The sequence below is a fragment of the Hibiscus syriacus genome, unplaced genomic scaffold (assembly GCF_006381635.1).
Source record: "Hibiscus syriacus cultivar Baekdansim isolate YM2019G1 unplaced genomic scaffold, ASM638163v2 tig00110819_pilon, whole genome shotgun sequence".
Classification (NCBI taxonomy): Eukaryota; Viridiplantae; Streptophyta; class Magnoliopsida; order Malvales; family Malvaceae; genus Hibiscus; species Hibiscus syriacus.
This window is the reverse complement of record NW_024062875.1, coordinates 2,257,435-2,394,232: the sequence shown is the minus strand read 5'-3', so window position 1 is coordinate 2,394,232 and position 136,798 is coordinate 2,257,435. Positions and strand designations below refer to the sequence as shown.

The 136,798-nt window shown below is 33.7% G+C and overlaps 17 protein-coding genes, 1 long non-coding RNA gene, 1 other non-coding gene and 4 pseudogenes across 21 annotated transcripts; 11 read left to right on the top strand and 12 right to left on the bottom strand.

The window, feature by feature from the left end:
* The first annotated feature begins 7,272 nt into the window (after nt 1–7,272).
* LOC120142136 (zinc finger protein CONSTANS-like) lies at nt 7,273–8,538 on the top strand. The gene is made up of 3 exons (XM_039156878.1): nt 7,273–7,671; nt 8,138–8,299; nt 8,362–8,538. Exons 1-3 carry the CDS (start codon nt 7,366–7,368, stop codon nt 8,536–8,538), a joined length of 645 nt encoding a protein of 214 aa, XP_039012809.1. The 5' UTR covers nt 7,273–7,365.
* A 6,752-nt stretch (nt 8,539–15,290) lies between these two features.
* LOC120142235 (18.5 kDa class I heat shock protein-like) lies at nt 15,291–15,816 on the bottom strand. The gene has a single exon (XM_039156983.1). The coding sequence runs from the start codon at nt 15,745–15,747 to the stop codon at nt 15,325–15,327; it is 423 nt and encodes a 140-aa protein (XP_039012914.1). The 5' UTR covers nt 15,748–15,816; the 3' UTR covers nt 15,291–15,324.
* A 2,122-nt stretch (nt 15,817–17,938) lies between these two features.
* LOC120142209 (histone H4) lies at nt 17,939–45,769 on the top strand. Of its 2 annotated transcripts, none has more exons than XM_039156956.1 (3): nt 17,939–18,325; nt 34,494–34,506; nt 45,757–45,769. In XM_039156956.1, exon 1 carries the CDS (start codon nt 18,004–18,006, stop codon nt 18,313–18,315), a length of 312 nt encoding a protein of 103 aa, XP_039012887.1. In that variant the 5' UTR covers nt 17,939–18,003; the 3' UTR covers nt 18,316–18,325; nt 34,494–34,506; nt 45,757–45,769. The 2 variants fall into 2 exon arrangements, with proteins under 2 accessions (XP_039012887.1, XP_039012888.1); XM_039156957.1 differs by lacking the exons at nt 34,494–34,506; nt 45,757–45,769 and adding exons at nt 20,385–20,390; nt 36,782–36,793.
* LOC120142135 lies at nt 19,974–20,411 on the top strand. The gene has a single exon (XM_039156877.1). The coding sequence runs from the start codon at nt 19,974–19,976 to the stop codon at nt 20,409–20,411; it is 438 nt and encodes a 145-aa protein (XP_039012808.1).
* Nucleotides 27,787–30,467, bottom strand: LOC120142207 (receptor-like protein kinase HERK 1). Its single transcript, XM_039156954.1, has one exon. The coding sequence runs from the start codon at nt 30,371–30,373 to the stop codon at nt 27,878–27,880; it is 2,496 nt and encodes an 831-aa protein (XP_039012885.1). The 5' UTR covers nt 30,374–30,467; the 3' UTR covers nt 27,787–27,877.
* Nucleotides 37,355–42,875, top strand: LOC120142208 (probable NOT transcription complex subunit VIP2). Its single transcript, XM_039156955.1, has 14 exons — nt 37,355–37,431; nt 38,388–38,490; nt 39,015–39,123; nt 39,198–39,376; nt 39,570–39,951; nt 40,255–40,464; nt 40,547–40,642; nt 40,893–40,981; nt 41,173–41,364; nt 41,766–42,191; nt 42,295–42,347; nt 42,433–42,474; nt 42,560–42,704; nt 42,809–42,875. Exons 2-14 carry the CDS (start codon nt 38,473–38,475, stop codon nt 42,866–42,868), a joined length of 2,001 nt encoding a protein of 666 aa, XP_039012886.1. The 5' UTR covers nt 37,355–37,431; nt 38,388–38,472; the 3' UTR covers nt 42,869–42,875.
* LOC120142268 lies at nt 39,043–39,123 on the bottom strand. Its single transcript, XR_005517831.1, has one exon. It is a non-coding gene; the product is annotated as a small nucleolar RNA snoR35 (small nucleolar RNA).
* Nucleotides 45,770–48,270: 2,501 nt separating the features above from the next.
* LOC120141997 (exocyst complex component EXO70H1-like) lies at nt 48,271–50,320 on the bottom strand. Its single transcript, XM_039156760.1, has one exon. It carries the CDS (start codon nt 50,303–50,305, stop codon nt 48,458–48,460), a length of 1,848 nt encoding a protein of 615 aa, XP_039012691.1. The 5' UTR covers nt 50,306–50,320; the 3' UTR covers nt 48,271–48,457.
* Nucleotides 50,321–52,174: 1,854 nt separating this feature from the next.
* Nucleotides 52,175–57,378, bottom strand: LOC120142002 (annotated as a pseudogene).
* Nucleotides 57,379–59,392: 2,014 nt separating this feature from the next.
* On the top strand, nt 59,393–60,353 carry LOC120142001 (protein SODIUM POTASSIUM ROOT DEFECTIVE 2-like). Its single transcript, XM_039156765.1, has 3 exons — nt 59,393–59,859; nt 59,958–60,033; nt 60,115–60,353. The coding sequence occupies exons 1-3, from the start codon at nt 59,440–59,442 to the stop codon at nt 60,318–60,320; spliced, it is 702 nt and encodes a 233-aa protein (XP_039012696.1). The 5' UTR covers nt 59,393–59,439; the 3' UTR covers nt 60,321–60,353.
* Nucleotides 60,354–60,367: 14 nt separating this feature from the next.
* LOC120141998 (monofunctional riboflavin biosynthesis protein RIBA 3, chloroplastic-like) lies at nt 60,368–74,190 on the top strand. 2 transcript variants are annotated; one of them, XM_039156762.1, is made up of 8 exons: nt 60,368–60,380; nt 71,701–71,771; nt 71,864–72,182; nt 72,263–72,484; nt 72,558–72,883; nt 73,232–73,361; nt 73,446–73,742; nt 73,848–74,190. In XM_039156762.1, the coding sequence occupies exons 2-8, from the start codon at nt 71,731–71,733 to the stop codon at nt 74,112–74,114; spliced, it is 1,602 nt and encodes a 533-aa protein (XP_039012693.1). In that variant the 5' UTR covers nt 60,368–60,380; nt 71,701–71,730; the 3' UTR covers nt 74,115–74,190. The 2 variants fall into 2 exon arrangements, with proteins under 2 accessions (XP_039012693.1, XP_039012694.1); XM_039156763.1 differs by lacking the exon at nt 60,368–60,380 and adding an exon at nt 70,523–70,532.
* LOC120142000 lies at nt 62,989–69,743 on the bottom strand (annotated as a pseudogene).
* On the bottom strand, nt 62,999–69,885 carry LOC120141999 (glutelin type-D 1-like). The gene is made up of 4 exons (XM_039156764.1): nt 69,606–69,885; nt 68,514–69,234; nt 68,183–68,383; nt 62,999–63,034 (listed from the first exon to the last, which is right to left on the bottom strand). The coding sequence occupies exons 1-3, from the start codon at nt 69,799–69,801 to the stop codon at nt 68,230–68,232; spliced, it is 1,071 nt and encodes a 356-aa protein (XP_039012695.1). The 5' UTR covers nt 69,802–69,885; the 3' UTR covers nt 62,999–63,034; nt 68,183–68,229.
* A 1,047-nt stretch (nt 74,191–75,237) lies between the features above and the next one.
* LOC120142027 (60S ribosomal protein L23A-like) lies at nt 75,238–77,454 on the top strand. Its single transcript, XM_039156790.1, has 4 exons — nt 75,238–75,255; nt 75,350–75,393; nt 76,530–76,884; nt 77,259–77,454. The coding sequence occupies exons 2-4, from the start codon at nt 75,381–75,383 to the stop codon at nt 77,341–77,343; spliced, it is 453 nt and encodes a 150-aa protein (XP_039012721.1). The 5' UTR covers nt 75,238–75,255; nt 75,350–75,380; the 3' UTR covers nt 77,344–77,454.
* A 911-nt stretch (nt 77,455–78,365) lies between these two features.
* On the bottom strand, nt 78,366–79,553 carry LOC120142011. Its single transcript, XM_039156776.1, has 2 exons — nt 79,443–79,553; nt 78,366–79,329 (listed from the first exon to the last, which is right to left on the bottom strand). The coding sequence occupies exons 1-2, from the start codon at nt 79,476–79,478 to the stop codon at nt 78,475–78,477; spliced, it is 891 nt and encodes a 296-aa protein (XP_039012707.1). The 5' UTR covers nt 79,479–79,553; the 3' UTR covers nt 78,366–78,474.
* A 6,823-nt stretch (nt 79,554–86,376) lies between these two features.
* On the top strand, nt 86,377–87,498 carry LOC120142073 (aquaporin TIP1-3-like). Its single transcript, XM_039156830.1, has 3 exons — nt 86,377–86,583; nt 86,692–86,942; nt 87,024–87,498. Exons 1-3 carry the CDS (start codon nt 86,451–86,453, stop codon nt 87,396–87,398), a joined length of 759 nt encoding a protein of 252 aa, XP_039012761.1. The 5' UTR covers nt 86,377–86,450; the 3' UTR covers nt 87,399–87,498.
* A 1,837-nt stretch (nt 87,499–89,335) lies between these two features.
* Nucleotides 89,336–90,427, bottom strand: LOC120142156 (transcription factor MYB48-like). The gene is made up of 3 exons (XM_039156887.1): nt 90,262–90,427; nt 90,033–90,162; nt 89,336–89,930 (listed from the first exon to the last, which is right to left on the bottom strand). Exons 1-3 carry the CDS (start codon nt 90,410–90,412, stop codon nt 89,504–89,506), a joined length of 708 nt encoding a protein of 235 aa, XP_039012818.1. The 5' UTR covers nt 90,413–90,427; the 3' UTR covers nt 89,336–89,503.
* An 18,509-nt stretch (nt 90,428–108,936) lies between these two features.
* On the top strand, nt 108,937–111,848 carry LOC120142161 (protein ALP1-like). The gene is made up of 2 exons (XM_039156891.1): nt 108,937–109,139; nt 110,803–111,848. Exons 1-2 carry the CDS (start codon nt 109,013–109,015, stop codon nt 111,846–111,848), a joined length of 1,173 nt encoding a protein of 390 aa, XP_039012822.1. The 5' UTR covers nt 108,937–109,012.
* A 3,379-nt stretch (nt 111,849–115,227) lies between these two features.
* LOC120142144 (zinc finger protein ZAT12-like) lies at nt 115,228–115,874 on the top strand. The gene has a single exon (XM_039156881.1). The coding sequence runs from the start codon at nt 115,360–115,362 to the stop codon at nt 115,858–115,860; it is 501 nt and encodes a 166-aa protein (XP_039012812.1). The 5' UTR covers nt 115,228–115,359; the 3' UTR covers nt 115,861–115,874.
* A 1,410-nt stretch (nt 115,875–117,284) lies between these two features.
* LOC120142184 lies at nt 117,285–117,578 on the bottom strand. Its single transcript, XR_005517824.1, has 2 exons — nt 117,508–117,578; nt 117,285–117,339 (listed from the first exon to the last, which is right to left on the bottom strand). It is a non-coding gene; the product is annotated as an uncharacterized LOC120142184 (long non-coding RNA).
* Nucleotides 117,579–120,309: 2,731 nt separating this feature from the next.
* On the top strand, nt 120,310–121,022 carry LOC120141989 (histone H2B-like). Its single transcript, XM_039156752.1, has one exon. It carries the CDS (start codon nt 120,384–120,386, stop codon nt 120,825–120,827), a length of 444 nt encoding a protein of 147 aa, XP_039012683.1. The 5' UTR covers nt 120,310–120,383; the 3' UTR covers nt 120,828–121,022.
* Nucleotides 121,023–129,029: 8,007 nt separating this feature from the next.
* On the bottom strand, nt 129,030–130,519 carry LOC120142134 (annotated as a pseudogene).
* Nucleotides 130,520–133,377: 2,858 nt separating this feature from the next.
* LOC120141986 lies at nt 133,378–134,311 on the bottom strand (annotated as a pseudogene).
* Between the last annotated feature and the right edge of the window lie 2,487 nt (nt 134,312–136,798).

The following is a 136,798-nucleotide window of genomic DNA, read 5'->3' as shown; positions in this document are numbered from 1 at the left end:
CACATGGCAATTTATGGTTGGATGGCTTGTCTAGATGGCGGCTAAAATGAGCGGCTCAAGGTCACCATTCTAAAACATATATTGAGGCTTTTTCATACTTACCGGGCATTTCATGTGATTGCTAGGAGCATGTTCATATTCACATTTGTTTCGTGACACAACTATAGGTGTATAGCATGGGCGAATGAATAGTATTTGTTCTTAAACAAGTCATACCATGTGAATAATTCCTGAGCTTTGTACTCGGAGGAAATGTTTGAGCCCTTTGCTAAAGCCTTCAACACTGTTTAAGGTGGTATACGATGAAGCCTCTGACGCTTCAAAATCAAAATTTATTAAATCAAACAAATCAATGAGATTATATAGTCATTATTTGTACATTAATAATTGAATATCATAACTCAACCATTGATTCTAGAACATCATACTCTATCGAACTATAATTATATTTTAAATTTCTTTATCAAAACAAAGTCTTCATTTAATCTTTAATTCATGCCAATTACAATCTCAAATTAGGGTGAACACTATGTTTTAACTTTGAAAACTTATACGAGGAAGTATATTTGGCCAGTTAGTCAAGTTGTTCATTTTTAGGGTAGGGTTGAATTTTATATGGGGTGAGGTCGGAGCTGACCCGACCTGGGAGTAATAGTATAACTTTTTCATATAAATTTATGGATAATTATTATAATATATCTCTATCTATTATTTTTTAAATTAGATCATTATTTTATATCTGCTCAGATCTGTTCGGAATACGACTATCGAATCGAGAAAAATCGTAACTGATAATATGAGAAAATAAAGATAAATAAGACACAAATTTTACGTGGAAAACCCCTAAAAATATAGGGTAAAAACCACGGGAAATGGTTGAAGAATTTCACTATGAGAAAATAGGAATTACAACTTCTCTCAATCTATCAAGGAGAAAACAATGATAATTCTCTCTTGATAAAACAGAGGAAAACAACTCTCAAGAAACTCTCTAAATTCTCTAGTATTGGGAGAAAGCTAGAACGATTTGGGATGGTTTTGAAGCTAAATGGGTTAGGGTATTTATAGTTGAAGCTTAAGGACTAATCTTGTAAATATCCTAAAGTACAATGACTAAATTGTGTAAATTTACCATTCATTTTTCAACAATTGTAGGTGATTTTTTTTCAAATCACCTTTCGGTGCCACCAATTTCGGTGGCACCATTTTTCAACAATATCCCACTTGAAGATTTGATTGGAACAATCATATCTTCACAACATTATTTCTACCTTGTACCTTCATGTTGCTTACATTTCTGACAGGCCACAAGAGGATCGACACCAAGTAAATTTTATCAGCATTGATCGCTTTCGTCATGAAATCTGCTATGTTGTCTTTGGTATGGATCTTTTGCATATCTATCATCCCTTCTTCCATCTTTTTACGAATGAAATGGTACTGAACTCGTATGTGCTTTGTCCTTGAATGAAATGTTGGATTCCTTGCTAAATGCAAGGCGCTTTGACTGTCACAAAACAAAGAGACATACTCTTGATTGTGCCCAATCTCCTCCGATAGCATCTTCAACCAAATTGCTTATTTACTGGCTTGTGTAGCTGCTACATATTCTGCTTCTGTTGTGGATGTAGCCACAACTTACTGCAATTTTGAAACCCAGCTTACAGCTCCACCATCAACTTTGAACACATATCTTGTAGTAGATTTGTTTTTATCCAGATCCCCTGCATAGTCAAAATCGATATACTCATTGATAAGTAAGTTTGATTCTCTATAATATAATGCAACATTTGAGGTCCCTTTGATGTATCTCAGGATCCTCTTTACTGTATTTCAATGCTCTTTGCCTGGATTCGACATGTACCGACTAACCACTCCCACTGTTTGTGTAATGTCTGGTCTTGTGCATATCATAGCTAACATTAAACTTCACACTGTCGATGCATACAGTACTCGAGACATCTCCATCCTCTATTCTTCAGTGTTAGGACTCATACTGAAGGATAATTTGAAGTTATTAGGAAGAGGGGTAGAAATTGGCTTATAATATTGCATGTTGAATCTTGACAAGATCTTCTTCAAGTAATTCTTTTGTGAAAGCCAAATCTTCCTATTACTTCTGTCTCGGTGAATTTGCATCCCTAGAATCTTGTTTGCTGATCCCAAGTCCTTCATTTCAAATTCCCTAGCCAGCCGTGTCTTCAATTCTTCAATATGATCTTTGTTGGGTCATGCAACCAATATGTCATCCACATACAACAGCAATATAACAAAATCGTTATCACCAAACCTCTTGAAATAAACATAAGGGTCTGCATTAAGTCTGTTGTATCCAAGGCACATAATGAAGGAATTAAATCTCTTATACCAATACCTTGGCGCCTGTTTTAGACCGTACAAAGATTTGTTCAACCTGCAAACCAAGTTCTTCTTTTCTTCTTCTTCAAAACCTTCAGGCTGGAGCATGTAAATTTCTTCTTCAAGAATTCCATGAAGAAAAACTATTTTAATATCTAGCTCTAGATGTAAGTTCAATGTAGCACACATTGTCAAGACTACTCGAACTGTTGTTAGTCGAACTACAGGAGAAAAAATTTCATTGAAATCAATACATTTATTTTGAGCATATCCTTTGATCACCAGTCTTGCACGATACCTCTCAACTTGATCGTCACCATTTCGTTTGATTTTGAAGACCCATTTGTTACCAATTGGCTTCCTTCCTTGTGGTAGTGGCACAAGGTCTCGTGTATTATTTTTATGAAGGGCTTCAATTTCTTATTGCATCGCCATCATCCGCAGTGAAGCATCTGAGTTGTTTATTGCCTCCTGGTATGTTGATGGCTCACCGTCCTCTGTTAAAAGGCAGTATGCAACATTTTCTTCTATAACATAATCTGAGTGTCAATTGAGACATCTTCTCATACGATCTGATTGACGAGTTGTTGGAGCTTCAAAATTCTCTGGTTCTTGTTCATCATGTGATGGTTCTGCTACAGAAGAATCTCCTTGTTCAACCTCCTTGTCCACATGTATATATGTAGTCTCCGACTATTCAACGCTATCATCGTCTTTTTTTCTTTGTAGTTTATATTCTATAAAGATAACATCCCTGTTAATGATCACTTTACAGGCAGTGAGATCCCACAAGTGATACCCCTTTACACCATCAGCATACCCCAAGAATTTGTATTTCTTGGATTTTGGATCCAGTTTTGAAATTTCTTGGGAGTTGTACATCACGTACACAATACTTCCAAATACATAGAGGTTTGAATAATCAGCTGGTTTACCAGTCCACATCTCCATTGGTCTCTTCAACTCTATTGCAGTTGATGAAGCTTGATTCACCAAATAACAGACGGTATTGACTGCTTCTGCCTAGAATGATTTTTCTAGGTCTGCATCCCTCAACATTGCTCTTGTTCTTTCTAACAAGGTTTTTTTCATCCGCTCTACCACTCCATTTTGTTGAGGAGTGTTCGCCACTGTGAACTGTCTTTTGATGCCTTTTTTTCTCCAAAATTCATCAAATTCTTCACTTGTGTATTCTCCTCCATTATCTGTTATGAAACACTTGATCTTATTTCCATAATCAAGTTCCACCCACGCTTTGAAGTTTTTGAAAGTTGAAAACACATCTGACTTCTTCTTAATAAGGTACACCCAACATCTCCTAGAGTAGTCATCAATAAATGAGACAAAGTATTTTGCTCCGCCTAGGGATGTAATTGGTGCTTGTCATACATCAGAGTGAACCAATTCTAGAACACTTTTGCCTCTAAAATTTGATGTGTTGAATTTCAACCGGTGCTGCTTACTTGTTATACAATGCTCACACAAAGTAAATGATACCTTTGTTAAGCATGGAAGTAGTTTTTGCTCCGCAAGGACTTTCATTCCTTGTTCTAACATGTGTCCAAGTTTCTGATGCCATAGCATTGCAGAATCTAAACTACATGAGGCAACAGAGGCTTCTGCTTCTAGCAAAGTCTTTCCCTTCAGCATGTACAAGTTTGTTGCTATCTTTTCTCCTTTCATCACCACAAGCGCTCCACGAAACACCTTCATGATTCATTTTTGTGTTTCAATCTTACTTGTCTAACAATCCGTAGGATAATAAATTTTTCTTCAGGTCTTTCACGTGTCGCACATCTCGAACAACTTTAATTGTTCCATCATACATCTTCAATTTGATGGTTCCAACGCCAATTATCTCTAAGGCATGATCATTGCAACTATACACAGATCCTTCTGAGACATGTTCATAATGATGGAACCATTCTCTTCTTGAGGTCATGTGATATGTTGCTCCCGAATCAATGAGTCATATATCTGTAAATCTTTTTCTGCCTTCCACGATGGTTGACACTTCACAACATAGATCATCTCCATCATCTGATGTGTTTGCGATATTGCCTTGTGGATTTGAGTTTTTTATTTAGACTCCAACAATCCTTCTTCAAGTGACCATTTTTTCCACAGTTGTAGCACTTTAAATTCTTCTTGCTCCTCGACTTCGATCTACCATGTTTGTGATTGCTGCTTTGGCCACGTTCTATTGATCTCCCTTTCATCGTTGTCAACGCTTCTGCTTGTTGCAGATTTACTTGTCTGTCTTCCTTGTTCTTGCGCTAATTTTCTTCTTGTAGAACAGCAACATCATCGAAGACTAGACTGGTAATATTACTGTTTGTTAAGTTGATGATGAGTTGATCATGCGAATCAGGTAGACTTTGAAGTAGAAGTTCAGTACGTTCTTGTTCTTCTATTGTACATCTTACGGATGTAAACTGAGAAAATAAAGTGTTCAGCGTGTTTAAGTGCTCCGTCACTGAAGTAGATTCTGGCATCCGGAGAGTGTACAATTTCCTCTTAAGGAAAATTTTATTGTGCAACGATGTGGCCTCGTACAATTTGGTGAGATGATCTCATATCTCCTTAGATGTCTCCTTCTCCCCGATGCTTGACAATACTTCATATGCTAATGCTAGATGAAAGTTTGTCATAGCATTCCCGTCCATTTCGATCCATTTTTGTTATTTGTGAAATCCACCGACCTTGCACTGATAGCTGCTAGACAACCGTATTTCCTCATGATGGCATTCATCTTCAATTTTCACAATGAGAAATTTTTCCTATTGAATTTTTCAATATCAAATTTCATTGTCATAGCTTCTATTACGGATAGCTCTCACTATTTCACTATTGTGAATAGTTCTCTAGAACCTTCAAAGAATGGGTAATACATTCTTACTTTCTTATGTTGGAGGATCCACCTTTTGGTGGCAACCACAAAGACAATAAGCATATATTACACACTTAAATCTGGCTCTGATTCCAATTATTGCAGAATACGACTATCGAATCGAGCAAAATCGCAACTGATAATTTGAAAAAATAAAAATGAAGATAAATAAGAAACAAATTTTACGTGGAAAACCTCTAAATAATATAGGGTAAAAACCACGGGCAACAGTAGAATAATTTTACTATGAGAAAATATGAATTACAACTTCTCTCGATCTACCAAGGAGAAAACAATGATAATTCTCTCTTGATAAAAAGGAGAAAAACAACTCTCAAGAAACTCTTTAAATTCTCTAGTATTTGGAGAAAGCTAGAATGATTTAGGATGGTTTTGAAGCTAAATGGGTTAGGGTATTTATAGTTGAAGCTTAATGATTAATCTTGTAAATACCCTAAAGTGCAAAGACTAAATTGTGTAAATTTACCATCCATTTTTCAACAATTGTAGGTGAAATTATTATTTTTTCAAATCACCTTTCGATGCCACCAATTTCGGTGGCACCATTTTTCAACAAGATCAAGTCGGGTCAGATTTATATTCCAAAAATTCAAATCGGGTTCAGAAGGAAGAGATATGTACTTCGGGTTGGGTGGAAGATATATATTTCAGGCCGAGTCGGGTTGATAAAAAATTCGATCTAACCCATTCCGTTGTCATCCCTACTCATTTTTATTCTCTGATATTTCTTTAGGTTATGAGTTATAGACCCACTAGGAACACCCTTTTTATTTCTCTTAGAACCCCTCACTCTTCTCCCATCTAAGTACTTAGAATAAGTGTTTTGAAAACCAGACTGGACCGGCCGGTTTAACCGCGAACCGCTACCTAGTCCGGTTCAATCTACACCGGTTGAACCGCTACTAGTGAACCGACCGAAACCGTTGAACCGTTCGAACCGGACCGGCTGAAAACCGGAAAAAACCACCAATTTTGTTTAAAAATAAAATAAACTAAACCAAACGATGTCATTTGTTAAACGAGCCAAGTCGAACTCGAGTATTGCTGAGCTCGACTCGAACTTGAAAACTTTAAAAGTAAGCTCAACTCGACTCAAACTCACGAGCTAAAAATTATCAAGTTCAACTCGAACTCGAAATATAATATTGAAACTTGAACTCGAAAAGGCTTGAACACAAAAAAAAAAATTAGAAGCTCGATTGAAGCCTAAAATTCGAGCTTGATTGAAGTGAAAGAATAGTTCACTCAATGCTCACCAAAAGGCTCCATGATTTTGAATGTCAAATTACCTCAATTATTTATAGAAGTTAGTTGGGATGCTCTTATATGTTTCTTAGACATGTGAGATTGTTTTGTTCTCATATTTTCTCTTTAGACTTTTGAGATGATCTTCTATGTTTCTTAGCTATGTGAGATTGTTTTTTTTTAAAAAATTAAACCAAACAATATCATTTTGTTATGCTTTTTTTAGCCCCAAATTTATTTTTTAATTATAATTATATAATTATATTTATTATTTAATATGTTTTACCTTAAATATTATGTTGTAGTTAATTTAAATCATTTTGTTTCACTTAATTTTATGGTTTTTAACTTATATATGTTATGACTTGCTTTGAATATGACTTGTGATATAAAAAATTATTTTTATTAAATATTTTTAGTATTTTTATTTAATTTTTTAAATAATTATGACGTCATCCGGTTCTTCCGACCGATCGGACCGGTTCGACCGGTTGAACCAGTGAACCGATAGCATGGTCGGTCCGGTTGTAAAAACCATGCTTAGAATTAAGATTAAATTTATAATTTAATATATAAAAAATTGAAAACCTATATGAAAGCATATTAGTGCTTGATAAGATAAATTCTAAAATTTTATAACAAACGTTTATTACATTTCGCAAGTAAAAAAATGGTCAATGCTGAGCTCCTTAAAGGATGACATTATCTTAATGTCAGCGTCCATCTTCCTTGGGCTCCTCATTAGTAGCTGCTCTGCACCTCTCTGCTCTTTCCATCCATCCCCCTCTTTATTTCCTTATTTTCTTTAACAAAATAAAATTAAGCCAACCAGAGCCACGTTCCCACTCGCTATGTACGGACAGCCAACATTCTCCTCCTCCTCCGAGTTTCTCTGTGACTTACTGACATATCCCCACGTCATGTCGTCGCCGTTAAGTCCGCTATCTCAACTCACTGTATCCAACTCAGCGACCGAGGTGGTTCAGAGCAGCAGCAGCGGGAGTTACAGTTCCCCGAGCTCGCTAGCGAGTTGCTGCACACAGAGACCCCTTCAAAGAAATGAGCTTCGTTGTCGTTTTGCCTCAAGCCTTAACGACTTCATTGACTCCGGTTCTGGTCCGGTGAGGAGAGTTTTCAGTACCGGTGATCTGCACCAGGTTAGTTATATAAACAAAATAAATTTATATTCTAACTTAAAACTCTATTATCTTTCCTAACAGCAATATTATAATTATAAATTAAAACATAAAAATATATTTAAAATATTCAACTAAAAATTATAGAACAAAATTTCTTAAAAGTTTTAGCTTGAGGTGAGATTAAGAGTTTAGTTCAAAAATGATAAAAAAAACTATACAAATATTTAAAATTAATGAAATTTTTTTACATAATAGACTTGAATATAGCTTGTACGTTTTACATTGGGTTAATTACATTAGATCATCCCAAAACTATTGCTCAAAACTTAAATTGATCCTTAAACTTCAACACGTTCTAATTTGATTCTTCCGTCAATGTAATTGTTAATTTAAGTATTAAATGATAAAAAATTTAAATGCAGAGAGTCAATTGTGCAATTAATTTTATATTATGCCTTAAATTTATGATGATGATGGTGGGCAGGTTCAGCAATGTGGTAGGAGGGCAGAGAGTCAATTGTCTGAGAGCAATGCAATCATTGAAGGAATGAGCAGAGCCTGCCGCTACAGTCCCCAGGAAAAGAGAGAGAGGATTCAAAGATACCGAACCAAAAGGAATCACAGGAATTTCAATAAAAAGATTAAGGTATCTTAAACCTTAATTCCATTGATTTCCTTGTTATTAATACTAATCAGTATTTATGGCAGTATGCATGTAGGAAAAGATTGGCAGACAGCAGGCCACGCATCCGAGGGCGGTTCATAAGAAATACAGAAATTGAAAACGATCCTCAAGTTGAATGGAGCCGCTTAGATGAAGATGATGATATTAGTTGGATTGCCTTTCTAGATATTCACTCCCACCAACTGCTTCCTAATCCTTAATTCTTCTGCTTCTTTTTCTTTACAATTTATGTTTAAGTCTTTCAAAAGGGTGTTGTAAATATGTTTGGTTGCATTATCCATACCAGACTATGCAGAATACCAAGCTTTATATAAATGGCAGACAAGACGACTTGCAGAAACAAGCAATAGTTTCAAGTTTTTTTATGGCTTTAACACCAGTTTTTTTATCATATCCAAATTGTTATTATTTCTTTCGATTTTAAATTTCTTATCTTATGTAATATTTAATAAGAAAAAGAAAAAAAAAACCTTTTTTTTAATTTAACAATGCCGAATCTCATTTTAAAATTTTGGGGTAAAGTATACAAATAGTCCCCTGATTAGGATATTACTTTGTTGAGTCTCCCGACTATTAAAAGCTACAAAATGATCATCTGACTATTCATTATGTTCTAAACTCGTTATTTTCCGTTAAAAATTTAACAACAAACTGAGTTGGACGTTAACCTGCTAATTGAGATATGATAAAATCTGATCTCATAATCTCAAACGACTATCATATCTCAGTTAGCATGATAACTTCTAGATTAGACGACCAGTAATTTTTTTTACAAAAAATGATGAATTAGAAATATAATGAATAATTGAGTGATCATTTTGATACTTTTAATAGTTGAAAGACTCAACAAAATAATTCTATTTAGTCGAATAACTACTTTTTAACTTTTAATAATTATAAACTCAATAAAATAATTTCAAACAATATCGTATAGTCACCGCGCGAGAAAGAATAGCTAGAAGTTCAAGTCACCGCGCGAGGATTTACATATATGCTTATTCTGCTTTTATTTTCAATGATTTTATGCGGAAGAAAAGTCCATATGAGTAGCAAAAGATAAGGGTAAAATAGGGTTTTTAAAGATTGAGGGAGGTTTAAAGAGATGTGACAAACGGCCCACTATTTTGACCGACTATTATTGTCAAGCGACATCAATATTATGTTATTTTTAATAACGAAAGTTAATAATTAATGATATAAATCGATAATATTAATAATTAATTTATTATTTTTAAAATTTTAATATAAAAAAAGAAAATTTACACAAACATTAATGATAATTTTTGTAGTTTACCCTTTTTTATATGTAAACTTATATATTGGAGTTCAAGTCAAGGGAGTAGCATCTATGAGAAATTTGTCCACACCATTACATGGTACAATACCTTGGTTACCTTTAGTAGAGATGTAAATTTATAGCACTCTTATTAAATTTTTGGTTTGCAAATTATATTTATATATTTTATTTTATTGTTTTGTTTATTAAATAGAGCTTCAAATTTATATTCTATTGTTTTGAAAGCTTGACTCAGTATGATTTAAACTCATTTCATAATGTTTCGTAGATTTTTGAAGGATTAAAAGTAAACAAAGATGGTTGGTAATTTGTCGGTCGTTTCAATGATTTAATGTGATATTTTCAGAAGGTTTAAGAGTTATTTTTTGTTTTTATAATTGATTAAATTAATAATTTTCGTCTCTATGATATTTTCACATCAATTTAGCCTATGAAGTTGTTTAAGGGCATCATCCTAACCCTCAAAGTTCATTGGCCGTTTTGACTAGCATAACCGTTATTCTTATGCATATGTGGATTAAGGGATTATGTTAAAATATTTATTAAACACAACAATTAAAAAAATTCTCAAAATTTTATTATTTATTTAAGTGAGATTAAGGAATTAGGTTAAAAATTTTGGAGATTTTTTCTAACTGATGTATTTAATAACTATTATAAATATTTTATTATTTATTTTCTTAATAAATTTCACGTCATCATCAAGCCACATCAGCAATATTGGCTGACATGAAAATTGTTAGCGTCCACAAATGCAGAAGACTAACGATTTTGTTAGTTAAAACAGATTTTGATGGCTAGGATGATGTTCCTAAACAACTTCGAGTGCTAAATTGATGCAAAATTACCATAGGGACGAAAATATAAAGTAGGTCTATTACAAAGGTAGAAATAACCCTTAAACCATTTCAAAAATATTAGATATTTTGGGTCAGATTTGGGATATTATACTTAAAGTAATTTTTTAATGATGTATCATTATATGATTCAATGATAATGTATAGAATTATACACAACTGATACATCAAACTTTCACTCATTAAATAATAATATTAAGGGTAAGTATCCAAACTATTACCCAACTTTTAGATTGTTATCAATTTAGTCAATAAAATATTTGCAATTGAATCACTTAACTTTTAGGACACTATATGAATTTAGCCATTGTCATTAGAAAAAAAAACTTCCATTTCAGTCATCAACGTTAAATATTCCAATGCATTTTGCTTCAACATGTCATCTTTAATAAGAAAATGACATGTACCGTCATCTAAATGGTGACACAATGAGATAAAAATAAATTTCCAAGTTCCAAGCTTAAGTTATGAACCTAAATCCTTTATTTTAACCTCCAATGCACAACCACTCCTTCCAGTTGATGTAAAATACTAGATTTACTTTGACAAGTTCTGGTTAACAAAAGTGCAGATGAATCGGATCCATATATGAGCACATAAGTTCAACATATGTTAAGTAAAAAGTCAATAATTTATAATGAGAATGTTGGCAGATGCACCAACAAAAAAGGGCACAATAATATCTTGTATATGAATTGCCATTTTCTATCTTGTGGTGAATTTTTTTTTCTTCCCAAGAATTTTAACAACTCAAATGGAATTACAACTTCATATTAATTATTAAATAGCATGTGAATATAAGGGGAAAAGGAAGAAAAAAAAGATCTTTCCAAGATCTCTGTAATCATTTTAATTAAGAAAAATACTTTCAAGAGAAACCCAATTTGATTAGCAAAACAAAGCACCAAACAATGGTTCCATTCATTGTATTTTTCAAGAGAAAAATACTTTACAAAGGAGTAATTATTGTCTTAATGTAATTAGTTGATAATTACTAGAATCAGAATTTTACTTTTTTTATTATAACCATTAGTATATGATGTTTTGATTGACTAATCTAAATCGTATATTATAAAGGTTCATTATAGGTAACCCTCATACCCCAATTTTGTTCCATTCATAAGGTTAGGATTCAAGTCTTGAGTTTGTTTAAGAAATTTAATGTCTCGTTCTTTTAGACTATATGGTTATTGGTCGAATTTTACTCTCTTCCGTTAAAAGACTATTGCATTACTCTTTTGCGGCAACCCCCGGAGGTGGGAAAGGCGTCGGTAGCGGGCGGCTGTGGGTTGCCCACTAATAAGTACCTTTGCTGCATTGGGAAATGACATTAAACAATAAGATTCTAAGAATCCAAGGTTCCCACTATCTAAATTTCAAGTGTAATAAACGATAAAGCAAGTACCTCAATCTGTTGATTATCCTTCTGGTACCTTGAGAACTTCTAGTGCCATCTAAATCTGGGTCTAATAAGAGCATAAGTGTTTGGAAGATGGCCTTAATCCAATGCAATTCCATGCCATTTGGAAGATGCCTGCCATCTCAATGATAATGGTAAAAACCGATTAGTCTTAGTGGTGATAATTAGCAACTTTTTTGCCGTAAACTTGGCTGGCTTCTATTTTCACAAAACGACGCAAGTGATCGCATTGACTGTATATATATGATTTATAAATAATTTATTTATGGTAATTTTAGAAATTATAACATAATTTTTAAAACTTAATGTTGTATATAATTAAGGTTTAATTTTTTTTAATATAATAACTAACTATAAAAATTGAATTTTATAGGTCACTTTCTTGTTATTTCTTTATTACTGTGGTGAGATATATTTTTATTTATTTATAGGCAAACAACATTGCTTTCATGTTTGTGTCGATATGTTAATTATTTATAAATTTTGGTGACAAAAATAGAAGATAGAACAAAGTTGAACGATGATATATGTAATTTATCTAAGAATTTATTAAAAGTAGTCAGTTTTTATATAAAAAAACATTCTAGTTGAGAGTTAAAATAACCACTCAAAGAAATTGAGTTTATCTGCCAAAATTAGAATAATTTGGAACCGAAATTGATTATGTTTCTGGTAATCTGTTATAGCAAAACTCGAGTCTAATCATATCATCAACATTGAAGTAAAATTTATACATTATTCAACCATACGATGCTCAACCTTCAAACAGAGACACCAATGAATACGTAGCAAACAAATCAAACTTCTCCAAAGGAATTTGTTCCAATTTTAACCAGAAATTTCAACAGATTTGATCTCAGCTTTTTTCATCTCAACCTTAGGGACTGTAACAGTAAGAACCCCATTCTCCATAGAAGCCTTCACATTTTCCGGCAAACTAAACCTCGTGGGGAATGCTCACATGAGGCTCTTAATATACGGTTAAAAAAAGACGGTATCAATTTTGTTATTGGCTAAAAAAAAGCGGTACCGATTTTATTATTATTGTGCATAATAAAACCGGTAAAAATTACTGAAAACATCATTATTTCTACTGGTTTTGTTATTATTTGACATGTTACCAGGTAAAAATATACCGGTTTTGTTATTGTTGTGTATAACAAAACCGGTAAAAATTACCGAAAATATTATTGTTTTAACAAAACAGGTAAAGCGCTACTGGTTTTGTTATTTTTTACCGGTTTTGTTATTGTTGGGCATTTTACCGGAAATGTTAAAAAATATTGATGTTTTAGGTAGAAATAATAATGTTTTAGGTAATTTTTACTGGTTTTATTAACCCAACAATAACAAACCCGATAAAAATAAACTTTTTTAATGATAAAATTAGTAAACACAAATTATACAATATTATAAAAAATTATTTATTATAAACATCAAATACAATAAAATAATATTATTTATTAATAAAATAATAATATTATTTTTAAAATATTAGAATAATTTATTTATTATTATTTATGTCAATATTACTATTAAAATATTATATCTATAATTTTATAAATAAAAAATTATGATTATTATATTTTATTAAAATAAAATTATTATAAATTATATTTATTATTTATTATAATAAGAATAATATATCATTAATTATATTATAATGAGAGAATAATGAAACATATGTGTCGATACATTTTCAAAAAGTATCGAAATATATGTTACATCGAAACCGATAATTATAATGTAATAAGTAAATTTATAATATAATCGGTATAAATATACCGATTTTATGAGAGAATAGGTCAACATAATGTATCGACACAAATTTAAAAAGTGTCGATATATTTTATCCAGAATGAATGCCAAACGAGGTGCATACATAAAGTGTCGATACATTTATTAAAAGTATCGATCCCAAAAATATCGAAACCGATAATTACAATGTAATAGATAAATTTACAATGTACTCGGTATAAATATACCGATTTTATGATAAAATAGGTCTACATAATGTATCGACATATTTTAAGTTTGTGTCGATACTTTTTTCCAGAATGAATGCCCAACGAGGTGCACGCATAAAATATCGATACATTTAAATTTGTATCGATCCCAAAAACATCGAAACCGATAATTATAATGTAATAGATAAATTTACAATGTTTATTTTAAAAATAATATTATTATTTTGTTAATAAATAATATTATTTTATTGTTATCCTTAATAACATTTTAAGTGTTTACCTAATATGTTGTAATAACAAATTAAATAATTAACAAAATAGTGTTATATAAGCGGTTATTACTTAACTTGTACGTTATAAAAAGTATTAATGAATATAAATATCGACATATTTTAAGTTTGTGTCGATACTTTTTTCCAGAATGAATGCCCAACGAGGTGCACGCATAAAATGTCGATACATTTAAAATTGTATCGATCCCAAAAACATCGAAACCGATAATTATAATGTAATAGATAAATTTGCAATATTTATTTTAAAAATAATATTATTATTTTGTTAATAAATAATATTATGTTATTGTTATCCTTAATAACATTTTAAGTGTTTACCTAATATGTTGTAATAACAAATTAAATAATTAACAAAATAGTGTTATATAAGCGATTATTACTTAACTTGTACGTTATAAGCGGTTATTACAATTCATAAATAATTTATTTTCAAATAATATTCTTATTATATTACATTGTAAACTTAATTACAAGATGTAATTATTTTTTCCGTTAATAAATGAATATAAAAAATATTATAATCAATTAATGTAGTTTTTTTTATAACGTACAAGTTAAGTAATAACAAAATAATGTTATTATATTATAATAAACGAACAAATTATTTTAAAATAACAAAATAATAATTAACTAGTTATGTTATTTTTGATAACATTTTAAGTGTTTACCTAATATGTTGTAATAACAAATTAAGTAATTAATCTATTTTATTATATAAGCGCTACCTATTACGTTATATAAACGCTACCTAATATGTGATTGTGCTTGATAATGTTTCTAGTAATTAACTTATTTTATTATATAAGTGTTACCTATTACATTATATAAGTGGTATCTAATATGTTATTGTGTTTGATAATGTTTCTAGTAATTAATCTATTTTATTATATAAGCGTTCCCTATTACATTATATAAGCGTTACCTAATATGTTATTGTGTTTGATAATGTTTCTAGTAATTAACCTATTTTATTATATAAGTGATACCTATTACATTATATAAGTGATACCTAATATATTATTGTGCTTAATAATGTTTCTAGTAATTAACCTATTTTATTATATAAATGATACTTATTACATTATATAAGCGGTACCTAATATGTTATTATACTTGGTAATATTTCTAGTTAAATGATATAACATAATCGATCTAAATTTTAACTGATAACTTATTTAACTGATCACGCCGTTTTTTAAACGCCGCACAGCATAACTTCTCAAACCTTCTAGAGAAATTCCCGTTACTCCTCTCCACTCGATGCCACATGTCATTCTTGTCTTCCTTCTCCACGTGCCTCTCCCCACTGATTTGAAGCACCCTATCGTCTTCAATCTCCACCTTCACTTCCTCTTTCTTCAGCCCCGGAAGGTCCGCCTTGAACACGTGTGCGTTCGAAGTCTCCTTCCAGTCCACACGGGTGTTGACGAAAGCGGAATTTTCTCGGGAAAGTTGAGGGAATGATATGAGCGTTCCGGAATTGAATTCCTTGAATGGATCCCATAAATCCATCGAAAATGGGTCGAAAAGGCTGTTGCGTCGTCGATTGCCGAACAAGTTAGTAATCATTGCCATTTTTGAGCGAAAGTGAGCGTTTGGATGCCAAGAAAGTTGTTTAACAAATTTTTCTGTTCTCGGATTTTAATGGTATACGGGCCAACTATAAACTGGGTCATATATAGTGAGGAAAGGAATATCTAGTAACTTCGAGAATAACCGTTTCAAGTTTGAAACTTTGGAACAGTGAAAGTTACCGACATTGCAGTTGAAGCGTGGAACAAATACATGCTGGATTTGCTTCAGGATAGTGGTCCAGGACTTCAATTCTTTATGGGTTTAGCCAATAGAATCAGCCCAATTATAAATGGGCTTAAACTTAAATTAGTTTTCTCATAAGCTGTTTCAAGTTTCAGGTTTCCATATGTAGATTTTTCATTTAAATTTTATTTTGATCCAAGTCTTATTATATATGAGTTTTATCTTAATATAGTTTGATTGTTAGTACGATTGTTTGGATTTAATCTTTAAATTATTTTTTCTTATAAGTTGTGTTACGGACTTTAAGAAATGTAGTTTGAACCAAATGATTAAGTATTGGAATCTTTAACGTATCAGATTCGATACTATCATATGTAACTTTTTAGTTTAAAATTTTATTTATTAATTTGATTATATCTTATAATGGTTTATTTTTATTTGTATTTATAATGATAATTATATATATAATTTAAAAAGAATAAAAAAATTATTCGTTAGACAAACCTATCAGTAATAGATCTATATGTAATTGAAGGCGGACACATGTTCACTTTAAAATCTAATTTTTTTAATAATTATTTCACTAATAGTGTTTATCTTTTTTTTAGATAAAATATATATATTAAATCCAAAACAAAGAATATTACTATCCCAAGAGTACTTAACAAAAACCAAGGGTTCACCTCGCCACGCCCCAATCAATACACAGTTGGAGGCTCAATCTATCCCTAAATTCTCCATAAAACTTAGCTTGCACAATCTCCTTAATGAAATACACTATACAATATTTAGTCAATCCAACATTTTCAAAACATCTTCTATTCCTTTCAATCCACACAAAGCAAATGAAAGCATTTCAAACAAGCCTAAAAATAGTGGTCGAGCCAGACTTACCTCGCGCGTGAGAACACATCCAGACCACCTCGTGTTCTCAGGCAGGCAAGTTACCGACGATGGACATTACACATAGTTAAAAAGTCTCCCAAACAAAAACCGAAAAAAGGCAGTCAAAGAACGCATGAGCACAAGACTCATAAGCACTATTGCAAAAGACACCCCCAACCACATATATCTCCATGCATAGGAGTCTATCACGAGTAGACAATATGTTAAGTAGCGCCATTCTCACAGAGATAGCATGTCTCGAAACGTGCATCAGGAACCAAACCAATTCGCTTCCTTGACCCTGAGCTCAGCCCAAATCCGCCTCATACCACAATCGTCCAAACGATTACCCAAATTACTAAAAATAGTAACAGCCTCCCCTAAAATATTTTTTTTCCTTAATGTCTCAAATTACCCAAACGACCACGACCACGACTCGAGACGGGACGGCGGCGGCGACGCGCGAGAGTCCCCCTTGTTCTCTTCCACTCAACAAGGAAGTAGGAAATCCAAGCCTTAAATACCCATTCCCAATAGTGTTTCTAATACTATGTGGGATTGAGCATTGCCAACACTTATGAATCTTTTACACTATCGCAACACATTCTTTATTGTTTCAAACTCCACGTGAATTTGGAATAGTTAAAATATAAACTTATTTTGGATTTTTCACTATCGCAACACTTTTTCACTATCGCAACAACACGTTTTTCAAACTCTCGCAATACATTTTAACTATCGCAATACATTTTAATTATCAGAATACATTTTTCAAAATCGCGTTACGAATCTGGATATTCGCGTTGCGAATTTGAAAACTGAGTTGAAAAATTAGAGTTCGCGTTGCGATTTTGTTGGTCATTTTGGTAAATTCAAAAAAAGTTGATTAAAATCGTATATTATAAGACATTTTCGGTCACTGAAATTATTTTCTCGAAAAATAATGTGGTTGAAATTAACTTCTAATTTTTACCACAACACCTATCCGCGAAGATTCTTATCTTCTCATCTCATCCCTCCATTTGATCTCATCGACGGCTTTAATTCATCATCACACATATCACACGGATCGACTTCCAAACTCAACATTCCACACTTTTTCATATAAATACCCCACTAGTTTTGCTGAAATCCTCAAATCTCATTGTCTCCATAAAAATTCTCTGAAATCTCCATTTAGCATTCAAAATGTCAGGAAGAGGAAAGGGCGGCAAGGGATTGGGAAAGGGAGGAGCGAAGCGCCACCGTAAGGTCCTCCGTGATAACATCCAGGGAATCACGAAGCCTGCAATTCGTCGTTTGGCTCGAAGGGGAGGAGTCAAGCGTATAAGCGGCTTAATATACGAGGAAACCCGTGGTGTTTTGAAGATCTTCTTGGAGAACGTGATTCGGGATGCCGTCACCTACACCGAACACGCGAGGAGAAAGACTGTTACTGCTATGGATGTGGTTTATGCGCTGAAGAGGCAGGGCAGGACTTTGTACGGGTTTGGGGGTTAGATGATTTAGGGTGATGTTTGGGGGTAATTTGAATTCTTAATGTTAAAAATGTTTTGAGCCTACGGCCAGGGGTTGTATTTAGGGGGATTTTATTGGGATTATTCTGAATTTATATGTTCGTACCAGTTTATGCTCTTCTGTGATTTGTAATTCATGCTTCGAATTGCAGATTTCAATGAAATTCCAACTTCATATCGTTAAGTTTAATTTTTTTTTTCATTTGTTTTGTACAAGTTTATTTTTTTTTCTGGTTTATTGTCATGATGGTGAGATTGAAAGGGTCAAATTTTGATTTTGCTTTAGAAGTTATAATTTTAATTAGTTGAAGTTGTAACATTCATAATTACTCTTATTAAAAGTGTACTAACTGCATGCTTCCAAGTATCCTCATTGCGTCCGAACTATAATTCATATTTTTCTGGTGTCTTAAGGAAATCACAGTAGATAAGGCCCAATTGCAACCTAGAGTAACTTAAGGGTCGAGACTTCTCTCCTGGTAACATACAGAAAAACCCACATTGGCATTTATTTGTTGCTTAATTAACTTAAAAAAAACTGAGATTTTATTAAATAAATAATAAAGTAGAATAAAGATAATACAATCCTAACATAAAAATTAAGTGTGAAAAAATAAAACCAACAATCTTTTTTGAATATATACTTCATCTTCAACAATAAACTCTTTGTCTCTAGTCGAACTTAGATATAATATTGATGAAAGTATGTGGATTTAGATAAACGGTTGCAAAAAGAGATCTACTATGAAAGATTGTTGATCTTATAATACGAAATATTAAACTATCATAACAATTGTTAGAGAAAATAATAACATAAAAACAGAGGAACAAACGTGCAATGAAAGTAAATGGAAATCAAACTATTCAAAAATATGTGAAAAAATCAAAATAGTAATGATTATTTAGATTTGAATCAAAAGAAAAAATAAAAATGATAAGAAAAACAACAACACTTAAATTACCGTCTCTTGCGATAATTTAAAAGAAAAACTAGATAATCACTGTAAAAAAAAACTAAGGTATTCCTATAAACTTTTCTTACATGTTAATTAAATTTGAACCAATCTTTACCATCTGCTTGTTGAATGGTACTATATTATTCTGATTAGAGCTAAGCTAGGTTCACAGTTTGATCATCGACTCAGAACATACATTCCTAAGATGTTTTTAGGCCTAAAGTTTCAACATGACAGGATCCACCATTAATTACCTCTATCATTGCTTACCAAAATAAATAAATAAATAAATCTCAAATGACAACGACTCATAATTCTCATTTAGTTTGCCTCAAACGTCTCGATTTTCAAAAATATTGGAAGCACACAAACATCAAATATGGAAGATTTTATTATTACTTGTTTGCCAACATATATAACAATCAAGTTATACAGGTTTTTATTGACAAATATATCCAAAATCCGAATTACTTGGATTGTCAGGACAGACCCAAAATGACAATATCGCTTTCTTCCATGCATACACTCACCAGGTAATGCCAACTCATTGCATTTTTCATTAGAAAAAGGAAATCAATTTATAACTCTCCTATACGAAAATTTCTCCCTTATATATCTCTTCAGGATCTTTCATTTGAAGCAGCCTTTCACTCTTTCTATAAACCCTGATTCCTACATACACCTAATGGCCTCAACCTGTATTTCAACCTGCATCGATGACACTAAGGTCTCAATCAGGCCAACCTACGCGAACCTCTACAAGTGGCCGGAATCAGACGCCGAGTTTGTCAGGTCACTGAGATCCAACGGCAGTAGCCGAGGCGGCCCTGCACATCCCACCATTGTTGACAGCATTTCTTGTAGGCAAATGTACCTGAGGAGCTACACGTTTCATAGGAGCGATGATGATGATCAAACCCAGCCTGAAAAAACAAAATGTTTTGGCAGATTTCATAAAGAAAAGGTGAAGAGTCCTAGAAGTAAAAACATGTCCAAAACTGTTCCCAACAAGTGTGTGGCGCTCAGAAGGGCCAAATCAGTCTCTTGTCCCGCCCTATTGGCCATATTCCGTCGGCTTTTGCTCTGCACCACCAAGTTTGATGTGGCTGATCATGGAGGTTGAACACTATTTTTATCAGTTTCAGCCCTCAAGGCTTCCTTTCTTTTGTTTCTTTTTAATAACTTTCTAACAGTTTAATCAGTTTGATAGGCTCCTCCCCCCAATCAGGATATGCTAATGGTAAAATTGCAGAGAGCATTCTTATCAACGATTGGCTTTATATTTATATTCTGGTTGCAAAGAAATCATCATATGTAAAATTTATCCATTTCCGCCATTATAATTATTTGTCAAATCCATACTCATTGAGTGATTGTGGTTTTAGTGATAAAATGAAATGTTATTCTTAATAAAGGATTCGGATTCAAATACATGTGTTTGTAAAATATGTGTACATTCTCATTAACTCATAAAAATTCTAAACATATATTATCTTATAATCATTTTATACTAATAAAAAAATAAAAAACACTATTGGCCAAGCTAAGCGCAGCAGGCAGAAGCATGCACAGGCTTACAACAGCCAGTTCAATTCCATGTTTATCTCGCCACTTTGTGCCTAATGATTTGTTTATTTCCCATTATTTAATTCAATAATGGGCTTCACTAAGCTAGAAAAAAGATGATATAAGCTCTATAGGGCATGAAATTTTCTTTGACTAATTGCAGTTCTTAAAATAGGTTTGACTAGCGGGTTTAAAATTATTTTTTAGGGTAAACACACATATTAATAATATAAAATTTTTATATGGTTGGACACAAATAAAATTTTAAGGTGAATACATGTCAACCCTAAATAAAACATACGTCCATAATCCACCATTCGGTTTGAGGTTGACCTTAACTATGGAATAAACAATTTTGAAAACTATTTTTAAGTGCAAATGGGGACCAAAAGAGAGTATTGGTACTTACAAAGCAAATTTTATTGGGTTGATCTATAATGATGTATGATGCTAAAACATCACTGGAAATTAGTGTGAAGAGCCTAAAGTAGGTAAACTAATAGTATTATAATATTTCTATATTTTAACTGCCTAAAGAACAGATTAGTTATTACAAGATCTCCAGGGATTTGCCGATGGCGTTAACACTTTTTTTCCTCAATATTGTGGGACATACAACAGAAAAAAAAAATAGCAAATACTATGATGACTTAGACATTATTGCAATTTCTTCTGGTGATGATGAGAGTAGGTTAACTGTTGAGGACAATATTTCCTAAGAAAATAAATGAAAATAAATTGACAGCTCGTGTATCTTATCTTATTTTATGTTATATTTATCGTTTTTATATCGTGATTATCAAATCTAACTATGGGTTAAGTTTTATAGAGAAGTGCCGTAAAAAACTTAAAGCTAAACATAATGTCATCAATTCGAAGTCTTTGAGTTAGTTCTCATATGCCCATTTCTAGCCTACAATAGTCCCAAGGCTGGGCTAGATCAATAAATATTGATGGAAAATGATGTGCATGTGCATTCATGCTCCCCCATCATTCATTGCTGCTGGTGCAATCTGTTTTAATAATGTTGTTTGAGTGTTCTTTCAATAAAGAGAAAATTCATCTCATTTGCTTGCGTTGGTCTGAGTACTTGAGTTCCTTGCAACAAAAGTACGAAATTTATCAGCAAATTTCAAAAACAAGATTCTTATCCGATAACTCAGCTCTGGTTTTTGGGTTTGTCCCGTGTACCAAAACCAGGAAACTCGATAACAATCACACTGCAATTTACGGTTGCAGATATTATTGTGTAGAAGAACCAATTGCAGAGAGGATGAACAATGTTTAATAAAAAAATGCAACTTTTCTTTATGCAAAAGTCATCAAATATCACTCAAATGGACGGAGCCAAAACTAAATATTGTCAAGAGCTGAAATATTGGACTATTTAAAAAAATATAAAGACTTATTAAATATTTAGACTCAAAATTCAACATGAACTAAGCAACCTTAATGATTAAGGGATTGTTGTTATCCTTGATGTCTCAAGTTCGTGTTGCGGAAGACGGCTATCGGATAGAGCAAAATCGCAACTGATAATTTGAGAAAATAAAAAATAGAGAAAAAGAGACGCAAAATTTACGTGGAAAACCCCTAAATAATATAGGGTAAAAACCACGGACAACGGTAGAAGAATTTCACTATGAGAAAATAGGAATTGCAACATCTCTCGATCTACCAAAGAGAAAACAATAATAATTCTCTCTTGATAAAAAGGAGAAAACAACTCTCAAGAAACTCTCTAAATTCTCTCTAGTATTGGAAGAAAGCTAGAATGCTTTGGGATGGTTTTGAAGCTAAATGAGCTAGGGTATTTATAGTTGAAGCTTAAGGACTAATTTATAAATACCCTAAATTATAATTACTAAAAAAGAGATTTAACCATTGTCCAAATTCAATCAAAAATTTCGGTGCATTAATTATGCCACCGAAAGTTGTTTTGGCCATGTGGCCAACTTGGCTTTTTCAACAATCTCCCACTTGAAGATTTGATTGGAACAATCATATCTTCACACCATTCTTTCTACTTTGTACCATCATGTTGCTTACGTCTCTAACAGGCCACAAAAGGATCGACATCGAGTAAATGTATCAGCATTTACCGCCTTTGTCATGAAATCTGCTATGTTGTCTTTGGTATGGATCTTCTGCATATCTACCGTCCCTTCTTCCACATTTTCACTAATGAAATGGTACTGAACTCGTATGTGTTTTGTCCTTGAATGAAATGCTGGATTCCTTGCTAGATGCAAGGCGCTTTGACTGTCACAAAATAGAGAGACATACTCTTGATTGTATCCAAGCTCCTCCAATAGCATCTTCAACCAAATTGCTTCTTTGCTGGCTTGTGTAGCTGCTACATATTCTGCTTCTGTTATGGACGTAGCCACAACTTACTGCAATTTTGAAACCCACCTTACAGCTCCACCAGCAATTTTGAACACATATCTTGTAGTAGATTTGCTTTTATCCAAATCCCTTGCATAGTTAGAATCTACATACCCATTGATTAGTAAGTTTGATCCTCCGTAACATAATGCAATATTTGAGGCCCCTTTGATGTATCTCAAGATCCTCTTTACTGTATTCCAATGCTCTTTTCCTGAATTCGCCATGTACCGACTAACCACTCCCACTGCTTGTGCAATGTCTGGTCTTGTGCAATGTCTGGTCTTGTGCATATCATAGCGAACATTAAACTTCCCAGTGCCGATGCATACGGTACTCGAGACATCTCCATCCTCTCTTCTTCAATTCTAGGACTCATATTGGAGGATAATCTGAAGTTAATAGGAATAGGGGTAGAAATTGGCTTACAATCTTGCATGTTGAACCGTGAAAAGATCTTCTTCAAGTAATTCTTTTGTGAAAGCTAAATCTTCCTATTACTTCTGTCTCGGTGAATTTGCATCCCTAAAATCTTGTTTGCTGATCCTAAGTCCTTCATTTTATATTCCCTAGCCAGTTGTGCCTTTAATTCTTCAATATGATCTTTATTGAGTCCTGCAACCAACATGTCATCCACATACAACAATAATATAACAAAATCGTTATCACCAGACCTCTTGAAATAAGCACAAGGGTCTACATTAAGTCTGTTGTATCCAAGGCACATAATGAAGGAATCAAATCTCTTATACCAATACCTCGGCGCCTGTTTTAAACCGTACAGAGATTTGTTCAACCTGCAAACCAAGTTCTTCTTTTCGTCTTCTTCAAAACCTTCAGGCAGGAGCATATAAATCTCTTCTTCAAAATTTCCATGAAGAAAAGCTGTTTTAACATCTAGCTGCTCTAGATGTAAATTCAATGTAGCACACATTTCCAAGACTACTCGAACTGTTGTTAGTCGAACCACAGGAGAAAATATTTCATTGAAATCAATACCTTCTTTTTGAGCATATCCTTTGACCACCAGTCTTGCACGATATCTCTCAACTTGATCGTCACCATTTCGCTTGATTTTGAAGACCCAATTGTTACCAATTGGCTTCCTTTCTTGTGGTAGTGGCACAAGGTCTCATGTATTATTTTTATGAAGGGCTTCAATTTCTTCTTGCATTGCCATAATCCATAGTGAAGCATCTGAGCTGTTTATTGTCTCCTGGTATGTTGATGGCTCACCGTCCTCTGTTAAAAGACAGTATGCAATATTACCTTCTATAACATAATCTGAGTGCCAATTGGGACGTATTCTCACACGATATAATTGACGAGTTGTTGGAGCTTCAGAACTCTCTGGTTCTTGTTCATCATGTGCTGGTTCTGCTTCAGAAGAATCTCCTTGTTCAAACTCATTTTCCACATGTATCTGTGTAGTCTTTGACTTTTCAGCGCTACCATCTTCTTCTTTTCTTTGTAGCTTATCTTCTACAAAGATAACGACCCTACTAATGATAACTTTGCGGGCAGTGGGATCCCACAAACGATACCCCTTTACACTATCAGCATACCCCAAGAATTTGCATTTCCTGGATTTTTGATTCAGCTTTGAAATTTCTTGGGAGTTGTACATCACGTAAACAATACTTCCAAATATATGGAGGTTTGAATAATCAGCTGGTTTACCAGTCCACATCTCCATTGATGTCTTCAGCTCTATTGCAGTTGATGAAGCTCGATTCACCAAATAACAGGCGGTATTGACTACTTCTGCCCAGAATGATTTTTCTAGGCCTACAACTCTCAATATTGCTCTTGTTCTTTCTAACAAGGTTCTGTTCATCCACTCTGCCACTCCATTTTGTTGAGGAGTGTCGCCACTGTAAACTGTCTTTTGATGCCTTCTTTATTGCAAAAGTCATCAAATTCTTCACTTGTGTATTCTCCTCTATTATCTGTTCTGAAACACTTGATCTTATTTCCAGAATCAAGTTTCACCCGCGCTTTGAAGTTTTTAAAAGTGGAAAACACGTCTGACTTCTTTTTAATAGGATACACCCAACATCTCCTGGAGTAGTCATCAATAAATGAGACAAAGTATTTTGCCCGGCCTAGGGATGTAACTGGTGCTTGCCATACGTTTTAATGAACCAATTGTAGAACACTTTTGCCTCTAGAATTTGACGTGTTGAATTTCAACCGGTGCTGCTTACTTGTTATGCAATGCTCACACAAAGGCAGTGATACCTTTATTAAGCCTGGAATTAGCTTTTGCTTCACAAGGACTTTCATTCCTTGTTCTGACATGTGTCCAAGTTTATGATATCATAGCATTGCAGAATCTGAACTACATGAGGCAACAGAGGCTTCTGCTTCTAGCAAAGTCTCTCCTTCAACATGTACAAGTTTGCTGCTATCTTTTCGCCTTTCAACACCACAAGTGCTCCACGGAACACCTTCATGATTTCTTGAGGCATGATCTCTAAGGCATGATCATTGCAATTATACACAGATCCTCCTGAGACAAGTTCATAATGATGTAAACATTCTCTAATTGAGGTCATGTGATATGTTGCTCCCGAATCAATGAGCCATATATCTGCAAATCTTTTTTCTGCCTTCCAAGGTGGTTGACGCTTCACAACATAGAGCATCTCCATCATCTGAAGTGTTTACGGTATTGCCTTGTGGATTGGAGTTTTTATTTAGACTCCAACAATCCTTCTTCAAGTTACCTTTCTTTCCACAGTTGTAGTACTTTAAATTCTTCTTGCTTCTCGACTTCGATCTACCATGTTTGTGATTGCTGCTTTGGCCACGTTCTGTTGATCTCCCTCTCATCGTTGTCAAGGCTTCTGCTTGTTGCAGATTTACTTGTCTGTCTTCCTTGTTCTTGCGCCGATTTTCTTCTTGTAGAACACCAGTTGCAACGACATCGAAGACTAGACTGGTGGCATTACTATTTGTCAAGTTGATGATGAGTTGATCATACGAATCAGGTAGACTTTGAAGTAGAAGTTCAACACGTTCTTGTTCTCCTATTTTACAGCTTAAGGATGTAAGCTGAGAAAATAAAGTGTTTAGTGTATTTAGTGCTCCGTCACTGAAGTAGATTCTGGCATATGGAGAGTGTACAATTTCCTCTTAAGGAAAATTTTATTGTGCAACGATGTGGTCTCGTACAATTTGGTGAGATGATCCCATATCTCCTTAGTTGTCTTCTTCTCCTCGATGCTTGACAATACTTCATCTTTTAATGCTAGATGAAAGTTTGCCATAGCATTCCCGTCCATTTTGATCCATTTGTTGTCATCTGTGAAATCCACCGGCCTTTCACTGATAGCTGCTAAACAACCGTCTTTCCTCAGGATGGCCTTCATTTTCAATTTCCACAATGAGAAATTTCTCCCATTGAACTTTTCAATATCAAATTTCGTTGCCATAGCTTCTAGATAGCTCCCACTATTTCACTATCGTGAATAGTTCTCTGGAACCTTCAAAGAATGAGTAATACCTTCTTACTTTCTTATGTTGGAGGATCCACCTTTTGGTGGCAACCACAAAGACAATAAGAAGATATTACACACTCAAATCTGGCTTGGATACCAATTGTTGCGGAAGACGGCTATCGGATAGAGCAAAAGCGCAACTGATAATTTTAGAAAATAAAAAAATAGAGAAAAAAAGACACAAAATTTACGTGGAAAACCCCTAAATAATATAGGGTAAAAACCACGGGCAACGATAGAAGAATTTCACTATGAGAAAATAGGAATTACAACCTCTCTCGATCTACCAAGGAGAAAACAATGATAATTCTCTCTTGATAAAAAGGAGAAAACAACTCTCAAGAAACTCTCTAAATTCTCTCTAGTATTGGAAGAAAGCTAGAATGCTTTGGGATGGTTTTGAAGCTAAATGAGCTAGGGTATTTATAGTTGAAGTTTAAGGACTAATTTATAAATACTCTAAATTATAATGACTAAAAAAGAGATTTAACCATTGTCCAAATTCAACCAAAAATTTCGGTGCATTAATTATGCCACCGCCATGTGGCTAACTTGGCTTTTTCAACAGTTCGAGCACTGTATGAGCGTTCATTGTTAAATAATTGAGAGTCTTGTACATATATTACCTTGTATTCACCCTAGATTTATAAAAAAAGAAAAGAAAAATTCAAAATTCACAAGATAACACTTAATTTGTGTAATATTAAGACTTACAATGACCTAAATTGTTATTAGACCAACAAATTTGAGAACAAGGGGTTATCCTTCTTTAGTTCAGTTTTACTTGATTAAATATTTAATAATTTTTTATATTTTTTAATTTAAATATTTATTTTTATATGAACTAAAATACTATTAGACAAAAATTATATTAAATATATAAATTTAACAGGGTCGGGCCCCTTTGGTCCCTCACTATGCTCCGCCCCTCATCACACATTTGAGTTATTTAGAGCAGTTGTCTGTATGATGAATGATGACAAACCAAAGAAACCAAATTATGGTAAGGGATGACGAGCTGACATACTACCATTACCAATGAAAAAAAAGGAATTTGTGTCGGATAAGATATAACCATGTGAGTATTGTCGAAAGAGAAGTTTAATTCAATGGATTTTTGGTCTCGTTCGAATCATCTTCCTTCGGACTTCACAAGCTGTGAGAACACTTTACTCATTGAAACACCCGAGAGGTCATCCGCACTTGACACCTCAAACTGTGGTGAACCATTGGGATCAAGTTGACTGAAATTGTTGATCTGTGGAGGAAGCTCCCCGATCATGTTTGTACTGTTTTCGTCGGGATCACCTTGAACAACGGCCTCCTGAAGTTGAAGAGCATACTCCAGGTTCCATAGAACATCTCCCATGGAGGGCCTGTCAACACCAAAATCAGCTAAACACTTCTCAGCTGTTTCTCCAAACTTCCTGAGCGAATCAGGCCTGATGTTTCCTTTGAGATTAGGATCAATTATTTGCTCCAACTGTCCTTTCTTCTGCCATTTCATTGCCCATTCAGCTAGATTTACCATTTCCCTTGGAAGTGTGGGATCGATCACTGGTCTTGCACAAAGAACTTCGAACAAAACCACACCAAATGAATACACATCGGATTTCTCGGTCAGTTGTTGCCTTCTGAAATATTCGGGATCCAAGTATCCAAAACTTCCTTTAACTGCCGTACTGACATGGGTCTGATCAAGTTCAGGTCCTGTCTTTGACAGTCCAAAATCAGCAACTTTAGTCATGAGATTCTCATCAAGTAAGATATTTGCCGACTTCACATCACGATGGATAACCGCTTTTGCATAGCCTGTGTGAAGGTAATGGAGTCCTCTAGCTGCTCCAATGCATATTTCAAGCCTTTGTTTCCAGCTTAAACTAGGATGACCTGAGCCATAGAGATGATTCTTGAGCGTCCCGTTCTCCATGTATTCATAGATCAAAATCATCTCATTCTTTTCATCACAATAACCTATCAACGAAACCAGATGTCGGTGACGAAACTGTGATAGCATCTCGATTTCAGTCTGGAACTCAGCAAGTCCTTGTTGGGACTGTGGATTTCCCCTTTTAACAGCAACTTTTGTACTATCATTGAGTTCTCCCTTGAACACCTTACCGAATCCTCCGATCCCAATAACCCAACTCTCATCAAAGTTGTTTGTGGCTTCTTGAACAGCCAGAAAAGGAACATGATAGCTCATATTAGAATTGAGACTGACGGTCGTACCCTTGGAGTATTTGCTCCCCATGTTGTGGGAAGTTCCTCCATTAATAGAGAAAGGAACCCATGTCTTCGATAATCTCTGGCGTGCCAGTCGTCTTCGTTTTCTACACAACATAAAGAGAACTCCAGCCAACAACAATCCAGCAGCCACCCCAACGCTAACACCTACAATAGCACCAACTTTCTTCTTTGAACTTGAACTAGAACTGTTGATGGTTCCCAAGCCAGAAAGGCTGCCATCAGAGTTGTTCATTTTCAGGATTTCAAGCCCATTAAGTATAGCATCTGGATATGTGCCGTGTAAATTCGAAGGGCCGATGCTTACTTGAAGCTTATTGCTAGTAGCTGACTTTGTGACATAGTCCATATAATATGCAGCAGCCAAAACGTTAACCAAATATGTACTCAGATCAAGGTCTCCAACAACCATCGAGGAGTCGATAAAAACGTTGAAATACAATTGGTTAAGAGCTTCGCTGACAATATCACAAAAGTGAAATCTAACAAAGTACTGAAATCCAGGATCGACGTCGAATTCCCAAGTCACATTGAAGTTGCTGGTGGAATCATTCACGGAGTTCATCCTGGTGCAGGTACCATAGACCGAATTTGGAGCGATCTCTTCTGTCGAACCACCATCAACATACTTAACAGCTCTGATATTTGATATACTTAAGGCAAGGTTCTTTCCTACAAGGAAACGCTGGTCAGGCACCCATGTTCGCCAAAGAGTATCATTCTTGAAGGAGACAGTAGATCCCCCCATATTCACCCGAGCTACCGTCTGTAGCGCCTGCCACGTTAGGCCTTGGAATCCCACTGAAGATTGAACGGTCCGGGCGGTGTCCGGGATGAGCTGATCAGGGGCTGAAACAACTTCTAGGGCATTTATAAAAGCAAATGAATTCTCTGAAGGACTGAATGTGATGGCAAGGCTATTGAAAATTACATTAACAGAAAATTCTTTGACCATAAGAGATTGAACACTGAAACTACTGAGAAGAACATGGTTGTCCGTGGAAACATCGAACTTCGCCATACTCATATTGTAACTAGAATAAACAAATGGATAGAAATAAAGGCGAATCCAGTGTCTTCCAGGCCGACTGATTGAAAATGTGTACTTAGAAATACCAGTAAAGATTCTTGCCGTTTGATAGAGCGACGAATCATCAGAGGAGGTGACAGATTTTGAAGTGTTTCCAAGAACATTATCAGGGGAAGAAAGGAGCTTTGAGGCTAACTTATCGGCTATGAAAACACGATCTCCCACTGCAGTATTAGTAGGTGATCCACAATCAATTAGGTAATTGTCTGCAGGTGTAAACCCTCTAGCAAACAATGCTAAACACAAGATTGAAGAAACCCAGAACAGAGCTTCAAATACTTTACAACCCATCCTTTCAAAATCCAGAAATTAACTGGACAATAAAGGCTGGTTCTTTTTTGCTCTTAATAGGAGTTGAAACCCTGAGTGAAAAATAAAATATTTTAAGCACGTATATTGGAATCTGACAGAGTTCCAATTGGAGTTCAAATTACAGATAAAAACTGCACAAATCTCGCAAGGCACAAGCTGGTTTGAACTGGGTGACAACCTTAGACATTGACAGATTCCTAGATATTTTTTTATTGTCGTTTCATGTTCATAAATAATAATAAATGAATGAGAAACCAAAATGAATAAATTAAACAGGAAATTAACTGTCAAAAGGTGCTGAAAACAGAAATGAAAATAAGCAGGAGAAAGAAAAAAAATAACTTTTTAGATTCCAGTTTCAAGTTTGGTAAATCAATGTTGGGTAAAAGTTTTTCTTTTTTCTTTTTCTGTTATAAGGAAATAAATATAATGAATATAAAGAGAAAAGAGCATTTTTTTTTGTCAAAAGATAAGGGCTACTTTAAAGCTTGGAAATTTATGGAGAAAGGTTGTTTTTTGTTCTTGGCTCTAATGGTGGTGTGGCTAAAATAAAGTTTTAAACTTCCAAATAATGGAAAGGTTGGTTGGGTTTCTTAAAGGGTGACTAGGAAAGGCAATGCCTTACACTTTAGTGGGTTGATCATTGATGTCACTAATTTTTAGTATGAAATAATCATAATTTAATGGGCAAACAAGTGAAGATATTATTCTTATTACACACATTCTAACATATAATTATTTAGCATACATATCAATCAATCAAACATTCAATATCCCTACACTATATCATAATCATACCATAGTTTTTGTATCGAAGAATGTTTCCATTTGCCCAGTAATGAATTTGTTTCCTAATCGTTCATATATAACATATTGTTATTTATTAATTATGAGGTCTCCACTTAATGCTTGTGCCACTAAGATTGTATAAGATCACCATTAAGATAAAATGATATAATGATAAATAAATGAAAATTTAATATACTTCAATGATAAAGTCTTATAAATCTGACTATGTAATATATATATATATATATGGCCATCTTGGTGTAGCAATTGTTTCATATTCACAACATTTTAATAACAAAATTACTTATGCGACAAATATACGTGCTCGCTATTTGGGTAGTAATTTAAATCGTTTTCATTTTAAAGAATAATTAGATAGTTTTACGAAGTTAGTATTTTCCTAAAAGAATTTATATAAGAAAACTAGTACTCTAATTTTATTATTTAATATAGTAATTTTATTTTTGTACAAATAAATAAATTTATTGATTTTTTATAAATATAGATATTAATGTAAAACAAAATACTCCTATTAATATTGCTTAGTAAATAATAAATCCCATGAATTAAAATAATTTATTGTATAGTTTAATTTATTATTTTAGATATAAATTCATTTAAATTAATGTAATCGAAAAAAATGAATGTTGTTTTAAAAAATGAAAAGACTTTCTTTTATAAGGAAAATAGAGAGGAAAAACTTTTTTTTTCTATAAAAGGAAGTATTTCATTTCCATTTTTCTTATAAAAACGTCATATAATTCATAAATAAATCTAACTTTTTATTAGTTTAAATAAATTTATTTTGATTGATATAAACGTAAAGATAGACTTAGGGGCTGTTTGTTTGGCTCTGAATGGAATCATTCAACGCTAAATGCTGAATCGTTCAGCATTTAGCGTATTTATTTCTCACCTCTGAATGATTCAGTGATGAATGATTCAACATCAAAGTACATTTTGAATGATTCAGAGTCATTATCAAATATTATATCACATTCAGAGCTAATTCATACAGAGTCTCTGAATCATTCAATATTTGAATCATTTAACGCTTAATTATTCGAAAGTAAACAAACAACCCCTTATTTTTTACGAAGAAAACTTTCTTTTATAAGAAAAGTAGAAGAAAAAAAAGTTCAAAGGAAAAGTGGTGGTTGAAAATACTCTCCATGTTTTTTAAATGGTAAATTATACGCTCAGTATTTAAATTATTAATTTTATTCCATTTTGGTACTCAATGTTTTTTAAAATTATACCCAACATTTAATTTATGTTTTATTTCGATACCATGTTGTTGAAATTTTAATAGAATTGTTGACGTGCAATTTTTTTATCTTTTAATAATGATGTGATATTACCTTATGTTGACACGTCAACATCATTATTAAGTTTTTAACGACGGGTACCAAAATGAAATCTAAACTAAACATTTTATATGATTTTTTTTTAAAGTTTGAGTGTCAAAACAAAATAAAAATAATAGATTAAGTACTAAACATGTAGTCACCTTTTTTTCAATCTCTAATATTATTTTTAAAAGATATTATTCTTTACGTTATTCAATTGTATTCTTGACTTAATTTAATTATTTTTCTTCAAAATCTCATGCATGTTTTCCTTCAAAATAACAAATATGAAATCATTCTACGTGCACACCATCTATCAGAGGAATAATAATTTATTAAAAAGGAGTTAAATAAAAAAATTGCAAAGAGCGAAGAAAAATGATACTACTCAGAAAAGTTGTTGATAGGCTGGCCGGTGACAGATGGACCGACTTAAGTTAAACACGTAATATTTAATAGTTAATTAGCCGGTCACCTCTCGTGTTTGTTAATTAATGACGTTGAGCCTATAAGGCAGGCATGTGCCCAGCAAACTGAATAATCCACCAAGTTATGCTCCTTTCTATAAAAACTATACTGTAATCAAATATTACATGCATAAATTATTGAACTAAATCAAATAAACATATCAATAGCATTAAAAAAAATCAATACATACATAACTTTAAAATTTAATATAAAATTAAAGCTAATTATAATATATACATTTTTCTGATAAATAAAGTTGAATTCGTTAAGAGGTTCTCCTCTCAATTTTTTTATATAATAATATTTTAGTTTTCTTAATTTAAATATTAATTAAATAAGATATTTGTCATTAAGAAAATTATGGCTGGTGAAGCTTCGTTGTGGGTGACTTGGTTAAGGAGTTACATGTCAATACTAACGAGTTTTGGTCTGTTGTTGTTAAACCAACTATGAGCTGGAGTTTAAAACAAATTCTAAAATTGAGGACTAAAGATTCCTCTATTTTGTCTTCTCATACTCCAAATGTTAGTATTATCTGGAACGAGATTAGAGTTAAAAATCATAAAGTTTAATGGCAATCTTTACTTTGGTTCCCTCATCTCATTCCTAAGCATAGCCTTATAGCCTGGATGGCTTTTGTAACATCCCAAATTACGCGTTAATGATTAAATTGTAAAATTTTGAAATTTGGGGATAAAAGTAGAATAGTTGAATAGTTAAATGATTTATTTGGGGAAATTTCCTGAAAGTTGTTAGTAATTATCCAAAGAATTAAAGGGCAAAATGGTCATTTGCAAAGGAGAAATAATTAAAATTTTAGATGGGTTTATATTAACCCACGTGGAAGAGGAAATGAAGGCAAAAATTTGTTCATGAATTCTCTTTCTCTTATTCTCCTTGTTTTCCTCTTCTTCACGGTGGCTTTGGCTATAAAGGTAAGTTTCCTCATTAGTTGATTATTTGTTCAATTAAAGATTGGGTTTTGATCCTTAGATGATAATTAAGCTTAAAGAAAGCTTAATTTATCTTATAATCAAAAGATAAAGAAGTTATGAAAGATTAAAGGAAATGGGTTTTTAAGAGAATTTCTGTAAAATAGTTGATAACTTGAATTTGAAGTTAAATTCGACTTGTCATCAGCTTAATTAAGAGATATGAAGTGATAGAATTGAAATTAGAACATATTGAAAATTTGGGTATGATTATTGATTCCATATGAAAGATGGGATTTTGAGGTTTAAGATGACATAAATGGATATAAATTAGTTTAAGTATGTATATTTGAGTTAATAATAGAAAAGGGAATGAAACATGGAGAACTTAAGTTGATATAGTGATTTTTTGTGCATGAACAGTGATTTTCTGGGCTTGAATGAAAAATTCCAGATTACGCAGGGGGTACTGATTCCCCCCTGGGGGTATCGATTCCCCCTAATGGAAAAATAGAATTTTGGTTCATTAAACCGGCTTAAGTTATTAACAACAAGTTTAAGGTTTAGGCTTCTAGTAATTGTTTTGAAATGTTATATTTATGTAGATATTGAGCCTAAACAAGTTTCGGAATAATCAAAGGATTAAGATCGAATCAAAGCAAGCCTAAGGTGAGTGCAAATTAATTTGTACCTATGTTATTGAACGAACATTGTCTTGCGATGAGCCAGTAATGGAGTTACTATGGTAAGAAGTAACTTCTAAAATATTATGGAATTCTTATATGTGCATGAGTACATGAAAATAGGTATATGTTATTATATGTGACATGATCTACATGATTACATGAATATGCAATATGTGATACATATGGTATATGGCAAAATTTAAGAAATATGTGATCACAAGAGCAATGAAATGAATATATGTATATGTCTATAGAGTAAGTGCATTTTTACATGTGATTTATGTGAGTACATGTATGTGTGATATATATATATATATGTATATATATGAACATAAGTAAACAAGACATGACATATGTGCTCACATAAGAACATGAGAAATAAAAGGAGCTATGTAATAAGAAGATATGAGTTTATGTGATATAAAAGTGTATATGTGAAATGACATAATAAGTGATAAAACCGTGAGCCTATATGAATATATGACATGAATATGATATATGTGATGTATGTGAAGCATATGAGAACAAGAGATGACAATGATTTACATGTCATATGAACACAAGAGAAGTGTTATAAGCAAAGTGGCATATGATTATAAAATCATATGAAAAGTGACATGTGCATGTGAATGTGTGAAATGATATAAATGATAATGCCCATGTTATGTGATATGAGAGCTAGTGGTATAATTGGCATGCCAAGAGTCGAGGGTTTACCTATGTCTTTCGGGACATATGGACAATATTTTACCTAGGTTCTTCGAGACCTATGGACAGTTGTCGAGGTTCTTTATGACCTCTGGATAGGTCATTCGGGACAATTATACGAGCTGTGGTGACAGCATAATAGTGCACAACCTCAATGTACTCACATACCTTAAGTTCTCACTGGTGTACATGGGCTAATAAAGAGATTAAACAAATATACTGAATGTGATATGTTTATGTGATTTGTTATATGGAATAAATTACATGATTCATGTATTGGTTATATGAAAATATATATGTTTGTAGTTATATGAACTGTATTACATGAATTATATGATGTTAAGTGTATTTCTTTATGAAATGGTATATGATGTGTAAATATGATAAGTATATGATTATATGATAAAAGGTATTAATGATAATAATAGGATAATGACAAGAAAGAAGATAATCATATATGTACATGTGTGCATTTGATATATGAAATATTTTATGGTTTTATTATATGTTTTATATGCCTCGCTAAGTCAACGACTTAGCGTGTGATTGTTTCACGCGTAGGTTCTGAAAAAGGGGAAGAATGATAAAAGTTAAGCAAGACAGGTCAGTTTCTCATTTCCAAAGATCAGATCAGAAAAAAAGTTAATAGTATGTATTTTGTAATACTTATAGTGGTTGGCATGTAAACAAAGATTTGAATCCGATATGTTTTAATCGGTTGTGTAAAATCATATGATTGAATTTTGTAATGTTTTAAATGTGTATATGTGAATGGTAATTTTATACGGATGAAACCTTAGATTTTTATGAATTTATACATATTTTTCGACAGTACTGTAGCAGTGTATCAGTTCTCTGTAGCAGGGGAATCGGTTCCCCTATGACAATCTGGAAAATTTTAACATCCGGTACTGTAGTAGGGTACTGTTCACTAATGTTCCTACGGTACTGTTCACTGCTCATACCATATTTTACTGTTCATAAACATATATTTTCTTAAATTGGTTATAACAAATATGATTCAACAATATATTATTGTATTTTCTTAATATAAATTCAAATTTTCTGATATTTTGTAAGAATATCGTTTTTAAAAGTCAATGTGACATCTCAAATTCATATTCGGGTCGGATACGGGTTGGGGTGTTATAGCTTTTCTTGACCGTCTTCCTACGAAAGAAAGGCTTCATAAAATGGGGTTGTTAATGACAGAAACTGTATTTTTTGTGCTGCTGCTATAGAAACCAGAGACCACATTTTCTTTGAGTGCACGGTTGCTTCCTCCCTATGGTCTGCTATTTTTTCTCTTAATGGATTACGGTTTAGACTTACTTCTTGGGATGCTCTCTTTGATTGGGCTGCTGCGTGTTGGAAGGATAAATCCCTACTAACTAACATTATGAAAGTTGCATCTAATGCCTTGATTTACACTATATGGAATGAAATAAACATGAGGCTTTTTCAAAGTCATTCTTCTACTGTTGAAGAAATGTTCAATGTTATAAAGGAATTGGTTGGTCTTCATCTAAGGGGTAGAAATATTAGTAGATTAGACTATGTTAATATTAATCTTTGTAACCAATAGGGTATAGTTTGATGGCTTGATTGCCTTTCTTTTTTAGGGTGCTTCTTGTATATCTTACTTTATTGTTTTGTAGCAGTTAACTGCTCTTGGGTAATAAAATTTTGATTATCTAAAAAAAAAGATATTTGTCTCTTTCAATTTTGTAGATTAGAACCCTTGATATAACATTTGTCTCACTAAGTGCATCTAGTTAAAGTTGAGAAAAGACAATAATTAAGTGGTTATAAGTATATTTTACCCTAAAACTAATATGATTAGGCTTTTAAAAAGGGGCTCAAAATATTTGGATTGGGCCATATTTTCCCGAAGGCAAAACATTTGTCTTCAATAGCATATGCGACGACGTATTTTATTTCTTCCTGCTCGCCCATCTCTTTTGGGCTTCCTTTTCACTCATTCCGTTCAGGGCAAACTCAGATAAACTGGAACCAAGCAGAAACGCAAAAACTCTCGCTATTTGGCTCAGCTCACCGAAAATAGAGAAAATTAAAGCTCTCTCGCTCGTTGATATACTTTTCAGGTTCTTTTCACTATTTCCTGGGTTTCGATCTTGACTTGTCCGAGTTCGTTATCCAATCGCACTAATTTTTTTTTGGCTGAAATTCGATCTTATGAGTTTTCTTGTTTGATGTTTCTGTTTGATTACTGAGAAACCGTGGAAAACGTGGAGGGACGATCGATTAGCTCAACTGAACTGACCTGAATAGTAGTTTATTTTTTCCATTCATTTCTTTTATAATTATTGAAAACTTAGTTGTTGGAAACGAAATTTATAGCTCCACAGAGAATATCCGATTTGTAGTTGTCTTTCCCTTTCTCCACATTTCCTCTTCAATGAAATACGGAAGATTAGTTTGTTTAAGATGATACTGAATCAATTACACTGAGTATTTCTGTTTTTCTTTTGCTCTCGTCTTTTAGCCTAAAATCTTTTGCATTATCATGTCTGATGCGAATTTGGTTTTGTTTTATTGATGTTATTTGGAAGGTTTGTCAAAGGATTGTAGTATTTTCTTGCTTTGCAAAATTTCCTTCTTTTGAATACTGTGAAATGGTTTCAGGGCCCAAAGTTTTTGAATTAATTCCTTATGGTTTTCCCCGCTTATAAAACTTCATAAATAGTATGACATGCTACATTGTAATATTTTTCTTGTTTTTTTATGCATCGGTTGTCATTTAATTTGAGAAAATACGGTATGCAATCTTTAATTGGAAGTGGAAAATGGAACGTGGAAAAAGATAGTGGCATGTAGCGAAATGCGATGTTGATAAGCTTAGGTGGACATCATTTTCTTGGTGCCATTTATTGGAAGTCAATGAAAATAAGTTTTAGTTTACTGTTGTTCAACATGCGTGAAGTGTTTTGGGTCTGTTTTACTAGTAACTTTGGGTTTGGTTCAGCATCTTCTGAATGTACACAGGTAACCTCCTTACCTTTCTGGGGTTAGCTTCTCACAACTATTTTGTCCCTTTCAGGCTATAAATACTGTAGCAGCTTCTCAAATCTGGTTTGCTTCTCAACGAGGAATGGTTCTTTGCATGACCTGTTGACACTTATAAAATGTCGGGGTTACTAAATGTATTATTACTTGAACTGAGAACAGTTTATTTGGAGTCGCAATCTTGTTTACGGACTTCCCTTTTTAGTTTGTCTAAATGAAATATGTATCTTTTGTAGGTCCATTTAGTTGTTTTAGCAGATAATAACCTGACCTATATTTTCGTGTTTGTAGAAGCAACATATTGGATTCTGTTGCCTCTATTTTTGCGCATATGTGTATGTGCTTCCCCATATCAGTACGTTCTGGCATACTGGTTTTAGGAACTTAGGGTACAAATGTATTGATTATAGGTCAATGATGCACCACTAAAAGTTAATTGGTTCGAAATATTAGTAATTATGGATCATTAATGATGGAATGTTTGGAAATATTCTTCCTTTTATCGTCTACTGTCTTTTTAATCGAAATTTAAAATCAAATTTGGATGTGTCACGTGATTCATGTCTGCTGTCAATATTGTTTTTCTGTTTGATTATTGTTTTTATTTTTGTATTACATGTCTGTCTATTAACTGAGAATTATAATGTGTATCTGGTTGCAGTCTTCTATCAATGGATCAGCAACAAATCTTCAAGACAGTAGTGGACGTTCTTTTGCAACATCTTTCTCTGGTCAGTCTGGTGCAGCCTCTCCTGTTTTCCATCATGCTGGTGGGTATATTTTACTGGATTTCCACACAACTAAGTTCTTCGAAACTCATGCAATTGTATTGTTTGTTTTGCAGGCAATATTCAGGGCTTGCATAATATTCATGGTAGCTTTAATGTTCCCAACATGCCTGGTACACTCACATCAAGAAACTCAACATTAAGTAATGTTCCAACTGTTGGGGTTCAACAACCTACTGGGAGCCTATCTGGTGGAAGATTTGCATCAAATAATCTTCCTGTTGCTCTTTCTCAGGTGCCTATAATATTCCCATCATACTGTGATTTGACTTCCTATGATTGCTGCAGCAGAAGTTATTTATGTTTCCTTCACCCTTCATGCATGTCTTTGGGACAAAAACAAATAAAAAATGAAAATCAATAGGAAGGAATAGAATCTTACATTCTTGTAACATGTACTTCATTTTCTTATGAATGTCATTTTACAGTTATCTCATGGCAGCTCCCACATACATTCAGGAGTAACAAATAGGGGAGGTATTAGTGTTGTAGGAAACCCTGGATTTAGTAGTAACACAAATGGAGTTGGCGGTTCTATTCCTGGGATTCTCCCTTCCTCTGCTGCAATTGGTAACCGCAATGCTGTCCCAGGATTGGGAGTATCCCCAATTTTGGGAAATGCAGGTCCTAGGATAACGAGTTCTATAGGAAACATGGTTGGTGGGGGAAACATTGGGAGGAGTATAAGCTCTGCTGGTGGATTTTCTGTACCTGGTCTTGCATCTCGTCTGAATTTAAGTGCCAATAGTGGATCTGGAAGTTTAAGCCTGCAGGGACAGAATCGGGTGATGAGTGGTATGCTTCCTCAGGGTATGTTACCTTGAACAATTACGCCTAGATTTTGTTGTTTGCTTGTGTTGCTAGCTGTTGTTGCCCTTGAGTACAAATGAATATGATGACCATAATTTTTTGTTAATTTACCACCTCTCATGCTCTATTTAGCTTTTACTGGTCATTTCCAATTATTAGAATTTAGTTTGATTCCTATTCTTTGTTGATCCTGAATACATGTTTTATATTTATGGAATGTTAACTTTTATATGATAGAATATACATCCTGTAGATTTACTAATTTAGCTGGAGTTGTTCACATGGATAACATTTTCTATACAGGATCTCAGATGATTTCGATGTTAGGCAATTCTTATCCTACTACTGGAGGTCCTCTTTCCCAGAGCCATGTCCAAGCTGTGAACAACCTTAGCTCAATGGGAATGTTGAATGATGTGAACAAAAATGACAATTCTCCTTTTGACATAAATAATGATTTCCCTCAGCTGACAAGTCGTCCTAGTTCTGCTGGAGGGCCTCAAGGACAATTGGGTAACAGAAGGAAGAGATTTCTGATTCTTTGTTTTTCCTTTTTCTGCTTTTGGAGTCCTAATATTTCAAGTTCAACTTGCAGGTTCATTGAGAAAACAAGGTCTTAGTCCCATTGTTCAACAAAACCAAGAGTTTAGCATTCAAAACGAAGATTTCCCTGCTTTACCAGGATTTAAAGGTGCACAAATATTCTTTGATCTGATTTTGATTTAATGCATATTACTTTCTCGTTAACAAAAATAAATGTATTTCTTTCTCACTTTTTAGACCAGCTTTAAGTTATATCTATATATAACTTGATTTTTCTAGTATATTTTGTTTCTGAAAACTATAAACTGTTCTGTGCATTTAATATCTTCATTCTTATGATGCTGATTGTTTTTAAACCATTAATCATGATCTTGACCATGTTATTAGATATTATATAGGTGGTAATGCTGATTATGCGATGGATATGCACCAGAAAGAACAACTTCATGACAATACCATGTCGATGATGCAATCTCAACACTTTTCTGTGAGTTACATTTGCATAATTGAGAATTTATGGTTTATTTTCTTATTCATATATGACTTTTAAAGTAATTGCATGCTTTATTTACTGTGAGTTATTTATTTCCTTTTCATCTTCTAGAAAAGTATGTTTTGTCATCTTCATGATGTATGTATTTTGAGAATTCATCTAATACTTCTGTGCAATTTTCATAGATGGGGAGATCTGCAGGATTTAACTTGGGTGGATCCTATTCATCCCATCTCCCACAGCAGCAACAGCAACAGCAACATGCTCCTTCAGCCAGTGGTAGCGGTGCCTCCTTTTCACCTGTAAACAACCAAGATCTTCTCCATTTACATGGCTTGGATATTTTCCCATCTTCACATTCGAGCTACCACTCACAGGTATGGTAATCTGGTGCTGTAAATGGTTGCTTGCAAATGTAATCAAGTAGTTATCATGAGGTAGAAGGATATATATATATAGATCTTTTCCTCCAATGGAACTTGGGAGAAGAGATTAATTACTAATTTTAAAATCCATATTTGAGTGTGTTTTAGCAGCTGTATTGAATTGAGATTCACTGTCAGTCAAGTTGGAAGAATGTGAAATTTGCCTCTTCCTTTTTTCTTATAACAGCATGCGAAAAGAAGTATAGATTGAAAGTTGAAGAAATTGATTTGACTTCCTTAGGATGGACGTATTTCATTCATTCATTCAGTCATTAGATTTGTGCATCAATGTTTTCTTCTTATTCGATAGATGGTAGAATGACTTCTAACATTTTCTTTCATCTTTCTTTCAGAACAGTGGACCACCTGGGATTGGGCTAGGAATTCTAAATTCATCTAATAATACGGTTTCTGGTATGGGTTATGACCAGCTCATCCATCAATATCAGCAACACCAAAACCAGTCGCAGTTTCGTCTTCCACAGATATCAGCTTTGAATCAGTCATTTAGGGAACCCGGCCTTAAATCAATGCAGGCTATGCAGTCTAATCCCGACCCATTTGGGTTACTTGGTTTGCTAAGTGTAATAAAGATGACTGATCCTGATCTAACTTCCCTTGCTCTTGGAATTGATCTGACAACACTTGGGCTAAATTTGAATTCATCGGAAAATCTTCACAAGACTTTTGGTTCTCCATGGTCTGATGAACCAGCTAAGGGTGACCCAGAGTTCACCGTGCCACAATGTTATTATGCTAAACAACCACCTGCTTTACATGTGAGCTGTTTTCACTTTTGTATTTTGGTTACTCCTTAGTGCAATTGTCTCGATTAGTGAATTGCCTGTATTTCCGAACTCTGATTTCCTTCGATGCATGCAGCAAGGTTATTTTTCAAAGTTCACAGTGGACACATTGTTCTATATATTTTACAGGTGTTTATTTTAACATTCGTTGCTTCTCTATTGTTTATTTTAAGATTTTATTTTAGTTATCTGAACTTCTCTGTCTCTAGTACAGCATGCCAAAAGACGAAGCTCAGTTATACGCTGCAAATGAACTGTAAGCTCTCAACTGAACGAATTGTGTGGGAATCCTTATGCTTTTTATTCTTTCCAGCCCTCATTTGAACACCTCTTATTGGCAGTTATAATAGAGGCTGGTTTTACCACAAGGAGCACCGAATGTGGTTCATGAGGGTTCCCAATGTTGAGCCACTAGTGAAGACAACCACATATGAGAGAGGTTCTTATCACTGTTTCGATCCGAAATCATTTGAAACAATCCGCAAGGTCAGAACTACAATATTCATAATTCATTACTATGGTGCTCTTTTGTTTTTTACTGTTATTCACGAGTCTAGTTGCTGAATGCCGACTATAAATTTTATTTGCAGGATAATTTTGTTGTCCATTACGAGTATGTGGAAAAGAGACCAGCTTTACCTCAACATTAACAAGGTTGCTTTTCTTCTTCCCCTCATAAAGCTGAAGTATGTATTTTGTAACTCATTCATTAGGATACCCAGTTTTCAGCATTTAGTGTATTTGTCTCTGTCGATTCGATTGCAATGACCAGCTGTTTGACCTGTGTTATGTTAAAGGTATATGTAATGAATAAAAGTCAAAATAAAAGTAATGAAAGAGAACTTCAATAAAGTAGTTGCAGGCGATACTGGTTTTAAGACGATGCCTTTACAAATTTGTTGCATGGCAATAGTACCATTAATGCCATTCTAGTAAAGACTAGTCATTCTATAATAATGTGGTTGGAGTTATTAAGTCTTAAACTATGGAGTATATAAATACAAAATATTTCAAATGCAGTATGTCCAAAGTACATAAATACAAAATATTTAATCTTGATCTAGATGATGGTCGTTAAATAAAATTGAGTATAGTTTTACAATGTACACATAATACAAAATGAAAATTAACTTGTTTTTGAATGATGTAGTTACAATTGTTTATATCGATATGCTTACAGCCGAATAAACTTATTTAAGGCTCGTTATCTTTTTCTTTTCATGTCATATGCACACTTAGATTAAAACTTTTAAAGAATCTTCTTTCATTTTTATATCTTATAAGCAATATATTTAAATTTTAAAAAATAATTTGTTTTTCAATAGCCTCGAAACTTTTCATCTTTGATTCAGAAGCCAACTTCTAAGGCATGCACCATCTGCATATAATAGGGGTAAGAAAAAAAACTTCTTTGGTCAATGGATCAACCTCCTTCCTCCAAGTGACTCCATAATCAAACCTTTACATTGCTCCTGTTATCTACTCTGATTTGTTCCACATAAGGAGGCATCATAACACAATCCCCAACTGCCAAAGAAATTCATACTTCTACTCTCGGCTATCACAAATTATAAATTTTTAATGCCTATATATATGCCCGTAGAATACACCCATATGCATATGGATGTATATTCAATCCCTTCCGTCAACATATTCACATCTTTCAAATGAATGTATATAGATCAATTAAACCCAATAAAAAGTGAAGGCCGACTTCAAAACAACCAAGCATCGAGTTCATAATCATCAAAACAAATTGCATGTTAGAAAAGTTGTAAATGTATTCGCAGGTATAAGAAACATTGTATCTTTGACATATTTGTTGAGACTCTGATGGTATAAGAATCGAGTCTTGTTTGGATAGATCTTATTTTTGTAACTGAAGCTCTGGTTTGTGGTAGGAAAGCTCAAATCTTTATTTTTATAGTTGAATTTTAATTTATTTTAATCTTAAATTGATTATGAGACAAAAATAAAAGAGACAATTATTTGAACATTTTAAGTATGTAACATGGAAAAAGAAATAATGTGAATTATTTTAATTGAATAAGACTATAATGAGATTAAATACAAGGTAAAACCTTGCATGAAAAAGAAACAAGGAATTAATTTTAACTTGAAAGGAAAAAAATCTAATGAAAAATAAGAATCAAACTTATAGTATAGCACGGACATGCAAAACAAAAGGGAAAACTATAAGGCATTTCATGAACCAACATTGTATCTAATGAAAAAAAAATTCCTATGTATTCTAATTTAAATATTTATTTTTACAACAACCAAAATACTATTAGACCAAAATTATATCGAATATACTAAATTTTTAATAGGGATCGGCCCTTTTGGGCTCCTCAGAGCTCCACCCCTAACATCAATATAAGTTATAAGACATTTCGTGATAAATCAAACTACGATTAAATACTTAAGAATCTATAGTCATAGAAACTTAACTTGTTTCACTGTATAAAGTGGAATAGTATTTAAGAAAAGATGCATAGCAGTCAAGAACGTCGAAGCACCATATAAAAAAAGAATGGTCGATTGTTTTAGTCAAAGGAAACAAGACTCTAACATTATTTTCTCATTTTTTTTGAAAAATTGGCCGATAAAGGCCACGTGTAAGCCATATGCCCTCTGCATTAAGCTCTGGTTAATCTTTTATTTTATAACTTTTTAGTGCACAATAATATCTAAGAGGCATAACAAAGTTGAAGCTTGGTTCATTGCCGGTGCAGTATCCAGGGTCCTTTTGACCTCTAGAATTATTTATAGTTCGTATTGTAATGCTTTGGTGGAGAAGATTATTTGTAGGACTAGGGTTGGGTAACTCGTGGTCTATCTTATGCTGGTCGTTTGTAACTTATCAAATCTGTCATTTTAGAATTGTAAAATTTTTGGAGTCGGGTTTTCTTCTTTCCAGTGAGAGTGTTATAAAGAATTGGACAATTATGCGGGTCATTCCTCTAGAAAGGTAAGGAAGGTGACTCGAGGGGTGCTCGGGTTAGTTGAGAGCTTGTTTGTTATCCAAAGGAGGAAGGGGTTTAGTGATCAAAGAGTTGTTATCCTAGAATATGGCTTGTATGATGCGTAATCACTGACAACTTTTGATTCGGGTAAACTCTTTATAGGTGGCTTGGGTGCAAGCTTACGTGTTGAAGGAGGTATGTGTTTGGCGAATTCAGCCTCGTCAGGGGCAAGGTTGGGCATGGAAAAAATTACTTAAGCTTAGAGATACGTTGTTTAGTATTGGGATCCTATCGGGCCTTATAAGGCGAAGAATGCTTGGGAGTTGCTAAGGAGAAAACAAGATAAAGTGGGATGTCATAATGTGATTCGAGGTAGTGGAACTATCTCGACATGAATTCATCTATTGGTTGGTAACCGACTACCAGCTAAAGTGAACATGATATCTTGGAGGTAGTGATAATTTGATTTTGTTTTATGATTTTGTGAAGAAGGTTTGGGGCTTGGTGCTACAGGTAGGTGAGTGGAATATGCAGGTCACGTCGTGACTTGAGATGATGCAGTGGGTTCAAAGCAATGGGAGTGATAAGGCTTTGCAACATGTTATTAGAATTACTTGAACATCTCTTGTTTATTTTGTGTGGCAAGAAAGAAATGGTAGGTTGCATGAGAAGAAGCTTAGAAGTGCTCAAATTGTTTTTGATTTGTTTAAACGTATTGATAGAGATAGATTGTTGGGGTGTTGGGGGTAGGACTTGGATGTAAGTTGTGGCTTTATTTGGATGGTTTGTAAGCAATTTTGTTTGCTATTTTTTTTGGATGAATGAAGCATTGATTATTTAAAGAAAAAAAATTAAGCAGCAAAATCGACCACATATCATTAAGACGACAAAGCGGATTATATATCATATGAGCAATAAAATTGATCATATATTATTTAGGCAGTAGAGCCGAACATATATTGAAACTAACACAAATATTCTAAGAACTTAAAGTAAACAGAGACTTAACGGATAAACTTATAATTACGAGAGAAGAAAACACTTATTAATACTAATATAATTATAATAATATATGCTTACCTCACTTTTTCTTCTTCTTTTCCCCACCTTTAAGTTCTCTTTCAATAATGAAAATTTTACTGTTATTTATAAATTTTAGTAACCATTAGGTTGTTGACATGTGTTACTATCTTAGCCATCATCATTATAAATATTTATATTCTTATTATATACATTTCTAGATATAATATTAAATATTATAAATATAGATTTTTATGAATATTTTTAGACATATATTATTAGTATTATTTTAATAATAAATATCTAGATAAATATTAGGAATTATCTAGAAAGAGAAGTCGAAGCTTTTCTCCACATATGTTTTACAAATTATTTTGAGTGTTTTTCTAAATTTCTCAAACTTTATTTTTTTCAGATTCTTCATGAATATGTTTACAACTTGCTCATTTATCTTTATTGACACCATCTTGATCTCACCTTCAAAGAACTTCTCACAAATATACTGATAGTGTATTTCTATTTGTTTTATCCTTACATGAAAGAAAGAATTTCTTACTAGACGAATCTGGTTTAGGTGCTAAAACGTTGTCGTTTTAGTCTTCCTCAGCTGCTCCTAAAATGACATTGTTTTGGGTAGCATACACGTATCCATTTTTTTATTTTTCTTTTTTTTCATTTCTCCTTTCACTTAGACCATTGTCTTAATTCTCTTGAATGCAGACCGTTGCTCGTCACATTGGTTGTTCACTACTCATCATCGACCGTCATGCCAATCGTCATAACTAGTGTCATTCGAAGCCCAAATTTGCATGTATGAGCTTTTCTATCTCTCGATCACAATTCGGCAGTTGGTATATTCAAATGGTGGGTTGTTCGCCCTATACGCCTACAACATTATCTTGATTTGTTTTAGAGGCGAGTCAAGGACACAATGGCTTCAAGTCGTGTCATCTCTCAATCTCGTGAATTCTTGTAAAAGAAAGTTCAAATATCATTATTAGTTGCCGTTCCAAAATCTAGAGGTTTTTAGCGGCATGTGGGTGTATGATGCAGTGATCGAGCCTAAAAATTCTACGTTGGAGTTCTTCATAAGGTCTTGCTTGGGAAACAAGCTGTAGACATATATTTTAGTCCGACCTTGTTAACATATTAGCCTATTATATTATATAGTATTTATTTGTATCATATGTGTTACGTTTATATCATATATCATATAACATACACATACTATGCTATATAATAATATGCTATGGTGGGTATATATTATGTCAAAGTCTTCAGGTCAAATTTCAACTTCACTATTAAGTATATTGGGCTAGAAGACGATCCAGGAGCTACTTTCTAATGCTTTGAGTTCGATTTCAACTTCACGACGAATGATATCGTGTTCAGGATTTTCCAGTTCAACTCAACCTCACGGCAGGGGAGTCATCTGTAATTCAGTTCAAATTGGGTGTACCGAAAGGGCAGTTCAAGGGTGCTAATCCTTCCTTGGCTGTAACCAACTCCCGAATCCGATATATCTTTGGTAAGATGCAGATCAGGTAAGAAATCGAGATATCCGATCAACCCATTTTTATTTTTAAAATAAATTATCGGTGACGACTCTAACCCACGTACTTAAATCGAAGCCCAATGCTGGACTCACCCGAAAGACGATTGCGACACAAGCAATAACTTCAACCATTGTTGCGATTCTTGTTTATGGGATCGTGAAGCAACCTTATTTTGTGGGCTGCTTAGGAAATATTTAATTACCTAAAGTCAATTACTCTTGTGCATGTAATCAAAGCAATTCCCTATATATCTAATCTTTTAGTTTCATACACAAATTAATATTTGAAATTGTCAATCGATTTAAAATAGATTTATGATAACTTATAATTTATGTTGTGTAAGATCTATTGATTGATCGAATAATCAAATATATTCTCATTATTCCAGTTTATCTGAATTTAAATCATGACATTAATTTTAAAAATATAATACATACCACCTTAATAAAAAAAAACTTGCATGTGTGTATATATATGTAAAAGCCAAACGACATAAACAAATAACTGGAATAGTATGAAAAAATAATTAATAAATCAAAGAATTATGTATTTCAATTTTAAAAACAATAAATTAATTAATCAGTATTCTATACACGTGTCAATACAAGCTTCTTTGTCCTTATTATCCACAAAATACCACGAGACGATATTCGTACGTGGCCAGCGATTTTTCTCACTCCTCCAAAAAAAGATCGGTTCAACGACTCCGGCCACCTCCGCTTGAACTTGACGAAACACTCCCTGAACTTCTGCTTCCATAGAACAAATCCGACCAGTAATTTCCTAAATCATCAGGGGTATATCTGACAAGTGATTCAACCCAGAATTCCTTCCTCGCCTGAACTCCGCCGTATATCTCGTAAAACTCCTTGTAGATCGGCGCGATCCGTCTCGCCAACGAGATCTTGATATAATCTCGGAGTCTCGGGTCGGGTACGACCCAAGAACATTGTTTCATGTAAGCTTCTTCGAAAGCGGAATTAAATTTTCTGAAATGATCCTTCACCTGATCCGTTGAAATCTCTGCCGTTGGATTCTCCGGCAGTGACGCAAGCACTTTGTTCCATCCGATCCTCTCGTAGTTCGCAGCGTACTGTTTCACTTTCTGCTCGTGCTTTATCACCCAATCGTCGCCGAGGAGGAAATTCAGATTCGATTGACGGACTTTTCCGACGACGTATTGTAAATTATTTGCTAAGAACAAATAAGAAAGCGCCGCGTCTTTATACATCGCGGCATTCCCATCGAGTTTACATAGCATGACGAAGACAAGCCAGGCTAACCGGACGGAAACCGGCGATGAAATGCTTTCCTCTTGGTCCGGACTGCCGAAGTAAGATTCTGGTAAAGCAGATGGAATAGTGAACGGTCGATCTGCGAAAATATCGGAGAGGATCCCGTTGTAATCAGCGAGGAAAGATACGTAATTCATTACATAGCGTGTGAGGGGGTGGATCCCACCGCCTGGAACCGTCGTTTTGGTTGAATCCTTTTGAATCGCCGTTTTGAAGTCCGTGAACATCGTTCTAACGGCGTCACCGAGATTGATCAAGGAGTTAACGGCCGTTGATCGTACGGCTGAGGTAGATTCGAAGCTGAAGATTGATTCAATCTCCGGCCAAAGATTTGAAACTGCTTCATATAAATCCAAGACACGGAACATTTTCTCGGGTGTTTTCTTGCACTTGGCTACATTTTCCGGAAAACCAAACAGAGTCAAGGCTCCTTCTTTCGAAATCTCGGTGAAACAAGATTCCATGATGGGAGCCGAAATGGAGAACACTTGATCGCAGAGGATTCTCTCTCCATAAAACAGCGTTTTAACCGCCATTTTAACAGCGCTTAACCAAGTCTTGATTTTAACCTCCAGAACCTCCCATTCCGTCTTCTGAATCTGCTGCAAACTCATTCCCCGTTCAACTCCGATATGGTAAAGAGCTTCGTCGACGATCGATTTCCGAATAGTTTTATAAATTTTGGTACATTCCTTGACGTACCCAGCTGATATCATGGCTTCCGCAATGTCCCTCAAATCCGCCAAAGCAGCTAACGACATTCGCTCCACTTCAGGTATTGAATCGTGCTCGTCCCTCAACTCATTTTCAAAATCCTCTTCTTCGAAATCTGAAATGCTAGACCTCGAAACAGATGGTATCGAAGATGAGTGAGCCGAAACAGATTCGGGGTCAAGATAAGCCCGGTTGGACTTCAAAATCTGGTAGAACTCTTTCTCGAGCCTTTTCATGGCAGTTTGCATCAGTATTTGAGCTCGACCGAGTTTATCCGAACTGGGATGGTGAAAAGCCAAATATTGCATGGCTTTTTGCAATCCCTTAATGGAAACCAGATATTGTGTGGCTTCCTCCTTGTCGGAGAAAAGAGAAGCAACATCGGTTTCCCATTTGGTGATGGAAAAGTCGGCAAGTTCAATGTTTTCCTCCATTAATGACTCGGAGAAGGTATGGTGGAGTGGGGATGAAGGATGAGTCATCCTCGTAGGAGATGGGGATTTGAAGAAGACAGTGCTTGTTCCTTTTCTTGGCATTTACAGAACAGCTGAGAATTAATGGAGTTTTGGATATGTAATGAGTAGTAATGAGAAGAAGAAAGATGAGTAGAGGAAATGGTAGTTTGGGGGGGGTATATATAGAGAAAGGGGTAAAGAGTCCACGCGGGGGGATGGAATTGGAAAAGTCAAAATGTGGAGTTAGTTGAGATTACGAGAGGGGCTGACAATGACCAATTCTTTGGGTCAAATTATTGATTATAATAAGAGAAGCGTTTAAATCAGCCAATAGTCTCAACAGTCGGCCTCTTCCTGTTTTTCATACGATGACCTGCTCCTCCTTAAACCCTTTATTGTTGACGAATTTAATAGTATTTGATTTCTCCACAATGGATTTTTAAAGGACGCTTTCAACTAATTACGTTATATATTTGAAAAACAATAAAACTACGGCGAAAAACTCTTTTTTTTTCTTTTTGTAAGAATAAAAAAGAACACTAAAATAAAAATCAAGAAGAGCATGCAAAATTGATGACACATAAAATCTAAAATTGGAAAAAAGCATAAGATATTAGTCCAGTGTAAATTTATCTGTCACTATCAAGTAGAGCTACAAAGTTATATTATCTAATATGTATGATTTATAGAGATTCTAAATGAATTGTTAAAGTATAGTAGATTTCACGACAGAGTTGATTCTCTTTTATTTGAAGGAATGTTATCTCTTACGCTTGTTCACCAAGATTTTCTTAAGATCACGCAATAAAATAATCTAATAATCGTCATAAATGAATTTTAGATAAATTTATCATACATAAATTCATCTAGAAAATTTTATTTGAATAAATATTATGCATGAACGTGAGCCGATACATTCATCAAAATTAAAGAGAATTGCATCCAATAATATATAATCTATAATTCTCTTGTCTTTCTATTGTCCAATTATAAAATTGGTTTTGTCATTATTACTAAATTACCTAAAACATCAATTTCACATAAATAATAAAGATGATCATTTGCAGTTGTTTTATTCTATTTTCAATTAGTGGTTATTCTATAAAAGATGGAGAGAAAGAGAAAAAGGTGTCCCACCATTCTATCCTCGATTTACTGTCTTAAGGATGCGAACAACCACCTGGTAAACCTCATTGAGGCTAGTAGTTAATTAGTTTTTATCACTTTTAATTCAAAAAATATATATGAACATATATATATATTCATATTTTTCATATATGATACACATATCATACAAAGTTGAGAGACTTGATTCGAACTTAAAAATCAATTGACTAATTACTAAAAAAATGATTTATACGAATTATTTGAGTTATATATATAATATGGTTATAGAAAGCTGTTTAAATTAGAATCAATTAGCACTATAACATTACAAATATTTAAAATTAAATTTAAATATAAACTCGAACAACTCGATTAAAAAAATTCAAATGAGGTTTGAATTATAAAATAAAACTTCTTCAACTCGACTAATTCAAAACTTTTTTACTCGACTAGACTCAATCGAATACGCACTCATAGTTTTCACAATGGTTTTCTACCTCGGGTTTTGCAGCCATTTATGCAGCACAAAGACAAATCCATGTTGAAATTATATATATAACAGTTTCAACAATCCATTTATTCATAAACCGTTAGATTAATCAATTAACAAAGACTAGTGGAATATCGTGATAGGCAACAGACAACAGGAACATTGTTTTGATTTTAGGGTATATTTTGTCCACAAGAACTTATGTTGACCGATTAAATTCAAATTTCAAACTCCTCTTTTTTTCCCCACCCAACAAGATGTTTAACAATGTTAAAGCTTACAGCAACAAATTAAACAACAGAAAGTTTAAACAATATATCATTGAGTAGGCATTTAGGATCCTATAGGAAAAGGTATCTATCATAATGAATATTTCAAGCTTACACCTTAATGGCATACTTCCTCATTGGAAAGTACATGTCCCTCTTCTTCTCCCTCTCTGTTGTCAAAGATTGCTGCATAACACAAAAAGCAAGAGCTCAGTGTCAAAAGCAACCGAAATTAACCATCCTGGACGGACTACGGACTCATGTTGCCACCGTGATAACATGTAGCACACAAAATTCAATATACAAACGCTTATGAAACGCAAACAAGTCGACCGAAGTATTGAACACAAATTGGAGGCGAGATTGGCGAAACAGAGTTCCATTTCAACAAGTAGATGGTATTTGAACATAGCATTATCTATGTGGTCCTTCTGCTTATGCTATTTCAATGACAACTCAAGGACCCTTACTGGGTTTTAATGATTTCATCAGCTTGATCCAGATCGCAAAAGAGGTTAACAATCCAAAATTGATTTCATTACATCGAGGAGCAGAAATCACCAATTTTCTTTGAATACGAGCAGATACCATGGACAAAGTTCAATATCTGTATGGAAGTCGAGGAATATATCCTAAGGTAAGCTTCACATCCCTGCCTTATTTCTCTACATGCCCCAAGCATAAACAAAACTGTGAAACGAACTCTTCAACAAATGTGTGCTTTAGAGAAAATTCGCATGTAACTCCAACTTATCTCCATGGGAAAAGAAAGCATTTCTTAGGACAAATAGCAGCCAAATAGTAAAAGTTCGACATACCACGGCAATGGGAAAAATGAAACTACTTGAGAGTAAGTTAAGGCTAGAAAAGTTAGCAGCACTTGTGAGCAGGCCTCAAGAGAAGCAAGCTAAATTAACAGCCTTGGGAACATGTCAGAATATCAAAGCTTTTAACTTGATAATCAACATGGTGCCAATCAAGATTATTTAACTATCATACATAGTCATTCATACAAGATTACTAAAACAAAAGAATCTAGAAATGCCAATAAATTAATTATTAAAGAGTTGTCAAATTACAACAAAAGAAAATGAAATTGGGGATAGCTAACCTGGTGCTAGGTAAGGCGGCGGCAAATAGCTCTGGTATTCTTGGGACGGAGATCAAGAGGCAAAAACTTCTTCTTCTTATAGGCTTCCCTCAATGAAGCCTTCTGCTTATGGGATATCATTGTCAACACTTGTGCAATCGATAGCCTCACCACCTTACTAAAAGACCAACACCAAAAAAGAAAAAAATAAATGAAAAATCACAAAGAAAAAGAAGGAAAAGGGAATTGAGTTACATTTTGGAGAGCTTGTTGGGGGCACCACCAGTGAACTTGGCTACACGGAGTAGACAAAGTTCAGCTTTCAAATCCTTGAGCTGGATCAAAAGCTCTGTCTTTGATTTGTTCCTTAGCTCGTGTACCTTAATCCTTGCTAACAACCACAAAAAAGTTAAAAAGAAGAGATTACTCAATTCTGCTGAAGAGAATCCTAACTGTTCAGAAATTCAAAGAAAACCTAGGGCAGCTTCTTTGGGAGTGGCAAGCTTAGTGAAAGAACTAAAATCAAAAAAGAAGGTTCAGCTTGAGAGAGCATAAGTGCTCACTGCTGGAGGTCAAGGGGGTTCTTTGGGATCGCCTTCTCAATGATAGTTTTTGGAACATTAGAGGACTTAACAATCCTCTAAAGCAGAAAGAAGTGACTCTTCGAGCCACTCGGAACAATGTTGACGTCCTTTGTTTATTGGAGACTAGAGTGAAGGTGGACAAAGCAGAGACTATTTGTGCTTCTAAATTCAAGAACTGGAATTTCTGTTTCAATTATCGCCATGCTAGCAATGGTAGAATTTGGGTTCTTTGGAGGAAGGCCATTAATCTTTCTGTCATTCAAAATTCTGATCAATGCATTACACTCAGAGGTTCTCACCAAGGTACTCCTATGTTTATTTCAACTATTTATGGTAGTAATGATGGTATTGCTAGAAGACAGCTTTGATAGACCTTAAGAGAAGTTGATCATATTGTTAATAAGTCAGCATGGATTTTAGGAGGGGATTTTAATATTATCTTGCACTCCCATGAAAGTACTGACCATGAAGTCCTTGGCCATTATCTCACTTCTGATATGAAAGACTTCCAAGACTTAGCTCAAGAGCTTGAAATCCATGACCACCCTTACTTTGGCCCTTCATTCACTTGGTCCAATAAGCAAAAAGAATTCTTTCTTGCAAGGAAACTTGATAGGGTCATGATAAACTCTAATTGGGCTTCTATTTTTCAGCACTCTTTTGTTGAGTTCATGGCACCAGGAGTCCCGGACCATTGCATGTCTCTAACATGGCTAGTCAAAGAAGTTCCTGCTAATAGGCCAAAGCCGTTCAAATTCTTCAATTTTTGGGCTACTCATCAAAGCTTCATAAATGTAGTAAGTCATTCATGGTCCCAACCTGCTCATGGCGATCCTATGCAAATTCTCCTTACTAAACTTAAAAGACTCAAAGTATGTCTTACGAGTTTTAATAAGGAGAATTATAGCAATCTCTCTGATCGAGTCAAACTTAAAAGAATAGAGTTGGAACATCAACAACTACTCACTTTAAAGGGACAGGACACAATCGATAAGGAACTGTTATTACAAAAAGAGCTAAATACTTTGGAAGATTCTGAAGTTGCGTTCCTTAAGCAAAAGGCAAAATGCAGTGGATTAAAGATGGAGATAAAAATTCCAGATTTTTCTATTCGATGATTTCTTTTAAAAACAAAAGGGATACTGTACGAGTTCTTGTGGATGATCAAGGCAATAGATTGGAGTCCTTTGAAGCAATGTCGAAAGAAGTAATCTCATTCTTTTCCAATCTGATTGGAACAACTGACAAACTGGTCAAAGATATCGATCCTATCCTTCTCAAAGACCTTCTCAACTATTCATTGACATATGAAGCTTCTTCTAGCCTTGTTAAGGATATTACTCGAGAAGAAATCCAGAAAGCAGTTTTCTGCCAAGGTAATGATAAAGCTCCTGGACCCGACGGTTTCACCTCTTTCTTCTTCAAGAACTCTTGGAATATAGTGGGTGAGGATGTTGTAGCTGCTGTTAAATTCTTCTTTCTCAATGCTAAAATTCACCCTGCTTTTAACTCTACTATTATTGCTCTTGTTCCTAAAGTTCCAAATCCGAGTGCAGTTAAAGACTATCGGTCTATCTCTTGTTGTTCTGTTATCTACAAAATCATTACCAAAATCATCGTTAGAAGATTGATTGATGTTCTTCCAGAGATTATTACTTTGAATCAAACAACTTTCATCAGAGGAAGGAGCATTATAGATAATACCCTCCTTGCACAATAGATGGTTAAAGGCTATGCAAGGAAATCTATTTCCCCGAGATGCGCTCTGAAGATCGACCTTCATAAAGCTTTTGATTCCATTCACTGAGGATTCATCATTCAAATTCTTAAAGCTCTCAATCTCCCTATTGCTTTCAATGCTTGGATCGAAGCTTGTTTCACAGGAGCAAGGTACTCCATTTCTTTTAATGGTACATTAATCGGCTATTTTAAAGGAGCTAGAGGCCTAAGGCAGGGAGACCCTCTATCCCCCTACCTTTTTGTTCTTGCAATGAATATTTTATCCAGAATGCTAAATTTAGCTGCCGAAAGAGGAATGTTTGGCTTCCATCCAAAGTGTAGGAAAATTGGTCTTACTCATCTCTCGTTTGCTGACGATTTATTGATCTTTTGCAAAGGTAATGTTGACTCTGTTGTTGGTGTTCTCACTACTCTTGACCGATTCTATGATGTCTCTGGGCTCAAGTTGAATCCTGCCAAATGTGAGATTTTTGCTGCGGGGATTCATCCAAGAATCATGGAGAATTTAAAAATTATTACATGGTTTAAAATTGGAAATCTCCCTGTTCGTTATCTTGGTATTCCTCTTGTCACCCGTAAACTTACTGAAAAGGATTGCCAAGCTTTAATCGACAATATCAAGCTCAAACTTCATCATTGGTCTAACAGAAATCTCAGTTATGCAGGCCGATTAGAGCTCATCAGATCAGTCTTATTCAATGTCAGCAACTACTGGTGCAGACAACTTGTTCTACCAGCTTTTATTCTTAAAAAAGTGGATCATATTTGCTCCAGGTACTTCTGGAAAGGAGCAGATAAATCTGTTGCTGGTGCTCGTGTGAGTTGGGATAAAATTTGTATTTCTAAATCAGAAGGTGGTCTCGGATTGAAGAACATTAAAACTTGGAACAAAGCTTGTCTCATTATCCTCAGCCGGAAAATATTAGCAGGAGACGGATCCCTGTGGGTAGCGTGGCTTAAGGCATATGTCTTTAAGGAGCATGATTTTTGGCATTATCAAGCAGCAGCTAACTTAAGTTGGACCATCAACAGGATCTTAAAATCAAGAGTTGAAGCTCTTCCATTCCTTTCCACCGGTTCTCCGCAAGCTAATAAAATTTGGGACTTGATTCGTTGCAAAGGGCAGACTGTTATATGGCACAAACTCATTTGGTTCCCATTGCATATTCCTAAGTTCAGCTTAATTGCTTGGATGGCTCTGCTCAACAAATTGCCTACAAGAGACATACTTCTTAAAATGGGAATTACCACCGACATTATTTGCGTTAATTGCAGTACCTCTTATGAATCAAGAGACCATCTCTTTTCATAATGTACAATGGCAGTGGAACTCTGGAATTCAATTCTGAAACTTAATGGGGTGAATACCATTTTCTTATCATGGGATGAAATGGTCATAAAGGCTTGTTCATTATGGAAAGGGAAGTCTTTGCTCACCACCATTCTGAAAATTTCACGGACTGCTGTTATTTACACTTTGTGGCAGGAAAGAAATCAGAGAATTTTTCAAGGAAGGAGTAGAACGATCGACTGCCTGCTAAAGGAGGTTAAAGAAGTTGTTGGAATCCATCTTAGGGGAACTAATATTAATAGACTTGATAATACTAACTTACAGCTTTGTAGTGTTTGGGGTATAATATAACCAATCATTTTAAGTTGGTTGTTTTGATTATTTGTTATTGATTGGTTGATTAGTTGTATCTTTAACTTTGCATTGAGTAATAAAATCAGAATTATCCAAAAAAAAACATTACTATAATCACACAATTAATATAACTAAACAAAAATAGGGTTTTTATTAGTATCATTGTCATTACCCATGGGTGTCTGCCTCTCTTTCTCTTTGCGGTGAAGAAGATCCGGAGAGTGCAAATCCGACAATAACAAAACCCAAATTCAGTAAGGCGGGTGAAAGGATAGTTTCATTTTTTAGGCCAGTACTTGAAAGAGTTTGAGCTCTGAGCTAATGAAAGCCCAATTTTATTTTGTTTTAGAGAAAGGGTAGAACTTTAGCTTTGTCAGACACGGAGAGCCCAATTAAATCTAGAGTTGAACTGGGTTTGACGTCTCGACTGGGAGCTTATTCCTTTTAGGATAAATTAATTCGATCAATAACATTAATGTTTTCTAATAAATCGATTACTCAATTGTCAATCGTCGTCATCTAGTCACAAAAATCTGATATGGCACTTTTGAATAACTGAATTGATACTGTTCGACCATGTTAGCACCTACCTTGACTTTATTAAGAAAACATAATTCTCTAGACTGTAATCTTCCTCTCCTCACCGAACACTAATCAGTTCTTAAATACTAAAACTAAATGACTGTTTATTAACCTCTATTTTAGCTGCACCTGATTTGCTTTCTGCGTTTACTTCCTCTCCATAATCTGGTTCCATGGCGGGTTTAGGCGTTGGATTATCACTAATAATGCTGCTTTCAATGTTTCTCATTCTCTTATGTGCTTCAAGGGATTGAAGAAGTTGGTCTAACTCCTTAACGAAGTCAATTGCACCTCCTATAATTGAAGCTTCGCCTCCCTGTGAAACATAACAAAAACATGACTTTCGTTAAACAAAATTTAACAATGGGACTAAAGTTACGTTTAAAGTTAGAATAATATATACTCTTTGGATATGATATGGAGGCACGAGAGTGCGGACGAATTTAGATAATAGTTCATTTGGCGTCTACGATTGTGTCCGATGGCAATGTGGGTCATGCGTTGGCAACCTTTGTTCGTTTTCGCTTCCTTCGTTCTCCTGTAACATGAGGGGATTTTGGGAAGTTTTTTAAAGGTGAGGACCCCAAGTTGTTGCCTTGTCTGCTACAGTTATCTGCCGTTGCTGACTTTGTTGGGTCTTGGTTCGACTCGGAGCTGAGAACTTCGAAACACGAACTTGAAGGGAGGTTTTTTTTTAAGATCCTAACTCTCTTTCAGCTAAATAAGATTCCTTGTTTATCGGATAACAAATTATTCAAGAAACGCCATTTTAGAATCCCAAATTGATATGGTAATAATGCACATTATGTTATTGATGAATTGCTCATTTATTTATAATTTGGTCTACTCCCCACGAGAAAGTTCTTTTATAATCAAGAAGTTGTAATTTCTGGGGTGAGAAAAGAACATCTTTTTTCCATATTATAGTTATACATATGTAGAGTAGCTAAAAGGATATGTTTTAGTTAGTTACTTGATACTTCCTAGAAATATGCATATTGCAAAGGCGGCAGAGAATGAGATGGATAAAGTGGTCGACACTAAATGCTCTAATCAATTTGCAATCGATGATGGAACTCGGGATTTCAATTCATAGTGTTGTAAAAGAGACCCTTTGACCCACCAGCCTTCTCATGGGAAACTGGAAACACCTCACCCATAATCATTGCAATCAAACTTCATTTTACACCGTCTATTCCAAATCCTGAGCAGTTCATTACAGAAGTTCTATATGTAACATACAAATCCAAGAAATGTATAAAGCTTACATGATTTTTAGATATCAATCTTTGTTTTGACCTCAAAACTAATGATTTTTTATTCATGAATGGGGGATTTCAAGAGCTATATATAGCCTAGGAAATATACCTATGAATGCTTGAATTCCCTGCTTTCAAATAACCCAATGAGTGCAACAAAAATTTTAGGGTTAACACTTGCTCAACCTAAAACACACTTGCATCTTGCACTGTAAACTAGTTTCAAAATCTATAGCTTCCCATGATACTAGTAGTGGTACTAATCATATCATACAAAGTTGAATACATTAAAATAATGTCTAAAGTTAATCACCATCTTTCAAGGTCCAGAATTTGTACTGATTAAACAATACTTTCAAGTGGGACCTAACTTCTGCTTTAAAAGAAGAATAAATTGGCCTCAACTCTATTAGTTTTAGTTAGCCTTTAAACTTGTATCTTCTCCAAAAATGAAAAGAATGGACTTCTTCTGTGCTTCTCACGCTTCAACAGCCATCTGCTCAAGCCTGGACCATCGTTCCATGGTCCGCCCTGGCCGTCGGCCTATTGACCGCCAAGATTCTAAGCCTCATGTACCTTGTTCATCAGAATTGCCTATGTTTCCAGGGCTGCCTCACCGTGAAAAGAGTAGAAAGAGCTCTGTTAAACCAAGTGATGTACGTCGGAAAAGTTCAGCTGATATCCATGATCTTAGGAGCCCTTCTGGTTCCTCTAGATATCTTCTAAGCAATACACCTTTTATCGATTGGTTATCGGACTCTGATCGTGTCTCACCATCGGTTCCAGCTCAGCCTACAAAGCCAAACCATGTAAGCTCCAACGATTCTCCCGCTTTAAAATCATCTTCATCCGCCCGGTCCCATCACCAGGTTAGTCTTCACTCTCTGTTCTTTTCTTTAACCATAAGAAACAGCAGTTAACTTAAGCTTCCCAAACCATATCTCTTGATTCTTGCTAGCAGCAGCAGGTAGTGGTTTTGAGGGTGTCAATCCATTGCAAAGGATGTGAAGGGAAAATAAGAAAACATATCTCAAAAATGGAAGGTGAGTTTTCAACAGATAGAAAAATGGTTACATTCATTAGTTATTTAAGAATGAAACTCTAACAAGGTTAGTGATATGCAGGAGTGACATCCTTCAGTATAGATTTGGCCACAAAGAAAGTGACAGTAATAGGTGATGTAACTCCCTCGAGTGTGCTAGCAAGTGTTTCCAGGGTGAAGAATGCACAGCTCTGGCCATCTGCAACAGCAGCATCGGCTCTATCTTCTCCAATGGCCAAAGACTCATTGCTGATAAAAAATAAAAAAACACTAGGTTTTTTGTTGTGAACAAATCAAATGTAAGCTTTCCTGGGGACTGTTGTCAGAACATTAGTTTTTTTTTCTTTCAAAGAGACATCTGATGAAGATGATGTTTGGTGCTCTTTTGCTTTCTGATCATCTTGGACCAAGCAAAATGAAATCATCACAAAATATACCCTTTGTCTGAATTTAAAAACCCTTAAGTTGTGTTCTTAATTACAATGTTTAATAGTTTCATGATGAGGGGGTGATGGAATCTGAAAATTTTTGCAGACGAAAACTTTTATCATTGTGATTCAATATCAGATTAGAAAGCCCTTTTTGTATATGGAGAGACACTGAAGAAACAACATAATTTTGGTCCCCCAAGCATGAGGTTGAGTTGCTCGCGTGAACTGGTACTGCAATGATTTTTGCGGTGGAGATTACTTGAAGAATTGAGGGAGACAAGTAGTGGAAGTGTTGCATGTGTACAAAATTGTTTTGCACTTTTCCTGCCATCTTCTTGATGAGCCAAGAAACTATTCCGTTAGTAACAGATATCGTTGTAATCAATTACCATGTATATCAACAATGAAAAGAATCAAAACAACGAGACTAAAGCATCCATATATACCACCTTTGCTTTTAGAGATATGATTAGTTGTCTAAATTAACAGAGTGTTCGATGAACTGTTCGTATAATATTCATTTATTAAGCTAAATAAACGGTATAAACAAATTTTTTATATTCATTTAATAAACAAACGAGCACAAATAAAAATGTGTTTAGTGCATTTATGCTTATAAACAAACTTGTTTGAAAGCTAGTTTATTGGCTCATTGACCAATTCTCCTTTTTCTTTTCTTTTCTTCTTTTTACATTTTAAATATTAAAGATAGAGACTAAATTAAACAAGATGAATTTTGGAGTTCATATTGTAAAGCTAAAGAGCTTAAGGACTAGTGGTTTAATTTTACTATTTATCTAAATATATAACCTAATATATTGAAGAACGAACATAACATTTTAATTGAATATAATGATATCAGACTTATTCGTTCAAATTCGATTCATTTTTACCTATTATTAATCAAAGCAGGTTGAGTGCTTAAGTTTTCATTTTTTTACAATTCTAAATAGAGAGAGAAGAAATTTTACTCGTAACAAATATTGAATCCACGACTTAACCTGCCCTAAATCTTATATTCATGGAAAATCTTGAACTGTTAATCATTTACGATGTCAAATTTTATTCAAATATATAATAATTTAAACACAATTATGATACAGAAAAAACAAGCTTAAAACGCATGGTAAGCCTAAAACCTGGAAACTTTGTTTAGATGTAGATGGCCTTAGTTAAACCTTGGTGGTATATCATTTTCTAAGTGTTGGGCAAATATTGTACATGTCTTCCCCACAAATTAAAGCAAATGATACATCATGCTTTTGGTTGCAAGTCCATCTCCATATTTTCCAAAGAGTGGGGCCGACCTTTATGTCATGCTGTTTTTTCTTCTTCTTCTTTTTATTTGAATAAAACACTTTTAGCTCGTTTGATATATATTTTTAAAAATAATTACATAAATTAAATTTTAAATTTATGTTTCTTAGACCAATCCATTACTTTTGATGGAGAATCGAGACCATTTTCACGTAAAAGTGGGGAAATTTTCAACTTACTTACCACATTGATGAATTGAATAATGTTTGGTCTTTAGCTTTTAGATTTTTGTTGAGTAATGTTGGACGGCAGGATAAGGAAATTACTAGAGAAATAAAAAAAAGTTGGAAAGGAAAGGGTCGGTATTTTAGGGATATTATTATAACATTTCCCTTTGGGTAATTTGGCCATTGGGTCGGCGCACAACTTATAGGGCAAACGACATTTTATTTTATTCAGAACAAAAAATTTACAGGAATCAAATAATTTTAGTAATTAAAAGATTGTTTTTATTTTTTAATAATTTTAGTAATTAAAAGATTGTTTTTATTTTTTAAAATTTTAGGTTTGAACACCACGTATATTAAAAAAATGAGTAATTAATGTCAAATGATTAAAAATATTTAAACATATATTATTTTATATTCACTTCATAAAAATTATTAAAGATATTTGGATTTTGTATATCCTTTGAAAGTTTAGCAATGATAATGATTTAACTTTTTTTATTTTTAAACATACGCCGATTATTTACAATTAATTAATTAATTCAATAAATACATTTAAGTTTAATGTTAAAGTTAAATTTTAAGTTCAATGTTATACAATTTTATCATTTTTCCTATACACGCTAATGAATCAGATTATATCATTTCTTATCAAAATTTAAAAATATAGATAATTAAAATTTAATTTTAATTAAATGAAATTATTTTGATAAACAATGTATAAATGCATCAAAAAAAGTATTAATTAAATAATAAAGAAGTAAGAAATACACCCAACGTGATAGATTGAAAAAACATGAAAAACAATAAGGTAAAGACTTTAAGGGACAGATGGAGCAAGAGCCGTCATAAAATGTCAAAAATCAAATCCTTATACCATCTAAAAAATCTCGGTTAGGTTTGTACTTCATGAAGTAAAAACTGAAAAACAGTTCAATAAGATTATTTTCATTTTTTTTACTATAAAGTAAAAAGATTTGTGACATTGCTAAACATCCACAAACATAAGCCGAAAGAAAAAATAATTTATTCGCTAAACATCCAGTACACTATGCCTAAAAACAATTTATTTGGAGGAAAACACACACTAAAACTAGAAGAGAGCCCAAGAGATTCGTTTCTTCAATTTGACGGCGCGAAGAAGATGGCATCATTGGTTCTCTTGGACCTGAACAGCTTCTCTGTCTCAGCTGGAACCTTGAAAGCTGCTTGCAAAACTTCAGGGGATATAACCTTCCATGCCCCAATGCTCCCAGCCAATTGAGTAAATACGGGGCTGCAAATCAAATCATAACAGATTATGATTCACCATTGGCAACAGTTATTAAACCAACTTAAAAGTAACAGATTTGAACTCCGGGTTTGAAAACCGGTGACTTACTTGGGAGTTGTGATGATTGAGAACCATGACAAACCATCGGGATCAGCAATCTTTGAAACAGAAAAGAACCTTGGCACAATCAACGGGTTACCTTCCTTAACAATGATTTCCAGGACAGTTTTGCCTTCAATACCCACAACCTGGAGACGACCACTGCCCTTCACAATATATGTAACCTGCAAGGCCGAATCACAAGAAAAGCCGGGAGAACACATTGCATTACCTTCTAACCTAACGAGATCAGCACCCATCCCGACCTGACCAACCAAAGAGATTTTTAGCATTCAACAATACTACATTGTCAGCATTCTTGTTATATGTATCTAATGGAGCTTCCTTGCAGTTCAAGACCATTCCTTTCCCGTAATCCGGCTTTAGTTCAGGCATCTTAAAACTAGCATCGAGCTTGACAATGCCTTTGCCTTGTTGGTTGCCGATAAGAGCCTTAGCAGTGTCATCATCAATATCCCATGCTCTCTTCACAAAGTCAGATGTGAAATATGTGAAACCAGTGAAGATACCGTTGGTGCCAGTCAAAAAGAAATCAGTAAATTGACCAGCTTTGTAGCCTTTAGAGGTATCTCCCATAAACAGGACCTACAGGTGATAACACCAAAAGGAAGAGCAATTGCATCACCTTTTTTTATTGCAATCACTTTCTCCTCTGATTCAGAGATAATAATCTCAGCAACACCGGCTCCTGCATCAAAAGATCAAACATAGAGAGCAAAAGATTACAATAATTCGTCTTTAACACATTAAAAGCAAAGGGTTGGATTGGATTCAGAATCATTGCTCTTTGTTACACTAGAAGAGAATAATTAGAGGAAAAAAAGATGGGTCTTTTCCACTAATAAATAAAAGCAACACAGAAACGAACAAAACACGTGAAGATTAAAGAAAACTAGATGTTTTGGAAAACAGAAAACCCCGCACACTCCAAACATTATAGTGCATGAACAAAACCCAGAAAAAGGGTAAAAAAAAAAGAGGAATCCATAAAGATAATACCTTGAAGAACATATGCAACCATAAATGCATCAGAATAACGTGGAAGGGTGAAACCATTCTTTTCAAGGGCCAACTTGGCTGCACCAAAGTTGCCTTCACGCAACATGGGGAGTTCATTGGGGCACCAAGCATATTAGCTTCCACCATCATCACCGTACACTTTCTTAGCCAACTTCGGGGAAAGATCTAATTCCATATTCTCTATTCATAAATGAAATTAACCCAAAATACTTTAAAGCAACAAGAAGAAAAATGAAGTAGAGAAAGAATCATTGATGTTGTGAGTATTGAGGGGAGATAGAAGGATATTTATAGCCTGGAGAAATTTGAAGTATTTGTATTTATCTCAATTGTTTAGAATTAAAATTTCATATATTTTAAACTTCTTAAACAAATCAATCTTTTGATATTCTTAACAAACACGACTCTTCAGAATTTTAAAAACAAATATGAATTCAAAAATCAATTACCTTAATTGTCCAAGATTTTGATTAATATAAATTATCTTAAATCTTATAAATGATTATATAGATTTTGATTAAAAATAGTACATACATTAAAATTTTAATTTTCTTAATTAATTCAATATTTTTATTAATATACATTAACAATTAATTATTTATATATCTGCACTGATTCAATATTTTAATAGATTATTTAGGATCAAATGCAGGAAGATAATCAACTATCTTTTTAACTTTTTGGATTCTTATTCTCTAATATTATAAAATATTTGTTGGAGAGAATAAGAATTTGTTAGTTAATCAAATCAAATATTCTTTAGAAAAATATTATATCACTTTTCTTTTAATTTTTCTTATCCAGCCATGTAATATTTTTCACATTATATATATATATATTTATTAATATTTATTAAGTAATTTTTTGTCACATTATTCATTATTTATATATTTTTCAATTTTTTCGTTCAGTTTTTTTTATTTAAACCATTTTTGTTTCTTTGTCGGTAGTCACTGTTTTTTTATTTCATTTTATAATAATTTTTTTTGCTGTGCGTGCATAAAGAATAGCTAAAAGTATTTTTTATCGAAGGAATAAGGGATAAATTTATATCATTTGAATTTTAAATTAATAATTACATTTATGAATTTAATCTTTTTCCTTTGATAAAAAAAATATATAGCCAAAATAATAATAATAACATGATACGGCATAATAATAGTTTTAATCCTTAAAATTTATATTATTTATTAATTTAATCTTAATTTAAAATAATTTTGATAAATTTAATCATTCATATTTTAAAATTCAATCATTTCTTAGATGACAAAGGACTCAATTATCATAATTCAAAGTTCATTTATTAGCCAATTCAAGGCTTACATAAAAACCATATATCACTAAGAGTGCATAACTCAATTTAATCCAATTTCATACATTAAATTTCTATTTCACATAACATACGATCATTTTCATAATCAGAGCATATCTTAATATAATCAAATTATCTTAATATATGAGAGTTAAACATATTATTAAAACTCCTTATCGAAATATAATCAACACAATTGCCACATGAAGTAATCTAATTTAGTCCATGTACATAATTGATTACAAATACACATATCAAACTACATAATTAAAATCGGAAAACATATACATAATCGAAAAAATCGATTACAAATACACTCATCTAATTTAAATTTTCTAAATATTTTGAATTAATATATTGATAGAAGACTTCAACTTTTCCTTTATAATAATTAATAAAGGTTTTCATCGGCCCCTCTTTATCTAACAAAAAGAAAACACATTTTTTTAAAATAGAAATAATGAATTAAACGTAAGGAGTGTTATCCTGAATAATCTTGCATCTCAGTAGAGATCGCCTCGGTCGAAATAACTTGGTCAACAATTTCCGGGGGATCGCCTCGGTCGAAATAACTTGGTCAACAATTTCCGGGGGAGCGAAAAAGATATGTAAACCATCCGAGTATTGTCGAGCCATCTTCGCCATAGTATCAGCTGCACTATTATACTCGCAAGGGGTGAAAAAAAATTGTACCGCCTACAAACGAGCCACTAAATTAGTAACATGGGACACCATTGATGAACCACCACCCAAGCCAACGTTGGGACCAATAGCATTCAGCGCCTCTCGACTATTCGTTTCTACAATAAGTTGTTGTATTCCCAAAGACCATGCAAGAGAGAGACCTTGGGAAATCCCCACAATTCCGCATCAAGTGTTGAACAAATTCCAATTCCCTTAGTAAAACCCCAGATCCATCTTCCTTCATTATCCCTCAAGGCCCCTCCACATGTTCCTACTTCCGTGCTTGGTTGTCAATCCACCATCCAAATTGAGCTTAAACCAACGCATATTCAAACCAAAATCCAACATTTAAAATAATATTCAACATAATTCTTAAATAAGATTAAATTTAAAATTTCATTTACGCTTGATGAAGGAAAAATAGATGATGCTAGATGATAGAAAATTACTTGGACTTCACACATATATGCTTAATTTGATATTTAACATCCAAGTTAGGGTTAATGCAATGTTTCTATATTTAGAGTTAAGGAAAGCTTTCAACAATGGTAGTTGTTCATTTGGAGAGGATGGACAAATGTTTCCTTTTTAACACTTGAACAAAACGACACAAATTAGGAGACATTCTGATTTTTTGTGTGAGGGTGAATCATTTGACTCGATTATCTAAGAGAGTAGCAACTGCTACAATAAATACAACCAAAGAAAGGATACCATAAAACTAAGGAATCCCCCAATCAATGCCTGTTGACTCCTCTTCACCCTATCATGTTTATTTACATATTGACTATATCGTCTAATACGAACAATATCATTTATATAATCAATAATATCATTAACTGATAAAATAACCCTCTAAACTGTCTGCAATTACGCTCCTCTCAAATATTAGTAAAAGAACCAGTCCGAATAAGAGACTGATTTGGGTTTTTTAATTTCTTTAATTAATGATATAAAAAAAGTTTGGACTAAATTTTAAGGTAATGACACCTAAATAGCTGGATCATCAAAGTCCACTACCAAAATAAATGGGATAATCGTAGGAAGCATCCTTTTTTATTTCCTTGTTTACACTCCAGGCACTCAAACTTTAACTTTTTACTTTAGTCACCAAACTTTCGATGTTTACTCTTTAGTCCTTCAACTATCATTATTTATAATTTAATCCCAATTCAAAACCTAATCAAATCATTAACCGAACTAAACTCTGTTCACTACATATATATTCAAATACTTTAAAATAGTCAGATAAACCTCTAACAATTAATTTTCAATTATCGGACATCAAAGAAATTCTAAATCAACTTTTGAAAGGTTAAAAGTTCATTTATCAAAAGAATGATTCCTAACATCTTTACAACCCCAATTGAGATGAAACATATACTCAAGAACCCATATTACAGTCTTTGTACGGACTTTTTAAAATTTTGACAAAAATTGACTGAATTTATTCCATTTTATTCTTTTCAAATGTTTTACTAACAGTTAATAACTCAAAATAATATTATTAAAATCAACCTCTTGCCTCATAAATCTTCGAGAATCCCGAAATTAAGATTTCCCTCTGAATTTCAAGTTTTACTACTTAAATTTTGTGATATTTAAAAATAAATAGTAATAAAATGGATTTTATATCGAGTGCGTTTGCTATTTGGGAGAAACCATTAAAGGATCTTTCGAGCTGTCGTTGAAGGGGGGAAAAAAGAGCAGCATTCAACAATACAGGACCTAAAATTCTATGCATGAACACTAAAAAAACAACGAAGAAAAAAACATTTTGGATAAGAAAGTATTATTAATATCCCTAAACACAATTATTCGACAGAAAGAAATCTAAACTAAAACCAGCACAGAACTTGAGAGATTCGTTTCTTCATTTTGGTGGAGGAAAGAAGATAGCATCATTGGTTCTCTTGGACCTGAAAAGCTTCTCTGTCTCAGCCGAAACCTTGAAAGCTGCCTGCAGAACTTCAGGGGAGATAGCCTTCCATGCCCCAATGCTCCCAGCCAAGTGAGTGAATACAGGGCTGCAATGCAAATCATAACTCACAATTAAAACAACTTCAAGTGAGTGAATACAGGTCTGCAATGCAAATCATAATTCAAAATTAAAACAACTAAAAAGTAACAGATTTCGGGTTTGAGAACGAGACTTACTTGGGAGTTGTGATGATTGAGAACCATGACAAACCATCTGGATCAGCAATCTTTGAAACAACAAAGAACCTTGGCACAATCAACAGGTTACCTTCCTTCACAATGGTTTCCAGGACCCTTTTGCCATCAACACCCACAACTTGGAGACGACCACTGCCCTTGACAATATATGTAACCTGCAAGGCCGAATCACAAGAAAAGCCAGGCGAACACATTGCATTACCTTCTAACCTAACGAGATCAGCGCCCATCCCGACCTGACCAACTAAAGGTAGGTTTTTAGTGTTCAACAAAACTACATTGCCAGCATTCTTGATATCTGTATCTAATGGAGCTTCCTCGCAGTTTAAAGCCATTCCTTTTCGGTGATCCGGCTTTGGTTCAGGCATCTTAACACTGGCATCAAGCTTGACAATGCCTTTGCCTTGTTGGTTGCCAATAAGAGCTTTAGCGGTATCATCATCTACATCCCATGCTCTTTTCACAAAATCAATTGTAAGACCAGTGAAGATGCCATTGGCACCGGTCAAAAAGAAATCAGTAAATTGACCGGCTTTGTGGCCTTTTGAGGTATCTCCCATAAACAGAACCACCAACTCAGTGTCCTCCTTATTATACCACCAGGTGATAACACCAAAAGGGAGAGCAATTGCATCACCCTTCTTGATTGCAATCACTCTTTCCTCAGATTCAGGGATAATAATCCCGGCAACACCGGTTCCTGCATCAAGAGATCAACCATAGAGAAAAAAAGATTACAATAATTCGTCTTTAACACATTAAAAGCAAAGGGTTGAATTGGATATTGCTCTTTTTTACACTAGAAGCGAATAATTAGAGGGAAAAAAGATGGGTCTTTTTCACTAATAAATAAAAGCAACACAGAAACGAACAAAACACATGAAGATTAAAGAAAGTTAGATGTTTTGGTAAACAGAACCCCAAAACCAGAATTTGTTTGAATAAAAATCAAATCCATCTCTTTCACAAACACAAATAAATTAAAATTTGCAGCACACTCCAAACATTATAGTGCATGAACAAAACCCAGAAAAAGGGTTAAAAAAAGAGAGGAATCCGTCAAGATAATACCTTGAAGGACATATGCAACCATGGATGCATCAGAATAACGTGGAAGGGCGAAACCATTCTTTTCAAGGTCCAACTTGGCAGCACCAATGTTGCCTTCACGCAACATGGGGAGTTCACTGGGGCACCAAGCATAGTAGCTTCCACCATCATCACCGTACACTTTTTTAGCCAACTTCGGAGAAAGATCTAATTCCATCTTCTCTATTCACAAATGAAATAAACCCAAAATCCTTAAAAGCAACAAGATGAAAAATCAAGTAGAGAAAGAATCAGTGAAGTGGTGAATATTGAGGGGGAGATAGAAGGATATTTATAGCCTGGAGAAATTTAAGTATTTGTATTTATCTGAATTGTTTAGATTTAAAATTTCATGTATTTTAAACTTTTAAAACAAATAATTATTTTGTTATTCTCAACAAACACGGCCCCTCAGCATTTGATTAATTCAAGTATCTTGGATTTTATTAATAATTATATAGATTTTGATTAAAAAATAATACTGACATTAAAAATTTAATTACCTTAATTCATTCGAAGTTTTTATTAGTGTAACTAAAATCAATTAAAAATTTTAATATTTTAATAAAAAATTAACAGAAGAGATTATTTAGGAATCAAATGCGGAAAGATAATAAACAATCTTTATAACCTTTTTTTCTTCTTTTTTTTAATAAAGATTTTATTGCACCATAACTGAGTAAGAAATAAGGATGGATTAGTAATTACAAATTAGCTGGCATTGGATGAAATTTAAGTCCAAAAACTTGCACAACCACCTCTTTTTTTTTTCGCTAAATAATTGTAATTAGACTAGCAACTTTGGCAGGTAAACATTGTTCGTGCTCTAATAAGTTGTCTCCCAGTCATTCCTACAAGTATATCCATCACTGAGTTTGCTTCCTTTCTAATTAACAAGATTTTTCTTTCCTACTCTTGGTCAATGAACTTAATCATGCCCACCCCCATGTCTATAATTATCGTCGAAGATAAAAGTTCAACCACCTCGACATTGTCGGTTTCAACGATAACCATTAAAATTACCATGACATGTATCATTTTCCAACACTTACCGAGGGTGTGAACCGGGAAGCTTACATGCTTGAGGACCAGCAAACACAAATGGTTTCATCAAAATTATTACGCCATAACTGCATCAAAATTCATGTTCAATACAAATATTGTGCATATTAGAGCTTCTGTGGAGAGCAACATAATTGTATTTAGGATAAATTTTACTTTAGTACCATAATTATCATTTTTGTTCTGTTTTGGTCAACAAATTATTATTTGATTGGATTGTTTTTGTGAGCAGTTCTCTGTTATTTTGGGTAAAAAAATCTTAATTATCCAAAAAAATATTATTTTTTTCAAAAGCATAGCTAATGTTAGTTTTGATTTCATTTTGGTCACACATTGCTAAAATTTAATAGATTATTGATGTGACATTTTAAAAAATATTTTGAATGATAACATGATATTATCTTATGGTAACACGTTAGAATTATCGATATTTTTTAACAATGAGTGACCAAAATGAAATCAAAATGTAACGTTAAGAATGATTTTGAAATAAAAAAAATTAGGTGACTAAAATATAACAAAATGATATTTAAAATACTAAACATGTAGTTTACCTTAAATAATTATAGAATAAACACATCACAATATAGTAAATGATAGTTAAAATTATAATTTTAAGGTTTAATATAAAAATAAATACTTAAACTATATCATTTTTTTATTTAAGTGTTTAAATTATTTTTCAATCATTCAGATGCTTAACATTAAAAACATTACCATACATCGGACCTAACTACCGTTACGATTGTATCATTTAAAATAATAATGTTTGTTACATTCAGATATGCTTGAGCATTTATTACCCTGGTTTGTCTCTTTACCCACTCGGATTGGGGTAAGAAAACGACAGTTCTGCTTAGAAACACACAAGGCCATCTAGGTCATATGTGGATTGGCTACACCATCCACAACCAGAGGTGGCCCTTTATTCATTCCATAGCTCTTAATAAGCAAAATATTAACCCAATAAAAGCAGCAATAGTGGAAGAGATTCTGCTATCTCAAATATAAATAATTTCTTTCTTTCCCTAAAAACTTTCATTCCATGGATTGTGCTTTGTTTCCTCAGATCTTCATGAACACAAGGTACACACATTCCAACTGTTATTAGACTTGACAACTCGTTTAATTCCCGTGTGTTTATATCGTGTTTGTGTTTGTGTATTGAAATTTCTTAGATGTTTGGCCGTTCGACAAGGAGTGGAAATCAGGCTATACAGAAAAATGTGGCTGAATTCAAGTTGCTGTGCTCTGGGGGTGTCTGGGATTGGAGCTGGAGACCTGTTTGACGATGAGTCCTTGAAGAGGTCTGAAAATGGAGCCGTGTTGGGTGCACTTGATGATGACTCATCTTCAGCACCATTTGGAACTCTGGATGCTGAAATCACGCCTGAAACCATTGATTTCTTTGTTAGCGATGCCGACGGCGATCCCGACTGCCCTTCGAAGGGATTCTCTTCCATTGAGCAGGCATTGAATACAATACGCCAAGGAAAGGTTTGTTTTGATGCAAGTTTCCTATGGAACTGTTTGTTTTGTTGTTGACGATCACTTTGCTCATTGCATTGTTTTCTTAGTTTGTGATTGTTGTGGACGACGAAAATGAGAATTTTGAAGGAACCCTCATCATGGCAGCTTCTCATGCGACTCCGGAGCAGATGGCTTTCATGGTAAAGCATGGCTCCGGCATTGTTTCCGTAGGTATGAAAGAGGAGGATCTCGAAAGGCTTAAGCTTCCTTTGATGTCTCCGGAAACCGAAGACACAGATTCTTCTGCCCCGACTTTCACTATCACAGTGGTATATGCTTTTTTCGATACAGCAGGACTTACTCTATTGCCATTTGCTCTGTTAACTTTATATGCTTTGGTAGGATGCGAAAACCGGCACATCGACCGGAGTTTCAGCTTCTGATAGGGCAAAGACTGTTCTTGCATTGTCATCCCTGGAGGCCAAACCTGATGAATTCAGAAGACCAGGTCATATATTTCCTCTCAAGTATAGAATTGGTGGGGTTTTAAGGAGAGCTGGTCATACTGAGGCTTCGGTCGATTTGGTCATCCTCTCCGGTTTACGTCCTGTTTCGGTTCTTTCAACTGTCGTTGATCCAGAGGATGGTTCTATAGCACCTTTGCCATTTATAAGAGAGTTGGCTTTGAAGCACAGCATACCAGTTATTTCAATAACTGATCTGATTAGGTGAGCCTTCAAAACATGACTTGGTTTCTGAATGTAGTTGATTAGGTATTAATCTTGCACCATCAAATGTCATTTTATTCAACCTTGATACAATGATATTGATAATGATCTAATCACTTACAAAAAGTTATGTTCCCGGATCAGAGGTCGGATTTCCGTATATTTGGAGGATCACACCCCTTTAGCATATCCAAATGTGTCGAACATGGGTACGGAAAATGATGAGTTCGGGTTCCATAATACAAGTGTATTACTCATAGAAAGACCATACCAGAATCTGTGGAAAGTTTGAGCTTCTTGTGTACAGTGTACTTAGTTGCAGACTAATTGTGGGCTGTTATGTGAAAGGTACCGGAGAAAGAGGGAAAAGATCGTCGAAAGAACTGCGATTTCGCGTCTACCTACGAAATGGGGTCTATTTCAGGCATACTGCTATCGTTCAAAGCTAGATGGAACAGAACATATAGCGCTTGTTAAGGTACTTGAGTTGTTTATTTTATAAACTTCACTGTCCAGAAAGTATGCCAAATCTGAGATTCTCTCTTTTCCAAACCTCAAATAGGGAGACATAGGGAATGGCCTAGACGTACTTGTAAGAGTTCATTCAGAATGTTTAACCGGGGATATCTTCGGATCAGCAAGATGTGACTGTGGCAACCAGTTGGATTTGGCAATGCAGTTAATCGAGCAAGCTAGTCGAGGAGTCATGGTTTACCTTCGAGGTCATGAAGGGCGAGGGATCGGACTTGGGCAGAAGCTGAGAGCCTATAACCTGCAAGACCAGGGCCATGACACAGTTCAAGCCAACATCGAACTCGGTTTAGCTGTCGATGCTCGTGAATACGGCATCGGTGCCCAGGTTAGTCACATAAATTCCGTTCCACCCCCTTCACATGCATCAGTTTTGAACTTTATAGTTCACATCCAACAAATGTCGAACCTCTTCGCCTTGGATGAAGTGCAGATTCTGAGAGACATAGGCGTGCAAACGATGCGGTTGATGACCAACAACCCAGCCAAGTTCACAGGTCTGAAGGGTTACGGCTTGGCTGTTATCGGAAGAGTCCCAGTTTTGACAGCCGTTACAGAGGAAAACAAGAGGTACTTGGAAACAAAACGAACCAAGATGGGTCATATTTATGGCTCGGATCTACAAGGACCATTGGCTGGTTTCATCAAACCATCTATAAACAAGAAAGAATCATCGGATGAGGAACCAAACCCAGAATAATTTTTCACTTCAAACATATGATTATAGACACCAAAATTTCAAAGCCAATGGATACAGCAATCTTTCTTTTTTCCTTTTTAATGTTACGCTTATACATCATTTGAACAACTTGGCTATTGATAACATTTGAAATTAATGTTCTTTTAAGTGTTTGTTTATCATGTTCAGCATGGGATTTTCAGGGTGTTTTTTCAGAATATTATGAAAAGAAATTAAAGAAACATTCAGCAATTTGGACAAAAATAGCTGCATTTGCATATAAAAGTTGCTAAAATGTGCTTGAAAATGAACGAAAGACATAAAGAAAATAATAATAAAAATAAGGCTTACGGCGTAAAAAGGATCTGAACTTTTGAAAGAAAGAAAAAATCAATTCAACCCTTACTTTTTTTATCCAACAAAATTTTTTTATTAAAAATTTAAATTAATTAAAGTTTTGATCAATTTTGATTGTTAAATCTAAACCGCTTCAAATATTTATATATTTTTCAGTGAATTTTCTTATATTCACCTAATATTTGAAAAATAATATGTTAATTGTATCTCTTTCGAATCCCACACTCTTATTGTTATTCCTTCATCAATCAAGCATCGAGATCTTCAGAATCTCACAAAGCCAAAGATCTATATTCTCCAAAGTTCTTTGAAACCTCCAAAATTATGTCCGTCAAACAATTACATATTTTGATGTGACATTAAACATACCTACTAAGAGTCGGCATATAAATCAACATGTATGATGACTCTCTTTTTTTCTTCTTTCCAAGCACTTTATTGTCATATTCTTGAGCTCTCCATTCTTTATCTTTTACACGAAAGTCGTTAATTACTATTCTCTATTTAAACCATAAACCATAAGACATGAACTTTGAAACTACTAATTGAAAGCGAACCAAACTGAAACAAGTGCTCATTCTTGTAGTTTATGCTAATATTTTATAGAAACCCATTCATTGAAGCCATATAAAAAAATCAAATCATAAATCGAACCAGGGCTTGTTCATTGTGGACTTTCGGATTTGTTGGCCTGATAATCATAGCCCATTGGGTCTTACGTGATTTAGAAGCTCCTTTATATAAACCCTAATTACCTCTTCATCTCCTCCAGCAAAACCTAGTGCAGCTCGCTTCCTATCTATAGGTCCCCCTTTCCTCCTCCACCTTTTCATTTATTTCGATTTTTTTTAAATTGATTTCGAGCTCATTTGTTTTGTGTTTTTATTTTACTGATTTAGGGTTTCTAAGGGGTTGAGGCAGCAGTAAACAATGGCTCCCAAAGGTATTTGGATTTGAATATGACTTAATATTTCTTTGCTCTCACTCCTTTTTCTTTTTGTATTGGTAATGCTTGTTCTAGTTTTGATTCGTTTACTTATTCTCTGTTTGTTTGTTGATTGCTGCGATGAGAATATCTGCTATCTTCTTTACCGTTTTACTTTATAAATAATGGAAATGAGCTTCAAATTACTTTAGTTTGTGCTGTTTAGTGGTGGCTGTTGTTGTATTTATTTTTATGAGCTTTCTGCTATTGTTAATTCTGATTTGATTTATTATCCTTTACCTTCCTTCTCGTGGTGGATTTATATGGGTATAGAATATTGCTAAATAACTTGCTTTTCCCATAGCATGAGTTTTCGTTTCATTGCTCTGGGAAATTTTGATTTCTCCCTTAATAGGTTAACCGTTTTCATTTGAACCGATATGAACTTAGTGATGTCTCTCAAGCTAAATATATCACCTTGGCTTGGTTATATATTGAATGATCATTTGGTTATTATGGTTTATTTTTTGCATTTCACCGAGCCCTCTGAAATCTGAATATGTCAACTGAGACGGTTATTTAGAATTTATTTTAAGTGGTATTTAGGATAAAGTGTTTTCCCAATGGTACTAGGGACACATCGCTTAAATTTCTGCTAGAATTAGAACTTATTCTTATCATGGCATTTATAGTATCCGCTAGAATTTATTTGTTCTGTTTAGAGATTGTTGTTCTTTTATTGCTATTTTTTGTAAACTGTCTGCTACTGTGAGGTCTGATTTTGATTTCTCCTTCACGGTATTCTCATGTTGGATTTATATGGGAAAATAATTTATCAAATACTTGTGTTCATTAACACGACTTTTGATTTCATAGATTTGGAAATTTAGATTCTGGTGTAGGGGTTTTCTCGTATTCAATTTTGCTTTTATTGATGCCTCTGAAGCAAAATATAATCTTGAATTAGGTGTTATATAGGTTGAATGTCAATGGGTACGGTTTTTTATTATATAATTTAAGCAATATTTGTAGGATATTGTTTTTTGCAATGGTACTGGAGATCCATTGCTTAGGTTTCTTCTAGAATACAATGTACCCTGATAATTGTATTTATAGATTTTCATTAATTATCTGAATTGTTGTATACCATGCAGTTGAGAAGAAGGCGGATCCAAAGGCACAGGCCTTGAAAGCTGCAAAAGCAGTGAAATCTGGACCCACTTTTAAGAAGGCCAAGAAGATCCGAACAAAGGTTACTTTTCACAGGCCAAGGACCTTGAAGAAAGATAGGAACCCCAAATATCCACGCATTAGTGCTCCACCAAGGAACAAGCTTGATCATTATCAGATTCTCAAGTTTCCCCTTACAACTGAGTCTGCAATGAAGAAGATTGAGGACAACAACACTTTGGTGTTCATTGTTGACATCCGTGCAGACAAGAAGAAGATAAAGGATGCTGTGAAGAAGATGTATGATATTCAGGCCAAGAAAGTTAACACTTTGATCAGGTAAAAAAACATTATTTATGCTTGTTAACTATTTCTCTGTCCTTGAGCTAGTTCATATTTCTGGTAGCTTTTATTTTATAACTCAGTATAATTATTTCTGTATAAGTTTGTAGACCAGTATATTACTTAGCATTCATTTGTCCAAACTTATATATGATATTAGAAGGCTACATGTGGGGAACTGAGAATAAACAGTGCATTGAATTATCAGTAACAGTATATGCCATATATAGTTTCCTGTGATTTTATTCTTCAATTGAGTTTCTTGAAGATCCATTCATTAATCTTCCTTATCTATTTGCCACCCTTTCATGTGATGCTTACACAATGATATTATGGGCATTGTTTTGATGTGCATGGTTCTCATGATTCAGGCCTGATGGCACAAAGAAGGCATACGTGAGGTTGACTCCTGATTACGACGCCTTGGATGTGGCAAACAAAATTGGGATCATCTAAGCAGTTGGTGACTAGCTTGTTTTGAAGGGTTTATTGTTTTTCATTTTGTTGCAAAGATAGACGGATACTTTTGAGACTAAGCAGGAATATTTGATTTTAGCTTTTACAGTTGTCATCTTTGTTTACCGCCACTTATATCTTCTGTGATTTTTTATTTACTTGTTTTCAGAAGTGTTTAAAATGGTTCAATGTTTGAGTTCTAGCTATTATTAGTTGAATGATCTCTTTTAATGACTTGTTAATTGTGGTCCCATTTTAAATTCAAAATTGATCTAATCACACTCTAAAATCACGTGGAAATCGGTGAAAAGTGCTTAAACAAAAGTCGACAAACTCGGATAAGTCTATTATTTTAGATACCAAACCAATCAAAATTTGGATACGTACAACCTTTATCAGTTATTCCTCACAAAAACTATAGAAATGAAGATCAAAAGAGTAAAACATAGAAGGCTCAATTCTGAAAGGAAATTATTTGAAGATATAGTAGGTCGTACGGTCATGGATGATACTTTTATGTCGCTATCATTACAGGGTGAAGTTTAAAGAGGCGTGGAGGAGCAAGGTGGAAAGTTGCCCCCTGTTTGCTGCAATTCAGGTCTGAATGAATGGCGTCCACATCACTCTGCCTAACAATTGGCGACTTCAGCCTCCTTCCGTATACAAGACCTTCCTTTTCGATCACCACTTCTCTTCTTCAATTTTACTCGTTAAGCTTCATTATTCAAATTAATAACCAGTTTTTCATTTTGTTTATGATTCGTTCATCTGTCTTTTTACTTTAATTCGCAATATTACGTCCACAGATATAGTTCTGTAACCGGTTAATATTCAATGCTGATTAAGGTTCAAGAAGTAGAGGTTACAGGAAAGAAGATGAACCTGTTTCGACCTATGGCTATCAGTGGTAAGTTTTGTGTCAAGTCAATTTAAAAGTTGAATTGGATTCATAAGCGTTGATGACTAGGAAGAAAATAAAGTATATATATAAAACGAATATTACAGAAAGAAAGTGTTATGATATATCATCCCATTCAATTCAAACCCCTAAAAAAAGTATCGATTTTACACGATCCCGACCTCAAATTTTTAATCTTTACAAAAATGAAGCCAAAGCTTCTGATAAACTCATTAAAACCTTTGCCGCTTTGTTAATGTGATTCGAGTGTTAAGACCAGCATCTGAACTCAAGGGTGACTGACTCGGCCATGAAGCAGAACAACAACTTGTAAAACCCAACATGGCCGATGAACACATTTGATGAGTCCCAAGAGACATTTCTTGATACAATGACGAGTTCACTCGTTTTTGGACAACACGGTTATTCGGGTTGGCCACTGATTTTTGGTTATGGATTTTAGAATCACATCCCTTGATGGAAACTTGGGGAATTTTGAAAGTGTACGAAGGAGGGTTTCTCCATTGAGGAAGAGGACCGGCAACAAGCAGGGTCGAAAGAAGAGGGCCAACTTCCATTACAGCTTGTAAAAGCTTCCCTTTTTCAGGCAGAGTTCTCTCCTTTGCAAGGTTATCGATCACAGTGGCTTCAACATCAACAACCTTGGTCATCAACTTTGATGGGAATAAACCGGTCGCAAAGGGTTGATTCAAAAGCCCCATTCCACATGAATCGGTCATTTTAATGGTGGGGAAATCTGGTGAAGTGACGGCATCGAACAAGGAATCAACAGGGGAAGAACCGTGGGAGTGGTGCTTATTATACGTGTCTGATAAACTGTTTGATTCGGTTATGCTGGAGTTTGTTTTTGCTGCAATCATAAACGGAGTTTCATAAGGGATTAACTTGTTGAGTAGCTTCTGCAACTGCTCTCTTGCTTCGTCTCTTTCTTGGTAAGCGACGTTCAGGAGATTGAGCATAAGTTTTAGCTCCTCCTTGTATTTCCTTATTTGCTCATCGGCTTCCATTTTCACAGATTCTAGCTCGATTGCACTGTATTGAAGCTTCAGTTTCAGTTCATCAAAATTCTGTCAAAACATGAAAATTGAAAACCATTAACTTTGGTGTAAAAATAACCAGAAAACAGAAGGAAACGAGACGGAACAGAAATGGATAGGAAAAAGAAAAAGAAAAGGCCCACCTCTTGATAATTCCATAAAGAACACAATTCTTCCATTTTTAATGTACTATCGTAGAAGTGCCATGAATGCAAAGGGAAAAAATTATGAAAAATGCTGAGAAAGAGAGAGAGGGAGTTAAGAAAAGGTCTTGGGTGAGTGATTTATAGAGCAATCAAAGGCAAGTAAAGACAAAAAGTATGACATGGGCTGTTCATATTGTCTCTCTTCCGGAGGAAGAAGACAACAGGTCCACATCAAAGGAAAGCTCTAAACTTTCCAATTAGAAAATGCGAGTACATAAAAAGATTCCCTTTTTAATATTCTCGCATTAAACAATTAACCAAAATTCCATCTATTTTTCTTTATTTACATTTACTTTCTTTTTTTCGTCGTCGCTCTGAAAACCCAGTAAGATTTAAACTTGATTTTCATGGTCAACCTTATTTTACTGCTTTTAAATTCTTACCCTTAATACACAAATTGAATCCCATATTTGGTAACTTGAAATCAAATTAGTCTTTGAATTGTGTATCTCATAATGTTGTTTCCATTTTTCACTTTTAAACAATTATTTTTCTTCTTTTTTTCTCTTGTATAATGAAGACGGAGAATATGGTTCCCAAATTGTTTATATTATCAACACAGGGCTGTCCTAGATTGCATTATGAACTGCCCAATCATTTAATTATTTCACTCATTCTATTCATCTGCTTATAAAGGGTCCATGTCAAGCTCCCTCTAGCCATACCTATTCCCACCTGGATTTTCATAGTTTTTGTCAGCACTCTGCCAATATAATATATATGTACAAGTGACAATACTTCAATCAAGGTTTTCAGTTCGTGTCTGCGTTTGGATTCCTTCTGTTGAAAAAAAAGCAATATATATATATGTAAAATAATAATAAATTAATATTACAGTATAATTAGATTAATAATAAGAATATATATAAATATAAACTAAAATAAATATCGAATAGAAAACTCTACCAAAAAGGGAATGGAGTAGGTTACATAACTTTTAGCTTAAATCGTGGGAAAAATGGAAAATTCAAAACATTTGCATTATGGATCATTATTTGACCCCTTAACATTATCCTTAATTTTAGAACAAAACAACTTCTTACGTGTTTTAGATTATCATCTGTAACAATAACCCGTCATGCTTATCATTTCTGTAAGAAGAAAAACTCATGTTTTCTTCTTTCCATGTTTAATTATGATTGTAGTCCCTCAACCATGTGAAATTTGGGATTTAATCATTTTACTTTTTTTAATACGATATAAATAGAGTGTAGTATATGTTTAAAGATGACTCTCAACCATTTGATATTGAACGCTAATATCCCTATATTCATGGTGCACTCAAGACTCGCTTAGTTCATACCAATCATTTTATTGTAATTTAGCATCTTTACTTGTATAATATTATTAGTAAATCTGAATTAATTAGACGATTGATTACTGCTGTTGAATTGATCATGTGAAATTTCTTTTTACTTTAATATGGTCCCACAAGCAGGGCAACGTGAACATCTAGCAAATTATGGTTAACCAACAATAAATATATATATCAGTTGAATACTTAAACTTACTAATAATGTTTTAAGTTGGACCCTACTAATAATATTACACGATAGGGATGTTGATTACGCTTACAATTTTTTTTCATCAACCCACGTAATAAATAAAATTGTATTTTTTATATTTAATGTAATATTTTCGTTGTTAATTATCCACAATAAAAGAGACCCAACCAAATTTTTGCTGTGGGAATAAAAATGCAATTAATATTGAGTTGGATTGCCACACGGCACAAATCCTGATGTCCAAACAAAAATCAATGCAAATAAAAACCCTAAAAGTTGGTAAACATGCATGCATCGCGTCCCCTTTAATTTAAACAACAAAACCAACCTCAAAACAAACCTCGTTCTGACAGAACAAAAGAACATGGATAGTCTTTTTTTCTTTAGAAAAAACCTCATCCCCGACAATAGATTTCGGCACTGCTCCACATGTCTTATAATGTTTTTTTTAATATATAATGGCTCTTTGTAGGACAAAAACTATCATACCCCAAGCATCATGACATCCTGAAATTTAAATTTTCTTTGATTATTTAATTATTTTATTGATTATATCTATTTTGAAATTTTATTTGTGTCCACTCTATACAAAAAATATATATGTTATTAATATATATGTGTTTACCCTATAAAATATTTCTTAATTGACCAATGATCATCCTCTTATCCTTCATTAGTCATCTCATTATTCCTTAATCCAGCTGTTAATCTCACTTGAAATTGTGTCCATATGGGTAATGCTAACAATAATACAGAGCTTTCCTTAAATTAATTATTGTTTTTTTTAATTTGTAATTCTTTATAATATTATGGTTTCACATTTGGCTTTTCCTCTTCTTACTTTTTTTCTTTGTTTAAGAAGCTGACAAAAGCAGCTGAATTTTAAAATATGCTTGACAAAGATGTATAATCAAACTAAAAAAATTAAAAATAATTTAGGTTTCCTTAATACAATGAACCTGGTGACTTGTTAGAGTGCACGATAGATTTTGTTAAATTCATTTTTGTCAATCTTTCGCTTTTATAGGTTGGACGCTTTACATTAAATTTGATAATTTCTTTTATTTTAATATGTCATAATTGTATTTACAATTTTTTAAAAATATATAATTTTTAATAGTAATTCAGATTATATATATATTAAAAATATTATATTGAATCGAGATAAGAGATAATTAGTTTGAGATGTGCACAAAATAATATCATCAAAAAATATTTCATCATATAATATATTTTTCAGAATTCAACAAATTATTCTTTTCGATATAAAATTGAGACTCATGAATCAACAATAATTCTCTACATTAATACTCAATAAACTCAAGAACGGTAAAGATATCAAGTAGCAGATGGAAAATTCTCAATTTTGGTGTGTTTAGAATAAAAAATGTTTGATATTTATAAGGGTAGTGTTAGATAAAAATAGCAAAAATAATAGTTGAGAAAATCAATGTACATATTTTCTTCTAAAAATTAGTTTAAGTTTTTTTTTAATATGAAGTAAGTTAAAAACAACTTCTAAAGTTTAAAATGTTATGCCTTTTTTATATAATAAAAGAATCATGGATAAAATTTTACTAAATATTTTTAGTTTATATATAATATATCAACTCCTGTGTTTTATTTTTTCTGAATTATGAATCAAAATTGGAAAGAATGCAATATAATTTATAAAATAATTGATGGATCATGTTTTTAAGAACCAATAATTTTCTTTTTGAATAAAGAAGAGAAACCAAAACAAAAAAAGGAGCCCATCAAATCGTCCTTGCGCTAGCCACGTCAAAACATTCCTATGCATAATAATAGAAATCTCAACAAGCACGATCTACTTACTTCAGTGGTTAAAATAAATTATTGTTGTTTCTAGAGGTTATGGGTTTGAACACCAACGACTATAAAAGTGATTGGACATTCATTGTTAAATGGTTGAGAATACTTAGAACAAATAATACTTTGTAATCACCTTTAGCTTAATAAAAAAAATCTCAACAAGCGGCTGATAAAAAGTTTGGACACCAAAAGAGAGATTCCACGCTAGCTTGGTTATGCTATGTCAACCGATAATTCTTTAAATTATAGATTTCACCAATCACACTACACCTTGTTACTGTTGCTTAACGTGATGTGTGCATTTTGGTCATGCATGTTTTTGATTTTTCATAGTTGCTCTAGACATATTATCGCGAAACTTATAACAATTGTCTCAATTCACACTTATATAAGGTCAATTCATCAAATATATTTTACAAAGTATATGCACTTGATTAATAGTTTTACTCATCTTCATCATCCTTGTAGATTTAACATTATTTGCATCATAGGATAAACAAGTATAATTTATAGTGCTCACCAGAACAATCAAAGATTTATTATTACCCATATGAATTTATTCATGGGATTTTCAATCACAGAGATTGAATTATCATCATTTTTTTATTTTTCTATATTGGCATAAGTCTCATTCTCTTTTATATTTCACTTATTAATTTTGTCTAAAGAAATTAGTAAGAGGAATAAAAATATTGTTTTTAATTTTATGTAATCAATTTATACTACTCAATTTCTTTGCAACTGCTTTATAATGTCACATCTTAAATATATATGTTTTTTATTATTAAAAGTTTTTTTTGGTTGAGTAAAAAGTTTAAGTCAATGGTGTTCCCCAGTCGATGACTAAGGCATATCTAAGACTATGAGAATTTACAAACTTTTCACCAAAAGAAATAGTGGTAGGATTCGAACTTGATCTTACAAGCTCAAATTCATGAATTTCAATCTCTTTACCAACACTTATTGGCATTAAAAGTTTTGTTTCTTACCAGTGCTATTGTCGCTTGGCAATTATAATACATGAACGTCAAAGTTGTCAATTTTATGCCGAATAAAATACAAACTATTAAGTTTTTTTCTTCAACTGTTTAACTTCATTATGCATGCTAATAAGTTGTTAAATGTCTCAACTTTTACAACAATATGAAATGTTAAACCATACATCTATTTATCTAATATCGATAGTATTATTTTTGTACCTTACCGTATTTTATATAAATTTACAAGTCTACGGGGTTATAATAATGAGTTGACCCCTGATCTTTTTTAACATAAAAAAACAAAACTTGATTAAGTTGAACAAGTAACAAAAACTCAACTCTCTACCACCAAATTTCTTCTGGTCTTATATCTATGGAGTATTAATTGATAGTCCACTTATGAATTTTTAACTCAATCAAGAGCCTTCGGATATTAATATTGATATTTATGTCTTGTTTATTCAAATTAAACCTATGTTTGTTTATTTTATAAAAGTCAAATGAATTTTTAATACGATGTTGGATTATAAATTTCAATGATAAAAAAGTAGTTTTTCATAATTCTAATTGTTGAAAACTAGTCTATAAGTGGGTAATAGTGACCTACTAAATAAATTATAAGGCTTGTTATGTCATTAATTAATTATAGAAGTTGAAATAAAAATTCAGATTAAGAAACAGTCCAATAAAATCAAGACCAACGTCTGGTCTAATTATTACATATCACTTGAACCAATCTAATTATTTAATTATTATTTTTTGATTAAGCATAAATGAAATGATATTGAAAAAGGAAATAAAGGAAGTAAGGTGTGATTTTCCAAATAAAAGAAAGTGGGGGATTTTGGAAGTATTGTGGTAGCCATTGTCATTTTATGCACTTCCGCACATGGCGGTTAGATATGAGTCATGTGCTTCCATCTGGGACTCCACAAGGGACAAAACCAGAGTCGCCGTGCGGAGACGAAACCACGCACACCATGTGTGCCGGTGCTTGCACGACAATTGGCGTGTAGACCGTGCTTCGTGCTCCTTTTGTAATCCAAAATGGGCTAGGTCCTTCGTGCTGACAACAAATTGAGTTGGACAATTTAGACGAGCAAGTCAGGCACTGAACCCAACCCATAAATATCTAAAACTAGAATTTTGTAATCGTCTTTTCCAGGTTGAAAGTGCCCAATCGATGGATTCGGATTTTCATTAATGGAATTTATCAAAATTTTAAAAATATTAGATTTTAATTTGAAGGACTTCCTTTTTCTTTCCCCCATTTGCTACGGACCGTAAAAGAAGGGATTTACTTGATATAATATTGTTAATGTACCATTTTCCAAAGAGAAGGAAACAGCTTCATATACGAATTGAAAATTCCTTTAATCATCGATTTGCATCATGCAAACTGTAACAATGCCTACGCAGTTGTAAATGCAATGTAAAACGATGACTGAAATTTCCACAGGGTCATAGCTCCCTCTCCCAACCATGCTTGGGCTTTCTTTGTTTTAGAGCTCCTTTTATCCTACTTTGGGCTCGAGGATTATGTAATATTTGTTTCTCATTTTTTAGCCCTTAAAGGATACCACCTTCTATCTAGGTATGTGTAAAAATATCATATCTAAATAATTTGATTCGATAATTTTTTAGATAATTCAAATTAGATATTTGATTAAAAATTAGATAACCGAATCGAATATAAATAAAAAAAATTTGATTTAAAATTATCTGAATATCCAAAAAAAAAATGAAAAATCACTGAAATAGACAGCATATAAGCAAAAAAATGACATAATTTCCCATTTAAAAGAGCGATGTTAATGCTTAGTTATTGAGGTCACTAGTTTCTTCTTCTTTCCAAGTAAATAGATCTTCTTCTTCTTCATCAAACCATCATTAATGGTTTTATCCATTCGAGCCGAGAATGGTTGCAGGTTATATGTAGATATCCCAGCTTATGAAAGTGGAAGAACAATGCATGGCCAAAATCAACGTACAAAAGAAAAATAAATTCATACGAGGGAAATTATATGATATGAGTATGAAACAAATTTAATGGATCCACAGTATGACCAAAATCAGACGGTAGGCAGAATTCACTACACTCACTCCATTGCTATACCTGACGTCATTATCACCGCTAATCCAATAACAAAAAACAACTAAGCATAAATCAGAAATTAATTAAGATAATGGAGCCAGCAAAGCTAACCACCACCGTCCACGTCATCACAATATAAACAATCCAGATGGTCGGTCAAGCCAAAAGCACAACCACAACTCATAGGGCACTGGGACCCATTGCCACCCCTTTTGGCCGGTGTTCAAATTTGTCCACCCTCCGATCGGCCATCCATATTCACTCCACCCGTACACGTGGCGTAAGAGTAGCGATTCAAAGACCCTCGCCTTCAATATTTCCCGCCGACAATGATAGGTGGCCGCCAGAAAGAAAAAAAAAAGGTTGCTTATATATTTATTTTTCAATTTTTCTTTCTTGAAAATTTTGCTTATTTTAATGGTCCGTAGTTCTACTGGAGTATTGGACCCCTATATATATGTACCAGTGAAGAAGATGAAGGAAACAAGAGAAAAAGAAAAATAACTATTTTTCCTATAGAAGAACATTCAAAATGCCGATTTCTCGAATTGCAGTAGGATCTCCAGCTGAGGCTGGCCAAGCCGATGCTCTCAAAGCAGCTTTGGCTGAGTTTATTTCAATGCTCATTTTTGTTTTTGCCGGTTCGGGATCGGGCATGGCTTTTAGTACGTATATATCTTTCTTTCTCATGTCCTAAAGCGTATCTGTTAACGTTGTAGTAATTCCCCTTGTTTTTCTATGAACTAATCGAACCGTGTACGCTTCTTTGGCAGACAAGCTCACTGACAACGGGGCCGCAACGCCGGCCGGTCTTATATCTGCATCAATTGCCCATGCTTTCGCTCTGTTTGTGGCAGTTTCAGTTGGTGCTAACATCTCCGGTGGCCACGTAAACCCCGCCGTAACATTTGGCGCCTTTGTCGGTGGCCACATTACCTTGATCCGAAGTATTTTGTACTGGATTGCTCAATTGCTCGGATCCGTGGTCGCTTGCTTGCTTCTCAAGTTTTCAACAGGTGGATTGGTAAGATAGAAAAGCTAAAGCAAGTTTAGTCAAGGCTTAACTAATATATGTTCTGAATTTATTTATTTTTGTATGGTGCAGGAAACATCTGCATTTGCCTTGTCATCCGGTGTGGGAGCTTGGAACGCGGTGGTTTTTGAGATCGTGATGACCTTCGGTTTGGTTTACACAGTTTATGCCACGGCTGTCGACCCGAAGAAGGGTAACATTGGGATCATTGCACCCATTGCAATTGGTTTCATTGTGGGTGCCAACATCTTGGCTGGTGGTGCCTTTGATGGTGCATCCATGAACCCTGCAGTCTCCTTTGGACCAGCCGTGGTCAGCTGGACATGGAACAACCACTGGGTGTACTGGCTCGGTCCTTTCGTCGGTGCCGCCATTGCAGCCATCGTCTATGAAGTCTTCTTCATCGCCCCGGACACACACGAGCAGCTTCCCAGTTCAGAATTTTAAGATCCCTGGTGTTTTGATGGGTTCTATGTGATCCATTAACAAGGGTTGTAAGCAGTTTGGTGGGTCACTTTGGTTTCATATATGTGGGTGCTTTTTATTCCCTGTTGTTCGTATCTCTCTCTTTGTTAATGGTTAATTCCACTTTAACGTGTTCATTTATCATTTGTCCACTTCTGCCCAATTTAAGTGATTTTATATCCAAAAATGCTTTTAATATGATCATTATAATCACAAAAACTGTATTAGGTTCGACAAACTTTAAAAATTCGTGCAATGCATTTGATCAGCCAACACTGAAAATACATTTAGTTGTTTTAGATGGTCTACTGCCTTCATATGTAGAAGATTTGACCACACCCGAATCCAATCATTTGTAAAATTAATCTTGTTTTAAATTTAATAGTTAATAATATCATATTAGATTAAATTATATCAAAATATGTTTATTTTACTTTTTTATTCAAAAATATTACTTGAGGGTAAATTATAAATTTTATCATTTAACTTTCTTCCCATTCCTATTTTGGTTATTAAAATTTATGAAGTCTTAATTTACTCATTAGACTTTTGATTTACTCTTATTTTGGTTATTCGGATGTTAAATCATAAATGGAATAGTGACATGGCAACAAGTGTGTTGATGCGGATTACTTTTTATTAACAAGAAATTCATGTGTCATCCACGTAATTTTACCCCCTTTTTCTGTCTTATATTCTTTATTCATAGATGAAAATTTTATAGTTTCATACATGTAACACGCTCGCGTTATAATTACCATTCTCAAACATCTCCTCCGACCACTTAAGATACATATGAACTCTCTTCATGGTCTCCTACCACTCTATCAATTTATATTTTCCCCAAAATCACTTTAAAATTCACGAAACTCAACCCCAAATCTAAAATTCATGAAACCCCAAACCATTCAAATATATAATATCTACCATTCGATCAACGTGGAATTGAGATGTACAGCTCACTCCCTCCTCCTCCACCTCCTTACTATTGAGATTTGGAAGAAGATGGTTCATCATCGAGAAGTTCAAAGGAATTTAAAACCGTTTCTTTCACAAAAAATGAAGTTAGTAGGCCATTTCATATTTTTTAAAAGAAAATTTTCCATTCATAATGCTGATATGTTAAGTATCTAATGATGGAGTGAACAAAATAGGATTAAACAAAAGTTGAGTGAGTAAATTGAAAAGTTTTAAGTTTTAGTCACCCAAAAAAAAGAATGTAAAGAAAGTTGAGTGATGGAATTCATATATTTTATAGGATGATCAAAAGCATGATTTAATAATTAAGTGGTTTACCCTAGATTTAATATTTTAAAGAAAGAAAGTCGTATAATATGCTTCCAACTCATCGTAATAATTTTGAAAACCTGGGGAAGATGCAGAAGGATTTGAGAAGTGGAATCCAAGTAGTGAGACAATGGGGTGATTTTCAATGAATTTATTCCACTTTTTTTTTCTTTTTAATTAAAAAAAGTCATTTATCATAAAGATTCAGCTCAGTTTAGCGCCAAGTAGTAGTAACTATTGTAATGATTGGTAAAATTCATGCATGTCATTTTCCTACTTGTTCAATATCATTTTGGCCATTATATTTTCTTCCTTTACCCAATAAAAAATACTATAGTTTTACGGGGGGGAAACTTTTTTTTAAAAATAAATTATTTTCGATATATTAAAATCATGGTGAAAATGAGAAGAAAAGAGAAGCTTTTTCATGGAAGATTAAGTCTTCCGTTCATTCGAAGATGAATTTTGAAGGAAATTATAATTTTAGCATATAGAGTGATGGGGTTTCATTAATTGGTTGAATTCAATAGCTGATTTGTTTAGTTGCTGTGAAATTGTTGTGTTTAGAAGATCCTCAAACAAGTTTAAAATAGTCCCACTATTTTGCAATTTTATATATGTAACAGTACTCATTACATCCGCCATCGAAATCATAATTTAAATGGCCTTGGTGAAGACTAGAGCATGAGATGATTACAGTGATATGCAGCATGGTGAGATATGAAAACACGCAGCTGTTAAAGAGTTTCCCCAGGAGACAAGTGATTGTTACATGTTATGAATAAATAAATGAATTCTAACTAGCCTGTTAAATATGATGTCCCATGTTCAAAGCAAGAGATTGATTGATTGGAAGGGAAGAACATCTTACTCTCTTCTTCATCCATCTTCCACAGTGAATCCAAGCAATAGTCGTTATAGTTATGAGTCGAAGGCTTTATCATATGTTCTTCAGACATATCAATATCCTTCCATATGTCATCCATGGAATACCCCTTTTCGTCTTCGAATTCTGCCACGTCTGGCCCTCCGGTGTCGTAGAAACTTACCTTTCCGGTGCTCGATAATGACGACGAATGACTGTTGGAAGAAGATGAAGATGACGGTGACAATGATTGTGACAAGGCCTTTTTCTTTTCTTGATCCTTTTTTCTCATGTGAGTTCTCCAATAGTTCTTGATCTCGTTGTCGGTACGCCCCGGTAATTTCTGAGCAATTCTCGACCACCTGCATATCATATTATCATGTTTACGTACCTGGTGAAATCAAGTTCATCAAACCAATGGAACAGAATACAAATTTGTATAATGTTACTGAATACTGTGGAACCTGTTTCCCCATTTGGCATGAAGTTCAAGGACAAGGCGCTCTTCTTGGGGTGTCATCTTACCTCTTTTGAGACCAGGGTGAAGGTAATTAACCCAACGTAACCTGCAACTCTTTCCGGTTCGGTTCAAACCTACAACAAAATCATTTTGTTAAACCAGGGTTCATTCCAAGACCTTCCAATCTTCGAGATAATCCTACCTATTGGTTGTCTCCCGCCAAACCTTCAAACCTGAAACTTTGACTATAAAATCCCATCGCCGATCTCCGAACAAGTGAACGAATTTGATCAGAATCATGTCCTCATTCTCCGTCCACGGTCCCTTTCGGATTTCCTCGCGCTCCATTTTCTCTGATTCTTCCTGGAAATGCTGCTGGTTCATGGTGACCTTGAGGGTGTGAACGTCTCATATTTATACTAAAAACTATACTTTGCCATTGTCAAGATTCTCTTGATTGTCTTTTTTCTTGGCATTATTATATGATGATGTAGCAATAGTTCCTTGTTGTAATGCGCGCATGCTCATTTGTGATAGCTACCTTATGCATCTGATGTCAGCCACTAATATGGATCCAAATTCCAAAATAATCAAAGTGATAGGTTGATAAGTTGATGTAATCTTCAAATCTTGTTGCTTTGTGAAAAGAAAGGTACCGTTTGATGAAAAAACAAAAATGCTACTCATTCTTTGCACCAAATTTGACATTGAGATAATAGTCCCATGATTATGTTCACTTGAGGGAAATTTAATGCATGTTCATCACTTCATCTTGTTAGTTAAGGTGGCAAAAACAGAACCACAAAGAAAACAATATAAAGGAAGAAGGGTCTGATGAGAAAAAAAACAGATTTCGGAAATGATTGTAAAATACAGTTGTGTGTTACACTGTATAGACGAATATTTAGTACAATACTTCAAAAAATGAAGAGACTAAGGTGGTGTTTGTTTTCACTGTGCAAGCTCTTCAAACCACTTATGTATGCGTCGCGCAGACCACGCGCAGACATTAGGCTTCGCAGACTGTTTGTTTTTTAGAAGACAGAAGCTCTTCAAACGTCTGCGCGAGCTCTTCTTGGTGCTGACTTAGTTTTATGTATTCAAATGTCTTCAAACCTCTTTAAGAACAATTATAAAATATAGTTATTTATTAAAATAATTTTAAATAGTTTAATAAGGTTATTTATTTTAAAATAATTTATTATAAAATAATTTACTTTAAAATAAATTATTATAAAATATGGATTGATTTATTTTAAAATAATTTATTTTAAATAATTTATTAGTATGAATTGATTTATTTTAAAATATGAATTGATTTATTTTAAATAATTTATTAGTATGAATTGATTTATTTTAAAATATGGATTGATTTATTTTAAATAATTTATTAGTATGGATTGATTTATTTTAAAATATGGATTGATTTATTATTGTAGTTGTATGGATTGATTTATTTTAAATAATTTATTAGTATGGATTGATTTATTTTAAAATATGGATTGATTTATTTTAAATAATTTATTAGTATGAATTGATTTATTTTAAAATATGAATTGATTTATTTTAAAATATGGATTGATTTATTTTAAATAATTTATTAGTATATATTGATTTATATTAAATAATTTATTTTAAAATATGGATTGATTTATTATTGTAGTTGTATGGATTGATTTATTTTAAATAATTTATTAGTATGGATTGATTTATTTTAAAATATGGATTGATTTATTATTGTAGTTGTATGGATTTATTTATTTTAAATAATTTATTAGTATAGATTGATTTATTTTAAAATATGGATTGATTTATTTACAATAATTTATTATTGTAGTTGTATGGATTATTTAAATTTCAGTATTGTAAAACTAAAATTATTTAAATCTCAGTATTGCAAAATTCTTTTAAGTTTAAAAAGTCAGTTTATTTATATTTCAGTTCATTTTAACAGTCTGCAGACGTTAAAAAACAAATAGTCTTCTTCTTGAAGACTGCAGACTTTTGGTCCACCTCTTCTGCTGCAGATTTCTGCAGATGTGGTCCGCAGACTGCAGACCTTTTACCTCTGCAAAAACAAACACCACCTAAATACTTTAAGAAAAATGAAGTTTGAATAACGTAATAAGATACTTTGTGGGAGGGAATATAGAAATGGAGGTGGCTAGATCCACTTTCTCTATACATTCAACGTGAGGAAATAATGTTATGTGGCATTTGGTTCGCTTCGCTGGAATCTCTTGAAATTAGGGGGAATTGGAATCTAATTCCACTGCTTTCTCATGTTTGGTTCAAGTTTTTAAAGGGGAATTAGAATCCAATTCCATCAAGAGAGAGAAAGTAAATTCTATCAAAGGAGAGAAAGTATATTCCATCAATAACATGATGGAATTGAAATCCTTTGGATGAGGGAATGTGAAATTTGACCATACTACCCTCATTAATCTTTTGGTATTCGGGTCGGATTTTTTTTAAAAAAAATTCAGGATCGGGTCGGATCGAGTTTTTTAAGTGTGATATTTGGGTCGGGTTCGGGTTTAGGGTGAAAAATACCCGACCCGAAAAAAATATAATTTTACCTTATATATTTAGGAATAATTATAATAATACCCTTCTATATATAATTTTTTTCAATTAAGTCACTATTTTTATTGAATAAATTTTTTTTTTTATTATTTCGGGTTGGGTTTCTAATTCATATATTCGGGTTGGGTCTCGGGTGAAGGTTCTCTTGTTCTCGGGTCAGGTCGGGTGGACCAAAAACCCGACCCATGACCATCCCTAATTGGGGTGATTTTAACTTATGATGTTTATTAGTATGATTTTTATAATTTATTGAAATGAATAATCAATCAATAAAATGAAAATGTAATATTTTTTTAAATTTTTATAATATATTGCTAATGTAAGTTATAAAACAAACTAAAATTAAGCAAAAAAACAAGAAGGGCAATTTTGTCATTTTATATTACTGAAATCAAATTCATCTGATATGTCTGCGAACCAAACAGAATATGGAATTGGATTCCAATTCAATTTCCTGCCAACCAAACAAGTTTCAGATTCAGATTCCAATTCCTTCACCGATTTCAATTCCCTCAGAAACATTCCTGCGAACCAAACGCCACCTTAGTGTCCCTTGACTTTTGCAAAGGTCATAGATGAGTCATAGGGGCGGGTATGGGACCCGAACCTGACGGGTTCCGACTCGATCAGGTCGGATTTTTTTTTTTAAAAATTGGGTTCAAGTTGGGTTTTTTTAATGTGATGTTCGGGTCGGGTCTGGTTTGAGTTTAGGGTGAAAAATATCCGACCCGACCCCAAAAAATAATTTTACCTTATATATTTAGGAATAATTATAGTAATACCCCTCTATATATTATTCTTTTCAATTAAGTCATTGCTTTTATTGAATAAAAAATATTTTTTCTTGTTTTGGTCAGGTCAGGTCGAGTCTCGGGTGGAGGACTCCTTGTTCTCGGGTCGGGTTGGGTGGACCAAAAACCCGACCCATGCCCATCCCTAGATGAAGAGAAGCCCTTGACTTCAGTAAAGGCCATAGATGAATGTAGAGAAGCTAAGTAAATAATAGGATTGAAAATGAAGAAATAGGAAGAAAGTGTTTTAGACGTCAGAAGAGTGAGCCCTTAATCTTTTAAGAAGATGGTGTTAATATTTTTTTCCTAATAAACCTATTGTTAAATGCTCACCGGATCATCATTTGACTTGATTTCGTATGCCATATAAGAAAAGAAAAAGTGTTTTTTTTGTCTATATATAAATCGTTGCCTTGTGTCATCCAAAGAAGCAGATAAACTGCTACATACAGACCAGTATTCAATTCTTTACAAGAATACTATAGTATATCAGCACTAGCCAAGTATACATTAAATTTTACAAAGTTGAACATTCATATTCGAGTAAGCCTCTCACACTACCTCTGGTTTAGAATCCATCTTGGCACAGAATACAATGGCCATCGTTAATAATTCCCCACTAAACTATCCTTATGTTATAGTCAATAGAAATAGAGATAGATTTGAGAAGAAGAATTAGATAATTTAGAGGATTCAGAAGAAATGCTTCATTCAATACTTGAGGAATTCAATCTCTCAGCCGTTGTTTATTTAGTTACAGGGCTAAAATGGTAAAATAAGTACTCCAGCTGGCAGTACTATATAACAGATATAACAAACTGCTTTTATCTTCCCTTCTCAGATATTGGGCCATCACGTGGGCTACCTTCTCTCCTACTGGACTAGACTTGCCTGCTGATCCAAGCCTTCTTGACCCACGTGCTCCATCTGCTCCCCTTCAAAACACATCTTTACCTCTTCATTTCCTTTAATCCCTAATTTCCCAATTTCTATCTCCTCTCTCGCCCCGATTCCCAAATCACCATATGAAATCCCTAACCCTTGACCACTGCTTTCCCCAATTATTTCCCTGCTTCATTCTTTTCTTCCGCGCTCTTATCCTCCAACTGTAACAATACCCGCTGCTGGAAAGGATCCTTGTCCCCAAGGATCAAATTCAGGGAACTGTCCCCGAAGAACAGTGTAGTCCTCCCATGTATCACTGGTGGCATCCAGATTCTTCCAGCGCACCAACAACTGCGTGACAGGTTTGTTCTGTCGATTGATGATTCGTCTACCCATTATCCTGTATGGCTCAATTCTAATATGATCTTCATCGTTCATGTCAGGAGGATCCTTCGAAGAGACAGTTGAATCCCCTACGTGCTTCTTCAGAAGGCTTACATGAAAAACAGGGTGTAACCTCGAAGAAACTGGTAAGTCTAACTTGTATGCGACCTCACCTATCTTCTCAATAATCTTATAAGGCCCGTAGTATCTCGCGGCTAACTTTAAATTCTTGCGCAGTGCCAAGGAAGTTTGACGATAAGGCTGCAATTTCAGGTAAACAGTATCTCCTACTGCAAAAACTCTTTCTGTTCTTTTCTTGTCTGTGTATTGTTTCATTCTGTTACTCGCATACTCAAGTTGTAGCTTCAGTAACTGCTTGATATTCTCCCTATTTCTCATTAATTCACTTACAGACTGCACAGTAGTATCTTCCTGCCAAACCATAGTAGGAGGCTTGTAGCCATACAATACCTCAAATGGTGTAAGCTTTAGGGCAGTGTGGTAGGTTGTATTATACCACCACTCTGCATGTGGTAGCCATTTAGCCCACTGCTTTGGCTGAAAGAAACATAAACCCCTCAAATACTGTTCCACACACTGATTCACCCTTTCTGTCTGACCATCTGTCTCTGGATGGTAAGCAGTACTAAATAGAGTTTTAGTACCTAGTTGCTTCACCAGTTCTCTCCAAAAGAGACTGGTGAATGTCTTGTCTCTGTCAGAAATGGCCATTTTAGGCTGGCCATGAAGTTTATAAACAGTGTCCAAGTACAATTTAGCTATATCAGCAGCTGTATAAGGATGTGATAAAGCTAGGAAGTGGCTGTACTTAGTAAACTTATCAACTATCACCAAAATGGAATTCTTCCTCTGAGATGTAGGTAATCCCTCTATGAAGTCCATAGTAATAATCTCCCAAGCCTGTTGAGGAATAGGCAGTGGTTGTAGGAGTCCAGGCTTAGCAACATGTTCTACTTTAATCTGTTGACAAACTGTACAACATTTAATATAATTTGCCACCATAACTTTCAACTTAGGCCAATAAAAATTAGCCTTAATCTTTTGGTATGTTGCCTGTGTTCCAGAATGTCCCCTATGAGGTGAATCATGTAAGATTTGAAGGATTTGTAATCTTAATGATCCAGTAGCTCCAATATATACCTTGCCCTTAAATCTAAGAATACCCTTAGAATATGTCCATTTAGGGTCAGCATTAGGATTGACTGGTAATATAGATAGCCAATCAGTTGCTATCTTATCTCTTTTATAACTGCCTTCCACCTCCTGCACCCAACTAGGAATGATTAAGGTAGCACCCATAGCCATATGCTGACCTTGATCTTCCCACTGTCTAGAAAGGGCATCAGCAACCACATTAGACTTACCCTTCCTATACTGAATAGCATAATCCAGACCCAATAATTTAGTCAATCTTTTCTTCTGAATAGCAGTAGTTAATTTCTGCTCCAATAAATATTTAAGGGGTTCATGATCAGTTTTGATGATAAAAAGATTACCCTCTAAATAATGCCTCCATTTAGATACTGCCATTAGAATAGCAAGGTATTCCCTCTCATATATAGATAAGACAACATGTCTAGGGCTAAGGGCCTTACTAAGGTAGGCAATAGGTCTACCATTCTGTGATAATACAGCCCCAATTCCTCCTGAACTGGCATCTGTTTCTAAGTAAAAACTCTTGCCAAAATCTGGTAATGCTAACGCAGGAGCACTACACATAGCATGCTTCAAGTTTTCAAAAGCAGTTAGAGCCTCAGTAGTCCACTGAAAACTATCTTTCTTAAGCATCTGAGTCAAAGGCTTGCTGATGGTACCATAATTCTTTACAAATCTTCTGTAATAACCAGTCAATCCCAAAAAACCTCTCAAAGATTTTAAAGATTTTGACACAGGCCAATTCTTCATAGCTGCCACTTTAGTAGGATCAGTAGAAACCCCAGAAGCTGAAATAATATGTCCCAAATATTCAACTTGAGGCTGTCCAAAAAAGCATTTAGACATCTTGGCAAATAATTGATTAGTCTTCAAAACTTCCAGAACTAGTTTTAAATGAATAATATGATCAGCCATAGAAGTACTATAAAACAGAATATCATCAAAAAATACCAAGACAAATTTTCTTAAGAATGAACTAAATAATTCATTCATTAAGGCTTGAAATGTAGCAGGGGCATTAGTAAGCCCAAAGGGCATTACCTTGAACTCATAGTGGCCCTGATGAGTTCTGAAAGTTATCTTGTATATATCCTCAGGCTTAATTCTGATCTGCCAATAACTAGATCTTAAGTCAATTTTAGAAAAATAAACTGCTCTATGTAATTCATCCAGTAGATCCTCCACCACAGGAATAGGGAATTTATCCTTCACTTTCATACTATTCAGTTTCCTGTAATCTACACAAAACCTCCAAGTACCATCCTTCTTTTTTATTAAGAGACAAGGAGAAGCAAAAGGGCTCTTGCTTGGTTGAATAACAGATGAGGAAAGCATATTAGCAATCTACCTTTCTACCTCAGCTTTCTGATTATATGGAAATCTATAGGGCCTTAAATTGACAGGGGTAGCTTCCGGTTTAAGAGGAATATCATGGTCATGATTTCTTGTAGGAGGCAGTCCTGTAGGTTCAGTAAAAACAGAGTGATACTGGTCCAAAAGAGGCTGGATAGCTGTAGGAATAATCTTGGAATCCTCCCACATATTGAATAATACAACATGTCCCAAAATAGGAGAGTCAGAAGCTGTCATCTTCAATAGTGTAGCTCCTGAAATCTGCTGCAAAAAATTTGACTGTTGTTGGCCTTTTATAGTAATTTTCTTCCCCATATGCACAAAACTCATTGTCATTTTATTAAAGTCCATCAAGATTGGACTAAACAACTTCATCCAATCCACCCCTAACACCATATCACTCCCCCCTAACTGAAGTAGTCTGAAATCATGTAGAAAAGAATGACCTTGCATCTTCCATTCCACCCCATTACACCTTGCTGAACTGTAGAGTTGCTGTCCATTAGCTACTGTAATAGCCAAAGGATGAGTAGTGTTAATCTGATCCCCAGCATCAGCCCACTAAGGTGTTAGGAAACTATGGGTACTACCACTATCAATTAATATATTTAATGGTCTCCCTTGAATTGTTCCTTGTATCCTCAAGGTATTATACCCAGTACAACCAGTAATGGCATTGATAGATATTTCTAAGCTTTCCTCTTCTTGCACCATTTGCTGCTCTACTTCTTCTGAACCTTCTGGAAGTAAAACAGTATCATCTTCAATCATCATATTTAACTGTTTAATTTTGCATTGATGACCTGGAACAAATTTATCTCCACACTTGAAGCATAAATTGTTTTGCCTTCTGTAATCCAGTAAGTTTTGCCTTGATGATATGTTTGCTGCATTTTTCTGTTGTACTGGTAACTGACTTGACTTTTGAGTAGATATAGGATTTGGGTAGGATGAGTTTCTAAAGGCTGATCTCAGTCTTTTGCTCTTAAATTCCACAGATAACTCATACAATTTAGCTTGCCTACAAGCCTCAGAGAGAGACTTAGGTTCTAAAACTTTAACTCTGTGTTTAATATCTTCCCTCAACCCACTCACAAACAAAGAAACAAAAAATTCTTCCCCTAGTGTAGGGTTTTGCAATAACATATGTGGCTGTAATTCTTCAAATTTGTCCTGATATTCTTCCACAGTTCCTTTTTGCACTAACTTTGTGAACTCCTCCACAATATCAACAAAAAATTTATCATTGAACCTATGACATAGGTCTGCCTCAAACTCATGCCAAGTAACATGATGTTTTTGCATAATATAACCATCAAACCATACTTCAGCCTTCCCTGCTAAATACATTGTAGCCACTTCAACTCTTTGCTCATAAGCAATATTACAAAGAGAAAAATATTTAAGGCATTTTTGTAACCATCCTCTTGGATTAAGTCCTTCAAAAATTGGCAGCTCAATTTTTGGTCTTTGCCACATTACCCCTGACATGTTAGAAGACCCCCCAATACCTCTTTTATCCACATCTACTGCCATTAGCTGATTCCTAGCAGCACTGTTCTCTCCCATTAAATTATCATTCTTTAAGCTAGTCACTTGAACAGGCAATTCTCCTGGTTTAGACTTAAGAATTCCAGGCTCCTCAGGGTTATAAGTAAACCTAGTCTTATCATTAATCACCATCACTTTAACAGGCTGTTTACTACTCATATTAACTGAGTTAGAAGTCTGTACCTGGTCCTCAGCAGACTGGTTTTGGTCCTCCTTCCTACCAGTCAGGATCTTCAAAATTTCTTCCACATATCCATGATTCGTAGCCATCCTTGATTCCAATGCAGAAATCCTATTATCCTGAGTCTCCCACCATTTAGGAGGGTTAGACTCATCTTGTCCCTGTTTCACCAATGCTGTCAGCTCCTCCATCTGTTTCTGCAACCCCACTAAATCATCTGCCATGTTCTGATTTTTCTTGGGCATGCCCCCAATTTTGCCAGAAACCGAGGCTCTCGATACCAATTGTTATAGTCAATAGAAATAGAGATAGATTTGAGAAGAAGAATTAGATAATTTAGAGGATTCAGAAGAAATGCTTCATTCAATACTTGAGGAATTCAATCTCTCAGCCGTTGTTTATTTAGTTACAGGGCTAAAATGGTAAAATAAGTACTCCAGCTGGCAGTACTATATAACAGATATAAAAAACTGCTTTTATCTTCCCTTCTCAGATATTGGGCCATCACGTGGGCTACCTTCTCTCTTCCTGGACTAGACTTGCCTGCTGATCCAAGCCTTCTTGACCCACGTGCTCCATCTGCTCCCCTTCAAAACACATCTTTACCTCTTCATTTCCTTTAATCCCTAATTTCCCAATTTCTATCTCCTCTCTCGCCCCGATTCCCAAATCACCATCTGAAATCCCTAACCCTTGACCACTGCTTTCCCTAATTATTTCCCTGCTTCCTTCTTTTCTTCCGCGCTCTTCTCCTCCAACTGTAACACCTTAGTAGACATTCTGTCGAGCACATTACTTTTATTATTTTCATTGTTTTATTAAAAAAAATACTTTAATTATAACTAAAATAATAAGAGACAATCACTAGCTTACAATATTGTCAAACACGTTACTTTATTATTTTATGAAGATACAAGGGAGACCTTGAACCAGAATTCATGGTGTTCCCCCTCTTGAGTAAGCTCTGCATATGAGGATAACCTTGCACCCGTTAACCAAATCTTTAGTGGCTAGGAGTTTTGAGAAACATATTAAGATAATGGGAATGTGAAACATGACACATTTAATTCATTAGGAAAAGTAAGAATTTGTTGAAATTTGTGTCCTAAGTATAGTAATTTCATATAGTTATTGTAATTCATTTGAAGTAATTCATACAATAAGATTTATGAATGTTATTTACTTATTTGTTGTGCATATTATATTTTGAATTACATATAAATAATTTAATAAAAGTGAATATTGACTCGTTAATTATATGATAGTTTAGTTAATTATAAGTTGTATTATAGGATTGATTGTAATACAAAATATAATTTATATTAGTTGAAATGTAAATAAATTTGTAATCTATAGAATTATCCCAAATTTTAATTTATCTAGACTTTATTCTCTCATCTTTTTTTTTTGACTATTTTTGTCCTCCTGAATTTAATTTGTAGCTTTATCACTGACATCAAATGTGAACAAAGCTGTTAGTGTGATACCGATTTACACGATCAAAAATTCATTTCTATTGAATCGAGATAATCGACTTATTAAAATAAACAAACCTTTAGATACTTGAAGTATTGTAGAGACTTTATACAAGATAATATATGATATGACACTTGAATTTATATAAAGTTGCAATTGATTAGAGATGACAGTATTAGTTTATGATAATATACACAGAAAATGTTGGTGGTTATAGCAATGTGGCTCTCAGGGTTTAAGGAAGTTGACATGCATGATTTTGCTTTCATTTCTAGCTGATAACCTCTTAAAAATGGTTGATCGGAGCCTTGTAATGGGTACCTTTGTATCTCTAGAGTTATCCACCAAAAAGCTCAAATGAAAGCAGAATTTAGGGTAGCTTAATTTCAATTTTGATTGACACATTAACTGTTGCCACATAAATCATGATAAACAATGTGATAAGGAGAAAAATATTTGAAGTGGGATATGGCGTCAACTTTGCTTCTACTAATGCTTATATTTGTGGTTTTGATGTCACGACTGTTGCCAGCATTGCGAAAAGATATAATAAAAACAAGGAAATTCCCGAAGCGGTTGAATGGCTCCTGTGCCATAAGGGCCCTTATAATTAGTGGGGGTGGGTTCACCTTAGAAAGAACCCTATATATGATGTGGAAACCACCACATTTATGTGCACCCAATCAATTCTCTTCTCTTTTGCACAAGATAGGGGCCATATCCCAATCATAAAAACCACCTTGTCAGCAATTCCTGGTTCTTGGATTTGTCTGAATTTTCAGCAGACATGTTTGCCTTTCTTTGTTTTTCCTTTTATCGGCATGGATGTAGCTAGGGGAGTTATTCCCGAGCAGTTTGAATTTCATTCTGTTAAAATTTGATCGACATTTGATTTTAATTGATTCGATTCAAACTCGTTTAAGATACTAATGAGTCAAGTCAAACAAAATCTAACTTGACTAAAAAAGTTCATGTGTAGCGTGTTAATTTTTTTATATAATCTTTTAGGATGTTATTTGTCTTGTTTTTATAATTGATTGTGTATTGTTAAACTTTTTTTTCTTCGAGAATGATTACAATATGTTAGTTTGATGTATTTACGGATTATTACTCTGGTTATCAAATATTAGTATGATGTGTTATGGATTGTTATTTTGAAATATGAACTTTGAATTTTGTTAAATTTATTGATTTATGTTTATATTATGTTATATATAGTATCACTATATTTTACATATATTTTAAAAAGAATAAGTCAAAAATTCTAGTAAGCTTAACGAGCAACGAGTTTTTTAGTGATCGCAAATTTAACAAACTTAACAAGCAATGAGTCAAACAATTTTTGAATTGAGTCAAACACTACTTAACTCATTATCGACTCACTTGATAAGCATCTTTAGATGCTGTAATGGTCAGCCCCTCTCTAATATATTCATTAACTAAAATGTTGTTTTTGGTCAAACTAAATGTAATTTGATTAATTTAAATTTCTATCATTTTAGTTTTGACTTAAATTTAAATTTAAATTATTTTATATTCAGATCATTCAAAATTTAGATCGTATTAACCATTCTATTATCTGCTGAAAAATACACTTGACTCATAGTTAAACTTGTGTGCTTGACATTAATTTCCATGATCAAGTAATCTGATAAAATGATAATTGTAGACACTTAACCCATCTCCCTGTTTTTGTGCTTTTAAGAAATCTCGGTCAAATCAGTATGCGTGCCATTTTATTTATACATATATGCATTTACAGACCCATACTTTTTTTATTTTATTTTAGTCACCAGACGCATATTAATTTGTTTCCGAAATTTTCTATTGATTCAATTTAGCACCAATTTCTTCCAATTTTATTATTAATGAGTTTATTTATTGAATGTGCCTATTGATTTTTAATTCTTTTATTTTTGGTCACATGCATAATTGTAGCTTAAAACTTTAGATTTTTAGGATCTTTAGACTTAAGTCATTATTTAGGGTCTTCAAAATTAGTTTAATTAGAAACTTTAGAAATTTAGTATCTTTAATTAGATATTAGTTTAGAATAAACCTTTTAGGTTAGGCGTCTTTAATTTTTTTTAATTAGCAACTCACCATTAAATCCATAATTGATTTAAATAAAAGTGTTTGTGTATTTTCTAATATTGGGAAGGAACGCTCTTATATAGCTAGACGTTCGATTTTCGATATTATTAAATAAACAAACACTTTTTTCAAGTGCCCAACTTAAAATTTAATTAGGTTTTTTTAAATGATATTTTAATATTTTTTAATAATTCAATCAACTGTTTACTTTTTTTAACTAACCCTTTTATTTTATTTTTACTCTATTCATTTTATTTCATTATTTTTATTTATTATTTTTTACTAACTTTTAATTATCTTTGTTATCTATTTTATTTTAGTATTATTTTTTCTGTATTTATTATTATTCATTATCTAACATTTTTGATTTTTTTAGAGAAATTTCAACTGATCAAAGGTAAGCAATTTGAATCGGGTAATTTAAATTTAAATTTCAAATTTTCACAATTAAAGACAACCGGCAAATTAATTGGTACCGAAAGGGCGGTTCAAGGGTGTTAATCCTTCTTTGACCGTAACCGACTCCCGAACCTGACACATTTCTGGTATAACGCAGATCAGGTAAGATGGTGTCCGATCCACCTAAAGTCATTTTAAAATGGTCGGTGACGACTCAAATTCGTTTAATCCAAATCGAAGCCTAATTCCGAGCCCAACCAAAATACAGTTCCGACAATAATATTGATAATGCTAAACGATAAGGGTTTTTTATATGCTTTGTTAAGATCATATATATTGTGGAAGGGGCCAGGGTGGCTTTTCAGTTTTGTCATATCCTGGAAATAACGGTCACTTTGTTTGAGATGGTGGATTAAGCATTATAGAACAAGCAAGTAGGCATTGATTAACGGTTAATAATTATAAGAGAAAGAAGCAATCATTTCTTGATGATGATGATTTTATATAAATATACAGCACTGCTGATTGTAGGGACGCACCCGTAATTTAGTCAAAGGCTACGACTTGATTTAATGATAAACAAAATAATTGTGTGCTTTCTTGGACCACTTTTACCCACCTATATAACATTGTGAAAGTTGGGGTTAGCAATGCATTTTAAAAATAATTTCAAATATGATTTATATATTATAATAATTATAAAATTATAAATATGATTTTTTTTAATTATCAATAGTATTTGGTATTGACCGATTAATTTAGATCAGATTTTGCAGAGGCTCATTATAAGAACGATCTTTCCAACCTAATTTACTCTATTCGTAAACGTTAAAAATTCTAACTTACGATCTTATGTAAAAAAATCTAATATTTCATCTTACTAAATCATTTATATAATTATCTAAAATGTATTGTGAGAAGTAATATCAAACTAATCTTACGTGACGTAATTATGTTTTATCAGCAAAATTATCTTGAATAAACATTAAATCAACGTAAGTTTCCATTTTATGGTTTATACTTAGGGATGTGTATGGTTCGGATTGAGTTGAGTTTTTAGTTAATTTGATTTGACCTAAAAATTATACATTATCCACTCAATCTGAAATCTACTCGAAAAATATATGTCCTTCACACTATTTACATTTTTTTCTAAACTCTATTTGACCTAACCCTAAATATTATATTTATAAAAATTACTCATACATTTATTCAATAAAAAATAAGAATTTAATTAAATTTACATTTTTTTCTAAACTCTATTTGACCTAACCCTAAATATTATATTTATAAAAATTACTCATACATTTATTCAATAAAAAATAAGAATTTAATTAAAAATAATATATATATATATAATTATTTTTATAATTATCTCTAAATATATAAAATAAAATTATATTTTTAACCGAGTTAAATATTTTTTACCCTCGATCTTAATTTGATATGATCTAAACTCAAATTCGATTCTTTTAAAAATATTATATTCAATAAAATTGGATCAGTCCAAATCCGATGAATTTGGATGTGGCACACATCTCTGTTCACACCTGCACCACACTGAGTGCAATGTCTAATCGATTAATTAAAATTAAAGTATTTAGATTGAGATAAGGGTGTTAAATCAGCTTAGGCACGGTGGTGTATAATCTATCTATAAGAAACGCAAAGGGATGAAGGGACCCCAACACCATTTCTTTTCCTATAATGTCCGCCATGAACATAACATATTTTCAGAATTTATGCATGGCAAATCAAGATCTGACAGCTATTAAAATTTTATCTTTCTGTATATCAATATAAAATAATATTTATTTAATTTTTTAATTTATTAATAATATTCATATTTTATAAATACAGTTACCCGAATTTAAAATTCGTAGGAAGAATAACATATATTTTAACTACTTAAGACACTTAATAAATTCTTCTTATATCAATACTTTTTATTATTTAATTAGAACTATTGAAATAATTAATATTGAGCATTATTCAAATTCTTTGCATGAGTTCTAACTAGTGGCGAAACACGGTGAGAACTATTGGAGGCCATAGTACCCCAAAATTTTGAAAAATTATAATTAAGATCTTAAAAAAATTCAAAAAAATTAATTGATCTCTCACAATTTTTTTTAAAAATTCATATTAAGATTTAAATTTTCTAAATATTCTTAATTAAACTCTTCCTACAATTTTTAAAAATTCTTATTAAACCTCTCCAATTTCAAAAATTTTAGTTAGATCCTAATTATTTTTTTTGAAAAAAATGTAAACTGAACTCTTCAATTTTTTTTAAAAAAATATTTAAACCTTTAAACTTTTTCAAGTTTTAAGTTGCCTTTCAAATTCTATCACTAAATTTCGTTATTTGTTCTAACATTACATTTTTTAAATTTATATTGTCCAATAGAAATTCTAATTCGAGTTGTTGATTATATTGTTTGGGTTTGGTGGTTGATCTCTGCTTTAGCTGCTTGTGGATCGCTCTTTCCTCACTTGAAGAAGTGTTCATATGGTTGATTGTCCTTCTGTGTGTATGATTGGCCCGGTGAAGTCAGTCTACCCGGTTGTTATGGCGCTGTCATAGGATCGTGTAATAGACTTTGGTTATGAGATGATTTCATTCGATTGCTTCTGTTTTAGTGCATTGATTCGGGGTATTTTTTTATTCCATTTAGATCTAGAGAATTTTTTTAACGAGACCTCGATAATTGTCGTTATCTTTGTATATTTAATCTGTTATAATAATATACAAGGTTCCCTTTTAAAAAAATAATGTGAGATAAGTAACGTAAATATTCTGAATCAGAATATTATTATGCTAAAATTTATGTTATCCTTTTTCTATTCATGCTTAGCAGTGGTTAGGATTACAGTAATTTTAAATAAAAAAGTTTGAATCTTTCATATGCCACCATCTTTTTCTAACATAAGATAACACTTGAAAGTCAATATGGAGTGATTGGGAAAACTGTGTTCTTTGAGCTCTCAAAGAGTTAAAACTCCATTCCTCACGTCACCTCTCTCAGATTGTAATTGATTAACTATATCTTAATTAGAGACCCAATACTAATAAAAAAGAATCTATGATTCTATCATAATAATATGATTTTACAATAAATATCACATACCAATAAGTATTATTAATATTATATATGAATATGTTCTATTAATATGAAATAAAATTAAATAATCAAAATAATTTTTTTATAGAAGACGTTAATTTTATTAAAAATAGAAAATATTCAAATTTCAATAAAGGTTTACAACCACAACCGTAAACTAAACATATAATAAGAATATTTTCCTAAACATAAGAAAACTAGCCACTTAAGATTATACAAGGACCATATAAGGAAAATATTAAAAAAATCTAGCCAAATAAACTCGAACAAGAGATAAATACAGATAGATCTGAATGCATCGACAAACGAACCATAAAAGGGAATATGACTATTAAAAGACCACTAACATACCGCAAATCAGAATTGAGCGATGTGAAAATATTATTCACGAACACAAATCGTATATCCAAATTCAATTCGAGGGTCCAAAGCAGGAAAGATCATCATGATAATAAATAAGCGTCATCTTGATCAGTTGTGGTGATGTCAAATTCAACCCTGAAAAATAAAAGAAAATAACGAACAAATAATCGAAAATTGCCATAGAGACAAAGAAAATCGTGCCCTCAAGGAAGATGAATACGTGCCAAAAAGATACAATTATTAAAAATAAAAAACAAGAAAAATAAAGATATGTTATAATAAAGCAAAGGAAAAATAATGAATACCGACGGTTGACAACTAGTACCAAGACTGATATCGTATTCGATCACAAAAATCAAGAAGAAAAGATACTAACGGTGGTTATGAAAAAAAAAAGAATAATCAAAATAATTTTTAAATTGAAGGAAAATGGAATTGTTATATTCTTAACTATTATATTCTATTAATACTAGATTTAATATTATATTGAATATTAAATCAAATCTTACGACACTAAAAATTATAAATTTTGGTTTTTCAAAATTTTAATATATATATATATATATATTATATTAATAATTCATAGTAGTTATGAATAATTAATAGATAGTTAATAGATAAGGTAAAATATATAAATGGCCCCTCACTATATGACACTATTTTGTTGAGTCCCTTGACTATTAAAAGTTACAAAATAATATTATTACTTTAGGACGTTACTTTATTGAGTCCCTTGACTATTAAAAGTTATGAAATGGTCATTGAGCTATTCATATATTTCAATCTCGTCATTTTCCATTAAAAGATTGACAGTCGTCTGAGCTGAACGTTAACATAATAACTGATGTATGATAAAATTTCATCATAAAATCGTTTGAATTGTATAATCATTTGAGATTTTGGGATCATATGTTATCATATATTGGTTAACAGGTTAACGTCCAGCTTAGATGACCGTTATGTTTTAACCAAGAAAAAAGAAAATTTTGAAATATATGAATAGTCATGTGATTATTTTGTAACTTTTAATAGTTAAGAGACTTGACAAAGTAACACCCTATAATTGAATAATTATTTTGTAACTTTTGATAGTCGAGAGATTCAACAAACCATGTCATATAGTCAAAGGATCATTTGTATATTTTATCCTAAAAGATAAAGATCGTAATAGTTTGTTAAATTCCTATAGAATACAAAATTTATGTTATTTGATATTTGAGCATGAAACATATTTCACTCTATCAACTAGATACGATAAGGAGAAAATTATCAATTATTTTATTAAATATCAATATATTTTTAGTAAATATTTTATATAATTATTTAAAACTAACAGAGGTATGATTGTCTTCTCAGTGTGTTTATTCACAATATTAAGAAATATCTCCTCTAAAGTCATTAAAAATGCTTAAAATAAAGTGTATTTTATTACGTGCTTCGGATGTTTGGAGATTTTAAATTGCAGTTAACACTTATTTTTACACTCATGAGAAGATAGAGACCAAAAACGTACCGTTTCATCTTTTATATGAAGAGTGTACAATAATTATAAAAGATATTTCACACCCAATTAAATTTATTTGTAGCACCCCTTACCTCACCTAAAAATCTAGTCGAGTAAGCGATGTCACACCCCTATAACGAAAATTATTGAATTTAAACTAACATTTTAAGGGTCCATATAAGCAAGCTTCTTGGCCCAAATCTGTGCTTCAAGCCTGCGACTAGGGTTCACTCCAGGTCCAGCCTAAACTCTCATAAACTATTATTTTTCTGCTGTTCAGAAAATCAGGCAAACATTACCATAACTCCAGGCAGCCCAAAGAAAATATGGATCGTACTTTTCTTTAAGTGTTCTATGATAATATTTATCTTATTTTACTCCTAAATAAATGTGTACATATTTTACAAATAAAATTGTTCATATTTATATCCTTTAAAGAAAACATACTACTATTTAATATTATGATGACTCCTTGGATTCGAAATGTATTATAATTATCCTAAAGTCGATTGGGGAATAGTTTAATCTCACTATAAATATCTTTCATACCTTCATTTGATTTCTTACAATATGTGACTAATGTCCAAAATTTAGTCATCATCCTATATGAATTCCAAATGCATAACACAAAAACCTCTACTGTCTGCTTAGCATTTAGCATGCTTTAGTAGAGTAGTTAAAGGGGAAAATGTAAATTGTATCTACCAAATTCCAATGCCCATATCTATTGTTTCGGTTGCCTCGTTGTCTTAAAAAACAAGTACTTCCAACGCTCGTTACTTTCCTCTAGATCTCTCCAACAAACTATACTACCTCTGTTTTATTTTCCCCCCTTCCTATTCCATCAAATCTTCCTTCTTTTGCATGCTTTCAACACCATTAACACAAAAGCTGCTATATTTCTTTCATATATAGATATAGTTATTGCATGTTACTTGTCACAAGCTCACTATCTCTTTCACCTTCTTGTTCATCTCCTTGTGTAGCGGTTTATGATCAATATCATGGTTCAATGATTAATGGGGTTTTGGTGTTTTTTGTGAATTCTAATACAGTTATTGCAATTCTCGTTTTGCTCAAGTTTCTGGGTTTTGTTCTTGGATTCAATTGAGGCTGATGGGTCCCGCAAGAGGGTTAAAGAAAAGAAAGAAGATAGAGAAGAAACATGAAGAGAATGCTTCTGGTTCTTCAGAGAAGGAAGGGTCTATTGACTGGTGGGATGAGCTTTCCAGGAAGATGAATGGTATGTGTTATTTTAACATTTTTCACCGTGTCGAACTCTTTTGAGTTCTTGACTTTTCCTTCTTGTTTATTTTTGAACTGTTGCTCTAGCTGATCATTCATGGCATGGAAGATATCTAATTTTTGGTTACCGGTTGACAGATTATCAGTTCGTGGGTTGAATTCAATTTTTTTCAAATTTTGACCTTCTTTACGATTTGTATCATATTCAAGTTACATATTTGTGTTTTCAGATCAATGATATGAGTTCCATTGTGGAGCTTTTAACTGGTTTTATGATTTACATCATATATGAGTTACATATTTTAATGCGTTTGGGAATATGAAAGCAGGAGCCCTAATCTGAATTCCAAGTTGTTCTTTTCACCTAACACTTGTTTTATATACCGTATATGGTTCAATAGGAAAGAGGATAAGATCATCGTCATCGTCTTTTCCTTCTTGATGTTATGGTATATAGAATATGTGGAGACCGACTAAAATCGAACGAAATAAGGTTTTATGTTTTGGCAATGCTGTTGCTTATAGATGCTCTCTGCTTTCCTGGAAACTCAGCGGAATTCTGTTCGGATATGACAATCATTTGAATCTCAATATGTCTAATTTGTTTAGCTAATGCAGTTGAAAAACTGATTCTGAACTTACATTTGATGTTCGTATTTGATCTACCTTGAGCAAGGATTTAAGCAGAAAATTACCAAAGACTCTGCTAGTAAATAAGTGGAGTTGAAAATAAAAGGGGCTGATTGTTGGCTTATTGTACCTAATCTTTTTAGTATACATTTCTAAGTTGATATCGTTGCCCAGTTGGTCTCTCGGACTATTGTTTTTTGTTCTGCTAGAACACACACGCATTAACATGAAGATTATTTCACATAGTATGTGGTTTCCTCAAGCTATCTGCAGAATGATATCTTCTCATATTATTTTAGCTAAAGTCAACAGTTATGTCTTTATATTGACTAGTGTTGTCAACAATCTATAGGGTTTATCAATTAAGAGAACTAAGAACCGAAAATAAAAGATAGAAGTCGAGGGATTGAGTCGGATGAGGAGAATGTAACCCTTGCTTGGCAAAGTAATTGGAAATTATGCTACTATGTACTCCCTAAACTACATAAAGAGATTGTGTACCAACTTTGATATACTATAGGAACAAGACATAGAAACTACATTATGTTCATGCTTTCCTTTGTTGGGTCCATAAGAACAAAATGATGGGGAGCAGTCCATGTTTAGTAACTTGTCTTCCTTTTTCTCTCTCAACAAAATGTTACCGGCAGCCGAAAGCTGTTAATGTGTCAATGTGGCCACTTTCTTTCACCTCTTGGTTCTTACGAGACCTAAGGAGTAATAGATACAATTCAGATTCAACTGAAGCTGTCATGTTTCAGCTTTCTGTGCAATGTTTTCATATTTAAAATACCGAAATGGGCATGTTTTGTCGTACATGATACATTAATTTATGCATGTGTGCATGTATATACAAATTTATTTGTCCAATAAAAAGGAACCAAAAACGTATATTTTGATTGATACACTAATCATTATTTAAAACAATGTTTCAGAATTATTAGTGAATTTCTGCAGATCATTTACACCAGCCCTTCATGTCTCGTATGAGTAAATACTGCTTTCGTCTTATTAGCTCTTTTTCTTCTTAGGTCTTCAATCGCCATCTAAGGGTCTGGATAAGTTCAAATCTGTTTTCAAAATCTCCAGAGAAACCTTCAACTACATCTGTTCACTTGTGAAGGAAGATATGATGGCTAGGCCGGGAAGTTTTACATTTTCAAATGGTAAGCCCGTGTCTTTCGAGGATCAAGTAGCTGTAGCTTTAAGAAGGCTAAGCTCCGGTGAATCACTGGTGATAGTTGGTGATTCGTTCGGGTTGCACCACTCAACCGTCTCACAAATAACGTGGCGCTTTGTGGAAGCCATGGAAGAAAGGGGTCTTCACCACCTGCAGTGGCCTTCCACTGAAGCGGAAATGACAGAAATAAAGTCCAAATTCGAAAAGATTCAAGGTCTTCCCAATTGCTGTGGTGTGATTGACACTACTCACATTATGATGTGTCTGCCTTCATCAGACCCTGCAAGTAAAGGATGGCTCGACCACGAGAAGAATCACAGCATGGTCTTGCAGGCTATCGTGGACCCCGAAATGAGGTTCAGGGACATAGTCACTGGCTGGCCAGGTAAAACCGAAGACTGGTTGGTGTTTCAGAGTTCGAATTTCTATAATCTGTGTGATAAAGGGGAGAGATTGAATGGGGAAAAATTTGTGCTCCCCGAAGGATCCGGAATAAGGGAATACATAATTGGAGATGTTGGCTATCCTCTACTACCCTATCTCGTTATACCTTATGAGGGGAAAGAACTGCTCGAATTAAGAGCCGAATTCAACAAAAGACATTCCGCCACCCGGCTGGTGGCGCACAGGGCATTGGCAAGGCTCAAGGAAATGTGGAAGATCATCCAAGGGGTAATGTGGAGACCTGACAAACATAAGTTGCCTAGGATTATCCTTGTTTGCTGCATGCTTCATAACATCGTTATAGACTTGGAAGATGACATGCAGGATGAAATGCCCTTGTCTCACGACCATGATTTCGGTTACCGCCAAAGAATTTGTGGATCCGTTGACATCAAGGGTGTTGATCTGAGAGATAAACTGTCTCTCTACTTGTCCGGGAAATCACGAGAATAATTGTTCTGCATTTCCAATTCCTGATAAACAAAAAGGTCCGAATATGTTCTGAGACACAGACAATCATTTCATTGAAGTTGGTTTCCTTTTGTTTAATTTTACACTGTAAAACTGAACAATATGAATGCAATTTTTTGTACAAGGCTCCTAAAATCATGAAGTGATTGTTGAGCCAGTTTCAACTGGAATTTCTCTGCAGAACCAAAGAAATGTAAGAGCTCAACACGCATTCAATCAATCGTGGCCGTGAAATGTCTTAGATAATGCTGAATTTGTATCTCTGTCTTATAATTTATATATAACACAAATACTAATCCTAGAATTTTACCCCCAAAAAATGTAAACATAAAACGCCTTATGCGCCCTTCTCCTTTGACCTATCAACCAGTGTAGAGCGCACGTAGGCTGCATCCCGGCCGAAAAATCCCCATGTAAAATGTACTTTCGTACTTGAGCCTGTACCTATTTCAGTTTAACCAATTTTCAATTTCCTTTGACTTCATCAAATTCTCGGAATAATCATTTTTCCAAATTTTCCCCACGCACCACGTGTACTTTCGGGTAACAGTTGGAAGATTTTATGTTAAAAAATAAGTTCATAAAATTTTTAAGAATATGAAAATAAATTATCAATAAAAATATAAAATGTATCTAAAATATATGATAATTTAAAATTTTAAGAGGAGCGACTACCTCACCTGCTACATCCATCCATTCATGTATATTCCCAAACCAATTACATGTTTCATGTTAATAATTTCGTGGAAAGAATCGTCAAAAATTGCAGGAAGAACATTACATTGTAATGTGCAAAGAATCTAGGGGGTAGATAATTGTAATATTTTATTTGCTCATGTGTTCCTCAAATCCTTGACTTTTCAAAAGTAGGTTCAAACTCAAACAATCTGACGTGACGACATTATTTGATTAAACAGGATTTGAAAATTAAGATAATATATAGAATTGTCCCTAAGACAGTTTGACGTGCGGAAAAAGATAGCATTGAAACATAAAATTCTACCCAGAGAAGCTTCTTTAATTAAATATATATGTCGTCATTACATAGTAAGTGTATCAATTCACATTTAGGAGGAATTCTCCAATAAAATATAATGTGCTTCTTTTCTAATTATATGCTTGTTCAAATAAATATGGCTAATGTTCAGTCAACCGATCTTCTAGGAACTAGTTAAGTACAAATTTATGTAATAAACCTTTTCTCTTTTCCTCTGATTGATTGGACATCTCTGACTGAATTGCAAATTTAATAAATGTATGGGTTTTGAGCAGCGCGTTTCATGTTTATTCTCTTATTTTAATTATATTTTGCCATTCACATAAGAAATATCGGTTATTTTATTTTATTATGCAGATAAAGATATCGTTAAATCATATCAAAATGAGTTGGTTCAGTTGCTTAAATATATAAAATTTTAGGATTTTGAAAACATCAATGGAAATTGTAATGCTACCTTCTACCAACCTACTACTCTTTTGGTCGTTACTTTAAAACCAGAGGTGGTGGATTAACGTAGGGAGATTTGCCACTGAAAAGTAGAGGCACGTAAAAAGTGTGAAATTAAGAAACTCGCCACTTAAAGGGAGACCGCGTTGTAACTTTTTTTTATATATAATATCTATATTCTTTAAATTAATGTTCACCTATAAATTAAGAAATTATATTTTTTTCTATTTAGGTGCCTAAATTATTTTTAGTAAAATCAGATGTTTAATGTTACAAATATTTCTAGTATTCCAAACGTAATAGTTGTTCAAAAGATATATTAAGTGACATTTGTATAATTTGAATTTTTTTAAAATTAAAAAACTTAAAGTTATAAAAAACCAAATTTTTCTTAAAATTTCAATTCTAATCCATATATCCACGCTGACTGTTGACATTTGTCATCATTATCGTCGTCGATCGAACCTATCTCTAACTATGTATCCACCCGACCAACAACCACTAACAAACCCACCAGTGGCCTTACCTTAAATTTCTATATTAAATCCCTAAAATCTCAAAAATTCAAACCCCAAGAAATTCCTTTAAACCCTTTGACCGGCCATTTGGATTGTGGCAATCGGGCCAGTCACTTGGGCAATGGTAATCGATCGGTCGTTTGGTCTTCTTCAACTGGTGCCATGCTGCCATGCGAGGGAAGGAGAGAGAGGAGAGGGACACAGGGTTAGGGGAGATGTGGGAGCCCAAGAAATATAATTTTTTTTTTAAAAAAATGATTTTTTAAAATATTTGTATTTTTTAAAAGTCGACCGGCTTAAATACTTATTTTTATATTAAGTCAAACATTAAATATTCATACATTCTTGCATACGTAATACTCGAATTGAAGACCTCAAAAAATAAAACAATACCTCAAGAAAATATTAAATATTCAAATATATAGATTTTATATCTTATATTAATATTGATGTTAATTTAATCAAACACGTTTTACAAATCAATAAATTATAATTAAAAATAATTATGATTTATAATTATTATTTGTATGTATCATTTTAATATTTGTATTCATTTATATTATATTTTATTGCACCTCATTTTTGAGTTCAAGTATATTAATTTTTTAATAATTGTTAGTATGTGATTTATTAATTAATTAATCTGAATTTGATAACATTCAATCTTATTTAATGAATCTAGTATCTTATCTATTAAACTAATTTAGAATATTAAGTTTTAACTGCTACTAACCGACTTTCTTCGCACGTTTATCCCCGTTTCCATTTAAATAAACCTTGTGAGTCACAATAGTTGATTCAATGCTCCCACGCGCCAGTGATCCGTGGACCACCAAACATCAATTTTTTTAAAACGCTACATATGCACTTTCCAAAAGAAAATTGTTAGAATTCTTAAATAAAACTGCCTTATTGAGAAAATTGCGACCTAAAAGACATAAAAATATTTTGAAATCATGTGAAAAATATTGTGAGAGATTGAAAATGTGAAAAAGAATATGAATTTAAAATAATAAAAATTGAGATATATAAAGAATAATAAAATAATTTCATTTAAAATTAAAAAGCATGGGACGAGACGCGCACGCCAGGAAGTCAGCGTATGGGATGCAAGTAAAATAACACTCACAGCACTTCCAAAACTGTCTAGAATTTGAGGAAGATTCCTACCGGGTTGCCTCAAGTGACTATTACTTAACATGCTCAGCTACGCGGTGACGCAAACGTGCCCAACCTGGCCGCTACGAATTCCCGTTTCCACCCTTCAAACGCACAAATAATAACCCAACACTGTTTTCTTTCTTAACCCCCAAGCATCGGTCAAATATGTCATTGTGGCGTTCCATGTTCCCACGTAACACACACTTGCCAACTCCTACCTATAAATATAAAACCCTAGCTCATTCCTCTCATCCAAGTTCCTTTCCAGATATCTACAGCTAAAATCTGAGTTTCAACCAAAGCATTTTTTGTATTTCTTTCCATATTTTCAGCTAAAGTTCTCTGGCTTTTTGTAAACTATATTAAAATGAAGAGAACCACAGAAGTTGGAGAAATCAATGCCATGGACATGGCAAACTGCTTGATGTTGTTATCTAACGTTGGCCAAACCGACGGGAAGCATCATTACCAGGATGCCGGTCGTGTCTTTGCATGCAAGACGTGTAATAAAAGGTTTCCATCTTTTCAAGCGCTCGGAGGTCACAGAGCAAGCCATAAGAAGCCGAGGCTAACAGGAGGAGATGTTCAGGAGATTCCGGTTTCACCTAAGAAGCCAAAGACCCACGAGTGTTCCATCTGTGGACTGGAATTCCCCATCGGCCAAGCTCTCGGCGGTCACATGAGGAGACACAGGGCTTCCTTAAACGAAGGGTCGTTGGTGACTCGGGACTTGTTGCTGGAGATGGATAAGTTGAGCGAAGATGGAAGTGATTTGGGTTTGAATCTGAGCCTGACGCCTTGGGGAACAGATTTGGAGCTGAAGCTGGGGAAGGTGGAGACGACTCCTGTTGTCCATTGTTTTATATAAGATCTTTTTGTTGTTGTTGTAAAAAGAAATTTGATTCATATTAGTATATAGGAAGATAGGATCTGATTTCTTGATTCCTTTACTACTTTAGGAGTATACCTGTGTTTTTTAGAGACTGTTGTTTACTCCATTTTTTCTATATTGATATAAATTAATTTTACTATTTTGTACTCCATTTTTTTATAATATTTGCGTGTTTTATTCAAGTATATAACCGGCACTTTGAGAATTTTAATTACTAATATACAATGATTCATCTAGTTTATTCCACCACAATTGGATGAAATTTTAAAAATCATCTTTTAGAAATAATAAATTTTATGATAATAATACTTGTCTCTCAATAATTCTATGTTTAAAAAAAATAGTTTAAATCAATTTAAAAAAAAAATCTTAAAGTGGAATGCATACTTTGAAAGTTACTTTAAAATTTTGGATCGTGAGTTCGATCTACACAGTAAATAGTACTAAAAGACTTTTTATACGGTGAACTCTTATAAACTGTGGGTGATGGCTTTTTAAAATAATATATGCTAATGTCCTTCAAGGAACATGGTCTTTCATGTTGGAGTTCATAAACACTATTTGATTTTTCAATTCAGATTTTATTTTAGCATAAATTTTATGTAGGAATATATTTTAATTATTAGTTGAATTATGTTTTATAAGGACTAAATCTAATATTATTTTATAGAGATTTAGTTTGTGTAAAGAATTGGAGTTGGAGAAAGTACATTTAGAGAAATTACTACCAAGGAGTTGAAAATCCTGTGAACACTGTCACGCAATATTGAAAATCCTCGAGGAAAAATTGTCAATAATTTCATTGCCAGAAAGCTGAGTTTTCACATTTAACCATTGAAGGATTAACACGCCCCAATGTTTTACTCTCCACCTTACTACTGCCTGTTCTAAGATTCTTTTTTCCTTTAAGACGAAATCAAGCCATTGATCAAGTTTGTTACAATTAACCGACAGACAAGATCGATTATTCGTGATACACGTGTACATCAATGAAATACACAGACCGTGTGATCAAGCCATTGTATCATCCATGGCTACTTACTGTAAGGCTTGAGCTTATAAAATGAAAAGCTTATTATAGTTTTATAGGGAAAAGCGACAGTAAAAACAGCAAATGAAAACCTGGTTTCCCCCCAAGATATTCATGCCCATAAGCAATAGTAGGGACTTCCAAACACTTTAGAGTTTGATGTCAATGGCAAGAGAACTATTACTGAAGGAAAAACCCAACTCAATCTCAAAAAAACATCATAAGTAAAATCCCCAATAAGCAAAAATTAGATTTGTACTTGACACAGGCTGAGGATAACTACAATGTGCTACATGAAGAGAAATCAAAAATGAAAATCTAGTAAATTTTTCTCAATAGAAGAAACCGAGTGCACCAACATTCTTTCTTCTTGCTTCTTCATGGTCCATGATGCCGGCTGATGTCGTGAGCACGATGTATCCAAACTGTATTGCAAACAAAGCACATAAATGACATGATGACTAAAAACCAAAACAAGAAATCTCATTTCGTTTGATTGTCTAATAAGAATTTCTTGATCTTAGCAAATCCTAGTTGTTCTTTTGAAAATGTAAATAGATGAAGAACGAACATTGGAAAATTTCTAAGCTAACCTGTCTGGAAGGAAGTAGCCTAGCAGTCCACCCCTCGATCGATTACAACCAAAACCCAACATTCTTCCATGACCCTGATAGTATTAAATTATTCTAAGCCATTTTATTTTAACATGTACACAAACGAAGACAAATGTTGAGGGCACCAGCCTTTTGTAACATAGAGGCTAATTATCCTAAACTCGGTTAGAAGCCAAATAAGCTTGACTCAGATAATGTCAATCACAGACAAAATACAAAGAGGATACAATTTTAAAAATGCAACTATCATAATTCAAATCTGGCAAAATATAAAAGAAAAAAAGAAAAAATTAGCAAATAAAGGTTGCTATGAAATTTCATTGGAAGAACTGAACAAATAAAAGTGGACAAAATTTAATAAGAAAATATGAAGTTGGAAGAGCTAATTCGATTTGAAATTTGGAGAAATGAGAGTTTACCTGAAAGAGAAAAGGGCGGCCGCTTCTGGGTTTTCTGCGGAGACGGAAGAAAGAAAAAGGTGCAGAGCTAGGGTTTTCCTCGAAGGCTATGTTTTTATATGTTCCTTCTAGTTTTTTTTTTTAAATCTCAAACTATACTTAATTTTCCTGTTTATTTTTTTTAATGTAAGTGTTTAACATTATCCATATTACTATTGATCCATTAAAATTGGAAAAAATTTGTTAAATATTAGTCAATCAATCAATATTTAATATATGACTTAATTTTTAAGTTCTTTTAATTTTTTGGTAAACTATACCATTTTAAATGTTTGATCCATATTACTATTTTATATATTTGATTCATTATAAATTTTAGGGATTGAGGCTAAGTTAATTGGATGATCGGTCAACAATGGATGGATAGACGATCAACGAGACTATAGCGATAGGGGATCGACGAAAAAATTAATGTTTTGGAATTAATGATTTTTGGTTTTTTAAATAATAATAATTTTAAATAATTTTTTAAAATGTATAAATGCGTCATATGTTACATTTTGAGTGACGATAATCTTTTTACAATCATGATAAATTATGCATTTAAAATGATAACGTCGAAAACGTTTGACATCTATATTAACAAAACAAAAAACATTTAAACGAGAAAAACATACTTTGAATATATATTTTTTAAACTAGACATTTCTAATAAACTCATCTGCTAGATAGACCGAACATGTCTGAAAGACCCAATTAACCAAATAATTTATCTTTAGATTCGGTCTATGACATAATCAAAGGAATTGATAGGCTGACTCGGATGTCTTAAATAAATCAACTATTTTATTTAATTCAAGTTTTTTGAATTACGTGGTACAAACAAAGATGGACTCATTTAAATTGTTAGGAAAATTATTTTCTCAATTAGGTGGAATGAATAATGCAAGGGAAAGTCGAGCGAATCATTTAAAGACTTCATGAAGTCGTCATGACTATAAGGTTTATTTGCATGGCGCCTAAACCATACTACTTCAATTATAACATTGAGATTGAAGAAGACGTCGTGTCTTTCACACCTATTTTCAAAGACGTCAATTAGTCCTTTCAACTACTATTTACACTGTTCATTCACCTTAGTTGAGAAAATAACTTTCTAGTACCTCATATTTTCTCAATTATATTCTATAATGAAATGAATATTGCAAGAGGAAGTCGATCAAATCATTTGGTGACTTCATTAAGTTAAGCATACTGCAAGGTGTCGTCTGCATGGCGCCTGGATCGAATTACCTAAATTATAGCGTTGTACTTGAGAAAAATGTCGTGTCTTCCGTATATCTTTCTAAAGACGCCAAGTGATTCTGTCAATTTCCCCAAATACTCTTCATTCCACTATAATTGAGAAAATAATTTTTCTAACACCCCAAATAAATATTTTCCTAAACCATTATCTCATTAATTTTGGGTTTGATTAAAATTTTAAATGAATATTTGAATAAATAACATTTATTTTGAAACAAATATAAAAAAGTAAGAGTTAATTGCATCATATGTCTTCAAACTATAACTCTCATTTTAAATTGGTCTTTAAACTTTTGAATATTTTAATTTTTTCTTCAAACTACGACTCTCATTTTAAATTAGTCCTTAAACTTTTAAACACTAATTTCATCCCTAAACTATGACCTTCTTTCTAAATTGGTCCCCAGACTTTTGAATATCACAATTTCATTTCCAAATTCATCCAAATATATATAGTTAGTTTCAACCTTAGTTTAACCTAAATTTTTTTTCAAACATATAATAATAGAACTTGACCTAACGATTTGATTAACAAGAGATGTGGTTAGTATGTATGTATAGTTTGGGATGAGATTGGAATGTTCAAAAGTTTGAGGGCTAATTTAGAATGATACTCATAGTTTAGGGATGAAATTGTAATGTAAAAGAAAAAGTTTAGAGATCAATTTAAAATAAGGGTCATACTTTGAGGATATGTAATGCAATTAACTCTAAAAGTAATTGGGAATTAAAATTCGAAATGTTAACCTCGTGCTAATAGGACGGCCAATCACTATAAAGGGGTTTTTGTAATAGCATTATCTGAAGTTTTGGAGATAACATTACGCCAACTCAGCAATCCGCGTCGCAAGGCAATGGATCACTTTTTTTATTTTTTGAACCTAGGCAATGGATCACCATTCACCAATATGAAATGTCCAAGCCATCTCCACGGTCAATTCATCCCCTCGTATCAACTCTATCCAACGGTCTAAATCAACCACGTCACGCATCCCTGTGAAACCTAAACAAACCAATAAATTCCCCCACTCGTCTCTCTATATGACCACCATTAGTTTCCCCTCAAGTACTATCATCTCAATTTTTCATCGAACTTGAATCTCTCATTTATTTTCCCCACAGTCGATCAAAAGCTAACTCGTAGAAAGAGAGATGGCACCAAAAGCTGAGAAGAAGCCGGCGGAGAAGAAGCCAGCTGAGGAGAAGAAAAGTGTCGCCGAGAAAGCTCCGGCGATGAAGAAGCCAAAAGCAGGGAAGAAGCTTCCCAAGGAGAGCGGAGCAGCTGCCGGAGACAAGAAGAAGAAGAGGGTTAAGAAGAGCGTAGAGACCTACAAGATCTACATCTTCAAGGTCCTAAAGCAAGTCCACCCGGATATCGGGATCTCAAGCAAAGCTATGGGAATCATGAACAGTTTCATCAACGATATCTTCGAGAAGCTTGCTCAAGAGTCTTCTAGACTGGCGAGGTACAACAAGAAGCCCACCATCACTTCCAGGGAAATCCAGACCGCTGTTCGGCTTGTACTTCCGGGTGAGCTTGCCAAGCACGCAGTTTCTGAAGGTACCAAGGCAGTGACCAAGTTTACTTCATCTTGAAAAGGGGATTATAGTTGTTCTATAGTTGGGGTTAGGTTATGATATTTTTAAAGTAGGTTTTGTGGTTTTTTCTGTTAAATTTTCTGCATATCTATTTGGATACTTGATTTGTATTTCAATACGGATCTTCTGGATCCCGATTTGGCCATCGTAGAAATGAATTGTTGGCTTTTGTTATAAAATCTATGTTTGAAATGAACATTCCCATACAGCAATCATTCCACCATTTCTTCATATTTACAGCCATTCAAAGAAGAAGCAATGCACCAAACTAAAAATGTAGAACAAAAGCAACACCAGTATGAATTTGATTCTTAGTGAATCGGGTGTTGTTCATGACACAATTACTCACATCTGATGCATCCCAATGCAGTAGTTGGTTCATGGAGCCAAGCTATTTTAATTCAAAGACTAATCTAATTCTTGAAATGACTCACTATTTGAAGGAGAAAACAACTATTTTCCTAACTCAAGGGCACCATCAGCGGAGGCACAACCTGGAAACAAAGATTGCATTATATATAGGATTAGTATTCATTTAGTGTAAACTTATCATCCATATGTTAAATATATAAAATTTCAATATTATATTTTAAATCAAATATGTAATTTGATAAGAATCAAAGTCTAACACTTTAATATATTTTAAGAGTATTTGATTTGATTGATAATAAATTATTATTTTCTTATATATATATTTTATAATGTTAACAAGATTATTGATATTTTGTTGACTAAATAACTATTAAGATAGTTGATTAATTTTCCATATAATAATGATAAGAATATATTTTGTTTTAAATCAAATTGTGTAATTTGATAAGAATCAAAGAATATTATAATTTTTATTTGATTTGATCAAATGCTTATACTAAAATATATTCTAAGAATATTTGATTTGGTTGATAACAGGTTATTATTAATTTTATAAATATTTTATGACATTAAATATAAAATATATCGTGAATTATTCAAGATCAATTCAGTTAAAGTTCAATTAATTAGATTAATTTAGAGTGTCATGTGAAATCATTTAAGTGACAAATCAATTTTGTTTTCAATAACTATATAATTTTCTATACGAACAGCGACTTGTTTGACCAGGCATATGATGAATTTACAATTTTTTTACCTTTGAATAATATGTTTTTGGGTGTTTTTCAACAGTTGCGTCTCTTAGACATGATAAGACAATACCATGATCTAATATACATCAATAGTATTTATAAAGTTCTATAAGGAAGAAATACAAAATAAGCAGTAAAAACTGATAATTATTATATACTAAACAAACGTTGTAGAAACCTAATTTCGTCTGGAACCCATTTAATTTTCTTTTTACATTATGTGTATTATTAATTATAACTGAAAAAGAACATGTTGAAGTCATAAAGAAGTTGTTCTTGAGATTGAGGAAGTACCAGCTAAAATTAATCCAGTTAAGTGCACTTTTGGAGCACCTCAAGGAAGTTACTTGGGTTCGTAGTTAGCGAGAATGAGATAGAAATATATCTCGATAAAGTCAAAGCCATCTTGGAATTACCACCCTTAAAACACAAAAAGAGGTACGATGATTTTTGGGAAGGTTAAAATACATTGCTAGGTTCATTTCTCAATTAACCGAGAAATGTGATCCAATCTTCCGCTTGTTAAGCAAAATCCAGAAACACGGGATGATAGTTGCCAAGAAGGTTTCGATAAGGTCAAACACTACTTGTCAAATGCTCCAGTTCTAGTACCATCAATTCCAGACAAACCATTGATTATGTACCAGACAGTTTTTGAAAATTCAATAGGATGCTCTTAGTACAACATGATAAAAATGGAAGAAAAGAACGAGCCATTTATTACTTGAGTAAAAAATTTACTAACTACGAGACTCGATACTCTCATATTGAAAAATTGTGTTGTGCTTTAGTTTGGACTACAAAACGGCTGATGCAATATTTGTTATATCATACCACATGGTTAATATCAAAGTTGGATCCCTTGAAAAACATGATGGAGCCATCAACTGTGATTGAAAGAATGGCAAGATGCCATTATTACTTGAGTAAAAATTTACTAACTACGAGACTCGATACTCTCATATTGAAAAATTGTGTTGTGCTTTAGTTTGGACTACAAAACGGTTGATGCAATATTTGTTATATCACACTACATGGTTAATATCGAAGTTGGATCCCTTGAAATCCATGATGGAGCCATCAATTGTGATTGAAGAATGGCAAGATGAAAAATGTTGCTATCACAATTTGGTATGGTATATGTGAGCCGAAAAGCAGTCAAGGGTATTGCCATTGTAGATTGCAAGCGAAGTATGAACCAATGATTGTTAATGGCCATATATAAAGTAGTAGAAGAAGAAGCCTCGAAAGAAGAGGTATGGAAGATGAATTTTGATGGAGCTTCAAATGTAGGACATAAAGTTGGAGCAATGCTTGTTTCATCTGAAGGAGATTATATCCTTTCACCAGTTGACTCGTTTTTGAATGAACAAACAACATGGCTGAATATGAAGCTTGTGTCATGAGAATTCGAGCTGCAATTGAGAGCAAGGTTAAAATCCTAGAAGTATTTGGGGGTTCTGTCTTAGTTATCTACCGACTTCGGGGAATGGATGGCCAAAGATTCCAAGTTAATAGAATACAATAATCTGGTCATGGATCTGATAAAGGAGTTTGAGGAAATTAATTTTACCTATCTCCACGAGAAGAAAATCAAATGGCATACGCTTTAGCTACATTGGTTTCAACTGTTCAAAGTCAATACCAAGTCCAAATTATGCCCATCCGATGAGTATAAGAGAAGTACTGCTCACTGTTGTAACATTGAGGAAGAAAATGATGATGGTTTCCCATGGTATTATGATATTCTCCAATACGTAAGATATCGAAACTTACTCTGCTGAAGCTACTGAAAATGAAAAACAAACTCTGAGAATATTAGCTATGGGTATGTTCTCAATGGGGATATCTTGTACAAAAAAAGAATAGATCAAAACTAGTAAGATGTGTGGATAAAATCGAGGCAAAGAAAATACTCGATGAGGTTCATGAAGGAATTTGTGGAGCACATGCAAATGGTTTCTAATGGCAGAATAAATCATGAGGTTTGTCTATTACTGATCAACAAAGGAAGGGGATTACATCAGCTTTGCACACAAATACCATAAATGTCAGATCCATGGTGATAAAATACATGTTCCTCCATCACCACTCCATGTAAGGACCACACCTTGGTAATTTTCAATGTGGGGTATTGTCGTCATTGGGATAATCTCACCAAAGGCTTCAAATGGACATCGTTTTATCTTTGGTAGCTATTGATTATTTCACCAAGTGGGTCGTAGTGCCTCATATGCCAATATCACAAAAGGGGTTTTTCTGTCGATTCCTAAAGAATGAAATTATATGTAAATGTGAAACACCGAAGAGAATTATCACAGATAATGCCTTGAACTTGACAACGACTTGATAAAGGAAGTCTACACGAAATTCAAGATAAAAATCATGATTCAACTCCTTATCGCCCAAATATGAATGAGTCAGTAGAAACAACAAAATAAAAACATCAAAAAGATCGTCACCAAAACGACTGAAACATATAGGGACTGGCATGACAAACTACATTTTGCTCTACTTTCTTATCGCACATCTTTCGTACATCGACTGGGGCAACATTGTTTTTACTTATCTACGGGATAGAGGTAACTTTATCAGTTAAGTTGGAAATCCCTTCTTTGAGAGCAATGATGGAGCTAAAGCTAGAAGAGGTTGACTGGGTTCAGAACAGATTCGATCAGTTGAATTTAATTGAGGAAAAAAATTAATAGCTATCTATCACAGATAGGTATATATAAAAAGGATAATACGAGTTCACGAAAAGAATGATAGGCCTCGAGAATTTCACAAGGGAGATATGTGCTGAAAAAGATCTTATCCATGCAAAAGACTTTTGAGGGAAGTGGATGCCAAATTGGGAAGACCCATATGTTGTAAAAAGGGATTTTTTTGGAGGATCCTTGATTTTGACTGAAATAAATGGAGATGAGTTGCCTAACCCTGTGAATTTGATTGAATCAAGCGGTATTACACCTGAAGAAAAAGAAAAAGAGAGAAGAAAATAAAAATAAATGAAAAAAATGAAGAAGAAAAATGGGGCTCAAAATGAAAACCCAAAATGGGCATCTTAGAGCCAAAGGAGGATTTGAGTTGAAAATCCGCAAAGGACGGCTCGAGTATTCAGGATTAGGCTAATGAAAAGTGGATCTCCTCGAAAGCCTGATAATTAAGGGAAATGTTATCATACTCATACATCTTTAATACGATCTGAATCCTCTAGACACATATTGACTTTCAGAAGAGACAACCGATAAAGAGATAAAATGATTATTGCACTTGATATCAAAGGGTACTCAGTCTTTATTCTCTTTAAAATGTTTGCCTTTTCATTAAAAAGAAATACTTGTTCCAAAGATTGTACATTTTCACCGCTCATTAATGAAATCAATGAGTGCATTTTGTTACCCTCTTTACGTAAGCATCATACATATAAAATTCTGATTAATAATTGTTTCATATACAAAAGGATTATTATACCTTACTCTGAGAAAAAGTTTGAGAGTATAGGAACTTTAAAACAGGTGTTCACCAGGAAGCATATGTAAATGAAACATATCTAATTCAACATAATCAATCAAAGCGCTAGAAGTAAGGAGCTTACCTAAATAAAAGAAATAAGTTAAAAGGAAGCGATCTCAAAAGAAATCCTGATCAGGGGTCGCACCAGATACGATCTTATTTAGACAATTTATTTCAAGAGAGGTTGAAGCCCAGATGAGGACAAAGAAGAAGTCTCGCTTGTCTTGATCGACGATGATCCACCAGAAGTCAATACAATCTCATTTTCCAAAACTTTCATACATCACATCAAAGCCACATTAGTCATCTTTAGGACATAATGCATATGACACACATAAAATCATGGCGTTTGATCGTTTTGGACAGATCTTTGAAGATCTATCTCATTCCCAAATGTAGCGAATCAATCATAGTCAATTTTGACTAGATCTCCCTACCACGAAAGAGCAATGTCATCACCAGGTCTAACACCAAGTTATCTGTGAGCAAATCTCCTCAACTCGAAGAGCAACGTCTTTAAAAAACAAGTTATCTAAAGACAATTATACTTCCTCAACGTGAAGGAACAATGTTGTCTTCAGGTTCACAACTATTCAGACACGACTAGTCGTCTTCACCACGAAGGAACAATACCGTCAACGAACCTGATGTCGTAGATGAAGGATCGGATCATCAAAATACGACTAGACGTCCTGAACATGAAGGACGAATGTCGTTTTTTGATTTTTCGTCCCCTGACAAGGGACTTGATCCTCGTACTCAGAGCAATCGGAGAAACTGGACAAAATTAGTGTCTTTGGTCTTTGCCTTGTTTTCGTCACACGACAATAGATAAAGAGAGGCAGTTGTAGACACCTAATTTCATCCAGAACCCGTTTATTTTTCTTTTTACATTATGTGTATTATTAAATAACTAGTTATAATACACATCATTATCATGTTAGTTGTCTTTTGTTAAGGTCGATTTGTATTCTATTACACCATTAAAATATTATTTACGATGTTTGGTTATAGTATTACTATAGTATTATCATATTAATATTATGTGTTGACTCTAATGCCATAGTTGTGTGTTTATATTATTATTATTAGATTATCATCAATATTGCATGTTATTATCATTATTATATCATAATTAAAATTGCATGTATTATTATTAGATTATAATTAACAATGTTTCAGTTTAAAACATGAAGTCGTATGTATATAATATAAATATAAAAATAAATAAAAGCCTTAATATTTAGTTACATGCAGGTCCAATACAACTCAAAGCAAGCCTAATCAACAGGCCCAAATTCAGGCCCGTGTGGCCATAACAAGCTGCTAGGGTTTCCATCCCAAGGGACCAGCGTCGCCGCTTCCTCGGATCAGCCCACGCGCGCGCTACACCCATGTCCCGACAGCAGCAGCGGAAAAATTGCCCCCATACCTGTCGGGCGGCTGGCTCGACAAGCTCTGACAATTGGATGAACCATTGCAAGCAGATCTAACGGGAAGGAGGCTCATTTTCCCTCTCCCCTCAATCATGCAACAAAAGACAACAAAAGGAAAAATCAAAATCGAAAAGCAAAAACAACTTTTTACTTTTTTATGTAAATCCGACAGGGTATAGAAACCCAATGAAAATGTAAAAAAGATCACCATGTAACCGTTCGAATCTTCAATAAAAACACCAGATTCAAAGCAACAATCAGATTTTCAAGTTATTCTTACCTTTTGCATGTGAAGTTTCTCTTTCTTTCTTTTTTTTTTTGAAAATAGTAGAACAAAGCAAACCGAATAAAAGTTAAAACCTTTACCTTAGTGGTGGGCTTTCCTTCGTCGGGAAACCATAGGTCGCCGGGGTTTCAACCGTTTTAGGGGGCGTTGGGTTGTGCAGAAGAGGAATGTTAAAGGCTTTAGTATCTTCTTAGTTTGCAAGTGGTATATGGGGTAGAGAGTTAGAGTAAAAGTGAGGCATTTAGGGGATTTTTTTAGGTTGGGTTTGGTTTGGTCGGCCACCGGTGGTGGTGGCCGACAGGTAAGGCTGCCGGCGAGCGACGTTTGAGGGTTGTTGTTTAGCTCGGCCGAGAGAGAAACGAGGGGGAAGGGAGTTTCTTTTTAGGTGTAGCTTTTTAATATAGAAGGGAGAGGAGTTTTTAAGGTGGTCGGAGTAGGATGGCCACGGTGACCGGCCATTTTTTTGGCCTTGGGAGAGTGACACTGGTGAGGCATTTTAGAAGAGGAGGCTAGGGTTTCATCTTTAACAAAAATGGCTAAAAGACGAATTATTTAAATCCGGCCTTGAAACGATCCACCCGTACGACTCGCATTATTTACAATCCGTGTTAAATGTAAAAATTCTCCTAACATTTTATTTTATTGCACTTTTTTATCCTGTTATTTAATTTTCTGCTCCTTTTAATTTGTGCATTATACTTTTCATCATTTTGTTTTAGTCCTTTATATTCCAGCACTTTAAATTTATGTATTTTTTTATTTTTCCCTTTTATTTTCAGCGCTTCAATTTCAGTCCTTTAATTTATGCCATTTATTGTATGGTTCTTTTATTTCAGTCACCACCCTTGTTGCTTGTTTTAATGGAGATTTTTTATATCGCATATATTAGTTTCTAATTTCTCTTTATCTCCTCCCTTATTGTTTAATATTATGCCTTACTCTTCACTGCACATATTTGGTCTTTAAATTTTTGCATGATTTTTGCCTTCCTTTTAAATGTTTGTTTCCTTAATTCATGTCATGATCCATTTGACTTCCTACTATAACTTATTTGATGTGATATCCTCATTTATATGTTCACATTAGAGCTCATATATAAATATGTGTAAATATTACACTATAAATATAGATTATAATTTATTATCAAAAAAATAGATTGTGTTTTTAAACTTATATAATGAAAGCATTTTATATCATATATATATATATATATATATTATATATATATATATTATGTGCGTATGTACAGTATGCCTTTTTTAAGTTTGTAACATGTTATATATGTTAAGCACGTTTTGTACTATATATACATATTGTATTAGATATGCATGTGTATCTTATAATTTATATAACTTGTTTTCATTATTTTATTTTCTTTATTAAAAATCATGTAAATATATGTAATTTATCAAGGAGATAAACATTTGTGAGGGAAACCTACGAAGATATCTCCAACTACAAGGGAAGTGTGTCTTCTCGAATTAATTTTTAAGTTAAACTGATACCGCCCGTCGCTAGGGTGTTAGGGGAAACGTTATGACAAATGTAAAACCATGTATGTATGTGTGTGTATGTATTAACTCTGTTATATATCATGTTTAAGGCAGGTTCAGGTTTCTAACTCAAAAGCTTCAAAACCGATCGTATGATTGATGCCCAACTCATGATCTTTTCATTTCCTCTTTATACAAGTCTACACAATGGGATCTGTCATCTCTTACTTTTTTGGGTGAATGCACGAATCAACTAGATTAAACCAACAGCACGATCAAATTTGATGTACCAATACAATGAGAGACACACAACAGATATCTGATATATATTTATACAACAAAAGGCAATACATATACATTACATCCCCCAATATAAATGTTTAACTCATATTCAGTGCTTTTATAAAAGTAGATAATATAAAAACACTAGTGGGAAATTGCAAGCAGCGCTTGTGATTGCTTCTCATAACGGAAACCATTTCTCTTTGAGTCAACTGCAGACCAAACAAATATACCATGGAGTTTGTTCTGACTCTTGAGCCTATTGCAGGCAGTAAAGCAGCCGTTTTCTGGTGTCAAGCCACCGCTCCCATCGCTTATAAAGCTGGCTAAAACGTTACCGCCGTTGTAGTTAGAGCTTTGGGTGTTGAAGTAATTGATAAACTGAGAGACTGTTGTTCCTTGATCATAGGCATAGAACTGGAAATTGACATAGTCTATGAGGTCACCATAGCTTTTCCACAAGGCTTTGTAATGGCTTTGAACATCGTCGTCGTCAAATGGAGCTATGGAAGCAAAAGAGATGACTCCGTTCTTCTTGAGGGTTTTAATAAGTTGCCCAATGCACTCGGTGAAAGTGTCAGGATCAGCATTGAAGTGCTCATAGTCAATATCCATCCCATCCAAGTATTGTTGAATGATATCTGTGAGTGAAGAAACTGCATTGGAAACCCAGGAATCTACAGAGGAAGGGTTGAAATAAGCAGAGCCATCTCCCACACTGTCCCCTCCTAAGCTTAAAGCTACTTTAAAATTTGAATGGCTGCTCTTGATGGAAGAAATCTGAGAAGGACCGAGGTTATCAGAGTCCCAAAAGACATTGAACTTCCCATTTGTAGGAGGAGAGCCTGAGGTGTCATAGTCTATGGCAAATGACAGAATAAAGTGGAACTCAACGTTTGAATTGATGGGAACATCAGTGAATTTAACATTATTGAATTCAGCTCCTATGTATTCTCGGAAGAGGTTCAATTTGCAGGAGCTGCTAGGATTGATATGTGGCAAGGGAAGAGAACTTGAAAAATGAAAAGGGCAATGAAAAGCTTAGAAAACTCTATTGGTTATAACAAATAGATTAGTGCTGTGATGTAGGTTGAGTTGAAGAATTACTGTCGTAAAGAGCATATTATATAGGCATCAGAATACAAAACAATATTTTAAAGACAAGGGGGATTAAAATCAAAGAAATCGTTTGTTTTCTGTTGATGTTGCCGTAATAAAGAGTCTGGTATCTTTGATCACAAAAAAATAGGCTACTATTTTGGCCCCGGCGATCTCTCACAAGATAACAGTAAAATAGATGATTAGCAAGGCATCTTAATGAAGAAGTCAAAGATTATCACTATTATTATTATTATATCTTTAGCATTTACCTTGTCTTGCGGCATGGATATGCTAGTTAATTAAGCCAAGAACTAATTAATCTTCTGGATGAACAGTGACTTGCCTGACAAGGCATGTTAGGAATTTGCAATTTTTTTACCTTTGAATAATATATATGTTTTGGGTGATTTTGAACACCTTGTTGCTCATAGGCACGATAAGACAATACCATGATCTTCAATGCATAACCATAAATAGTTCCAAGTACAAAAGCTAAAAAAATACATCAGTAGTATTTTTATAAGGAAGAAAGACAAAATAAACCAGTAAAAACTGACCAATTATTATATACGAAACAAATGTAAAAGCATGTTTCAAATCACATCAAAGATGCTATCTACCAAAATATTGGTTTTGGCTGTAAAATCCATGTCTCAACTGCAGAATCTCATGTAAACTACCAAAGCCAATGGCTATTATACTACAATTCTAACATTTACAGTACTTCGATGACAATTAGGAGAACATATAGTTCTAAACTAAAAACGGAAGCTAAAGTGAAAAAGAAAAACCAGCAGCAGTTGTTTTTCCCGTGGAAATTACATTCTTAGTGAACTTTTACTTCAGTTCTTCTGTTGGGTTTCCTCTGCTGGTGAATTCTGATTGACTGGCTGGTGTGTGTCAGCATAAACCATCTGAGTTCCGTTCCAATACAGCAACTGGTCCCTGCAAGCCGCCATTTTCATTCAGAAAACAACTTTTCAATTTCGTTTGAGTAGCATTGGTCGGGAATAGAATACAGTATTACTATTTGATGAGAAAAACAAAAAGAAGGAACTTACAAACTCAACAAAGTTCTCCTTCTAATCGGCATCAACGGGTGGGGCTGTAAAGGGCCAACCACAGGATGATAAAACTAAATAAAAGACAAAAAAGAAATGTCAATCTCATCATTTGAATTTTGAGTTTAATTCGAATTTAGACATGAATCAAATTTTCAAGTTGAAAGTCATGATTAACCTGTCTACGGCCAAGGTAACTGCTGCAACCATTGCAAAGTATGGTCATGGATGTCATAGGATAGGAATGAGAAGAAAAAGTAGACTGTCCTAGTCCCCAAGAACGGCCGCATGGTTGAAAACCATAAAACAATGGAACAATTGAAGGTTCGATCCTCACATTGACACTTGATATCAATCAAACACAAAGATTATGATATAAAGTGCAGTTAGTAAAAGAAACGAAATCAAGTAAATAGTAAAAGAAACACAAAGATCTTACGGACTGGTGCAATAAATTTGAACCCTGTCTCCTGACTGAAAATTTGATTTAAAGGTAAAAACAGTGAGCAAGTTTTGTCAAAGATGTTAACACAAGTAGCAATCTTGAACCTCATTTAAAAGTTAAAGAACAAACCCAATTAGAACTGAAACGTTGTTGTAAAATAGACGAGAGAGATAAGAGTTATTACAGTTGAGACTTCAATGATATCGTACCCGGGGAGGACGTGGTTATGGCAAGAACGGCACAAGTAGAAACGACTTTGAGCATTCCCGGGAAATGTAATGGCGTTATTATCCATTCTAATCTTGGGGTTGATGAAAGATTGCACTTCTTGATTGCAACTTCTTTGCCGTTATCAACTTGTCAATAATGGGTTTAACAAAGAGAAGTAATTGGGAGAGAAATTGCAATGCTTGAATGGGTTTTATATAACTTCATTTTTCAGTTATAAGGACCGCGCGGGAAAACACAACGACAACTTGAAAGCTTAAAGCTAAGGACCTGAGTAAATAAGGCTTCTTGATGATTAAATAATAAACTTCATAAATGAGTAGTAGGTTTAGCTGTTAGAATAAGAAATTGGGAAGAAATGTATTTCTTAGGGTTTTTTTTTTTTTTTTTGAAAAATGATTTTTAGTTTTATTTATACAAAAGTTATAAATTTAGTGAAGAGATATTTTGTTTTGATATTGCGTTGATTATATTTTTTACTTACAAACTTTCAACTATAAAGTTATAGTTCGAGACTTATCATGAAACAATTATGAATCTATTTTAAATTTCGAGAAAATCTATTATCATGAATTATGCTCGTGAAATTAAAGACTTGTAAAAGAAGGTATGCTGCAATAAAGTGACAATCGCTAGAAGAATATTAAAGTTATTGAAAGTGACAATTGCAAGTAAATATCCTATTTTGTTATCTTGCTTCTGCAGTAATTCAGCTACTGCCAATGTTATTAGTTTTGACTATAACGTTGCGCAATCCTTCGCCCCAGGCACACATTATACCATCGTACACAGCCTACATCTCAGCTTCTAATGCAGAGCATTTGCCGAAAAATCTTGCGTATCCCGCCACCCAATAACCGTTGTGATGCTTGATTATTCCACCGGCAATCGCTTCGTTCTTATCAGTCCTCACCGCATCGTCGACATTTAGTTTAAACTACCCCGACTCAGGGGCACTCCACTTGACAACAAACGAGTTCAACCGACTCTTGTTACTGTTCATGGTCATCAAGCTGCTTTGCATACTCAACACTTCCTCTTGGAGTTGTCTACTTCTAACAAGAACACTGTCACGCTCAACGAACTCAGCATCAAAAAGCACATAATTCCTTCGGTGCGACAAACACTTGTATGAACCCAGGCCTTTGTTTCCATTTTCATAAGCTCCTTAAACGCTAGGGTTTGACCACCCTTGATCATGTAGCCTATGCTGGATAATAGGACATATGAACATGATCGATATCCTCTTCATAAGAGCACAAATAGAACAAATAGTATCCATTGTCATTCTACGCTTGATTCAAGTTTCTTAGTGAAAAGCTTCAAAACCGATCGTATGATTGATGCCCAACTAATGAACTACATGTGCTCGCAAGGTTTATATACTATTTTTATTGTGAAGCAAGTGTTTGATTAAACCCATAGCAAAACAAAATTTGAGGTACTAATAGGGTGACACAACAGATATCTGGTATATATTTATACAACAAAAGTCAATACATATACATTACATCCCCTAATGTATGTGTTTAACTCATATTCAGAGCTTTTAAAAAAGTAGATAACATAAAAACACTAGTGGGAAATTGCAAGCAGAGCTTGTGATTGCTTCTCATAGTGGAAACCATTTTTCTTTGAGTCATCTGCAGACCAAACAAATATACCATGGAGTTTGTTCTCACTCTTGAGCCTATTGCAGGCGGTAAAGAAGCCGTTTTCCGGTGTCAAGCCACCACTACCATCGCTTATAAAGCTGGCTAAAACGTTACCGCCGTTGTAGTTAGAGCTTTAGGTGTTGAAGTAATTGATAAACTGAGAGACTGTTGTTCCTTGATCATAGGCATAGAACTGGAAATTGACATAGTCTATGAGGTCACCATAGCTTTTCCACAAGGCTTTGTAATGGCTTTGAACATCATCGTCATCAAATGGAGCTATGGAAGCAAAAGAGATGACTCCGTTCTTCTTGAGGGTTTTAATAAGTTGCCCAATGCACTCAGCGAAAGTGTCGGGGTCAGCATTGAAGTGCTCATAGTCAATATCAATCCCATCCAAGTTGTATTGTTGAATGATATCTGTGAGTGAAGAAACCGCATTGGAAACCCAGGAATCTACAGAGGAAGGTTTGAAATAAGCAGAGCCGTCTCCCACACTGTCCCCTCCTAAGCTTAAAGCTACTTTAACATTTGAATGGCCGCTCTTGATGGAAGAAACCTGGGAAGGACCAAGGTTATCAGAGTCCCAAAAGACATTGAACTTCCCATTTGTAGGAGAAGGAGAGCCTGAGGTGTCATAGTCTATGGCAAATGACAGAATGAAGTGAAACTCAACGTTTGAGCTAATGGGAACATCAGTGAATTTGACATTATTGAATTCAGCTCCTATGTATTCTCGGAAGAGGTTCGAATTTGCAGGAGCTGCTTGGATTGACATGTTGCAAGGGAAGAAAACTTGAAAAATGAAAAGGGCAATGAAAAGCTTAGAAAACTCCATTGGTTTAGAAAAAGTAGAATAGTGCAGCGATGTAGGCTGAGTTGCAATATTACTGTCGTAAAGTGCTTATTATATAGGCATCAGAATACAAGACAAAAGTTTAAAGACATGGAGGGATTAAAATTAAAAAAATTGTTTTTTTTTCTGTTGCCGTTGCCGTAAAAAAGAGTATGGGATCATAAATCACAAGTAGGCTACTATTTTGGCCCCGGCAATCTCTCACAAGATACCAGTAAAATAAATTATTAGCAAGGCTTCTTAATGAAAAAGTCAAAGATCATCACTGTTATTATTATATCTTAAGCATTTACCTTGTCTTGCCGCATCAATATGCTAGTTAATTAAGCCAAGAACTAATTAATCTTCTAGACAAGCAGTGACTTGCATGTGAGACAATTACATGATCTTCAATGCATAACCATATAATTAGTTCTAAGTCCAAAAACTATTGTCAAAATACATCCATAGTATTAAGCTTTATAAGGAAGAAAGACAAAATAAAGCAGTAAAAGCGACCGATTATTATATACTAAAACAAATGTAAAACTATATTTCCAAGAACATCAAAGATGCTGGCTTGAATTAGTTCCCCAGCAAAAAAAATATTGGCTTTATCTGTAAAATCCTTGTTTTAACAGCAGAATCTCATGCAAACTACCAAAGCCCACAGCTATTATACTACAATTCGGAGAAGCTTAAAAAGTTCCAAACTAAAAATGGAGGCCAAAATGAAAAAGAAAAAACCAGCAACAATTGTTTTCCTGTAGAAATTACTTTCTTAGTGAACTTTTACTTCAATCCATGTGTCCGTTTTCCACTACCGGTGGATTCTGATCGACAGGCTGCTCTGTGTCAGCATAAACCATCTGAGTCCCGTTCCAAAACAGTAACTGGTCCCTGCAGGCCGCCATTTTCATTCAGAAAACAACCTCTCTATTTCGTTTTAATAGCATTGTTTCGGAATAGAATACAGTATTACTATTTGATGAAAACAGGGTAATAAAAAGAAAACAAAAAGAACTCACAAACTCAACATAGTCCTCCTCCTCCTCGGTATCAGAGTGAGGGAAGACCGAGGGCTAATCACAGGTTGAAAAATCTAAATGAAAGACAAAAAGAAAAACTAATCAATCTTATTCAATAGTGCACAAAAGTTTGGAGTTTAATTTTAGAATGAATCAACTTTTCGAGTTGAAAGTCATGATTAACCTGTCTACGCCCAAGGTATCTGTTGCATACATTGCAATGTACGGTGGTCGATGTCACAGGATAGGAATGACAAGAGAAATTAGACTGGCCCAGGCCCCACGAACGCCCGCATGGCAGAAAACGATAAAACAAAGGGGCAATCGAAGGTTCGTACCGCACATTGACACTTCACATCGATCAAACATAAAGATTACGATATAAAGTGCGGTAGTAAAAGAAGCGCAATTAAGTTGATAGTTAAAGAAACACGAAGATCTTACGGATTGCGGGAGTAAATTTGAACAGTGTCTCCTGACTGAAAATTTAATTTAAAGTAAAAATAGTGAGCAAGTCTTGTCAGAGATGTTAACACAAGTAGCAATCTTCAGCCTCATTTTAAGCTTAAAGTAACACATCCAAGAACTGAAACGTGGGCAGTAAAAGAGATGAGAGAGAAAGGGAGAGTAATTACAGTTGCGACGTCAATGATATCGTGCCCGCAGAGGACGTGGTTATTGCAAGAACGGCACAGGTAGAAACGAGTTTGAGCATTCGTGGGAAACGTAACTGCGTTGTTCTCCATTGGGGTTGATGAGAGATTGCAGTTGAGTCCAAGAAACCACCCAAATTGAGAGGGATACGGAAAATGGAGAAAAAGGAAACAGAGCTTCTTGATTGTAACTTCTTTGCAGTTATGAACTAGTAGAATGGGTTTTACAAAGAGAAGTAATTGCAATGCTTGGATGGGTTTTATGTAGACAAAATGAGATCATATAAGGTCCTTTTTCAGTTACAAGAACCGCGCGGGAAAACTCAACAACTTAAAAGCTTGAAGCTCTGAACAATGAAATATGAGAACATTGTACAGAACCATACAGGCGTTGTTCTTGATTATATCTTATTATCAATTGCTTAAAGCCATTTTGGATCCTACAATTATTCACTAATATTCTTGCTGGATTCGGCAACACCTTCCGCTGTAATTTCCAGATACATGCTCTTTTAGATTTAGGGGAAAACGGCGTCGTTAGTGTCGGCTCTGATAGTTACTTTCATTATTAAAACGGGGAATATTAAATGCCGTAGGATGGTATAAAGGATCACATCTCAAGCATGTTCAACCAAACAACAAAAATCAGCTTTAAATTTTAAATTTCATTAACAAAGCATCTTACACAATACAAAAATCCCAAAAAGCAAAAATGAAAAAGGATGAAATAACATTTTTTTATTTACTAATACCAAATTAATTAATTAATACTCGAGAAATTATTTTTAAAAATTATTTTTAATTTAATTGATTCAAAATATCAAA

Excerpts from the sequence above, each read along its gene's own strand:
- LOC120142027 (XM_039156790.1), top strand. Across the intron at positions 76,885-77,258 it reads AAAGTTAACACTTTGATCAG|GCCTGATGGCACAAAGAAGG; the intron begins GTAAAAAAACAT and ends CTCATGATTCAG.
- LOC120141999 (XM_039156764.1), bottom strand. The coding sequence starts at position 69,801 with ATGGAATTAGATCTTTCTCCGAAGTTGGCTAAAAAAGTGTACGGTGAT. Across the intron at positions 69,235-69,605 it reads GGTTGCATATGTCCTTCAAG|GAACCGGTGTTGCCGGGATT; the intron begins GTATTATCTTGA and ends CTCTTGATGCAG. Across the intron at positions 68,384-68,513 it reads TCAATCATCACAACTCCCAA|CCCTGTATTCACTCACTTGG; the intron begins GTAAGTCTCGTT and ends TTTGCATTGCAG.
- LOC120142135 (XM_039156877.1), top strand. The coding sequence starts at position 19,974 with ATGGCCTCAACCTGTATTTCAACCTGCATCGATGACACTAAGGTCTCA.
- LOC120142161 (XM_039156891.1), top strand. The coding sequence starts at position 109,013 with ATGGGTCCCGCAAGAGGGTTAAAGAAAAGAAAGAAGATAGAGAAGAAA. Across the intron at positions 109,140-110,802 it reads GCTTTCCAGGAAGATGAATG|GTCTTCAATCGCCATCTAAG; the intron begins GTATGTGTTATT and ends TTTTCTTCTTAG.
- LOC120142011 (XM_039156776.1), bottom strand. The coding sequence starts at position 79,478 with ATGGAAGAATTGTGTTCTTTATGGAATTATCAAGAG. Across the intron at positions 79,330-79,442 it reads CTTTATGGAATTATCAAGAG|AATTTTGATGAACTGAAACT; the intron begins GTGGGCCTTTTC and ends ATGTTTTGACAG.
- LOC120142235 (XM_039156983.1), bottom strand. The coding sequence starts at position 15,747 with ATGGCAATGATTACTAACTTGTTCGGCAATCGACGACGCAACAGCCTT.
- LOC120141989 (XM_039156752.1), top strand. The coding sequence starts at position 120,384 with ATGGCACCAAAAGCTGAGAAGAAGCCGGCGGAGAAGAAGCCAGCTGAG.
- LOC120142001 (XM_039156765.1), top strand. The coding sequence starts at position 59,440 with ATGAAAAGAATGGACTTCTTCTGTGCTTCTCACGCTTCAACAGCCATC. Across the intron at positions 59,860-59,957 it reads CCGCCCGGTCCCATCACCAG|GTAGTGGTTTTGAGGGTGTC; the intron begins GTTAGTCTTCAC and ends TAGCAGCAGCAG. Across the intron at positions 60,034-60,114 it reads ACATATCTCAAAAATGGAAG|GAGTGACATCCTTCAGTATA; the intron begins GTGAGTTTTCAA and ends AGTGATATGCAG.
- LOC120141997 (XM_039156760.1), bottom strand. The coding sequence starts at position 50,305 with ATGCCAAGAAAAGGAACAAGCACTGTCTTCTTCAAATCCCCATCTCCT.
- LOC120142156 (XM_039156887.1), bottom strand. The coding sequence starts at position 90,412 with ATGAACCAGCAGCATTTCCAGGAAGAATCAGAGAAAATGGAGCGCGAG. Across the intron at positions 90,163-90,261 it reads TTTTATAGTCAAAGTTTCAG|GTTTGAACCGAACCGGAAAG; the intron begins GTTTGAAGGTTT and ends ATTTTGTTGTAG. Across the intron at positions 89,931-90,032 it reads CATGCCAAATGGGGAAACAG|GTGGTCGAGAATTGCTCAGA; the intron begins GTTCCACAGTAT and ends TATGATATGCAG.
- LOC120141998 (XM_039156762.1), top strand. The coding sequence starts at position 71,731 with ATGGATTGTGCTTTGTTTCCTCAGATCTTCATGAACACAAG. Across the intron at positions 71,772-71,863 it reads CAGATCTTCATGAACACAAG|ATGTTTGGCCGTTCGACAAG; the intron begins GTACACACATTC and ends GAAATTTCTTAG. Across the intron at positions 73,743-73,847 it reads AATACGGCATCGGTGCCCAG|ATTCTGAGAGACATAGGCGT; the intron begins GTTAGTCACATA and ends GATGAAGTGCAG.
- LOC120142073 (XM_039156830.1), top strand. The coding sequence starts at position 86,451 with ATGCCGATTTCTCGAATTGCAGTAGGATCTCCAGCTGAGGCTGGCCAA. Across the intron at positions 86,584-86,691 it reads GGGATCGGGCATGGCTTTTA|ACAAGCTCACTGACAACGGG; the intron begins GTACGTATATAT and ends CTTCTTTGGCAG. Across the intron at positions 86,943-87,023 it reads AGTTTTCAACAGGTGGATTG|GAAACATCTGCATTTGCCTT; the intron begins GTAAGATAGAAA and ends TGTATGGTGCAG.
- LOC120142208 (XM_039156955.1), top strand. Across the intron at positions 40,465-40,546 it reads AGGGCCTCAAGGACAATTGG|GTTCATTGAGAAAACAAGGT; the intron begins GTAACAGAAGGA and ends TTCAACTTGCAG. Across the intron at positions 42,348-42,432 it reads TTGTTCTATATATTTTACAG|CATGCCAAAAGACGAAGCTC; the intron begins GTGTTTATTTTA and ends TCTCTAGTACAG.
- LOC120142144 (XM_039156881.1), top strand. The coding sequence starts at position 115,360 with ATGAAGAGAACCACAGAAGTTGGAGAAATCAATGCCATGGACATGGCA.
- LOC120142209 (XM_039156956.1), top strand. The coding sequence starts at position 18,004 with ATGTCAGGAAGAGGAAAGGGCGGCAAGGGATTGGGAAAGGGAGGAGCG.
- LOC120142136 (XM_039156878.1), top strand. The coding sequence starts at position 7,366 with ATGTACGGACAGCCAACATTCTCCTCCTCCTCCGAGTTTCTCTGTGAC. Across the intron at positions 7,672-8,137 it reads GTACCGGTGATCTGCACCAG|GTTCAGCAATGTGGTAGGAG; the intron begins GTTAGTTATATA and ends GATGGTGGGCAG. Across the intron at positions 8,300-8,361 it reads ATTTCAATAAAAAGATTAAG|TATGCATGTAGGAAAAGATT; the intron begins GTATCTTAAACC and ends TATTTATGGCAG.
- LOC120142207 (XM_039156954.1), bottom strand. The coding sequence starts at position 30,373 with ATGGGTTGTAAAGTATTTGAAGCTCTGTTCTGGGTTTCTTCAATCTTG.